Here is a 144,179-nt window from a genome sequence, read left to right as displayed (position 1 = left end):
GTCATGTTCCTTAGTGTGATGGTTGGAGCCTCCTCGTCTTCTAACTCATCAAGATCAACATGCTCTCGTTGAGAGCCATTAGTTTCGTCAAACGCAATGGGAAATGTGCCTTGAACCATTTCTATAAATATTTTGGTTATCGATGACCAACATAACACTATGAATTAACATGTTTGCTATGTATGTCTATGCAGGTTCATAAGAATCAACTTCAGATAAAAGATGCTTTTGGAGCAAGTAATGAGCTAAACCAGAAAACTAAGTTGGAGAGATAAAATAAAAAAAGTTACATGACTTAGACTGGTTGGACAGTCGCTAGAAATATTTGTCTAAGTCATGGGAACACTCTAAAAAGAGTCAAATTAATTTAGAGAAGAAAAACAAGAAAGGAGATAAAACTCAGTTGTCTGGGACGCACGATGAAAGCATCTAGGCCCCCGGTTGGTTTTAGTGATTAATGACAACGTAATATTATATGTGACTAATGCGTGTTTTGCAGAGACAAATGGTAAGTTAGGTCGTATTACAGGAAGATGTACTACAACGGTGAAAACAATCCCTAAGATAAGAACTTGAAGCGACGGCTGAAACGATGAAACAAAAGACGAAGGTCTGTGTATTCCGAGTGTCAAGAGTTGCGGACACTTGGTATAGAGTTAGGTCTTTTATTTTGTTTTAGTCGTACTATAAAGAGGGGTTGTCGATTAGTAGTTTGACCAAGAGAGTTCTAGTGTAGTGTTGGTGCATATTCACACTCACATATAGTGCTAGGTGTCAGTCTAGAACATACTCACGAGTTAGAACAAAAACCGATTTGAAAATCAAAAGAAAACAGAACTTAGGGTTTCTGACCTAGGGGCACTGTACTGTCCGGTGCGCCCTCTGTTAGTGGGGCTAGCCTGGCCCGGGGAAGACCTATTCCCCCTCAAAAACCCGAGAGCGCAGAGTTCAGAAAATTGAATTATAGCTGGCACACCAGACTATCCGGTGTACACCGGAATGTGACTGTTCACTGTAAGATGTGCTAACTGCCTAACGGCTAGCTATCAAAACTAGCTGTTGGAAGTGACCATTGGCGCACCGGTGGCGCACCGGACTGTCCGGTGCGCCCATGCGCAGCCAGGGTTGGTAACGACTAGTTGGCGGGTGAGGGCTATTTATACCCCCTCTACCCACCATATTGATGGTCTTGCTGCCGACATTTACTCCTACACATTGCTAGAGCATTGCAAGCACCACAAAGCTTAGTGAGGTGATTAGAAAATCGGAATCCCGCATTTGGACCTCATTAGTGCTAGTAAGAGTCACCTAGAGCACACACCACATGCATTAGGCTTCTCTTGGTCAAGTGAAAGTCTACGGCGTGTTACTCTTGGTGATCGGCATCACCTAGACGGCTTGGTGGCGTTGGGAGCTCGGTGATCACCTTGGAGGACTTGTTGGTGACCTGGCTCATGATTGTAAGCGGTCGTGAGAGATCCACCGCGCCGGAGTGACAAAGGATCAACTCATAGTGAGCACTTGGTTCTTGCAAGGACCAAGGGGGAGCGATACCCTTGCGCGGGTGCTCCAACGAGGACTAGGGGAGAGTGCCGACTCTTTGATACCTCGGGAAAAATTGGAGGAGTCTTCTAAACTTTACTTTACATTCCACACTTACTTCAAGTATTTCACCTTGTGCATTTGTTTAGCAAGTAGTTGAAGTATTGTCTTAACATTGTTGTATTTCTAGTAAAATTCTCTTATTGCTAGTTGTTGGGGTGAATTGGGCTCTTGCGTAGGGTTTAATTATTGTTGAATTTTAGAAAAGCCCAATTCACCCCCCCTCTTGGGCATCGTGATCCTTTCAATTGGTATCAAAGCCTTGTTGCTCTTAGATTAGCTTAACCGCTAGAGTAACGATGTCCGGTGGGGATGGACCTGCTCCCGTTTTTTATGGTGACGATTTTCCATATTGGAAAATTTGTATGGAAGCTTATTTAGAGGCTATAGACATTGGTGTCTACAAAGCCGCCACACAAGGGTTCCCCGAACCTAGAGATCCCACAAATCTTGTAGGAGAAGAGTTTAACTATGAGAAATGGAATGCTAAGGCCAAAGAACACTCTTTTTAGAGGCCTTTGCAAAGATGTCTTTAATAGAGTTAGAAACCATAGAAATTCTCATGATTTGTGGATGGATATATGTGCTCTACATGAAGGGACTAGAAGTGAGCGTGAGGAGAGATATCATATTGCTATGAGAAAATTAAATTCTTTTGAGATGCTTGCAAATGAAAATGCCAATGCAATGTACTCACGTCTCAATATTCTTGTAGAGGAAGTAAATGGCTTGGGGCTCACACAAATTTCACAACCGGATGTTGTGAGGAAGATTCTCAGTGTCCTTCCAATTGACAAATATGGACACATTGACACAGTGCTACATCAGATGGATCTTTTACTTGCTACTCCTACACAAATATTGGGAGAGATCAATGCTCATGAGATGTACATGCACATAAATGAAAAGAATGAATCATCTTCCAAGAGAAAAGATTTGGCTCTCAAAGCCAATCAAGAAAAGAAACGAAAAGCTAAAGTGCAAATTGAGGAGGAATCCTCAAGTGATGATGATCTTGATGCTAACATTGCTTTAATGGTGAGGAAGACCACCAAGATGTTAAAGAAACTCAACAGAGAAGGCATCAAGTTTGACTCAAGAAAAAAGAAATTCTTCTCCAGTAAAAGAAAGCTCATCTCTGAAATGGACTGCTACAACTGTGGAGAGCTGGTCATCTTGCTCATCAGTGCAATAAGCCCAAGAAGAATAAGTTCAAGGGCAGGAAAGATGATGACAGTGATGACGAGAAAAAGGAAAAGAAATTATTCAAAAGGAAGGATGGGAAGCACAAAAGGTTCCATAAAAAGAAAAATGGGAAGGAATACATTGTTGGTGACCGGCTCACTGACATTGAGTCATCAAGCGGATCTTCTTCAATTGAAGAAGAAAATGATGAAAAAGTTGTCGCCATCGCTGGGGACTTCTCTTCACCACCACCATCACCTTCATCGACTTCTCACCTATGCCTCATGGCTAAAGGTGAATGGAAGGTACAAATTGATAATGATATTATTGATGATAGTGATAGTGATGATGAATTTGCTTCACCTTCCTATGATGAACTAGCTGACTTGCTTAAGGAATACACTCAAATCATTAGGAAGTCAAAAGCTAAATGTGTTAAGTTGAAAGATAAAAAATGAATTTTTAAATGCCAAATATGACATAGTTGTAAAAGCTAGTGATGAGACGAAAGAAGAAAACAAAACTATGTCATCCACTGTAAATGAGCTTAAATCCTCCCTAAAAGATACTAAGGATAAGTGTGACAAATTAAATGAAGCAAATAGGGAGTTGAAAGAAAGACTTGTGAAAATTAAGGAAGACTATACAAAGATTAAAATTGATCATGATAATCTTCTTGTTGCAAATGAGCTTTTATCTTGCAATACACATGAGGCTATTAACCTTGTTGTTAAGATTGATGTAGCAACCTCATGTGATGATTTGAGCCAAGATGATCAAACTAGTCTTCATGATGAACTGACTGAAAAAGTTGAAGTCTTGACATTATACAACCAAAAATTGAAGAGATATTTGACTAATGCAACTACTAGAGGAAAGGTTGCCATTGAGAACAATGACTTCAACAATGAGTTGGCAGTGGATAATGAAAGGCTTAGAAATGAGGTCAAGAAACTTAAGAGTGAAAATGAACATCTTGCCACAAGTGTGCAAAAGTTCAACAAAGGCCAATACCTCCAAAATGAATTGCTCATGAACACTGTCATGAAAAACAACAAGAGTGGTACTGGATATAATTCTTTTGTGCAGAAGAAAGCCACAAATCAATACAAGCCAAAGAACAAAACAGACTCATAAGGCTATCAAATGCTTTTTGTGTGGAAAATAAGGTTATTTTGCCCACAACTGCAAAGCCAAACCACCAACTCCCTTGCCAAAGCACTCAGGACCATTTGTCTTCAATGCCCATTATGTTCTAAGAAAAGTAGCAAATGGAAAAGTCAAAGTTACATTCCTAGTTCCACCAAGCAAAAGTAGACCTAGACAAATTTGGGTTGCAAAGTCTTTGATTGAGAAAGTTACTGGTCCTATGCAAAATAGGGCCCTCAAAATTCAAGCTTGAATTGTCTGTGGATGTAGGTGAACTACAAGACCGGTGGGAGTCATTGGGTTATTGACAGTGGATGCACTCAACATATGACTGGCAACCCACAGATGTTCACCTCACTTGATGAAAATGTTGATGGACAAGATAAAATCACTTTTGGGGACAATTCAAAGGGAAAAGTTCAAGGACTTGGCAAGGTGGCAATTTCAAATGATCTATCAATTTCAAATGTTCTGTTGCTCCGGCGGCGATCTTCACTCTGCCTCTCTAGTGAGCTCCCCACTGCTTTCCCCCTCTCTCCTATCTCTCTGCAGTCAGTAAAGAGCTCACCCCCACTCTTTGAATTCAAATCAAATCTCTGTTAAAATCTTTGTGAATCTAGTGCATGATTGTGTTCCTAGTACCTCAGTGTTTCCCCTGCAGGTTCCTAGCTCCCTTTGGGAGGGTTTCATCCACTGAAATAGCCATTTCACCCAAATGTCAAAACCCCGCACGCCACTTGCTCGGTGAAATTCCCAAACCACTCAAATTTGCTCAAATCGACCCCAATTTTTTTAGGCACCTTCATGACACCTCAAGTAACATCTTCGCCAAATTTCACGCCAATCCGATATCCCAGACTTCAAATTTCCACAAATTCCCATTTCTAGCGATCGATTCCGAGCCGAGTGCCACAAATTCACTTTCTTCGCCTAAATTCAAACCAAGCACACACTTCACTCATATTTACTCATATAAACCTACTCGTGAAGTATCGGCTCAATTCCAAGTCATTTCATGCCTCAATTCCAATTTCAAACCTTTTATGGCACTATTCCTCGCTCAAACGTCGTTTTCGTGTCGTTTGACTTCTATATCGCCAAATCACTCAGTTTATGTGTCAGAACTCTCTGTGTATGCATTTATTCACATTTCATATACTTATGACTATGTGACTAATACGTGCTCACCTCTTATATCATTTCAGTGATCTTGCCTGCTCGTGTGCTCGTCTCCTGCTCTGCCTGGATTCTCTCTCTCGTGAGGTTTCCAGGTAGCTATCCGTTCTTTTGTAATCCTATCAGCTGCTATCTACTCGTGCTTAGTTTTTCACTTTCCTATGTAGTCCTCAGGTCAGGATGGTGTGCACAAAGAATGTGTCAGCGCCAGGGGAGGAGACGACGAGAATGAGTGCACCTAGAGGGGGGGGTGAATAGGTGATCCTGTAAAACTTATAACTTTACACCACAAACTTGATTAAGAGTTAGAACAATGAAATCAAGTGAGTAGAGAGGAGAGCTCTTGTGAAGCACAATAGACACAATAAGGACAAGCCCAAGAGACATGAGTATTTATCCCGTGGTTCGGCCAAGTACAAGACTTGCCTACTCCACGTTGTGGCGTCCCAACGGATGAGAGTTGCACTCAACGCCTCTCAAGTGATCCAATGATCAACTTGAATACCACAATGTTCTTTACTTTACTCTTTCCCGTTTGCGAGGAATCTCCACAACTTGGAGTCTCTCGCCCTTACAATAAGAATCAATATGAAGCACAAGAGTAAGGGAGGGAAGCAACACACTCAAATCCACAGCAAATACGCACACACAAGACCAAAACTTGAGCTCAAGACAATATCTCGAGGTTCTCACTAGAACGGAGCTCAAATCGCTAAGAATATCGAACAAGTGCGCAAGAATGAAGTGTGAGTGATCAACAATGCTCAAGGAATGCTTGGTATTCTCCTCCATGCGCCTAGGGGTCCCTTTTATAGCCCCAAGGCAGCTAGGAGCCGTTGAGAGCATTTCAAGAAGGCAATTCTTGCCTTCTGTCGCCTGGCGCACCGGATAGTCCGGTGCACCACCGGACACTATCCGGTGCGGATTTCTTTCCTTCTTTGGCGAAGCCGACCATTGCAGATTTCTAGCCGTTGGCGCACCGAACAGTCCGGTGCCCCGTTCTGACCGTTGGCTCTGCCACGCGTCGCGCGCGGAATCCGCGGCCGACCGTTGGCCCGGCCGACTGTTGGCTCACCGAACAGTCCGGTGCACCACCGGACAGTCCGATGATTTATAGCCGTACGCCGTTGATTGCTTCCCGAGAGCAGCCAGTTGACAGACACCGGCCTGGCGCACCGGACACTGTCCGGTGCACCCAGACCGAGCTGTTTTTGGCTAAACAAAGCCATCTCTTTTCCAACTTGATTTCTCCTGTTTCCAGCACTTAGACACAGTACATTAGTCTCCAAAACAATGTACTAAATCTTAGAAACATACCTTTCTACTTGATTTGCACTTTGTCCATCACTTTGCATAAGTCCACTTGTGTTGGCACTCAATCACCAAAACACTTAGAAATGGCCCAATGGCACAATTCCCTTTCAGAGGACCCTCCTCGACCCTCGCCCCTTCACGCGGGTCTAGGGCAAGACTGTGTACTCAGAGCAGCAGGAAGGCCGCAAGAAGCAACGTCTGGATAGAGCAGCCCAAGCAGCTCTTGCAGCGGCAGTAGCAGCAGAGCAGGCAGAGCGAGGTGGGTAGCTACAAATCTCGTCAAACCAGATTGCTTACATAGTTCGTCGACTCGCGTCTCGGCCTCGCTCCTTCGCTCCCTCTACACCCGCCACGACTACCACTCCACCTCCCACTTCGCCAGCTCTAGTCGCTCCAGAGCCATCCACCACTTCCGCTATACCCACCACCTCCACCACTCCCGCTTCCACTATTCCTCCTCCCACTCCCATTTCCGCTCCACCCATTCCACCAGCCCGCTTCTAGGAGCGAGACGAGACCGAGGTGCGTTCGTTGGCGGTCGATCCTCGTCTGATTGATCTTCAGTGTGCTACTGCAGCCCGGGTACGTCGGATTAGACATGTACCCATGGAGTCTTGGCTACCTGCTCAGAGGGACCCTGCAGCGGCAGATTTGTTCAGCACTAGAATTCAGGAATCATTCTTTCGAGCTCAGTTGTCAGCCTAGATAGCTCTGCGAACGCATCAGCTATTGGATCTCCCTGCTTTTCTGCTTGCAGCCGGTGCGGCTTCCGAGGTGCACCTCTCCTATCTGCCTGGACTTCTCACTCTACTGACTACCAGCGGCAGATATCTTGAGGAGTGGGTCCGAGTGTTTTATGCTTCAGTATGGATAGACCCGGACCACCAGTGGATGAGGTTTCGTTTCGAGCGAGAGGATGTCACTATTCATGCCATCCAGATACGCCAGCTGTTTGGATTTCCTGAGTCATCGACTCACCTTCACAGCCTATGCTATGGTACTTCAGATCCTCCTCAACGCCCTCACACGGAGTCACTCCTTCTACTGCTCACGTCGTGGCCCTGTTCAGACCGCCCTTCACAAATGGGTCGCGACATTCTCCAGCAGATTTCACTCTAGCAACAAAGTATCTCTATCAGATCATGAGACAGACACTACTGCCCCGGATGGGTTATAGAGAGGCCACCACCCACATACAACTCTGGCTACTTGGTGCCTTGATCTCACATTCAGAGTTTGATGTGGTTGATTTCCTTATCTGTGAGATTGAGGACACGATGTTGGATGGTCTTCGTGCTCATCGACAGCTGCCATATGCGCACTATCTCTGCTACATCTTCACGCAGCTGATCCGGCCGCCTCAGTTCCAGGGCACCCTCGAGGCCTCACGCTTCTAGTTTGGATCTTATCGTCCAGCCCCTGAGGACCTAGTGCCAGTACCAGATCCAGTGCCAGACACTCAGGCTGAGGATGCAGTGTTCCACCAGTTCGAGACCTAGGGCATAGTTGTCCCTGATGATGATGATGATGATGATGATGATGATTTTGGGATCCCGCCACCGCCTCCTGTGCCTCCACGCTCACATGATCACGAGGCAGGGAGTTACAGTGTTGTCCCTGCTGCCCCTCCTGCCGTTGACCTTGCTCTGGCAGCGATCCTTCAGTCTCTTACGCAGCAGCAGGCTCTTCTGGCAGCCAAGCAGGCTCGACAGGCATCGATCCAGCAACAGATGTCCGAGAGGATGTTATCTATGTTTCAGACGATTCAGGACAGACAAGATACTCTGCAGCAACAACTTTTGGCAGACAGGGCTAAGCACCGGGCCTTCATGACTCACATTCTTCAGCATACCGGTGTTCAGCTCCCTCTTGTTCAGTCTGCACCTCCTCCAGCTCTTCAGGTAGCGATTGTGCCAGCCATTCAGGCAGGACCCCCACTACCTTCGTTTGGTCCTTCTCCCTCTCCGCTACGGTCGGTCACCCTAGATTTCTCGTCGCCAATCATCGGATCCGTCAGTGCTCAGCCGACAGTGCCACTAGCACCTGCTGTTACCACTGCTGTTGTGGTGGTGTCCATGACCACTTCAGCTCTGGCAGCTCCTGCAGCACAGCCTCAGTCCGAGTCAGTACCAGCTCCAGCTTCTACAGCATCCTGGATCCGAGACTGACTCTGACCCCCAGCTGGCGTTTGCCCTTCTGCCACGACCGCGACCGCATGCGCCCTCGTCTCCTCCTTCCTCTTCTGGACTGTTGGTTCGGGTTACCCTTTTGGTGTTTGACGCCAAAGGGGGAGAGATATGAGAGTTGTGAGACTAGGGGGAGTTAGGGAGTTAGTTGAGAATGTCTTGTGTATTTTGATGTAATATATGTGCTTGATACTCTCTGTATTAGCTCCACTTTTGTATGACATTTTACCTCACAAACTCTATTATATGCTCTCGATGCTTATGTTGACTTTGTGTATATTGTGTTTTCACCTAATATGTTATCCCCAGTCTTCTAGTTCTTGTTCATCAATTTCATTTCATTCTTATATGAACAAGAAACTTACGTCATGTATGCGCCCATTCTTATTATTATTTTACATGCTCTTTCTGTCAAAAATTATTAAGTATAACTAACCATCTTCTCTATTGACAGAAATTTCAAACAAATTACTCTCACACCGTTGTAGGGTTATCATCAATCACCAAAAATGGGGAGATTGAAAGCATCTAGGCCCCTGGTTGGTTTTAGTGATTAATGACTGTAAGTGCAATCAACCTGTCACACCCGGTTTTAGAAGGCAAACCGAATGCGAACCATGTACGTGCCAGGATCAGCAATTCACGTACACAGTAGTTACATAACATGGACATCATCACACAGTGCTCAAATAGTATTAAAAAGGGAAATAGTAGTCGATTACATCATATGTCTGAGACATCCACATAGTCTTTACAATAAATCAAAGTGCGAAAACCGAAACGTAGATAAAAGCGGCCTTCATAGGCAGCCGACTGGGGGTTGCCGCTAACCCACGCCTAGAACTCGTCGTAGTCTTGGAACTCCTGGAAGTCTCCTTCCACAGCTTCATCTTCTCCTGAGCAGTGGTTGCAATGCTGACAACCTGGAGATGGGGGGGTTTGGTGTGTAGAGCAAGGGTGAGTACACATCAACATACTCAGCAAGTATCCTGTTTGGCTGTAGTGGACTAGCTTTATATGGGGGTAAGTCAAGCAGTTGCTTTTAGTTGGTCAGATTATTATTACTAGTAGAGAAAGCCAAGTTTTAGGATTAACCCACGTTATTAACCCAAACGTACTCTTTCCAAACGGAAAGAATACCACTTACCATTACCAGAGTCATTACCAAGAACCATCAGTCTCATTGCCACCTGCAAATCCGAACATCTCTGATCAAGTACACTAATCACTGGAGCTCCCTTGGCCGCTCATAACCGCGAGCACGGCTGATATATCAGTTTTCTAACACTCTGCAGAGGTTGTGCACTTTACCCACAAGCTGTGATTCTGTTTCTGCCCGGAGATCATGACTCTCCATTGATCACTACCAAGGTGACCCAGCAGGGCATCACTACGTAGCCTTTACAAAGATTCCCCGGGGTTGTAGCCGCCCGTTAGGTTTCCTAAATGCACCGCACTCCTCCCCAAGGGGTGAACCCAAACTTGGTAGAGCGAGCCGCATACACCGAGCCCCATTGACGGCACGACGGCTAAGAGAACTACACCCCGGATCCTCTAATTATTCAGCTAAGGGCACCCCATTCCGCCCTCATGGTTGCACTGTTTTCTCGGGCGGTCATCCAACGAACAGGTCCTTACGGAGAGGCACTCGAGAAACCGCTCGAGCCCCCTTAAAGACCACAAGTATAACATCATAATAAAAGAGGGGAAAACAGTGTATCATTGATAATTCTCATCATGTTCATTGATTAGAGTTGAGCAATAGCATAAGATTAAGCAATAATAATCCAACCTAGATAGGTAACAAGGACATGGATAACAAAAGCTACTCAATCCTTAGGCATAACTGTGAAATGCGGGGGGTGAATTAAAGAATGTATAGGACAAAGATAGGACAAGGGACACTTGCCTCCACCAACCGACTGTTGCTCAGGGGCTTCTCCTGCGAGTTCTTCGGACTCCTCAACCGGATCATTCTCTATGCGAGCGCAAACATACATACATCCACACATTTAATACAAAAGAACAGTACACCATACAATAGGATGCAATAAATAAACAGACGTTCCACGCGGGCTCGCAATTACGGTTAAGAGAGAAAGAGGAAAATACAGTCGAGAAACGATCACGTTACATTATTATAAATTCAACCACTCGGTCAATTGAAGGGCATTAATGTAGACACTACGTTTAGCATAAAGTAAAGTCATGTTTCATGTCTAATCATTATAAGCAGATGAAGATAAATTAAAAGGATTGTCGCGCGGCGAGACGCGCGACATAATACTCTAAATCGAATTAAGAAATCAACGACTCGTCGTGCGACAGAGCGCACGATGAGACACTTGCATTAATTATAAAGAGACGTTGAGCGTCGCGCGGCGAAACGCACGACGGCATACATCAACAGAACTGAGTTTAAAGTGGAACGTCGCGTGGCTCGACGCGCGACGTCACACATTAAACAACCTGAAATTACAAAGGATCGTCGCGCGACGAAGCGCACGACGCAACACATCAATAGAATCTGAAATTAGATAAATTCGTCGCGCGACGAAGCGCGCGACATAGCACGCTAACGAACGGAGTTTGAAATTAACTAAAAACCAAGAATAATCGCCGCGCGCGTGGGGTTGCGCACGCGGGAACGCGTTAAGGGTAAATGGGGGAAGTGCGAGGCCGCGCCGAGGCCACGCGAGCCACGCCGAGGGCCGAGACGCCGCGCGCAGGGGGCCGAGCCGCTGCGTAGGGGGCAAGGCCGCCGCGCCGGGGGGCCGCGCCGCGCGAGCAGGGGGGGCGGGGGCGCCGCCACGCGAGCAGGGGGGCGGGGGCCGCGCCGCGCGCAGGGGAGGGGGCTGGGGGGTCGCCGCCGCGGGCAGGGAGAGGGGCGGGGCCGTGCCGCCGTGGCCAGGGGAGGGGGTGGGGTCGCCGCCGCGGGCAGGGGAGGGGGCGGGGTCGCCGCCGCGGGCAGGGGAGGGCAGGGGCGCGTGCGAGGGGGAAGAAGAGAGGGCGCGCGCAGGGGGAGAAGAGGAGGGAGAGGGAGAGAGAGAGAGAGAGAAAGGGAGGGGAGGGGAGCTCACCTCGGGATCCAACTCCGGCGATCACCGTCTCCAAAACCTAGGGCACCACGGGGAGAGAGAGGTGGAAGAGGTAGAGGGAGGTTGCTGCGCGGGAAATCCAAATGAGAGAGGGAGGAGAGGAGGGGGCACATGGGGGGTGTGGGGCGCCAGGGGCACGCAGGGCCGGCCGGGCCAGGCCAGACCGGGCTGGGCTGGGTTGGGTTGGGTTGGGCCAAGCCACTTCGCGGATCGAAACCTACGACACGCACGACCCTCAAACGGGCTCCAATCGCGAATCGAAATCCGAGACGGAACGAGACGAACACGCGACATCAGACAAAGAAATGCGCTTCGGCATGATGCAACACCCATGACACTTAGGTTTTGGTTTATACATGACACGGACACCTGTCACTATACTGGTTTGAAATTAGGAAGAAGGAGCGAAACAGGAAGAGAAAAGAGAGTAACGCCCGAATTTGGTGAGAGAAAAGAAGAAAAAATTCTACCCCCAAATTCAGGGCGTTACACAACCCTAGTTGAGGGTTTTGGTGATTAAATGACAAAACAAACAGAGATTCTAACGAGTTTGCTCCTAGCATATATACAGTTATTCTACAGACAGGAGAAGCACAGATCTTATGAGTATGCAAATGTAAAAGCACAGTGGATTAAAATTCTACATCATATAGCGTGCTCCAAGTGCTTGGAAACAACGACAGTTTGCTTTTTATAATTCTTGAGTTATAGAAATCAACGTTCAATTAAGAGGGATCCGCAATAAGTTAAGTAAGTAATGCAATGAGCTCAGTTCAAATTCCTTCAAATCCTCTAAGAGACTACTTTTCTAGATCATGAATGTCCTTGGAAAAACCACTCTTACTCCCCACAAAAGTTTCACCTTGGTTCACTTCAGTTTTCTCAAAACTTGCTCTTCATTTTCAAAAACCGGTTCAATCGGTTTTTGTACTGTTCCTTCTGCCACCTCTGTCGCCAGTCTGCCAGTCAAAAGCTGTCAGAAAAGTCGTGTGCAGAGTTTTTCGAAAACCGGTTCAACCGGATTTGAGCCCGGCTCAACCGATTTTGAGGCCGGTCGAGTCTCCGGTTGAGTACCTTAGTGAACCGAGAACTCCCAGGTGGAAACCGGTTTAAGAACCGGTTCAACTGGTTTTCGGTCCACTTCTCCCAACGGCTGCCAGCTTTTGGGAGATCATTTAAATACCCCCCACACTCTCTCTCTTCATTCACTTCTGCTCTCTCCACGATTTCTTGGCTGACCAACCTCCAAACAAAGGCATTCATTTCACCTCTCACACCCGAAATCGCATCCCCTTCAATCGTTTGAAGGATCCTTGGTGTGAGGTGAAGTCGATCTAACACGTTGTTGATTTCATCTTGATTCTCGTATTCTCTTCATTCTTGAGCTCATTGCAAACTTAACCTTGTGCAGATTTGTTACTCTTGGAACCTTGTGTTCCTTGACGAATAGAGGTTGCTTGGGAGTCTCCAAATTTGTGGACGACCCCAAGAAGTTTGTATCACCCGCTCTTTGAGCAAATTTGAGAAGAGATTGCCTTGACCTTGGTGGTCGGCTTGTGGAGGATTAGGGTTGGAAAAGACCTGGCCCTTTGTGGGCTCCTCAACGAGGAGTAGGACACCTTTGTGGTGGTTGTCGAACCTCGGGTTAAATAGTGTGTTCTTGTGTGTTCTTGATAAGTGCTTTAATTTGTTGGTTAGTCCATATTTGATTATATTGTGTGCAAATCGTGTGAAAACAATTCACACTGATTTGTCATCTATTCGAGTGGATTTTCTCTAGGGCAAGTCTTTAGCAAAATCTCTCACTACTTCATCAAATTTGTTTAACCGTTTATCTAATCTAAGTTGAGCAGGTTCAAACTTGTTCAGTTGTAAACAAAATCAACTGAACCGGTTTGCACCAGTGCAACTTGAATTTGACACTATCTCGAAGTTTTTAGTGGAAAATTTCAGGTGCAGCCTATTCACCCCCCTCTAGGCTACTTTCAATGACAACGTAATATTATATGTGACTAACGTGTGTTTTGCAGAGAGAAATGATAAGTTAGGTCGCATTACAGGAAGATGTACTACAACGGTGAAAACAATCCCTAAGATAAGAACTCGAAGCAACGCCTGAAACGACGAAACAAAAGATGAAGGTCTTCGTATTCCGAGTGTCAAGGAGTTCCGGACACTTGGTATAGAGTTAGGTCTTTTATTTTGTTTTAGCCGTACTATAAAGAAGGGTTGTCGATGAGTAGTTTGACCAAGAGAGTTCTAGTGTAGTGTTGGTGCATATTCACACTCACATATAGTGCCAGGTGTCACTCTAGAACATACTCACGAGTTAGAACGAAAACCGATTTGAAAATCAAAAGAAAACTGAACTTAGGGTTTCTGACCTAGGGGCACCAGACTGTCCGGTGCGCCCTCTGTAAGTGGGGCCAGCCTGGCCTGGGGAAGACCTATTCCCCCTCAGAAACCCGAGAGCGCAGAGTTCAGAAAATTGAATTATAGCCGGCATGCCGGACTGTCCGGTGTGCACCGGACACTGACTGTTCACTGTTCGGTGTGCCTACTGCCCAACGGCTAGCTGTCAGAACTAGCCATTGGAAGTGACCGTTGGTGCCCCGGTGACGCACCGTTGGCGCACCAGACTGTCCGGTGCACCCATGCGCAGCCAGGGTTGGCAACGACTAGTTGGTGGGTGAGGGCTATTTATACCCCCTCCACCCACCATATTGATGGTCTTGCTGCCCACATTTACTCCTACACATTACTAGGGCATTGCAAGCACCACAAAGCTTAATGAGGTGATTAGAAAATCTTAATCCAGCATTTGGACCTCATTAGTGCTAGTAAGAGCCACCTAGAGCACACACCACATGCATTAGGCTTCTCTTGGTCAAGTGAAAGTCTACGTATTGTTACTCTTGGTGATCGGCATCACCTAGACATCTTGGTGGCATTGGGAGCTCGGTGATCACCTTGGAGGACTTGTTGGTGACCCGGCTCATGATTGTAAGCGGTCGTGAGAGATCCACCACGCCGGAGTGACAAAGGATCATCTCATCGTGAGCACTTGGTTCTTGCGAGGACCAAGGGGGAGCGATACCCTTGCACGGGTGCTCCAACGAGGACTAGGGGAGAGTGCCAACTCTTCGATACCTCGAGAAAAATTGGAGGAGTCTTCTAAACTTTGCTTTACATTCCGCACTTAATTCAAGTATTTTACCTTGTGCATTTGTTTAGCAAGTAGTTGAAGTATTGTCTTAGCATTGTTGTATTTATAATAATATTCTCTTATTGCTAGTTGTTGGGGTGAAGTTGGGCTCTTGATTAGGTTTTAATTATTGTTGAATTTTAGAAAAGCTCAATGCACCCCCTCTTGGGCATCGTGATCCTTTCACACGGGACTCAAGTTCCAAAGTGCTCTACACGAGCGCTTTGGTGGCTTGGTGTACCAGACCAGTACTATAACACCTGTATTTGGGGGTATAAAATTTCTTTTCTAATATCCACCAAATTAGGTGTTACTCTCTCTTTTCCTTGCTCTTCTTCTCTTTTTCATAAATAATGGAGAGTTATTTTGTTTTATATATTTGTAAGCCTAGTAAAAGCAAACCCTAAAAGGGTCCTTGATTGTTGCACAACATGTCGAGACATTTTTATGATTGAATTGTTGTGGTTGTGCATCCATTCAAACTCATGAGGTATATTTGAATTTTGGATTCAAAAATTATATTTAAATTCAAATAGGAATAGATAAAAGAAAAGCGAAGGGGAATTGAAAGAAAATAGAAAAAGCCCACTTCAGCCCCCTCCTTTGGCCTCATCCGACCCGGCCCATCCCTCTCCCCTCCCTGGCCCGGCGTCGCGCCCCTGTCCCAGTCCAGCTCCACGTCGCGCGCCCGCGGCCCAGGCGCCCACGCTGAGCGCCCCAGCGGCCCCGTCCTTGAGCCACGTCGTATACCCTAGGGCCCGCGTGTCAGCACCTACCCCCACCTTCCCTTCTCCTTCCTTCGACAACTTTCCCCGACCAGTCCACACACCAACCGCCCCCCTCTCCCTCCTCGCGGCACGGCGGGCAGCCCCAACCGAGCCCCCCTAGTGCCCCGGCTCCTACCCAACGACTCGCTCGCCCAACACCATGGCTGTCGTCCCCTGCTGGGCACTCGCGCCTTGGCCAGGGTTGAGCGGCGCCCTCGCCCTCCCCTGCGCCTAGGCAGCCGCCGGCGGCGACTAGCTCCCCGCGTGCGTGCCCTGCCCTACGGTTCCTGCACAGTGAAAGAAGGTGAGAGGAGGAAGAAGCCCCATGGCCACATTGGATCCACTTCTTTTGATTTTTTCTATGGATACACCCCATGTGGCCCTTCGTGTGGTAGGTTGCCGACCAATAGAAATGTGCCACCTCATCTTAAATACTTGAATTAGTAAATATTCCATATAATGTATGTCGTAGATTCATTTCGACTCGTTTAAGTTGGGTTCGATTCGCGAGAATGTCGTGAACATGTTAAACTATTATTTTATCATGACCCATGTTTTCGTTAACCAAGTAATTATTTGTTTATTCGATGTAATTAAAATACCAATTTAGTTAAAACTAATTTATAGAATTAAGTTGCGCTTTTGTAAATATACGTTAATGTGACCAGCACTAACTAAAACTTCTTGATTCAATACTTGTCTAGTTTGAGTGTGGCATGTGTTTAACAGTTCTCGTAGGTTGCGTGTGTCCCGTGCGCCATTTTTGTGTGCTGCATGTCTTGTCGTGCGTTGTTCGTGCTTATCGTGCGTTGTCCGCACATGCTATTAAATCGTTCACTTATAATCACCCTCGTCAGATAATTAACAATCCATTTAATCGTCACTATCAAGATAGGGAGTTAGTCAAAACTAAGTAGTAATTTTGATTTGCATTTGTAGCATCCCAAAAATTCAAATCCTGAAATTTTCTCAAACTCGCTCTAAATTCAAAATGAATTTCAAATTTCATTTCAAAATGTTTGTTTGCGAGTTGATATCAGCAAATAAAATATAGTGGTATATATTCTCTCCAAAATCCTCCTCAAATATCCTACAAATGTTTCTCCAGTGATCCCCCTCAAATTCTTTCTAGAAATACTACCCAGATATTTCCCGAGTAATCCCCTTCAAGTTCTTTCTAGAAATACTGCCCAAATATTCCACCGATATATCTCCAAGTACTTTCTTCCTAAGAAATACCTTCATAATCATTTTTCAAGTCCCTACAAATATTTTCTTCATAACTTTTCTCATGCTCATACGTATACGTATGCCTCCAGTGTCATACGGTGAGCTCTACAAGCTAATCTCACTTATACAAGACAAATACATGCTAATCTCCCACTAATCCTCTCATCCTCCCACTAATCCTCTCACCCCTCCCCCTAATCCCCCCACCATGGCTATAAATAGAGGGGCAAGGGCCTCCTCTCATCCCACCCCAAGCCATTTCATGGCAACTCTCTTCCCCCCCCCACACACACCCACTCCATGTTCCACACAAGCACACACTAGCACAAGGATCGTTCGATCGTTCTTCGATCGTTCGTCCCCTGTTCTTAGTTTGTTCGTTCGTCCGATCGTTCGATCGTTCGTCCGATCGTTCATGGTTCGTTCGTCTGTTCGTTCGTCCAAATAATCTTTTTCCTACTGTTATGCTGCCGAAATTCCGATCGTTCGTTCGTTCGATCATTCGATTGTTCATCGTTCGTTCATAGTCCTATTCATCGTTCATCGTTCGTTCATAGTCCCTATTCATCGTTCTTCTAGATAATCTTTGTCCTGCCGTTATGCTGCCGAAATTCCGATCGTTCGTTCGTCCGATCATTCGATCGTTCGTCTGTTTGTTCATCCAAATAATCTTTTCCTACCGTTATGCTGCCAAAATTCCAATCGTTCGTTCGTTCGATCATTCGATCGTTCATCGTTCGTTCATAGTTCCTATTCATCGTTCATCGTTCGTTCATAGTCCATATTCATCGTTCTTCGAGATAATCTTTGTCCTACCGTTATGCTGCCAAAATTCCGATCGTTCGTTCGTCCGATCATTCGATCGTTCGTTCGTTCATAGTTCCTATTCATCGTTCATCGTTCGTTCACCGTTCCTATTCATCGTTCATCGTTCGTTCAGACGAACTATTCACCATCACTATTCACTGTTACTATTCATCGTTACTATTCACCGACACTATTCACCATCGTTACTATTCATCATCGTTACTACTCATCGATGATATATATGGTAACTTTTTTTTGTCGTCACTATTCATCGTTACTATTCATCGATTAACCGATCACCCCAAATTTCAACTACTCATACATCATGTTGTCCAGTCCACCTAAGACCAGCCAGACCCATATTCCAGTCATACGAACTCCGGTGACTGTGATTTCCCTTCCAGTGGGAACTTCCCATCTGGTCACCCATCCCAGGTTTCTCCAAGTTGAGCACGCTTAACTTTGAGATTCCTTCGAACCAGGCTCCCAAACTCAGATTCCAATAATTCTCGTTTCTAAATTCTAATCAAACTATTGCCTATCCAACCATGTCATCCCTTAAGCATGGTCCATATTCCAGAAAACTCCCAAAATACTCTTGTCCTATATTCTGCTTATAACTCTCCTGTTCATACTAAGTCAGACGATTCATTCGTCACTATTCTCACCAACAGTGAACTTCACTGTGCTACACCACCTACACTCAGCTATAAATACACCCAGCTACCCTCTCCATCTCCACACACACTCAACACCCTCAGCTAAGGCAAACACCCCACCCACTCAGTTACTCCGCTCTGCCGGCTACACGCATAGTGTCGCTTCGCCTCCAGTCCACCCTCCTGGTAAGCACCTCCGCTCCACCACCAGTAATATCACAACGCCACATGACACAGATTCTACTCAAGACTCTACCCATCCATATATCACTATTCTGACCACTATACTAAATATTTGTTGGTATCTTGCTTGTTTGTATGTTTTCTTATTCATGTTGCATAGTTATCGGAGCGTTCGTGCCGTCTCGTGGAGGCCAGATCTGCAAGTCTACGCCAGGCAGTGGAGCTAGAAGCCAGTTCCGCGAGCTCCCCTTCCCCCTTCGCCGAATAAGCACGACAAGCTCACTGGATCCCTTTGATGCATAAATTACTTATGATTTTTCAACCACAACCCTCAGCCTGTTATTTTATGCATGATATGATTTTGAGACAAGTTATTATGGCCACCCAGCCGCTTGCCGCAATCAATCCCTGATATATATGTTCCAAATGATTTGAGAAAAGGTGTGAGTTTTCAAAAGAAAATGGTTTTCAAAATGTGTATGATGAAGGGTTTTCACCCTTATCACCTTGTGAGTGGGATAATCAGGGACTCCCTGGTTTAGGGGAGGGCCTAAGGTGTTGGCTCAGCTGGTTTAGGCGTGAGCAGAAAGATTGTCCCCTCATATAAGGATCGGTTTGTCATCTTCACTACCTGTACTCTTTAATAGTACAACCACTCGAGACTGTGTGGGCAGTCACTCAATCTGAACTCGTGCGGTCCGACCCCAGGGTTATGAAGGCTGGGGAGCACCGGGAGGATAAGGAGGGGGAAAGTTTTGTCCGGTTTGGACATGGCGGTGGCCTGACTCCTTTCGGATAACCGTTAAGGTTAGGACGTGCGGGGAAAGAAAGAGATTCGGATTCGAGACTCACTAGCTATGAGATCGCAGAGCCGGACTAGTGGGTAAAGTGTACACCTCTGCGCAGAGTTTGAAAACCTATTCGAATAGTCTGTGTCCACAGGAATGGACAAGTCTGGTATGGTATGGCAATTAATGTTTTGTTTTCCAAATAAAGAGATGCTTTTGAAAAGTGGTTTTTAAAAGGTCTGGCTGTTGAACCGTGAGCTATGGTGGACGGGAAGTCCAGTAGCTGTTTTTGGAAATGAAAACCAGTGGGAAACTACTGAGATACCTGGATGGTTTAGTCCAGGGGATTTTGTTATAATACTGAAAAACTTCCTGCTCCTTTTGGAGAGGATGCGCTTTGCAAATATACAAAATGTTTTTCAAAACAACTCTGCATAAAATATTGCTATTTCTGCAAAATATCCTGAGCTCCACATATTCCATGCATTATATCTGATTTCCCCATTCCGCGGGTGAAGGTGGGCTGTTGAGTACGTTTGTACTCACCCTTGCTTATTTGTTATTTTTCAGAAAAAGGAGATCGGGTAAGAGTTACGACTGTTCCCAACCTTGCCTGTGGTTGTTGGACCGCTGATTTGCTTCGCTGCGTATATCGGGCTGCTTCAACCCCACTCTGATGATATGTCCCGAGTTGTGGACCAACTCTTAAAGTTTATCGCCACCTTTATAGGTTTGTCTCGTTTAAGCAGATCTGGAATCATCTGATGTATAAATGTGTTTACTAGCCTCTAGGACTAGTAATTGTATCACATTTGAGTCCTAGAGGATTGGGACGCTTCAGGTGGTATCGGAGCTATTAGGTTGGCCGCAGGACGTAACCCTTAGCCTGATCCAAAAGTTTTTGAGTCCAAATTATTTTCTTAAAAAAATTCTTGCTCTCATCCCTTCGTTTCAAAAATGCTTTCCCCTTTCCTTCTCTCAGAAGTCAGATGGAGGTTCGCTGCCAAACCAGCTTTTGCCAGAATGAAGATGGTTTCCCCAAGTTACTGAGAGCATGCACAGTTCGCCTCGGAATCAGGAGTCAGCCAGAGTATGATGGTCGTGAATTCGTCGAGCATGGCACAGAGAAGTGTGTCGTGACTATATACATTGGATCCAGTCCGCACCATGTGGAATGGAGTGTCACTGCTGTTGGGCACAGATTCAAAGACACCTGTCAAGTCGTCGCTCGCAAGGCATTGAGGGCCCTGTGTCAAATTTATGAAGAAGAAGTGGCCAACACAGCGCTCAGATTCTTTTCGCCCTTTCAGAGAAACCGTCCAGTTTGGATGGCCAGGATGCGTGCATTAGAAGGTCAGCAGTTGCTTGAGGACGACCCCTCAGTCGTGTACCTCACTGCATACCTGCTCACCCTGGATGCACAGTATGATTTCTTGGCTCGGCACCACCGTCAGATGATTGCCCGAGCAGAAGATGCAGAGAAGCGCAACCGTCAGCTCCATGTGGATCTCACCACAACTCAAGCTCGTGCAACTGCATTGGAAAGTCGTGAAGTCATTACGGTTGAAGCCCTAAAGCAAGCCAAGGATGAGCACGTCCAGAAGTTGATGGAGGCCAACTAGGTCACCCATAACCAACGTAGAGCCCTGCGGATCCAAGAGCCCGCTTCATCCAACCTAGTTCAACCCATAAGAGCTGAAGATCCCCAGATTCTTGAAGGTCACTCGGTCTCTACCAGAGGAGAAAAGAAGGCTTGGGAACTCCCAGAAGGAGCCATAGTCTTGGAAGGAATTCCAGTCTTCCCTCGGGCTATGGATAAGCAAGAGCACCCTGAGTCCTCCCAAGATCCCCCGCCAGAGTTGTTTGAGCCCCTCACCATGAAGAAGATTCCAGCACCATCCCTTGAAGTCAAAGAAGAAGCTGCAAGCACCCCACCATCACCGCCGCCCTCTGAGGAGCTACAAGAGCCAGTCTCGCTTGAAGAAGAGTTCAACCCCGTGTTGCCATCTCAATCACCGCCAGAAGAAGTCATCAACATCAGCTCCCTCTTAACCCATCCAGGAGATGTCTCGGATTGAAGTTGTGAGCCAGCCTTGCCAGAAGAGAAGCTGCCCGGTCTGAAGTTAGTTATGCCCAGTCCTCTGTGTGCATTAGGTAGTGAAGTTTTTCTTCACTTTGGCTAGAGCCCCGCATGTATGAGAGGTAATCGTGTAGACTCGTGTTTTGCAAAACTCTAATTATGTGGCCCCCTAGGGCATTTCAAAATGAATTTCGCTTGATGTTTTCTCCCCTTTTGAGTGCATATGTGATGCTTTAACGTTAGTGCTCATAAGTCCTGGTTAGCATAGTTCTCAATTCAGGAGCCGAGCAATAGTAGTTATGCTTAGCCCCCGAATCTGAGTAATCCGTGCTTTGGAAAAACTCTATTCTTCCCCTATTCAAAATATTTGATTTGTTTGTGCTTATCATTGCTGAACTTATGTGTTTTCTTTCTTTTTAAGAAAGGTTTTCTCTAAAAACATAGATCACAAATTAAAGCTAATCCTTACCTTATGCTTCCATTCTTATCTTAACCCATCTCAAGAGAAAAGTGCCTTACCCAAGAAGATACTGGGAAGCTTACCCTTGAAGCCTGGAACAAGCTACAGAAGAAACCAGTCCAGTCGCTCAGTCAAAAGGACCGACCGTGAGAATCAAAGCACTGCCCCTGAGTCAAAGTAAACAGGAAAAGAGGACAGAAGAAGTTATTACCATACAGAGAGGCAAAGATTCTTGGAACCAGAGACCACAAACATCAGGGTCATTGACCCCACCACTCACCCGTGCCCCTCGCATGCGTGCCTGCCTCCATGCACACTAGCACCGCCGCCCACCCCCCCTTTTTGCAGCGCACCCACCACCATTACCGCCAGCAACACCACCACCCCCTCTATCGCCCTTGTTGCCTTGTGGCACCTGCTCCATCACCATCACTCCACACCCCCCGAGCACCACCATCAGTGTTGCTCGCCTATAAACCCCCCCCAGCTCCCTCCACTCCCATCTCGCTCAAAGCAAAGCACACTCCAGATAAATCCCCCGTGCCAAATCGCAAGCAACTCCATTTTCCACTCCCTCGCCCCTAAGATCACAATGCTTGGTGATTCTTGGGTTGAAGACTGTTGCACATGGTTCATAGTCTTTGGTTTCCTCCAGTGTATGATAGTAATACTCTTTGATAGAATCCTCCAGTGGGAAGAGCAAAGAGAAAGAAAGAGGCAGTGAAAAGTGAAAAGTGAGAAGAGAAAAGAAGATAGTGAAGAGGAGATAAGAAGAAGGTTCTCCCAGAATCAACCTTGTGCCAGTCATCCCTCCGCAGCCTGCTCAAGCAGGAACAGCAGCAGAAGGACCCATAACACCCTTGTTATGTGGTACTTCAAGGAGTTCAAATCCCCAAGATTCAAGAGATCTACCCTCATTCATTTTAAGTGGGGTAGTGTTCCAGTAAGGTTCCTGCTATGGAGAAAAAAAAGAAGGCATGAAGCAAGCTTGTGGAGGACCAGATCATCAAAGCATATAAGTTTCTCGATGAGAAGTGGTCACCCATGTTTTGTTGATGAAGCACCAGAAGACCAATCAAGGAAGGAATCCATGTGGGAGTTCGCAAGAGAAAGGTTTGCGTGTTGGCATCGTTGCTTCTTCAGTAAGCTAGCCGCCAAGCGAAACCTAGAAGCCTGAAGATGATCTTTGAGTAGCCAGAATCAGCATTTGCAATCGGCAACCAGATGCTCCTGAAAGGCCAGATTTTGTTGAAGTTCCATCTCCTCGAAGAGTCTGCAAAGTGAAGATATGTAGCTGAAGTAAAGCTATACCCATAACCCTTCTAAGCCGAATCTCGAGGACGAGATTCCTTTTAAGTGGGGTAGATTTGTAGCATCCCAAAAATTCAAATCCTGAAATTTTCTCAAACTCGCTCTAAATTCAAAATGAATTTCAAATTTCATTTCAAAATGTTTGTTTGTGAGTTGATATCAGCAAATAAAATATAGTGGTCTATATTCTCTCCAAAATCCTCCTCAAATATCCTACAAATGTTTCTCCAGTGATCCCCCTCAAATTCTTTCCAGAAATACTACCCAGATATTTCCAGAGTAATCCCCTTCAAGTTCTTTCTAAAAATACTGCCCAAATATTCCACCGATATATCTCCAAGTACTTTCTTCCTAAGAAATACCTTCATAATCATTTTTCAAGTCCCTACAAATACTTTCTTCATAACTTTTGTCATGCTCATACGTATACGTATGCCTCCAGTGTCATACAGTGAGCTCTACAAGCTAATCTCACTTATACAAGACAAATACATGCTAATCTCCCACTAATCCTCTCATCCTCCCACTAATCCTCTCACCCCTCCCCCTAATCCCCCCACCATGGCTATAAATAGAGGGGCAAGGGCCTCCTCTCATCCCACCCCAAGCCATTTCATGGCAACTCTCTCCCCCCCACACACACCCACTCCATGTTCCACACAAGCACACACTAGCACAAGGATCGTTCGATCGTTCTTCGATCGTTCGTCCCCTGTTCTTAGTTTGTTCGTTCGTTCATCCGATCGTTCGATCGTTCGTCCGATCGTTCATGGTTCGTTCGTCCGTTCGTCCGATCGTTCGATCGTTCGTTCGTCCAAATAATCTTTTTCCTACCGTTATGCTGCCGAAATTCCGATCGTTCGTTCGTTCGATCATTCGATCGTTCATCGTTCGTTCATAGTCCCTATTCATCGTTCTTCCAGATAATCTTTGTCCTGCCGTTATGCTGCCAAAATTCCGATCGTTCGTTCGTCCGATCATTCGATCGTTCGTCCGTTCGTTCATCCAAATAATCTTTTCTTGCCGTTATGCTGCCAAAATTCCGATCGTTCGTTCGTTCGATCATTCGATCGTTCATCGTTCGTTCATAGTTCCTATTCATCGTTCGTTCATAGTCCCTATTCATCGTTCTTCCAGATAATCTTTGCCCTGTCGTTATGCTGCCGAAATTCTGATCGTTCGTTCGTCCGATCATTCGATCGTTCGTTCGTTCGTTCATAGTTCCTATTCATCGTTCATCGTTCGTTCATCGTTCCTATTCATCGTTCGTTCATACGAACTATTCACCATCACTATTACCGTTACTATTCATCGTTACTATTCACCGACACTATTCACCATCGTTACTATTCATTGTTGCTATTCATCATCGTTACTATTCATCACCGTTACTACTCATCGATGATATCTATGGTAACTTTTTTGTCGTCACTATTCATAGTTACTATTCATCGATTAACCGATCACCCCAAATTTCAACTACTCATACATCATGCTGTCCAGTCCACCTAAGACCAGCCAGACCCATATTCCAGTCATACAAACTCCGGTGACTGTGATTTCCCTTCCAGTGGGAACTTCCCATCTGGTCACCCATCCCAGGTTTCTCCAAGTTGAGCACGCTTAACTTTGAGATTCCTTCGAACCAGGCTCCCAAACTCATATTCCAATAATTCTCGTTTCTAAATTCTTATCAAACTATTCCCTATCCAACCATGTCATCCCTTAAGCATGGTCCATATTCCAGAAAACTCCCAAAATACTCTTGTCCCATATTCTTCCTATAACTCTTCTGTTCATACTAAGTCAGACGATTCATTCGTCACTATTCTCACCAACAGTGAACTTCACTGTGCTACACCACCTACACTCAGCTATAAATACACCCAGCTACCCTCTCCCTTTCCACACACTCAACACCCTCAGCCAAGGCAAACACCCCACCCACTCAGTTACTCCGCTCTACCGGCTACACGCATAGCGTCGCTTCGCCTCTAGTCCACCCTCCTGGTAAGCACCTCCGCTCCACCACCAGTAATATCACAACACCACATGACACGGATTCTACTCAAGTCTCTACCCATCCATATATCACTATTCTGACCACTATACTAAATATTTGTTGGTATACTTGCTTGTTTGTATGTTTGTTTATTCATGTTGCATAGTTATTGGAGCGTTTGTGCCGTCTCGTGGAGGCCAGATCTGCAAGTCTACGCCAGGCAGTGGAGCTAGAAGCCAGTTCCGCGAGCTCCCCTTCCCCCTTCGCCGAATAAGCACGGCAAGCTCACTGGATCCCTTTGATGCATAAATTACCTATGATTTTTCAACCACAACCCTTAGCTTGTTATTTTATGCATGATATGATTTTGAGACAAGTTATTATGGCCACCCAGCCGCTTGCCGTAATCAATCCCTGATATATATGTTCCAAATGATTTGAGAAAAGGTGTGAGTTTTCAAAAGAAAATGCTTTTCAAAATGTGTATGATGAAGGGTTTTCACCCTTATCACCTTGTGAGTGGGATAATCAGGGACTCCCTGGTTTAGGGGAGGGCCTAAGGTGTTGGCTCAGCTGGTTAAGGCATGAGCAGAAGGATTGTCCCCTCATATAAGGACCGGTTTGTCATCTTCACTACCTGTACTCTTTAATAGTACAACCACTCGAGACTGTGTGGGCAGTCACTCAATCTGAACTCGTGCGGTCCGACCCCAGGGTTATGAAGGCTGGGGAGCACCAGGAGGATAAGGAGGGGGAAAGTTTTGTCCGGTTTGGACATGGCGGTGGCCTGACTCCTTCCGGATAACCGTTAAGGTTAGGACGTGCGGGGAAAGAAAGAGATTCGGATTCGGGTCTCACTAGCTATGAGATCGCAGAGCCGGACTAGTGGGTAAAGTGTACACCTCTGCGCAGAGTTTGAAAACCTATTCGAATAGTCTGTGTCCACAGGAATGGACGAGTCTGGTATGGTATGGCAATTAATGTTTTGTTTTCCAAATAAAGAGATGCTTTTGAAAAGTGGTTTTTAAAAGGTCTGGTTGTCGAACCGTGAGCTATGGTGGACGGGAAGTCCAGTAGCTGTTTTTGGAAATGAAAACCAGTGGGAAACTACTGAGATACCTGGATGGTTTAGTCCAGGGGATTTTGTTATAATACTGAAAAACTTCCTGCTCCTTTTGGTGAGGATGCGCTTTGCAAATATACAAAATGTTTTTCAAAACAACTCTGCATAAAATATTACTGTTTCTGCAAAATATCCTGAGCTCCACATATTCCATGCATTATATCTTATTTCCCCATTCCACGGGTGAAGGTGGGCTGTTGAGTACGTTTGTACTCACCCTTGCTTATTTGTTGTTTTTCAGAAAAAGGAGATCGGGTAAGAGTTACGACTGTTCCCAACCTTGCCTGTGGCTGTTGGACCGCTGATTTGCTTCGCTGCGTATATCGGGCTGCTTCAGCCCCACTCTGATGATATGTACCGAGTTGTGGACCAACTCTTAAAGTTGATCGCCACCTTTATAGGTTTGTCTCGTTTAAGCAGATCTGGAATCATCTGATGTATAAATGTGTTTACTAGCCTCCTGGGACTAGTAATTGTATCACATTTGAGTCCGAGAGGATTGGGACGCTTCAGCATTTGATAAAGATCAATTAATATAATTATGTCGAATTAAATGTTCTAGTTAATACTTGTTTAGCGTAAACGTGATAACTTCTCGACTGTAACTCTTACTATCATGTTCCTTTTTCTCGTGTGACCGTAGAAGCGAACTTTATACCGTGTTGCATGTTTTATATTGTTTTCCTTTGCAAGGTGTAATGTTCTTATGCATGTATATGTTTGTTTGTTTGTGCTTGTTCGTATTCGCTGGACATAGCGAATAGACTGCAATCAGTTCCTGAGCTTCGAGGAATCGACGGTCAAGATTCGACGACCAAGTGAACAAGCTCCTCGAGTTCTACAAAGTTGAAGAGCCTGAGCATCTGTTTGGTGAAGGCAAGTGTCCTCCGACCTACTTATGTCCTATTCACATGATAATTCACTTCCCCGCATTACATAATTTAAACCTAGGTCGACTAGCTTTCTATTTACCAGGTCCTTAATTACCTTTTGGGTTATTATGGTTACCTTTATGCTAGTGCTCTATTTTAATCAATGAACATGATGAGATACAATTATATATAACACTTTACATTTTGATTATGATTATGAGCTTGTGATACTAAAGTAGGCTCGAACTGTTTCCCGAGTACTTCTTTGTAAGGACTAGTTCGTTGGATGACCACCTGGGACAACAATGCAACAATGAGGGTGGTATGGGTCTATGGAACACCCTTAGCTGATTAATTAGAGGAACCAAGACATGCTTATCGGACTTTATGTATTAACGATTGGAAACCGTCTAGGTATTTGTGCAAATAGATATAATAGTTGCGGAAACTCTCCAAATAAAAAAGTAAACTACAATAATAACAATTATTATAAGTATACGAAAGATAAAGAACCCCATTTTTCTAGTTCCTATGATGCACTGGGAGCTTGGGGGAAGGACCTTTACTTTCTCCCTGAGGGTAGGAAAATCATGATCGAAATAGCGGACGTAAAGCTATTGAACTTGGGTATGCTCTTTCCTTTTGTCGAAGTGGAATCGTAGAACAGAAACTCTTCCTCTTGGGTCCGATATTCTTCCTCTAGGGTCCTATATCTAAATTTAACAATTCCTGAACCCCTTTTATCTTTTCTGTATCGTGGATCGTCAAAATAAGCAAAAATAGTATTTCTACGTAAAACACCCATAAAGGGTATTTCCATTGAAATACCCAAACAGGATATTCGCTCTTTTTCTTGTTCTTGATGATATTGTAATAAACTAGGATCGAATCTATGGAAGCATTGGTTTATACGTTCCTTTTAGTTTCGACTTTAGGGATAATTTTTTTCGCTATCTTCTTCCGAGAACCACCTAAGGTTCCGACTAAGAAATGAAATAATTTAATTGAAGTAAGAAGTCCATCTTTTGAGGAATGGGCCAGACCCGGGCATTTCTCAAGAACAATAGCTAAGGGCCCCGATACTACCACTTGGATCTGGAACGCCATCTAGGGTGCGGCACTCAACCGCTTCGCCTAGCAGCACAACGCTTGTATTGCTCTCCCTGTTCTTTGGAAAAATCGAACACACGATGCTCATATTTCTTTATTTCATTATGAGTGGTATGCTTGCGACAAATATGGGGCCAAAAAGCCAAAAAAAATAAGTGATTCGTTTTTCATATATAGATTTAGAATATGTTCCCTATGCTAACTGGCCTTTGGCCTTTTTGGCCCATTGTTGTATCCGATTCAACAATTGATACATATTTGTTCTCTTCTTAACAAAAAAAATGGAACTTCCAGACTTTGGTTTGGTGAGTTGTACGAGATCGTGTTTACATACCTATGAACTTAGCCTCTTCAAGTGTATCCGATATATATAATAATTTTTGGGTGTGTCAATTCTCTGTTTTCTTTTCACATTCTCATCGCCTTTCTATCCTTCTAATCTATGATCCCTGTTAAGCATCCATGGCTGAATGGTTAAAGCGCCCAACTCATAATTGGTAAATTTGCGGGTTCAATTCCTGCTGGATGCACGCGAACGGGAACGGTCTATTATTCAAGTTAGTAAGAGGGATCTTGAACTAAGAAATAGACCTAGCACTAAAGCAGTGAACCAGATCCCTACTACAGGCCAAGCAGCCAAGAAGAAGTGTAAAGAACGAGAATTGTTGAAACTAGCATTAACTATCTTTGTAGCTCCAGAATGTTTCAGTTTATGTTCCTACCTATTGTCTGGATATACCAAGAGAGATCTACGGTCTAATAAGGCTACTATGAAATATTTACTCATGGGTGGGGCAAGCTCTTCTATTCTGGTTCATGGTTTCTCTTGGCTATTTCCCTCTTCCTCTATCCCTATCCTCTAGGTACAGCGTTTGCATCAATAGAGAACTTTTTCCTCTGTATGAATCGATATTATTCCAATTTAAGAAAAGTACGATTTTTTCGAACCCATTCTATCCAACGAACAGTTCTTACCTTAACCTTACCGAAATGGATCATTCTGGATATTTAAAGAATCACAGATCGAGATTGTTTTCGCTTAACCAAAGAAAAGAATGACGCTTCTTTTTTACTAATAATACAAGAAAACAAATAATACAACAAAAATCTATCTCTATCATAAAGGGATAGGTCTCATTTTCTATACAGTGTTACTTCCCAGATCCAGGGAAGCTTATCATAAAGGGCTTCAACAAGGGGTTTTATTCGTTCTTTGAGCAAAAAGATAAAGATCGGATAGATTCGAACCGCAATTGCAAAGGTAATAACTACTATGCCAGCCCAAATCATGATCTTCACCAACTTAAGTCGAAGATAAAAGAGCCCAGATTCAAAATGAAGAAATGGAAACTCGAAAAGGATCCTTCTGATTCTCAAAGAATGAGGGGCAAGGGGATTGATACCGAGAAAGATTTCTTCTTATTATAAGACGTGAAAGCAAAGATATCCGCGGAGGCCGGTTCGTTCGTCCTATTCTGATATTCAGGACCAAGAGGTCCTGGATTCTCTTTTGGATAGGCCCTGAAAGGAGGGCGGAGACTCTCGAACGAGGAAAAGGGTCCCTTCGAAAGAATTGAACGAGGAGCCGTATGAGGTGAAAATCTCATGTACGGTTCTGTAGAGGGACAGTAAGGATGACTTATCTGTCGACTTTTCCACTATCAACCCCCAAAAAACCCAACTCTGCCTTACGTAAAGTTGCCATCCGGGTTGTTTCCCTCTCGACGATGAAGCTTATCCCCCATCGTCTCACTGGCCAACCTTGACCCCTGTTATTTTTGGGTCATATCTAGTATTCAGAGTTTGCCTCGATTTGGTACCGCTCGCGCAGCCCGCACCGAAACAGTGCTTTACCCCTAGATGTCTAGTCAACTGCCGAAAGGCTTGGCTTCCATTTGGGTTGTAGATGTAACCTCGTGCTAAAGAGTGTGGAGGTTCGAGTCCTCTTCAAGGCATAATACGGAGAATGCTCATTGAATGAGCATTCCCCGTAGAAGTATTCTCTTTAGTGAGATTGAATATTTATATGCAAAAAGAAGGATTTCTTATAATTTGGATCTGCTATTTTGGTGATTTTTAGGCTAGTTGAGTAGTTTTGATTAAGGTTTTATTAGTTTATTACTCTAAACTAAATCAATGATTTGCAGGATACTTCCTTCATGGAATAAAATACTGGATCCTCTCCCCTCTTTCTTGTTGCTTCATAAGAGTGAATCCATTTTATGGGCGAAAGGCGGGGGCTTTAAATCGACCGATGGATTGCTTCACTCACTAACATCATTAACAAACTACCGAAATAGAATTGTACATCCAGAATAGACCTAAGAAAACATGATCCCAGGCGGATACTTGACATGTTCCCCCTCGCCCAGGTCCGTCGCAAGGGAAGCGAAAGCCAAGATTTGCTTTATCAGGTATCAGACGGGAACTGCGAGCAAATGGGGCTCAGCAGGAAGAGGATTGTACCATGAGAGTAGCTTTACATCCGTTATTCCGATCATGATTTTCCTACCCTCAGGGAGAAAGTAAAGGTCCTTCCCCCTTTGGAAGGCTGTGGGCGAGGAGGGATTCGAACCCCCGACACCGTGGTTCGTAGCCACGTGTTCTAATCCTCTGAGCTACAGGCCCACCCCGTCTGCACTGTATCTCTTGAACCCCTTCATGCTTACTATAACTAGTTATTTCGGTTTTCTACTGGCTCTTTACATACGTGGTTACCAGATACCCATGGGGAAGCGCATTACAGTACATGTATGCTTTTAGCTGATCAATCAAATATTGCTAAGTCCTGGTATTTACTACCGCTCGGAATTAGACCATAAGGGAATTTCTATATATACCGGGACTATAATATCAGATTGGGCCGCTTTCAATGCAGGTCGAAACATATGGTTGCCCGGATGGTTGAATGTTGTTAATGAGAATAGTAATTCGCTTTTCTTAACAATAGGACCTGAGTGGCCAATTTACCCTCTTTTGCAATCAGTTTCGCTACAGCACCTGCTGCTCTAGCTAATTGCCCACCCCTTCCACGTGCGGATGTCAGCGGTTCGAGTCCGCTTATCTCCAGCCCGTGAACTTAGCAGATACTATGATAGCACCGATGCGCTATCCACGGGGCTACCGTAGAAAACACTCTAACGTAGGAGACATCCCTATTTTCACCCGGGGGTCTTAATTACCAGGAGCCTTCCGTTAGATAGGAACAGCTTTGCTAAATACTGAGAACTCTCAGATAGAGTATTAGAATGAAAAGACCATTAATTATATAAGGAAGAGCCCAGGGTTCTAGCCCATTCCCATTCCTAAATCAATAATTCATAGTGCTTTTGCCTTTCTTGGTAAGACGACATATGGGTTCGATATACTCTTATCTTCAACGAATGGCCCCGCTTTCAATGCACCTCCATTTTTTGTTTGATTTGACATGAGGAACAATTTTCCTATCTTGATTTGGCATTATTCAACAAGAAAAAAAATTCGACAAATTCCTTTTTTTGAAAATTATGTGATAATTATGAGAACCACTCCTACTACTTCGCGTCCTGGGATTTCCACAATTGAAGAAAAAAGCGTAGGGCGTATTGATCAAATTATTGGACCCGTGCTGGATATCACTTTTCCCCCGGGCAAGTTGCCTGATCGAGATGTATGGATCCATGTGTCTACATACCTAGATTCTGTTCATGGATTAACGAAAATGTGCAAGAGCTCTATTTGCCTCTGCCATTCTATGAGTCGCTTCCTTTTTGTGTATGGCACCCCCACTCCCTTTGGCAGCATCACGAGGTTTGGGAATAAGTGATTGTCTGATAATGAGCAAGGCCAAGGCGATGATCAGTAGCTGGTCTGCCCTAGTTACGTATTTACTTACGGAGACGAAGAATAAAACTATCACTATATTTTTTCCTTTTCCTAGTTCTTCTTCCAAGCGCAGGATAACCCCAAGGGGGTTTCCCCCAATTCGACCAGATCCCCATGAGTGGGACTCCGCCCATAACATAATTGACAGATCCAAGATGTGCTCCGGCAAGTAAAGGGGGTTCTAATATATATTGGTTGTGCTCGAAACGGTTGTGCTCGAAAGGCAGTTATGAATCGATTGACTAATCCAATTCCAATATCTTGATTTCGAGAAGCTAGCTGCTAGGTCTATTTCTTAGTTCAAGATCCCTCTTACTAACTGGAATAAAAGAATTAGTAGATCTGTTCCGCCCAAAATGGGAATGGGTGCTAGGGTTATGAACTTATAATCATGGAATCGACTCGGTCATCAGAAATCATGAGCAAATGCATAAATATATTCCTGAAAGAGAAGTGGGTAGACGAAGTAGTGTTGACGGGAAAGAGCCACGGGCTTATCTCTCCAGCGAATTAAATTAGCCAAAGGTGTCCGTTCATGAACCCAATACACCAACCACTACAGTTAGATTTATTAGATTTGTTGCTAAAATATCTGTATTAAGCCCAAAACTCCCAGCGAATGGCCAGTGAGCTAAAAAAATAAAAGAATGGGTTACATTTTTCATATGCTCTCCTCTTATAGATAGGACGAACAAAGAAGAAAGTTTTTCGATTACTTACTTCGCTCGTCCTTTTTTGATCGGTTTTTCAATCCAAGAATTGTGATAATGTCCTGAAGTTCTTTGTAACGTTGTAAAGTTTCCTTAACTCTTTGCGCAGTTTCATAATGTTCGTTGCCAACAATCCGAGGCTGTACCATAGTTGAGGTTTAATCTAAAGGATCTACTGCGGGATAAATACCCTTGGAAGCTAATCCTCTGGAAAGTACGGTAGTAGCGTCCAAATGTGCAAATGTTGTGGCAGGAGCAGGGTCGGTCAAATCGTCTGCAGGTACATAAACTGCTTGGATCGAAGTTATAGATCCCTTTTTGGTAGAAGTAATTCTTTCTCGCAAAGAACCCATTTCTGTACTAAGGGTAGGTTGATAACCCACTGCGGAGGGCATTCTGCCTAATAAGGCGGATACTTCCGATCCTGCTTGAACAAAACGAAAGATATTATCGATGAATAAAAGCACGTCTTGCTTATTAACATCTCGGAAATATTCTGCCATAGTTAGGGCAGTTAAACCAACTCTCATACGAGCTCCCGGCGGTTCATTCATTTGGCCATAGACTAGAGCTACCTTTGATTCCTCAATATTTTTTCATTAATTACTCTGGATTCCTTCATTTCCATATAAAGATCATTTTCTTCACGAGTCCTGACCACGTGCCTGTTGAAGAATGAGCCGGCGACTCATAGGCAGTGGCTTGGTTAAGGGTCGCTATTCCACCTTTTAGGTTTAGGTATCGTGAAAAGTGATACCTGTGAAGATCGTGCATTTCAGTCACATTCAGATCCGTTTTTCGAGTCCATGATATAACCAAATTGGATGGATCTTCCACTCGTTTAGCTAAGAAAGAATAGATGCAGAGGTGGATAATAGATCAATATGAAGATCATGGGCTGCCCCATAATGAAACCGCCAGTAGTCGCGAATATCTCCTTCTTCCCTAACCCAAGATTGGAGAAAGAAGATCTAAGAGGGACCTTCTCTTGAGTATCAGTTAAGAAAGTTCCGGATTGCATGGTATTCCACCAATTCTTAATCCAAAGTTCTAGACATTTGTTAAAAGAGAAAGAGACTCCCCAGGGCACGTAGAAGTATTCCGGAAATCTGCGCCTGGCGCTCTCCTCTTCTTAATTTTCTCAAGATTTTAAACCTCGCCATAAATAAACTTCGATATCTCGATCTCGATATATAGAAAAGAAAATCTCTACATATCTCTATATATACATATATTATGTACATTAATATATACATGTAATATGTACATCTAGGAAAAGCCCATATCCGACGAAGATTTTTTGTTGCTGTAGGAATAAGAAAAAGTCCAAATCCCATTGACATAATAACTGGAAGTGGGAGAAGAGGAATTACCCAGGCAAATAACAATTAAGGTGAAGCAGGGTCAGGAACAACGTGCTCTGTTCAACAGTACAGGATGTCCCCGCATAACTTCTTGAAGTATTTCCCATACAATGGGTTCCTTTCCTTTCTCCTCGGTCCATAGAGAAAAAATGTAGGACTGGTGCCGACAGTTCATCACGGAAGAAAGAACTCACAGAGCCGCTTCTGATTCTGACGTAACAAACAATTTCTATGAAACATCAGAGACCCCGTTTACCCCTATTTATACGATTTAAGTATACATAAAGCAATTTTCTTCTTTTACTTATTAAAATACAATTTAAATTTAAGTACAAAATCGAAAATCAGACCTGAAAAAACTTCTCATCAGTACGAGTCAAGGGAATGACCCCCTGGCCTCGGATTTCCATATAAAGGATACGACAAGGATAAAGACCCCCTTTAACCTGACCGTTCCCGTTCGCGTGCATCCAGCAGGAACCTTTCAGAAAATTCAAACGAAGGATATAGGTCTATCTATGCTTCATTCTTCTGAAGGTGGGAGAAAAGATCAAACTGATTATTGATCAAAATTAGGGTTTGAAACTTAGGTAATTAACTTCTTCTGCTTAGGGTTTATGCACTAAGAACAGGCAAGCCTTTTTGGGTTGTATCCGAAGACATGGAAAGGGATGTTTTTATGTCAGCAGACGAAGCCAAAGCTTATGGACTTGTCGATATTGTAGGGGATGAAATGATTGACGAGCACTGTGATACTGATCCAGTGTGGTTTCCAGAAATGTTTAAGGATTGGTAGTGGGTGGATTTCTTGGAGCTATCGTTTTCCTCTAGCATTAATATAATTCATGGGTGTTAAGAAAAACCTCTTGGGGGAAGGTTGGCTAGAGATTTCTTGGAAAAATACCTGCCTCTTTCGGTCCATAATGAGATGGGACTAATTCAATTTTTATTCTATAGATTTTTCGCTTAGTACTATGTATAGAAGGGAGAAGCCATGAAGGAAGTATCCTGCAAATCGTTGATTTAGTTTAGAGTAATAAACTAATAAAACCTTAATCAAAACTACTCAACTAGCCTAAAAATCAAAACCACCCTTCCATGGGAGGGTCCATACAATGGGTTCCTTTTCCCAAATTTTCCTTTTAGCAATCCTGACATTAGAAGTAGCACGTTTCATGATTAAATCGTGAATTACAAATAACTGAAGGGGGATCTGTAGATAATAATGGACTGGAGCAGGCTACCATGAGACAAAAGATCTTCTTTCTAAAGAGATTCGATTCGGAACTCTTATATGTCCAAGGTCAATGCACTCAATGTGTACGAGCTTGCCCAACAGATGTATTAGAAAAATACAAGAAGTCGACTAGGTGGATTGGTCCGAGTGAAGAGAAAAAAAAAGCCATAAAGAACTCAAAATCTTTTCCGGAGATATTCATTTTCCTGAAGAGGCGGATAAGATATAAGTTTAAGAAAGTCAAAATAAAAAAAAACTAACTTTTTCTATTATATATTGATGTGTATCCCTGCTTTTGACATATCTATCCTATCCTTGTTTGGGTACCATATGCACCTCTTTGGGCTTCTATTGAATCGAGAAATTGGATTGTACATCTTTTTGATTTTGATATCGATTTTGATACATATAAGGTGTCCTACGGATAATGCAAATCGAAGCTATTTGCTGAGAGGGATCAAGAATCCTAATTCTCGCTATTTGGAATGGATCCAATTCTATTGAGTCTGACCCATAGTGATCATTTTAGCCCATACTGCTCCACAAAGAATACCCACGGCTAAAAGAGTAAACCCTAGACTAATGACACGATAACTCCAAGAATCCAAAAAAAGACGTTCATTTCTTAAAATATCCCATATATGTAGGGGGAAACCGAGGAAGGGAACATAAGAACAATAAGAACTCGAATTCTTATCGATACTGGAACTCAGAGCATAGGGGGGAAAGTCGATTTATGGATGGAATCAAATACACAGTATTTATAGAAAAGAGTCTTCGTTTATTGGGAAACTTGAGGCGTAGTGTGCTTCGTCGTCGTGCCGTCAATGGGGTCCGGGCACATGTACTTGTTGTAACACCTCAAAATCTCATTTTGAGAATTATGTAAAAAAAATTCCAAAGATTTGAGTTAGAATATTTTTAAACTTTTTTATAATAAAGATTTAATAAATAAAAATTCTTCTATAAATTATCCATTGTTGAAGTTTATAAGTATTAAGGTTAGAACATATTTTAATAAGTAATCATACAATAGAAACTATTTGTCTTAAAATAGTTATACATGTGCTTTATATCCAAAAGCATTTGCTTATGTAGGATAATAAATAAATGATTAAATAAAATAAAATGAATACTTGCAATTCATGTTGGATATTTTGTTTGTTTGTTGTGAATTTTATCAAAGTCTAAAACCCAGAATAAAAATTTGAAGTGGGAATTTAAAGCTGAAATTGGAAAATGAAAAAGGAATAAAAAAGGGAAATAAGCGCCTGGGCCGAAACCGTCATTGTCGGCCCAACTACCCTACATACCCCTGCTTCCACCGGCCCAATTCTTGCATCCCACTGCGCTGTCTAGTGGGGCCCTAAAATCGGCGCCTTCACCCAGTTCCTGCGCGCTTGGGGCTGGACTCCTTCCCTCCCTGGCGGGCGGGCCTAGGGTGACAGTCGCGCACTCAAGAGTTGCTCATGACACCGACTGGTGGGACTTCTTTGTCAGACCGGTCCTCAATCTCGCGACCGCAACTTCCGTGTTCGTTGGACACCGGGGCCACACGGGGAGGTCGGGTTGTTTTCTCCCCCGCGACTTCCGCAGGAGTTGCAAACCAATCGCCTCGGACCTCTACACGCATATATATACATACAACGCCCTTCCTCTCAACCCACCGGGTCATCGTGTGCCTCCTCGAAGCTAATGGCGCCGCCGCTGTTCCTTGCCACGAAACCGTGCAGGCACCGGGTCATTTCGGGTGTGCCGCGGGGTCTGGACGTGTAGCCGTGGCACATCGACGATGGGCATTCCCTCACCGGGAGGGATTGGTGGCGGGGCCACATGGAATTGCTTGTCGGAGCGATGTTCCACCACGGAGCTGCTCTTCGTCGTGGACGGGTCGGTTTGCACCCACATCACTGGTATGATGCCCTTCCATGTGCTCATCCTTGTTTCACGATCACGTACCATCCAACCGCGCTTCGGATTTGGCCCTATGTATGGGGAATTGCTCGCCTGAGTTCAAACTCCGCCCCCATCCCCATCGCGTCGCGTGGCCTGCCTCGTCATGTGCCTTTCGCCTACTCGTAGTGCCACGATCGCGCTCGCCATCTACCCCTCTGCCTTTGGCATGTGTTAGGTCAACGGGCAGGGCACCGGGTGGCACTGGGGGCGATTCCGGTGAAGTCCTACACCGTACCGGGGGCGGCGCCGCCGCACATTGGGTTGGAGTGGAGCAGACAGGTGTGCATCGTCCGATCCATGCCAACGGCTGCGATTAGAAGCCAAGTTATCCCTTCGCGACTTTGTCTGGTGACGGTTAGATCGGGATCCTATGGCTACTAAAGAGTATAGGTTCATATATCGCGCGGCTTAATCTACGCCGCCTACTGCTGATCCAACGGTTACTTCTATGTACCGATACGACGCATGGGAGAATTTAATCGGAGCCCTTTATTTCAGATCGAACGACAGAGATCTGCCTATACCGCTTCGCCAGCCCACTTTACAAAAGAACCCCTAGGAGCTCAGAGAATTAACCGGCCATCCATGCAGGGAGGAGAATCATTACGCATGGGGTCCTTACCTTTACGATTTTAGCCCCAGGAATTTGAGAAATATCACATGCGGCCCAAAATTGATTTTAAGTATAAAAATAATCCTAGAATCATAGATAATTCATATCTCTTGTGTTTTAGCTCTGTTTTAATTCGTTCCAGTTGCATTAGACTCATATTGATATTGTTTATCATATAGTAACTTTATTTTACTATGAAACTTAGATTAAAAATTATGCACTTAGTTCCTTTTAATCCAGCACTTAAAACTTTGGAAATCCATAACTTCACCGTTTTAACTCCGAATTCACCCGTTCCAGTTGCGCTAGCCTCGTAATAAAATTGTCTACACTTTAGTAACATTAATTTATCATATAACATGTTCTCAAAAATAGTTAACTAATTTGTTCACCCTTATGTTTATTGGGTTAACATGTTAATATAGTATTTCAATTCGAAGTATCTATAATTTTACAGGAACATGATTATGTTATAACTTAGCCTAAAATTGAATCAGTTATTTTATATGTTTCTCCCATGATTTATAGCACAAAATATATTATTATCATTTAATCACCTAAAACTTCAGAAAATCATGTTTTTATAACCATAACTCCGATTTTAGTCGTTCTCGAACTCACGATCTCGTTACGACGCGTAGAATATTATTATTTAGTTTGTGCTTATGTTTGGTGTGATGTTAATTCTGCCTATACCATATTTGTTTGTATTGCTACGACTAGCGCGAGGTTACGAGTCACCTGAAGAGCAAGTTGGTACCTGGAATCTCAAGTCCCAAGCAAGTTGTGCCCTTGATCACTTCTTTTTACCCAATAATGTTCTTATTAATCATAATGATCTGCATAGGTTAGTTTTGATGGGACCTAATAGTTTACCCTAGTTTGGCTATCTTTATACCTTGTTTACCACTCAATTTTTGGGTAGTACCTGCTATTGCTTTATGTAGTTTTGGGGTATGGAGATACACATTATTCATGATCATACTTTTGTTATTAGTTTGTTATCTACTGTTCATGATAAGATCATTATGTTAATTGGAACATGGAGCGACCACCTCGGAAAACAGTGCTACCACAAGGGTGGTATGGGACGCCCTTGGTTGACTAATTAGGAAAGCTAGTGGAGGGCTACCTTACCCGAAAGGGGCAAGGGTAGTAGGGGAGTGGTCAGTGTAGGGAGGCCCTTGGGTTGAATTTGCTGCGATGGCGGTCAGGCGAGGGGTCCCTGCATTGGAGCTTCCTAGAAACTGTAGCGGGTTTTCTAAAGCTAGTGGAACTTTGTAAAGGCCTCGTAGTGTTACCCTGCCTCGCCTCATCGGTAGAGGTGTATGGGAAGTCGAGATCCCTTGGTAGATGGGTAACATGACTTATGGGTAAAGATCTGCAACCTCTACAAAGTGTAAAACTGGTATATCAGTTGTGCTCACGATCATCAGCGGCTCAGACACTCACATGATTAATTTATAGAACTAAATTCAATTTGTCATATGCATTGCATCGCATGTGTTTTTATCACATTTGTTCTACTACTTAATTGGGTTGGTACCTACTTATACTTAGTAATTGCTAATAAAATTTTGACCAACTTTAAAAAGTAATGGTCAGCTTCAACCATCCTCTTTGGTAAGCCTTACACTTCACGTGAGCTCCCACCTTTGGCGAGTTCATGCACATTATTCCCCATAACTTGTTGAGCGATGAACGTATGTGAGCTCACTCTTGCTATCTCACACCCCCACAGGTCAAGAACAGGTACCACAGGATGAGGCGCATGGAGGATGTTGTGATGAGTTTGCGAGAGGTCTAGGTCGTCATCTCCCAGTTAACTTTAGGTTGTTGGATCGTTGTCTCTATATGATGTAATTATGTATTTATTTTTGTACATAACGCCTTATATAGTAAAGATGTGACATTCGTTTCTGTACCATGAGTCATCATATGTGTGAGACTTGGTCCTAGCACACTTGGTGATTATTTCACGCCCGGGTCTTGGTGCCCTAAAACCCGGGTGTGACACTTGCTCTATCGAGGCTGGGTGCTATTGCTAGTCACTCTTCCTATGAGGAGGTGTATTGTGTTTGTCAAACTGGAGAAACCTAACGGGCAGTTATGACCTTTGGGGAATCTTTGTAAAAGCTACGTAGTGAGACCCTGCCAATTCACCTTGGAAGTGATCAATGGGGAGTCATGATCCCCGAGCAGAGCGGGAATCACGGCTCATGAGTAAAGTGTGTGACCTCTGTAGAGGGTTAGAAATTGGTATATCAGGCATGCTCATGGTTAAAAGCAGCCTTGGGAGCTCCTTTGATTAGAGATACAAATGGTTTGAGATACTATGGTTCTATTCATGGAATTGGTTACGATGATGATAATTATGTTCCTCAATGAGGAAATGATTCACGAGTTGGTTATTTCAAAAACTTGGCTTTTACTAATAATAAATACCTGACAAACTAAAAGCAACTACTTTGAGCCTAACCCCAAATAAAGCTAGTCCACCTTAGCCAAACGGGACATTTGCTGAGTACGTTAATGTGTACTCACCATTGCTTTCACAAAACACATGGTTGCCTTTGGTGCAACATATGCTTAGGTAAAGAAGAAGAAGGCGTCGAGGCAGATCTCCAGGAGTTTCAGGACTTCGACGAGTTCGAGGATTTAGGCTAGTGACTTCCCCAGTCAGCTGCTTGTGGTGGGTTTGTTTACGTTGGCTACGTTTCTATTATGTGCACTTTGATCTATATTATGCAAATGACTCTAGTCTGTAATATTATTACTTACTCTTTATTGTTATTCGAAGCATTATGCTATGATGACTCATTTATGTAATCGTTGTGTACGTGAGTTCTGATCCTGGCACGTACATGGTTCGCATTCAGTTTGTCTTCCAAAACCGGGTGTGACAATTACGGTGGCGCACCAGACCGATGTTTTAGATAACTCTATAGACACGACTTTGGTTGCCTGTCACACCGGCCCAGTCTGGTGGTGCACCGGACTATCGAGTCTAACAATTATCTCAGCTTCAACGGTCATCTCAATGGCTAACTAACACGTGGCGGGTCCGATGGTGCACCGAACCAGGCCGATGCCCCGTGGGACAGCAGGTCTGAGGCAGATCCCGTTGATGGCGGACAACCGTTGGAAGTCTGGTGGTGCACCAGATCGGTCCGATGCACTCACCGAGAACAGATTTTTGATAGTTCTCTCAACGGCTATTTTGGGTGTTTAGGGCTATAAATACATCCTAACTAGCTTACTCGAGTCATCAATCACCCGTAGAGCTAAGCATCACTCCAAAGCACTTGTGCAGCACCACCAAGTTATTCTAGAGAGATCCAAGGACTCACTTGAGTTGAGATAGTGATTTAGAGAGGGTGTGCTCTTGTGATATGCTTTCTTGGTGTTTTGTTCTTGTGTTTCTTGCTCTTGTGTGGGCGATCTTCTATTGTAAAGGCCAGCAAGAGGCTCCAGCTCTTGTGGAGTGACTTATGGAGAGTGGAGATGTTGTTTCTATTAATAGTGGATCTGAGGGCTCAAGATAATCGATGGATCACTTGAGAAGGTCAAGAGAGATCAAGTCCTATGGGACACCTCAACGGGGACATAGGTTCTTCAGAGCTGAACCTCGGCAAAATAAATCACGTGCTTCTTGTGTTCATTACTTTCTATTGTGATTTGTTTGTCTCTCCCCTTCTAAAAGTTCTCTTATCTCGATTACATTCTAACTTACTAGTGTTGCTCTCCAATCTTATTTGGCGCTTACAAGAGCAACAAGTGAAAGAACTCATTTCCCTCACTTGGTTTACATTCTCCCTCGTTCTAACACTTAATCGGTATCAAGTTTCTGTTTAAGTGTTGAATTTTTAGGTTTTGCCTAATCACAACCCTCTAGGCAACTATCGGTCACGCGCGATGCATTGCTTCCAAACCATCTCTTGAAACTGGTCAATTGTAGCTAATCAATGTCTCTTGATCTTCTCCACCTAGCCACATAACATCATGTCATGTCTCATAAGCATTGAGCTCCTTCATTAACACATAGTCAAGAATTTTAGCTAGTCCAAACCATCTCTTCCATGGCTAGAGTTTCTCATACTAATGTACTCACTAACTAAATAATGTGTATCTCAACATAAATATGTATTAGTCCATCTAAGTTGTCACTCTATTATTTTAACCAAACATTGATATTTCACTAACAAATAGGGATAAATCAAAATAAAAGATGATAAAGTTTAGTGGGTTGAGACAGGGGTGTCAGCCCAAAAACACAAATGAGTAAATTCTATTTTTTAAAAAACCTAACATATTTTGAAGGTTAAATTTAGACCTTTTCCACACAAGTTTTTAAGTTGTACAATTATTTATGTTTAAAATTTGATAAATAGATTTTTTTAAATTATTTGTTTTAAAAACAAAATTTTAACAATCCACTTTTGAAAAAAAGAAGACCTATTTGTGACCTAAATAAGGTTTTTAATGATTCATTTCATACAACAAAATAGATGCAAGTGTTACAAATGCAACAATTTTAGTTTAGTCTATGTCAAGATTAATTTAATTTGTGAAATAACAATAAATTTGACTTGAAAAATGTCTTAATAATGTGTTTGTTTTATAATTTATATGTCGCACTGTTGGTCAAAACTAAAGAAGTTCGATTTAAGATGAAACTGAATTACATTATAAGACAGAAGGGTAGGATCTATATTAAGTGTGAGCTTATGCTGTTTTAGAGCTTTGTTTTTGGGGATTTAGAGTATAATGGATTCCCATCCTATTTGCGTGAGGTATTCAAACTGAAAATGTGTTTAAGGGTACACGGGAGCACATTCACTCACTACTATGCCATGAGGAGTCAAAATAGAAAGTGGTTAGGTTCAAATTGGATGGGCAGTGAAATATGCACGCTAAAAAGTTTGTGAGTTGATGGAATGATTATTGTAAGTGGATGAAACTTGGGCCTATTATTGAAATAACACATGGGCCGAATCAGTTGATCCAAAGCTATGACCAAACCCTAAAAGCCTACTCATTATTTTGAAACCCTACTCTATATATCGCACACTAGCCACCTATAATAGGCATACATGATATCTTCCCTAACACCGCTGGTCCGCCGCCATCCCTCGTCTTCATCATCTTCTTTATTCTGCCATACATGAGCACTTTCTTTCATTCTAGGTTTATTTTCTTCCCTAAATGGTTAAATATGTGTGCTAATATAGAATTACATGTGACATGCTAAGAAGAGCTAAATATTGATCTTTGGTCTTTGCAGTATGAAGGAATGCTTCGATGGTGCCACAAGAGGTTTACAACTTAGGGATTATATAGACCTTGTGTTTTTGGTGGCTATGATGCTCAACTTTGTAACCTACCAATCAGGTATGATGAGATATATGGGGTTGTTTGTTTCTACACCACAGTTTAGCACACGATAATTAATAGTGACACCACAAAATGAAGACTCACGTTTGGTTAATGAAAAAAATGAGATGGTCATGGAAAAGAGAGTAAGAACTCGCCACCGAGTCTGGTGTTGGTTTTCAACACCACAACACCATCATCGTTCCACATGGGTTGTATGTGGGCCATAATTAAATAGCACCTATATGCCTCTGAGGTAAATATTCATATACCACAAGTAATTCACGTCCTTTTGTTATTATCTTTTCATTATGTTGGTTTCTTCATAAGAAAATGGATACCCTATGAAAGGGTAGTCCCATTCTGGTTGAAAAGGATATTTCGTTCTTTTTTGTTTAGTTGGACCATAGAAAGTAATGGGTCGAATAAAATTTCTAAATTGTCGATCACCATGAAACATGGGGCCCACTTGACAACCTTTTATCCATATTTTTTCTTTATCCTAAAGCCTATGTGTGTTGCTACTAGGGATGTCGATGAGAAATTTTTTGTTAGCAATGGTTCTCCATCCTTGTCCCCATGAAGAGAAAATTCTTCGCCCCCATCCCCATGAACGCTCATGGGGGAGATTTGAAAGTACCTTTGGGGTACTTAAGGATCTTGGATGCCGACTAGAGGGGTGAATAGGCAATTAAAACTTTTCAACCCAAATGAACCTAACTTACTTCACTTGATCGGTAGTAGTGAAATAATGTCTTAGCCCAATGATTGCCTGCACTTCACAAAACACTAATACCAAATGCAAATATAAGAAGTGTCAGTAAGCGAATAAAACAATGGACAATATGCGTGGTTTTTCCCGTGGTTCGGTCAAACCTCAACTGCACATGTTGGAGTTAGCCCGATGGATTGGAGTTTATTTTAACTCCTTTTCCCTTTGCACAAGTTTATCACCATTTGTGAAAAACCGAGACTTCCACTATCAACTTTGGTGCTTTACAACAACCTCGAGGCTCTTCACAACTTGGGAGCTCTCCAGCGATGCTTAAAGCCGATGGCCTCGCACACTTTGCACAAGATCACTTAGCTCTTCTAAGCACTTTTCTCTAGTTCTCTTAGCTCTTTTCTAGCTCTCAAGATCTATCACAAGCACTCTAGCTTATCACCATTCTCTATCACTTGATTACACACTAATGACTCTATCTCACAAAGAGATACACTAGAGAGGGCTTTCCACTTGCTACGATATGTATGTGAACTATTGAACATTTGCTTGCTTGTATCTTCAATGAATGTGTCAATTAATAATTACTTATGGGGGTGTGGGGTGGTATATATAGCCCTCACCCAGACTAGTCATTGCACATTTTTTATCGGACGGTGTGATGTGGGCGCTAAAAATCATTATGGAGGTAATCACCATTGGGTAGACATATGAGTGAACGCCAGATGGCTCAGCACTTGTGTCCGGACAGTCCACTCCCCTAGTTCGCCACAAGACCATGGAACCTTTTTTCATATTGGATCATTCTACTTACTTATAAGAGTTCCAATATATATATCTATGGTCATCAAGAACTTTTCCAAACACAGGAATGCCTGAAATACCAATTCCTTATTGATTTCTTTACTTTTAAGTCATTTCTCAAAGTCTACACAATTGTGAGATCCTCCAGGTTCTATCTTTGATACCTTTAGCTTGAACTTGTGACCATACTTCTCTTGATCCAGCATCACCTTGCGCCTTATGAATTGAACCATCACAATACATATGAGTTAAACCCATAGTTATTAAAGCGGTAAGGCGACATAAGGTGATCGACCCCCTTTTTAACTTTTAAGTGGTAAAACATAAGGCAAGGTGATGCCTTAATTATATTGATAAATATAAAAATTAGACCAAATATTAGTTAAAGGTCACTAATTAGAAGCTAATAAGCAAGTAGCACAAATGTAAGGCCTCCTTGTAGGCCCATTCTAGCCTAGTAGAAAAGAAAAATAGGAAAAAGAAAAGGAAAAGGAAAAAAGAAAAAGAAAGAAGCCCATTACCAAGTAGCCCAACCCAACCCAACACCACACTTTAGGTTATCCTCACACCATCCGACTCCCATCAGTCGCCTGTTCTCATGCACAACTACTTCTTCGTCGTTTCTCTCCCTCCCCGCAATTCTTCCCCACCACAGTTGCCATGTGCTACTGCCATCGTCGCAATCAACGTTGCCATTGGACCCACGACGCTGCCACGACACCCACGTCGTCGTCGCATCTTCCCCTTGATTTAGCATTGCCGCAAGGCGATAGGATGTCATGCTTGCTCATGGTCGCCTTACCGCTTAGGCATCGCTTTAGCGATGCCTTAATAACTATGGTTAAATTGATGGCTTCGAATCACACCAACTAATGTTGTGGTCTTCCAACACAACATGACTCTTCAACATCTTGATCAGACCTTTGATCTTTGTAAGTACTCTCTTCTTCACCTTAGCCTTGGTACCTCGATCCTCTTGATCGTCTCATTTGCTTAGTACCTCGATGCTCTTTCCTTTCTTTATCTTAGTTTACCAAGCCTATCTTCAAGTCACATCACATTGAGTAATCAACATGATTAATGTCCATCATCTTCTTCACATCATACTTCATAGCAAACCTTCTTTGCATGAGACTTCTCTAATTCATCATCATTTTAAGTCTCATATTGGTTCTACCAATCTTGTTTGTTTTCTCTCATTGCTTGTGATATTCCACATTCTCAAAACCATTTCATCTTCTATGGATTATCCCCATATTGCCTTGTGTTGACCCTTTGATTACCATGCTTAAGTATACCATTTATACATAGCTTTCATGTTCAACACTTAGTAAACTGGTTAGTCCTTTAATACTATTGTCAATCAATCCATCAAAACCCTCAAAGGACTATATGCACTTTCAAGTTTTTTCTCCCATCTTCCTCCTTGCATGGAGAGTTTTCCCCATGGGGAACCCATCCTCGTTACAAAATGTAATATTTAGAGGCAAATATAAGTTGATTATATCAATTTAATATAAATTTAATTAAGTAAGATTTAAAATCACAAGAGACATCTACTTTAGAGTTTAGTTTGCTATCTATATCAGGCTATGTGTTGAGATTTTGGTAGAATTTCAACATGCCAATACTAATTTAAAGCAAGGGGAGTTCATAGGATAAGTATGCAGAGAACGGAGATAGGGGATGGTTCCCCATCCCCATCCTCACGAACCTGGCGAGAACTAAATTTTATCTATTTCATTCACATGGGGATTATATTACTCCCATCCCTATTCCCTAAGGGCTGATTTGGTGACCCGGGATCCCGGGAGGATTGGAGGGGATTGAGGGGGAAATTAGTTTATTTCCCCCTCAATCCCCTCCAATCCTCCTGTGATCCCCTTGTCACCAAATCAACCCTAAAAGGGGAATTCCCTATCAGAAATCGGGGATCGAGTCTATATTACCATCTTTAGTTGCTACCCCACTGCATGCTTATCGCCCAAGCTCGCCCTATTCGGTTCTAAGCACATCCATCCCAATCAGGGGTGTCAAGGTATAAAATCCCTAGGTACATGGTTTAAAAACTCATACCCATAAAATAAATATTAAACTTGTGCCCACACTTGTTAGTTGTGACAGTCATAATATGCCACTTAGACCCGCTACATGCGAGTTCCATAAAACCACAGACACACTCACGTCACATAACTACACACACATTTCTATATGGGTGGTAGTTGGGTGAAGGAAAAGAATAGGATGAGAGAGTGAACCATAAACTTCACCTATATATAATGCGAGTATGAGGGTCCACGAACATGGGTACAACTTTTTCATACCCATAAAAATGTTAGATTGAGGATAAAACCTACACCCATGCTCATAGATACAAACTCACATCTAAACTCATAGACTATAGGGTTTTTACCTATGAGTAAAATATGTATGTTGTCACCCTTAACCCTAATGACATCTCACTGTGCACCACACTTGTCCGTCCTTGCATGCTAATTGTGTCGCCTACCTCAAGAACTAAATTTTCTCTATTTCATTCACATGGGGATTATATTGCTCCCATCCCTATTCCCTAAAAGGGGAATTCTCTATCAGAAATCAGGGATCGGGTCTATATTACCATCTTTAGTTGCTACCCCACTACATGCTTATCGCCCCTGTTCGCCCAATTCGGTTCTAAGCACATCCATCCCAATCAGGGGTGTCAAGGTATAAAATCCCTAGGTACATGGTTTAAAAACTCATATCCATAAAATAAATATTAAACTTGTTCCCACACTTGTTAGCTGCGATAGTCATAATATGCCACTTAGACCCGCTACCTGCGAGTTCCATAAAACCATAGACACACTCATGTCACATAACTACACACACATTTCTATATGGGTGGTAGTTGGGTGAAGGAAAAGAATAGGATGAGAGAGTGAACCATAAACTTCACCTATATATAATGCGAGTATGAGGGTTCACGAACATGGGTACAACTTTTTCATACCCATAAAAATGTTAGATTGAGGATCAAACCTACACCCATGCTCATAGATACAAACTCACATCTAAACTCGTAGACCATATGGTTTTTACCTGTGAGTAAAATATGTATGTTGCCACCCTTAACCCTAATGACATCTCACTATGCACCACACTTGTCCGTCCTTGCATGCTAATTGTGTCGCCTACCTCAAGAACTAAATTTTCTCTATTTCATTCACATGGGGATTATATTGCTCCCATCCCTATTCCCCAAAAGGGGAATTCCCTATCAGAAATCGGGGATCGGGTCTATATTACCATATTTAGTTGCTACCCCACTGCATGCTTATTGCCCCCGGTCGCCCAATTCGGTTCTAAGCACATCCATCCCAATCATGGGTGTCAAGGTATAAAATCCCTAGGCACATGGTTTAAAAACTCATATCCATAAAATAAATATTAAACTTGTGCCCACACTTATTAGCTGCGACAATCATAATATGCCACTTAGACCCGCTACATGCGAGTTCCATAAAACCATAGACACTCACGTCACGTAACTACACACACATTTTTATATGGGTGGTAGTTGGGTGAAGGAAAATAATAGGATGAGAGAGTGAACCATAAACTTCACCTATATATAATGCGAGTATGAGGGTTCACGAACATGGGTACAACTTTTTCATACACATAAAAATGTTAGATTGAGGATCAAACCTACACCCATGCTCATAGATACAAACTCACATCTAAATTCGTAGACCATAGGGTTTTTACCTGTGAGTAAAATATGTATGTTGTCACCCTTAACCCTAATGACATCTCACTGTGCACCACACTTGTTCGTCCTTGCATGCTAATTGTGTCGCCTACCTCAAGAACTCACATGGAGCATGCCACACACTCGATCTTACAAAGTTCCTGCACTGATGGCCTCTATTACCTTAGTCCCCTCAATGCTCTATGTGTTAGCCCTCACCTTGCCTCCAGAATTAGCATGAATGGAGGAGTTATGGGCCTACAAGGAACAAGCCTAGCCGCTCAATATATGGTGATGGGTGTCACCCCTAAGGCCAAACATACTCTTTCCTAGTTATCGCTAAACCAAATAACCTTCAAAATAAATCAATCCAGTTCAAACCACAAATATGTGGTTAGTTAGAGACATTTAATGTTTTAGATACCACTACAAAACAGATTAAACATAATTCCTATACACTATCTATCATAATCATTTTCCTTATACTCATTAATGGAGTACATATCTAAAGGTATTTTATTGCTAATAAAAATATGCAACTGTGGCTAAAAGGCTCTGATTTAAGAATCTCCTTTAAGGCTTTGTCCATATCCCTTAGCTAAAAGTTGATTGTTAGTTGGAGAAACCAGGTAACAACTAGTTGTGAGCTTGATGATATGCAAGACACTAGCTAGATTATTAGTTAAAGATCTAAATGGGATGTAATCTCCGGATAGGTAAGTCACTATATAGATTATTTAGCTATGGATCCTAATAATATAGAGTCTAGGTGATAGGTAAGACACTAGATAGACGATTGGCTAGGGATTTAAATGGGACAAAGTTGCTCTGCATGGTAGGTACTATAACTATACTATTTTCTATAGATCCAAATGTGACCATGTATGATCTAGATATTATGGAACTCACTAACTAGATTATATATAAAGATCTAAATGGGACCACACATTTTTTCTATTCTCGTATTTTTAAAAATATGAAATGAATTCTATAATTTTTTTATATAGTTCATATGTTCCAAATGGGCCGAAACTGGTAGCTTTAAGGATCAAATAGAGCCTAAACCAAATAACCTTCAAAATACATCAATCCACTTCAAAACAAATATGTGGTTAGTTAGAGCCATTTAAGTTTTAGATACCACTACAAAATATATTAAACATAATTCTTATACAATACTTATCACAATCATTTTTCTTATACTCATTAATGGAGTACATATATGATTTTATTGTTAGTATAAACATATGCAATTGTGGCTAAAAGGTTCTCATTTAAGGATATCCTTTAAGGCTTTGTCTATATCCCTTGGTTAAAAGCTAAGTGTTAGTTGGAGAAAACCAGATAACAACAAGTTATGAGCTAGATGATATGCAAGACATTAGCTAGATTATTAGTAAAATATCTAAATGGGGTCACATTTAATCTCGGGATAGGTAAGAAACTAGATAGACTATTAACCTATAGATTCTAATAATACATAATCTAGGTGGTAGGTAAGATACAATCTAGACTACTAGTTAGGGGTTTAAAATGGGACAGAGTTAATCTGGGTGGTAGGTACTATAGCTAAACTATTAGTAAATAAATCTAATTATGAGCATATATGATCTGGATGTTATGGAAGACACTAGCTAGGCTATTAATTATTAAAGATCTAAATGGGATTACATATAATTTTAGCAGCTATAGGTTAGCTTTAGAACACAATTTTCTGTTATTATATATTTTTTTAAATTTACGAATTGATTTCTATAACTTTTTTATATAGTTCATATGTTCCACATGGACCAAAATTGGTAGCTCTAAGGATCAAATAGCGCCTAAACCCAACACTTCATATTTAAAAAAAATACAAATTATTCAAAATGAGTATTTGTATTAAAAGTTAACAAAAACAAATCCTATGAATTTTAGAGGAAAAACAAATGAATTTTAGAGGATTCAACTCCTATGAAAAGTTTTCTATAGGAGTCTTTGGAACAAGGGATCGAATCCTATCAATTCCTTTAAAATTTATATAGAATGACTTCCTTCATAGTAATTTTGGAGGAAAATATGTATGAGGTTCAATCTCATGTTTTCTTTCCTTTGTGTTTTGCATTTCTATGCTTTTTATGTGTATGATCCAAACATATTTTTTGACTTTCCAATGTTATAAATTTCTGTACGATTCCAACGACATGAGTATTTTAAAATCCAGTGTTTTGAGCCCTAAGACCTTCTTTGGAACAAATGAAATATAAAGGATTTTTTAATGATTCATTTCGTACAGAAAAATTTTCTACATGAGCGTTTGGAACACATGATTCAACCCTATCAATTCCTTTGAAATTTCTAAAGATTGTTTTTCTCTATACAAGTTTTGGAGGAAAATAACAAAAGATCCAACCTCTTGAAAACTTTCTTATCACTCTTACCTCCTTATTCAAATTCCTACAAAGCGTTCAAAGGCTACGTAAAAAAATTTCCTAGATCCGCAATTTATAGCCAGCTCTAATCCTGTGTTTTTTTATATCTCTTTTCCTTTGTTGTTCCTGTGTTCTAAAGGGATCTAAACCGGGTATCAACCCTATCTGCCGCCAAGTTTTTCCTTGTTGAATTCGAAGCTTGAACCAGCCAGCGTGATCTGTCTCATCGCAGTTGCTGTAGCCGGTATTTTTGGTAAACTGGTTGAAGGGGCCTCAACAGCTCAGCCCCTGCTCAACCTCAGCCAACCCGGGATGTTCCCGTTGCACGATTCGAACGGCGGCGAATCGCGTAAAATTGGAAGGAGGGAGAGGTCGAGTGCGAACGCCACCTCCTCGCCGCCGCTGCCGCCACCACAGGCGTGTCATCGGCTATAAAACCCTACCCCTGCTAGTCTTCCCGTCGCCACCAGCCTCCTCGCCGAAACCCTAAACCCTTCTCCCCGTTAGGTTTGCCCGCGCGCCCCGACGATGGCGGAGGACGCACCGCCTGCAGCTCCTGCGATGACGCCGGAGGAAGTGCAGGCTGAGACCGAGTTGCGGATGCGCGACATAGGCCAGCGCTTTGGCGCTATCCCGGAGGACCACGACGAGCTGCTCCGTTTACTCGAGGTGAGCGCGGCCCTAGTGAACCCTCTGCTTTCGCCCTACCTGTCGTGCTCTGTTTCCGTTGTGTTCGTCAGTCAAGCGTGTCGAGATGTAACTTGCAATTCTTTATCGTTTTGCGTAGCTTTCGTGCTCTGTTCCCGTTGTGTTTGTCAATCAGGCGTGTCGAGATGTAGCTTTTGCAATTATTTATCGTTTTGGAGATTTTTTTCTTATTACAAAACCTGCATTAGCCGGCGGCTCATCCTGCTTGGGATTGGAGAAAATGGTTCTCTGTTGATTGATTAATCTGTGCGGGTTTGAGTAGGCGGGAACAGTCGAACGGAGATAGAGCTGGCCTTGTAATTATTTAGGTTTTATTTGGATATTCATTATAATGCGAAGTATGCCGTAGTTGGTCACTCATCTAGATTAGGATTGAAGAAAAAAGGCTGCTTTGTTGATTGATGAGGTCATTTGATCCTGAGTAGTTTGTGTGGATATATTGCGTGGATTGCAATGGTTTAGTTTTTTTTATGGAGATTGTTTATGATGTGTGATGTATGGCCTAGTTGCATTTAGCTCAGGACTATAGGTTTTCCCTTTTCATATTAGAGTTGGAATTGCTTGTTCATTTGTGCAGGAAGCCGAAACCTGGCTGTCCAGGGTGGATCAATCTCCGCCCGAGGGCATGTACAATGCTCTTCGCCCCACCATGGCTGTTTTGATTACAAATGAGCTACTGGAGCACCCTGATCCCAACGTGAAGGTTGCTCTCACCTCTTGCTTAACTGAAGTTACCAGGATTACTGCGCCAGAGGCCCCCTATGACGATGATGTTATGAAGGTGACATTTGTTGCCCTTCTTGGGATGGAACGATGTTGTCTATAACTCTATATGTACTGACCATTGCTATTTGCCTTGTTGCAGGATGTGTTTAAGAGAATTGTGGAGACTTTTGCTGAGTTGGATGACATGAACAACCCCTCCTTTGCAAGGAGGGTTTCAATCCTTGATTCTGTTGCAAGGGTTCGTTGTTGTGTTCTGATGTTGGATCTTGACTTGGACCATATGATACTGGACATGTTCCGTCATTTCTTCAAAACTGCCTCGTAAGAAACTCCCCCTCACATTTATTTTTAATCATAATTTTGCATACACTTGGTACCATTTTTTTAAGATCTGACAAACGGACTGAGGCAATAATGAATTTGTGGCATCTTTAAATCCTAAAGAAGGATTTCATTGCTGTGAATGGTAGTCATAGAATGCATGTATTCCTATATATGTTCCTGTCATGCAAGAATGCCATCCTTATTTATCTAGTGTGGATCCTTTTTTTCTTATCTTATCCGTTCCCTTTTTCTATATTTCAGCACCAGGCATTCAGAACAAGTCACCCACTGTATGGAAATTATAATGATGTTTGTAATTCAGGAGAGCGATGATGTCCATGCTGAACTGGCATCGTGCCTGCTTCAGAACCTTACAAGAGAAGCACAAGTAATTGCATCCCTCTGCTGTTTGCATTGAGAGCTAGTTATTGTCATCATGCACTAAAATTTCTGCCCTTACTTTACAGGAAACTCTCCCAGCATCTTTTGGACTTGCAGAGAGGGTACTAGGCCTATGTAGGGACAAGCTCAAACCAGTGCTTCATGAGTTACTTAAGGGAACTCCTTTGGATGAATACAGCAACGTTGTTACGACGTTGTTCCAAGATGCTGGAGAAAACAATGTTGATGCATCAGGAGAAGACATGGTTAGTTCAATCACCAGTATATTACAAACTGAGTTTATGGACTGATTAATACACGATAAAAATATTGTTCTAAGTATTAATTCATTTTCGTGGCATGATTGATCTATTTTTAGATACATAATCAACTGAGAAAGGCTGCTTTTGTAAGAGTTGACAGAAAGGGGTGCTATTTCTTCTGTTATTGAGATAATGGTAGGAGAGGAACATGTGATCTGTACTGCTATTACAGGCATGTATTCAGTTATATGTGGTATTGAAAGTATCTTAACTTAAAAATTCAGGTCATTCTTTAAAAGGGATGTGGTCAGAATTTTTAAACCCTGCTTTCTGGAAAGGGAGCTATATTAACCATAATATAAAATGTGAAATTTCAAAGAAAGTTTTTTGTTATGTACTAACTCCTTTGGATAGTGTATACGTATAGTCATGTTCGGTTCTGGTACTATCAGTAGCATGATCCACCATTTTTTTAATGCATATAATATCCTCAATGTGATAGTACTAAGAGCTGCCGTACCCTGCCCCCCCTTTGTTATGCATATGTTTCAGTTGTGTGCTAAGTTTCTCTAAATTATTATTATGCAGGCAGCCAAAGGGAAACTTTCTGAAAAGCCTGTTTCTGACGAGTCACCACAGGTATACATCTAAGATGTTCAGTATCTAATGTTCTATAGAGTGAGGTAGATACCATAAGTTTATATTTTCTTATTTTTCAGGAAACTTCAAAGGTAGACCAAAATGTCAATTGCCTAGGCCAAGAAGGTAGTAGTCCAAACAGTACTCCGACAACCGCCATTAGCAATGGTGCTGCTCCAGTTGACAATGTCAAATCTCCAGATGGACCAGATTCTTCAAAACAGAAGCAAGAACTGACTTCTGGTGACGAGCAGACACCAGATTCTTCTAAACAGAAGCAAGAACTGACTTCTGGTGATGAGCAGACACCAGATTCTTCTAAACAGAAGCCAGAACTGACTTCTCTTGACAAGCAGACCAAAAGTTCTGAGCAATTGATATCTTGTGACCAAGAAGTACGAGAACCAGTGACTGTTGAAACTGAAAAGCTATCTGATGTCAATTCAAAGAAAGATCACAAGCTTTGTTCTTCCATTGGATCTGAGATGGCTGAACAATCAAAGGTTGTTAAAGACAATGAGAGTATAGTAGCATCTGAGGAGTTATCCCCAGGGACAAATGATGTTGATAAAAAGCAGATAACAGAGACCGGCAATATAACTACTGAGGAATCATCAAAACCAAGTGATACTAAGCCTGCTGTGGTTAAGCCAAAGAGAGGCCGACCTCCAGCAGCAAAGTCTCAGGAGAAAAAGCCTGCTGGAAAGAAACATGCATCAGACCTAAAATCTGCAAAACTTGATCCTATCACTGATTCTGGAGGGAGAGCTACACGGCACCTGAATAAAGATGCTGCGAAGTCTTCATCAACCAAGGCTGCTGAAGGAGAATCTGAGAAGAAGCAACATAAAACCAGTATGAAATTGCAGAAAGAAGATGCTGTCTCTGATAAAGACACCAATGAGGATATTAGTTTGAAGGTAGCTTTCTTGTTCTAAGTTGACTACAGTACATGCATTGAAGTTGTGAACTTAGTACATGCATTGAACTTAGTACATGCATTGAAGTTGTGAACTTAGTACATGCATTGAACTACAGTACATGCATTGAAGTTGTTTCTCTGTATTTAAGCCATGCTTATATCTTATTTGCTGAAGATTGGGTTTCTATAGTGATAGTGCCTATTTATTTTTCATGTTTACATGTTTTTATTTTCTTTAATAAGATAATTGGTAGGTAAATCATTACTAACAGTCAGCCAGTAACTCAACTGGTCCTTTCAAGCAACTAACTTATATCACCCTTGGTTGGCGTTCATCATGTTTTTGACCTTTTCTGTTTACACTCTTTTTTTTCTCCTAATGTAGTCTTTCACAGTGACTTGATCAATTATCATAATTCAGGAAATGATGTCCCCAACAAAAATCGATAAATCAAAAGGCCAACAAGAGGATAATGGGGCATCATCAAAAAGAAAAAGTTTGCAGGAAGCTCAAGAGGTAGCATGCTTGACACAGTTGTCTGCGACCTTATTTCTGTTTCAGTTTGTCAGAACCTTTTCTGTTGTGTTGGCAGACCCCTCTATCAAAGAAAAATAAAATACTTGATGAAAACCTTATTGGCTCAAGAATCAAAGTTTGGTGGCCAGATGACAAAATGTAAGTCCGATGATCAACATATGTGTTTCTTATCAGTAATGGTGTTCTTACAGTAGTTAATATATACTCACGAAGGTATGTCCTAAGTCAAATGTTTTCAACTTTGACCGTTAATAATAAAATATTCATAAATATTGACTAAATAAAAATGAAACTATTAGATTTATTATTAAAACATCTACCACAATATATAATTTCTGTAATTTAAAATAATTATTTTATAGATATTGTTGGTTAATGTTTCAAAACATTGACTTAGGACAAACCCTCGTGAGTTCATGACCTTAAGATATGGGATGGAGTTTTATTTTTGCACCAACATGTTTTTTTTTGTCTGTGGTGATGTCATGGATATTTCTGTAGTGAAGCATTTTTATTGCTGGCCACTTTCTGGATGCACTATGGTTGCTATTTCTGAAGGCTTCCGAGTCAGCATTGTGGTTGCTATTTGTTCCTTTTTTTCATATATAAATAATACCTGCTTGGTGAATTGTTCATCTGGTTGGAACTGTACGCCTATACTTTTCCTTTTTCTTTCCTTAATTCTTCTTTTTTATAACAGTGTTGACAGCTGAAAAATGGTATTTGCTCCATGTGTTAGCATGCAGTTTGGTAGGTTTTGAAATTATTTCTTGATTTGCAGGTTCTATGCGGGTGTTGTTGAATCATTCGATGCCTCTTCAAAGAAGCACAAGGTGCCCATTCACACTTCATTTGTTTCTTAAGTGTTTAGCCTGTCTGAATGAGAAACACTATTAGGTGATGGAATTCTTATTTTTCTCTTAAACAAAACTTATTATGATGTTTGGACTTTTTCCTGTTGGCACTCAGGTTTCGTATGATGATGGTGATGTTGAGGTACTAATGCTTAAGAAGGAAAGATGGGAGTTCATTTCTGAGGTATTTCCATTATGTTTGAATTTGATGCAGCAGTTATACCTATCCTCCTCTGTTCCTTTTTCTGATTCATTTGGCATCCTGCAGGAACAAGACACTGATCCTGATGCGGTATCTAATATGTAAGAAAAAAACTCTACTTTGCGCCTTCTGTATGCTCTGTGTTTTGAGTGAATTATAATTATTCCAGAACATTAAACAATATAATGTGATTGTGTGCACAACTGCAGTTTCCCCTCTCTCGTATTAAGAACTGGCTTCTGCCTAAGTTGCTAGAAGCAGCCTTTTACACTTAATAGGTTACTAGTTTCAAAACTCCAAAAAAAAAACAAAGCAGCGGTGTCATGCACACGCTTGATTTTTCAAACAACCAATGTTTTTCGTCATTTGAGCTTTTATGTGAATTCTTCTACGTGCTTTTGTCTCTGTCCTTATCTCCAACTTAACCTGTCTAGCATGCCTTTGATCTGTTTGATTGTCTAGCTATAATTTTGCTATTTGGTGGTAACCACCAATTGGAAATTCTGAAGTTGATTTATTCCTAGCGTGTCTTCTTCTTTACATCTGTGGAGTTACTTCCTATCCTGATTCATGAACTTCGATTCTTCTGTTCATCCCCCCTCCCCTCTCCCAGTTCTATGTCAATGTTACTTGATACTTCACTCCTGTTCATTGTTTAGGTCATAACTTGATGGCAAAGGTTTCATTTGTTAAATTATGAGTTGTTTCTTGTAAATCAGGCCACGTGGCAGAAAAGCTAAGGGGAGCTCGGGTCCACAAATGAAAGGAGGGAAAACAGGAACACCTCAAAGGTAAGTTTTTTACTATTATGGATGTGCTATCTTGATACATTGTACACACAGTAGCTTATGTGAAACTACTATTATGCACAATGGCAGTGATGTTAAGAATCCTCCCAAGAAGAGAGGGCGTCCAAAAGGCATGCACGACAGCAATAATATGCCAAATGCTGATAGCTCTGTGACTCCAGCCAGACTGAAGGGAAAAAGTGTTGAGAAGGATACTCAAGTGACACCTAAGACTGGCAATAACTCCAAGAAGGAAGGTGCAAGGCACTCTCGATCTACTACTGGAAAAGCTCAGAATGCTGTTGTCAAGGCAAGCAGCAAGGATGAACCTGATAGCACCGACAACTCAAAAGATGATGCTGGTAGTGAAGACAAGAATTCAAAAGATGAAGTGAAATCCAGCGAAGGTAACGATGGATCCAAGACCAATGGTCTTTCAACCAAAAGGAAGCTAGAGGAGAATGAAGGTGAGTCATCAGAGGAGAAGGGTTCTGCTAAAACTACTACCAGAAAGAAGCGCAGAAGAAAGAGCCGCAACTAGTTGCTCAGAAGCTATGCAGCTCATCATCTTAGGGGCGTTCCGCCCTTGCAGTCTAAAGTCTCAAGTTGCTGGCATGGGACATGCCATGTATGCTTTATATTGCCTGGACCGTTTTACCAGCTTAGCGCTTTGGCAATTTGGGCATCATGAGTCGGCTCGTAGTTGTAGCAGTCTTGGCGTGTTTGGATCACCGCCGCTGGCACCACGCCGCACCACACTTCGCGCGTCGCAGTTATGGCGGCCGAATCAGCCGCCGTACCTTAGGCGGGGTGTGGCGCTAGACGCCAGCGTCCAAACAGGCCTTTAAACTCTCAATAGGAGCTATAATGTTTGGTCTTACTTTTCTTTTTAGAATCTCGTTGCCAACGGTTGTGCCTCTGGCAAAAATGGATTTGATGCTTTTGCTCTGCTTAAAGCTTTTGTGCCAAATCGTAATGCATTTCGACTTATCTTCTGGCAAACAAAAGTATGCTCCTGTTATGAAGCGAATGTTTCAGAAGAAAAGTAGTCTGAGTTTGTACTTCCTCTGTTTCTTTGTACTTCTTCTGTTTTATATTATATGTTATTTATTTTTGTAAAGAAGTTAATGCATCTTAAGGTTGATCAAAATTATAAAGAGAATTATAAAGATTTATGGCACCAAATAGATATAACTGTAAAAATATAGCTAACAATAAATCTAATAGTATTTATTGAGTATCATAAATGTTATTATTTTATTATATAAATTTAATTAATATATAAGATAGTTTGACTCTCTAAAAAATAGAACAATTTATAATTTAGAAGGGAGGGAATAATATCTAACATAATTTCATTGTCCGTAACTTTTAGTGGGCTCTCCACGAAAAGTCGTTTTTTCGTGACTGTTTGGTAGAGGCGGATCTGACCAAAAAGCCATGGCAAAGAGGTCCTAATCTATCGTTTATTCTGGTGCTCTCGGACTCTGACTATCTGGACTTAGTAAGGCTTCCAGTTTTTACTGAATCTTATTCTTCCGTCCTAGTATCACATTTTAAGAAGTTATTTTTTAATAAGTTTATAAAATGTTATGAATATATCACTTTTGAAGTATGTCTATATTTATTATAGAAAGTGTTATGAAGATATATCTCATAGCATGTTTATTACAAAAAAATATATTTGGTATTGATTTAATGATATTTATTTTATATTATACATATTTATACATATATTTAGTTAGTTTTGTAAAGTTCGACTCTTTCGGTGATTTAGGACTAAACTAGTAGTAACTCGATATTTAACCCATTGTCATGCAAGGATCGAAGTATGTACGTGCGTGTCCGCTTGACAATGCTGAGCTCCGAGATGCGAGCCCCCAACCCAACAACCACAACAGACCGCCAGCGCCGTTTCCTGGAGTCCCCGACCGACAAGCACAAGGACTGCCGTGCCCCGCCTGCGACCGCGAACGAGCAGGATTGAGGAACCCTGAAGATGCGCCTGCGCCGATGATTGGAGAGGACAGGCTTGACTTGCAGCCGGACATCGGAGCACGGAGACCGACCGCGAGCGCAAGGGGTCGGGCACCCGGCGGCACGCACGATGCTCTGCGAGTGTACGACGACGTGAAGTGAAGTCAGTCCTGTCCTGTGTGTGCGAGTTTGCGCGCCTACCAGTCAGTAGCCATGTTCGGGCGGTTGCACGGTTGCAGCTAACACTAAAAGGCCGGCGCCCGGCGGTGTGATAGATGAGTGGGCGGCTCATATGACGACCTCCACACCTTCCTTGTTCAGAATCGTTGACTGCACGCAGCGTAGCACGGTCCCCCCAAAACGGGGGTTGGGACGGGCGACACTGCTAGAAACCCGACCCCGCCGTTGCGCTGGCGACTGGGGATTTTTTTTTGCCTTGTCCTTCTCCTTCTCCTTCCAATCAAGCGCCGTCTTCACGTCAAAGCGACACCGCCACATCGCCTGCTACCTGCCTCGCTCGCTAGCTCTCCTCTCCCTCGTCTACGCCTCCGCCCTGCCGTTACGCCATAAATCCAGCAGAGGCAGCCATCCAATCCAACCAACCTGTTGATACTCGCTCGTATCGTAGTATACACGCCGCGACCTCGTACAAACGCGTGCACTAGTAATTGGCGCAATCCACCGTCTCCCCAACCGCCCGATACAGCGCAGCGGAGGCAGCTCGACAATTCGACCCCCTCCGGCAATCGCCGCCCGGATCTATCTACACGACACTGGGCTCTGGATGCTGCTCAAAGCGGAGATGCTGTAAAGATCGGTTCCTTGGCGAGCGCGCCGACGATGGCGGCCGGCGGCCGCGTGCGGTTCAACGTGGGCGGGCAGGTGTTCGAGACGACCACCACGACGCTGGCCAACGCCGGTCGGGACTCCATGCTCGGCGCGCTGCTCGACTCGTCCTGGAACGTCTCCTCCTCGGGCGGCGGCGGCGGCGGGGTGGCCGAGTACTTCATCGACCGCAACCCGGCCTGCTTCGCGGTGCTGCTGGACCTGCTCCGCACGGGCAGCCTCCACGTGCCCCCGCACCTCCCGGAGAAGCTGCTCTACCGGGAGGCGCTCTACTACGGCCTCCTCGACCACGTGCGCGCCGCGCGGTGGGGCGCGTTCGACGGCGACCGCCTCCGCCTCGCCGCGTCCGTGCCGGGGCGCGCCCCCGGGGACGGCACGGCCATCCGCGCCGCCCCCGACGGCGGGTGCTGCGTGGCGCACGGCGGCGCCGTGCGCGTGTACAACTGGATGCTCGACGAGCGCCGGCCGGTGTCGCTCGACCACTCGCAGGTCAACGACGCGGCATACCTCGACGCCGCCACGCTGCTGGTCGCGGCCCGGGAGCGGCTCGGCAAGCGCGACGGCGGCATGGCCGCCTTCTCCGCGGCCTCCGGCGAGCTCCGCCACCGCTTCCGCGTCGCGCACGACCGGCAGGCCAAGTCCTTCACCGCCGGCGCGCTGGCCTTCGACCAGGACGCGAGCGTGTTCGCCAGCTGCAAGGGCCGGCTCAACGAGTACGGCGTCGGCGTCTGGGACCGCGCCACCGGCGAGCAGGCCGACTTCTTCTACGAGCCCCCCGGCTGCGCCCTGGGCGACGCCGACAGGCTGCAGTGGCTGGACGCCGCCGGCGCGCTCATGGTGGCCACGCTGTTCCCCAAGGCGGACAACTGTTTCATCGGCCTGCTGGACTTCCGGGCCAAGGACGTGGTGTGGTCCTGGTCCGACGCCGGCGCGGCCGCGTCGCTGGACGACAAGCGCGTGCTCCACGCCATCGCCATGGAGGACGAGCGCTCCGTCTGCGTCATCAACCAGTACGACGACCTCGGCTTCCTCGACCTCCGGAGCGGCGCCGGCGGCGTACGGTGGAGCTCCCGGAGCAAGCTGATGAACCGGAAGGTGCCCGGCGAGGAGAGCTGCTACCCGAAGCTCGCCACGCACGGCGGTCAGCTCTTCTCGTCCATGAACGACAGCATCTCCGTGTTCAGCGGGCCCGAGTACGTGCTGACGTCGACGCTCCGCCGGAGCCACGGCGGCGCCATCTGCGACTTCTCCATCGGCGGCGACCGGCTCTTCGCCCTGCACAACGAGGAGAACGTGTTCGACGTCTGGGAGACGCCGCCGCCCCCGATCATCTGACCGTGCCAGGGGACTCCGGCCCTATTGGTTCCTCTGCGCACCCGTTCTGTAACTTCCACTGGACTAGAGCATTGCAAATTTGCTGCACACTTTTAAACACCCGAAAGAAATATTCAGGATTATTTCTGCAGACTGAATACACTGAAACATTTGATTAGAGAAATTGTGTCGGCAACGCACCTAAAAAGAGCGTGTGTTGCTGTGACTGTACTGAACTTGATTGCTTTTGGTAGCGAGTGCGAGATGTTCTGTCGAAATCATGGCAAATGGGTTCTGATCGGTGTACGATGCGAGACCCTCTCTGCTAGTCTGCAGGTAGCCCTGAGTTTTCAAGCTACACGTGCTAACGGCACGTTTTGGACGCCTTGTTTAATAGCCGCTCACGATCGCTTGCAAGCCTGCCTGATCTGCCTTTACGATCTACTACTCATTTATTTCCGCCAGAAAAAAGAGAGACCCAACCATCTGTTTTTCAGTATATGTATGTCAGATTTCTTCAGTTCAGGTAACAAAAAAAAAATCATTCTCTCGATACACCTCCTGGGAACCAGTGGAGACGAAGCGAGTGCGTGGCGCCAGTATTTGTCTGCATATATCCATCTGGTAGTAGCCAGAAGAATTCCTCATCGTGCGGCGACTCCACTTGGAACGGGAGGCACAACAGGGCAGAGCGCATTTGGCCGACCTACTCATGACCGAAGCTTATCCTACCACTGCCGTAAAGCGCACACGAAATGGATGTGTGTCGCTGCCATGCTAGCTATTGCGATTGCCGGCTGTCGTAATTGCGAAAAAAAAACAGAGAGGAGCATTTCGCTCTATTTCGTGACATGGATGGAGCTAGAGATGGCAACGGGGAATTCCCCGTCGGGTTTTGGCTCCCCATCCCCGTCCCCGCGACGAAAAAACTTCCCCGCGGGGATCCCCACGAACGCTTGCGGGGGACATTTCTTCCCCATCCCCGTTACCCGCGGGGATAAATCCCCATCGGGGATCCCCGTCCCCGCTTAAATTATAATTAGATCATACTATAATTTGTTATTAATGTAAAACATTTTCACTTATACACATTGTTAGATGTAAAAATCATTATGTGTACATTAAAATAAACGCATTTATACAACTAGTGATCTCTTGGCAAGATAATTATTTATTTTTTATCATTAACTATTATATGAAAACATCGTCACATGTAAGTTTAACGGGTCCCCGCGGGGAACGGGGATGGGGAATCCCCATCCCCGTTTACCCGTCGGGGGAGAAATTTTCCCCGTTTACATCCCCGTGAGGGAAGAAATTTCCCCATCCCCGTCCCCTAATAGAGGAATTCCCCGCGGGGAATCGGGGATCGGGTCCCCATTGCCATCTCTAGATGGAGCATTCTGCATTCCGCCGTGGATCCGTCGCCCGTGTGTCGTCGTCGTCGTGCGGCGGCCGAGATGGCATGTGGGGAGTAGATTTTTAGCGGAATGAAGGGGTATGAATCTTAATTATTTTAGCACCGTCGTCGCACGGGTGACGACTGACGACGCGCGATAGGCGCGACACCTACTAGCTAGAAGCTGACATCATGAGCAAAACTTGTTTGGTTGCCGTCCACAGCTAACCACATATGGTCTGGCCTCTGGCGTCGGTTCACTGCTGCCAAAATTAAAGCTTTCTCCGCGAGACAACATGCGGGCCTGCGGGGTGGCTATATATACTAACTTGTTTGGAAGAGCTTTACTTCCAGAATTTCATTCAGGGCCCGTTTGTTTCGTTGGAATTGAATTCCATTTTAATAATTATAATTTAGACAAAACTAATTAACTTTATATATTTATATATGTAATATATTTGTATATTATCCTAAATTATATGAGAGAGATAGTTATATACTACATTTATGTTATAGAGGCGCAAGTAGAATAATATGCTATAAGTTGTACATCCGAAAAATAGCATTTAAATCTATAAAAACAATTTCCATCTCTCACCCCATGAATTTGAGGTAGGCTTATATAATAACTTTGGAAAGTGGTGGAATGTCATATTCTAAAAAATAGCCTATTCCATTAGTAAGATTCCAATTCTTCGAAATGAAAGGAAACAAACGGGGCCTCAGCTTCTTCTATCACGAGTTCTAGCTTAAAAAAAGCAAGCTTGCCCAGTCCGTTTTGCATGCTGCTGCCTGATCAAATAATAATACTGTAATCACGAATCATATCGTTTGGCCCACAGAGCAAGGTTGGGTGGGCTTGGTTGGTTGCAATGCAAGAAAACAAGCCCCAAAGGAGCTAGATTCCAGGCATTCCGTGTTTCTGGGCGGTCAAACATGCTCGCATGGTTTTTTTTTTAAAAAAAAAAAATCTTCCCGGATTCATTCCGTTATTATATTGTTCCATCTCCGTTCGTTGCATATCTGTTTTCTGAATTTTCATCGCGGACCGAATCGGATGTATGCTTATTGCTTACATGGATATACAGACAGTCTGTTCACTTGTACGGTAGCCGAAGCTGCAGCAGCCTCCTGATGCCAGATCGAACAGGCGGCCCAATATATATATACAGTACTACATACTGAGGTACTAGACGGCCATGTCCACTTGTTCTTACCCATTTATTCCCCTCCGTCCTTTTTTTTATACATGTACACACTCTTGTATATACACACAGGACACACCATATACATATATGGTGTTTCCTAGCATACAAATATAATAAGATCGGAGACATGACTTCATGTAATTTGACCATTGAAGTTTGATGAGACCTTGAAGAATCTGGGTACACAGATCACCGTAAATAAAATTAACTATACTCAGTTTTCTCATATGTGGGGTTTTGATATTATTTCTATCTTCAGCTTAGCAGACCCATTATCATCTAACCTTTTACCGCAAATGCAAGTCCAACTTTGTTGGTCCTTCAATAAAAGGAATGAATTTTTACTACTTATTAAGCTTGCAATGGTAGTCTGTCATTCCGTGTTCTGTTTTTCTTATTCTCTCCTTCCCACTCATTCTCGTGTTCTGTCATTCTCATTCCCTGTTTTGTCTTTACCATTCCCTGTTTTGTCTTTCTTATCCCCCCTCCCCGCAAAGTCCATTCCTTTCTCATTCCCACGTACAACCTACGTCTAGCTAAAATTAAAAAAAACACAAATGACCCTAAGGATTTAAACCCGCGACCTCTCAGGCAAATGCGAGCTGTAGCTACCGCTACACCACATGTGTGTTTATGTCTACATCTATGACAGGAAAAACATCTACTACATCTCTCACCAAGCCCACCTGCTACCCTTGCACAATGCGTAGTAGTAGATAAGTATCACCGAGATTCTTGGATTATATTTTTGGATGGAGGGAGTAGTATTTAAAGAAGAGCCTTGCATTCAATTTCTTTTGTTTGAATATTGTTTCAACTTAAATTCCTTTTTTTTGCATGCGTGGAATTTATTCTCCGTAATATTTGTCGGGGACCATAATTAGGGGTACCCTCAAGGCTCCTAATTCTCAGCTGGTAACCCCCATCAGCATAAAGCTGCAAAGGCCTGATGGGAGCGATTAAGTCAGGGATCAGTCCATTCGAGGGACTCGATCACGTCTCGCCCGAGCCTAGCCTCGGACAAGGGCAGCCGACCCCGGAGGATTTCCGTCTCGCCCGAGGCCCCCCTCCAGCGGCGAACATATTTCCGGCTCGCCCGAGGCCCTGTCTTCGCCAAGAAGCAACCCTGACCAAATCGCCGCACCGACCGACCAAACCGCAGGAGCATTTAATGCAAAGGTGGCCTAACACCTTTATCCTGACACGCGCCCCCCAGCCGGCAGAGCCGAAGTGACCGCCGTCACTTCGCCGCTCCACTGACCGGCCTGACAGAAGGACAGCGTCGCCTGCGCCACTCCGACTGCGGTGCCACTTGACAGAGTGAGACTGACAGGCAGTCAGGCCCTACCGAAGGTACCATAGGAAACTCCGCTTCGCCCGACCCAGGGCTCGGACACGGGCTAAGTCCCGGAAGACGGCGAACTCCGCTCCGCCCGACCCAGGGCTCGGACACGGGCTAAGTCCCGGAAGACGGCGAACTCCGCTCCGCCCGACCCAGGGCTCGGACTCGGGCTAAGTCCCGGAAGACGACGAACTCCGCTCCGCCCGACCCAGGGCTCGGACTCGGGCTAAGTCCCGGAAGACGGCGAACTCCGCTCCGCCTGACCCCAGGGCTCGGACTCCGCCCTGGCCTCAGCCGGCGGCCTCCGCCTCGCCCGACCCAGGGGCTCGGACTCGACCTCAGCCACGGAAGACAGACTCGACCTCGGCTTCGGAGGAGCTTCCACATCGCCCAACCTAGGACGCAGACCGGCCACGTCAACAGGAGGCGCCATCATCACCCTACCCCGAGCTGACTCGGGCCGCAGGGAACAAGACCGGCGTCCCATCTGGCTCGCTCCACCAGACAGGCAATGATGGCGCCCCGCATACTCTGTGACGACGGCGGCTCTCAGCCCTCTTACGGAAACAAGAGGACGTCAGCAAGGACTCAACCGCTCCGACAGCTGTCCCTCCGCCAGGCTCCATCGCTCCTCCGACGGCCACGACATCACACCAGCTGGGTGCCAAAATCTCTCCGGCTGCCACAACGGCATGTACTTAGGGCGCTAGCTCTCCTCCGCTAGACACGTAGCACTCTGCTGCACCCCCCATTGTACACCTGGATCCTCTCCTTACGCCTATAAAAGGAAGGACCAGGGCCCTCTTAGAGAAGGTTGGCCGCGCGTTGACGAGGACGAGACAGGCGCTCGCTTGAAGCCGCTCGCTCCCTCTCCCGCGTGGACGCTTGTAACCCCCCTACTGCAAGCGCACCCGACCTGGGCGCGGGACGAACACGAAGGCCGCGGGATTCCCACCTCTCTCACGCCGGTCTTTGGCCGCCTCGCTTTTCCCCCCTTCGCGCTCGCCCTCGCGCTCGACCCATCTGGGCTGGGGCACGCGGTGACATTCACTCGTCGGCTCAGGGACCCCCCGGTCTCGGAACGCCGACAGTTGGCGCGCCAGGTAGGGGCCTGCTGCGTGTTGACGAACAGCTTCCCGTCAAGCTCCAGATGGGCAGTCTCCAGCAACCTCTCCAACCCGGGACGGTGCTCTGTTTCGGGAGTCTTGAGTTCATGTCCCTCGACGGCAGCTACGACATGATACTCGTTCCACCGCCGCGTGACAACGACAATGGCGGCCGACAGCCCGCCCGCCGGCGGCGGAATCGACGACGTCTTCCCCGCGTGGTGGAAGAACAACCTTCAAGCTCATCCCGCCCTCTTCCCCGCCGACGGAGGCGAAGGCAGGGCAACCAAGGCCAAGCAGGAGGCAGCGCCTCGTCGGCTGTCGAGCGAGTCGACAGCGCCGGCACCCCAACGGGGGGCGCACCGGGTATCGAATTCGCGCTTGAGACGAAGACGAGCGCCGTCTCCCCGCGACATGCCAATCTCGAGCAAGCGGACGACGCCAGCACGCTTGCAAAAAGCTTGCTGGACGTCACCCTCGTACCTGAGGCGACAGTGCAGTCAGTCCCCGACATGACTTTATCGCCGCTCGTCGACCAGGAGGTACCGACCGATTCCCATCCCACGTCATTTGGATTCAGCCTCAACCCGCCTAGCGACTTCGCTTTGGCGGGCGCTCGCGTAGAGGCAAGTCCAAACCCTCTGGGGTTTCGTATGCGGTCACCTTGGGACTGGCTGACGGACGTCTCGACCTATGGAAGACGACGAGCCCAGCTTCTATTGGGATTTCTCTGGACTTGGCAACCCCAGTGCCATGCAGGACTTCATGACCGCATGTGACTACTGCCTCTCCGACTATTCCGATGGTAGCCGTAGCCTCGGCGACGAGGACTGTGGCCCAAGTCGTGAATGCTTCCACGTCGATCTAGGGGGTCCCTCCGAAGGCAACCATCTCGGCATGCCGGAGGACGGTGATCTCCCTAGGCCGGTGCCTCGCGTTGACATCCCACGGGAGCTAGCTGTGGTCCCCGTTCAGGCGGGGGCTCATGACCCACAGCTCGAGCAAATCCGCGGGGTGCAGGCCAGGCTCGACGAGGGAGCAGGAGCGCTTGAGCTGATCTGCCGGGACGTCGGGCAGGCATGGGCAGGCCAACCCCCGGCCGGAGAAATACGTCAACTACCCCAGGGCTTCCAGCACCGCGTCGCCGACGACGTCAGGGTTAGGCCACCACCCGCATCTAGTGGGGTCGGCCAGAACCTGGCTGCAGCAGTGATGCTTCTCCGCGCGATGCCGGAGCCATCAACCACCGAGGGGCGGCGAATCCAGGGGGAGCTCAAGAATCTCCTGGAAGGCGCCGCGGTCCGACGGGCCGAGAGCTCTGCCTCCCGAAGGCAGGGGTACCCCTCGGAACCTCATGTCGCGACTTCCCGATTCATGCGGGAAGCCTTGGTCTGAAAGGATCACGATGCCCAAGAGGGGGGGGGGGGGGTGAATTGGGCTTTTCTAAAAAAAATCAACACTAATTAAAACCTAGGCAAGAGCTAAACAAGAGCCCAACTTCACCCCAACAACTAGCACTAAGAATATAATACTAGAAATGAAACAAGGCTAAGATAATACTCCAAATACTTGCTAAACAAATGCGCAATGTAAAGTGCTTGAATTAAGTGCGGAATGTAAAGCAAAGTTTAGAAGACTCCTCCAATTTTTCCCGAGGTATCGAAGAGTCGGCACTCTCCACTAGTCCTCGTTGGAGCACCCGCGCAAGGGTATCGCTCCCCCTTGGTCCTCGCAAGAACCAAGTGCTCACTACGAGATGATCCTTTGCCACTCCGGCGCGGTGGATCCCTCGAGACCGCTTACAAACTTGAGTCGGGTCACCAACAAGATCTTCACGGTGATCACCGAGCTCCCAACGCCACCAAGCCGTCTAGGTGATGCCGATCACCAAGAGTAACAAGCCGTAGACTTTCGCTTGACCAAGAGAAGCCTAATGCAAGTGGTGTGTGCTCTAGGTGGCTCTCACTAGCGCTAATGAGGAACAAGCGCGGATTATGATTCTCTAATCTCCTCACTAGGCTTTTGGTGCTTGCAATGCTCTACCAAAGTGCTGGAATAAATGTGGAGTGCAAGACATTGAATATGGTGGGTGGAGGGAGTATAAATAGCCCTCACCCACCAACTAGCCGTTACAGGCACTTTACTGCGCGATGGCGCACCGGACAGTCCGGTGCGCCACCGGTGCGCCAACGGTGCGCCACCGGTGCGCCAACGGTCACTTCCAACGGCTAGTTCTGACAGGGAGCCGTTGGACTCATGGCGCACCGGACAGTGAACAGTCCACTGTCCGGTGCACACCGGACAGTCCGGTGCGGTGTCCGGTGTGCCACTAAAATTCAACTCTGAACGCTGCGCTCTCGGGTTTCTGCGAAGGGAAGACACTGCCGTGGACCAGTCTGGCCCCACCTGGCATAGGGTGCACCGGACAGTCCGGTGCACACCGGACAGTCCGGTGCCCCTAAGACAGAAACCCTATCTCTTGTTTTTCAGCTGATTTTCAAATCGGTTTTCGCTCTAACTTGTGTGTGAGTTCTAGAGTGACACCTAGCACTGTATATGAGTGTGATTGTGCACCAACACTACACTAGAACTCTCTTGGTCAAACTACTCATCGACAACCCCTCTTTATAGTACGGCTAAAAGAGAATAAAAGACCTAACTAAATCGCGAGTGTCCACATCTCCTTGACACTCGGACTCCATAGACCTTCACCTTTTGTTCCGTCGTTTTAGCCGTCGCTTCGAGTTCTTATCTCCGGGATTGCTTTCACATTATAGTGCTTTTACCTGTCATGCGACCTAACTTACCATTTGTCTCTGCAAAACACACGTTAGTCACATATAATATTACGTTGTCATTAATCACTAAAACCAACCAGGGGCCTAGATGCTTTCAATCTCCCCCTTTTTGGTGATTGATGACAACCCTACAAGTTTTGTGAGAGTAGTTTGTTTTGAAGATTCTGTCAATAGAAAGAATGGTTAGTTATACTCAGTATTCTTTGACAGAAAGAATGTGTATCATAATAATAATAGAGAGTGCATATCATCAGATTCTTGTTCATATAAAAGTGAAGTTAAATTGATGAAACAAGAGCTAGAAGACTGGTGATATAATATAAGGTGAAAACATAGTACACACAGTCAATCATACGCAACGAGAGTATATGACGAGTTTGTGAGCCAAAAACATCAAGCTAGTACAGAGAGTAGCAAGCACATATATTACACCAAAATGACTCTGACTCTCTAACTCCCCCTAGCTCTCACAACTCATATCTCTCCCCCTTTGGCGTCAAACACCAAAAGGGACCTGAAACTAAACATCTGAAGCAGGAAGAGGTGGCGGGGGCGCATCCGGTCGAGGTCGAGGTAGCAGAGCGAACGCCGACGGAGGGTCAGAGTCAGTCTCGGATCCAGGATCTGCGGTAGAAGCTGGAGCTGGTACTGACTCGGACGGAGGCCGCGCTGCAGGAGCTACCGGAACAGAAGCGGTCACAGATACTGCCACAGCGGTAGTGGTAACAGCAGATGCTGGTGGCACTGGCGGCTGCGGACAGACAGAGCTGAGAACCGGAGAGGTGAACGCCAAAGAGACCGGCCGGAGCGGAGAGGTACCAACAGGGGGTCCAGACAAGATCGAAGGCACCACTGGAGCGTGAAGCGGAGGAGGCGGAGCAGACTGAACCGGAGGTGCTGAAATACCAGAATGCTGAAGCATGAGAGTCATGAATGCCCTATTCTCTGCCCGATCCTGAAGTAGCTGCTGCTGAAGAGCATCCTGCCTGTCCTGCATGCTCTGAAACATAGAGAGCATCCTGTCGGATAAACGGGCCTGCTCGGCTGCCAGGAGAGCCTGCTGCTGGGTGAGAGTCTGATGCTGCTGGGTGAGAGTCTGAAGAATCGAAGCAAAGGCAGGGTCCATAGCCTAAGGATGAGGAGGGGCAGCACTAGAACTCCCAGCCTCATGATCATGTGAGCGTGGAGGCATAGGAGGCGGAGGCGGAGGAGGAACCCCAAAATCATCATCATCATCATCAGCGGCTGTACCCTGAGCGTCAAACTGTCGAAGAGCTGCATCCTCGGCCAGAGAGTCAAACACAGAAGCAGAAGCTGGCACTGGAATCTCAGGAGCAGGACGGTAAGATCCAAATACAAGGCGTGAGGCCTCAAGAGTGCTCTGAAATCGAGGTGGCTGAATCAGCTGCGCAAAGATGTGGCACAAGTAGTGAGCATAAGGTAGCTGCCGACGAGCACGAATCCCATCCAGAACTGTGTCCTCGATCTCACAGATCAGGAAGTCCACAACATCAAACTCAGAGTGGGATACCAGGGCACCAAGGAGCCAAAGCTGAATATGAGTGGTAGCCTCCCTGTATCCCATCCTCGGCAGGAGTGTCCGTCTGACGAGCTCATATAAGTACTTCGCTGCTGTAGTAAAGTCTGCTGGAGAACGTCGCGACCCATCTGTGAAAGGCGGGCGAAACAGAGCCGCGACGTGAGCTGTCCCTGGAGCCACACCGCCGTGAGGGCGACGAGGAGGGTCAGAAGAGCCGTAGCAGAGGCTGTGAAGGCGAGTCGTCGACTCTGGGAATCCAAATAGCTGACGGATCTGACTGGCAGTGATCGTGACATCCTCTCGCTCAAAGCGGAACCTCATCCAATGATGATCCGGGTCAATCCAAACAGAGGCGTAGAAGACGCGGACCCACTCCTCAACATATCTGCCGCTGATAGTCAGAAGGGACAGGAGGCCAGGCAGATAGGTGAGATGCGCCTCAGACTCAGCACCGGCTGCAAGCAGAAAAGCTGGAAGATCCAAGAGGCGGTGCACTCGCAGCGCTATCTGAGCAGACATCTGAGCCCTGAAGAATGACTCCTGAATCCGTGTGCTGAAAAGAACACCTGCTGCTGGGTCTCTCTGAGCTGGTAGCCAGGACTCCACGGGTACGTACCTGAACCGACGTACCCGTGCCGCAGTAGCACGCTGAAGATCAAACAGACGAGGATCCGAAACCAGAGGACGGACCTCAGTCTCATCACGCTCCCGAAAGCGAGGTGGAGGGACAGGAGGAGCTGAAGCGGGAGCGGGAGCAGGGGAAGCAGTGGAAGCTGGCGTAGTGGAGGTAGTGGGTATGGCTGTGGAGGTGGATGGAGCAATAGGAGTGACGGGAGCAGGCAGAGTGGGTGGCGGAGTGGAAGTGGAGGTGTGAGTGGAGGAGCGAGACCGGGAGGTGAGACGACGAGCACGGAATGCAATCTGATCGGATGGAACATGCGGCTGATCTCCAAGTGCGGCCTGCGCAGCGGCTGCTGCAGCTGCTGCCGCTGCACGAGCCTCTCTGTCCGTACGCCGCTTCTTGCGGCCTTCCTGCTGCTCCAAATAGACGGTCTTGCCCTTCACCTGCCTGAAGGGGCGACGAGGGTCCTCGTCATCCCCACCCCCTGACGCCGACGCATTCTTCGTGCGTGGCATCCTGAACTAATGTCTGCAAATGAGATAGAGAGACTAAGCACAGAGCAAAAGTGACCGATAGATTTAGCAAGAGTGAGATGTCTACCTGGAAAGCTCACACGAGAGGTGACGATCCAGACAGGACGGGAGACGGCACACGGTCACACAAGGTCACTGAAATGACAGAAGAGGTGAGCACGTATTAGTCACATAGTCATAAGCATATGAAATGTGAGAATAAATACATACACAGAGAGATATGGCACGAGACGGGACGTTCAAGAGGTCAAAAGACGTAAAAGCGACGTTTGACAGATAAATAGTGACATAGGAGGTTTGGAATTCGAAATGAGGCACGAAATGTTATGGAATTGAGCCGATACTTCACGAATAGGTTTATATAGGTCAATATGAGTGAAGTGTGTGCTTGGTTTGAATTTAGGCGAAGAAATAGGGATTTGGGCACTCGGCTCGGAAACGATCGCTCAAAACGGGAATTTTGGTGAAATTTAAGCATGGGATCTCGGATTGACGTGAAATATGGCAAGTAGGTTACTGGAAGTGTTGTGAAGGTGCCTGAAAAATTTGGGTTCAATTGGAGCAAGTTTGGCTGGTTTGGGCATTTCACCGAGCACATGGTGTGCGGGGAGTTAGGGTTTTAGGGAAATGGCCATTTGAGGTATGAAAACCCCACCGAAGGAGCTAGGATCCTGCAGGGATACATAATGGGGACAAAGGGACACATTTCGCCAACTGGATTCATTGGATTTCACAGAAATTGGATTTTTGCACAAGGGGGGTGGTGACTGGGATAAGAAACAGAGAGATAGAGAGGCAGGGGAGAAAACGAAGCTGCTCACCGAGGGGGAAGAAGAGCCTGGCGAGGTTGCCGGAAGATCGCCGGAGATGGTGGCCGCCGGTGGAGATCGCCGGCGGGGGGGGGGAGTCGCCAGGGGAAACAGAGAACAGAGGGAGTCGCCAGGGGAAACAGAGAAGATGAGCCTCTGGCTCGGCTCTGCGGGCTGGAGGCATTTTTAAAAACGCGATATGGGCGCACCGGACAGTCTACAGTGCCTGTCCGGTGCACACCGGACAGCGCACAGTAGCTGTCCGGTGAACCACCGGACAGCGCACAGGAGAATTGGATTTTAGCGCGCGGCTGCCGGTGCACCGGACATTGCACAGTGCAGTGTCCGGTGCACACCGGACTGTCCGGTGAGCCCAGACAGAGGGGAGTTTGGAAAATTTTGAATTTTTCTATCTAACTCCTAACCAAACCAAATCCCAACTTATAATCACACAAAATAACACTTGTTGGGACAGGTATTGGCACCCTCATATATTTATCAAAATATTTCGCCATAGGCTAGATAATTTTTAGAGAAAATAGGCAAATGGTGAAATTTGCATTTTGGTTTGCACTCGGGGTTTTCATGAGTGATTTGAGTTTTGAATACTCCCCCTAAGTGCAGTACCTCATGCACATTTCAAGAACCAATAATTGCATAAAAAGTAAGAATTTAAGTGCTAAAAGCTTAAAACTAAGACTTGTCAGGTTTGACCCGAGTTAAGCTTTTTCACTCGCTTTGTTGGCGGTTATCTCAACTAGGTTAGACAAGTCCTAGATGCAATACAAGGAATTTAAATATGCAATGCAAGCTTGACAACACCATTTGGCATTTCACATAAAATTTCTGAGATCAAGAATATTTAGTTCATTCCTCAACATGCAAAAGCGGGTCTTATCAAGTGGCTTAGTGAAAATATCCGCTAATTGATCTTCCGACCTCACTCCTTCTAAAATGATATCTCCTTTAGCAACATGATCTCTAAGGAAGTGATGACGGATATCAATGTGCTTGGTGCGAGAGTGTTGTACAGGATTATTAGCAATTTTAACAGCACTCTCATTATCACACAACAAAGGTACCTTTTCTAGAACTACGCCATAGTCTAGAAGAGTTTGTTTCATATATAAAATCTGTGTGCAACAAGCACCTGCGGCAATGTATTCCGCTTCGGCAGTTGACAAGGCAACACTATTTTGCTTTTTGGATGTCCATGAAACTAGTGATCTACCAAGCAGATGGCATCCCCCAGAAGTACTTTTCCTATCAATTTTGCAACCGGCATAATCCGAATCGGAATAGCCAATTAAATCAAAAGTAGCTCCTTTGGGATACCACAGACCAACGCTTGTGGTGTGCCTGAGATACCTAAGAATTCTCTTAACAGCGCGAAGGTGAGCTTTCTTAGGATTAGATTGAAATCTAGCACACATGCAGACACTAAACATAATATCGGGCCTAGATGCGGTAAGGTATAATAAACTACCAATCATAGAACGGTAGAGAGTTTGATTAACCGGGTTACCTCCCTCATCTAAGTCGAGATGTCCATTTGTAGGCATGGGGGTCTTGATTGGTTTGCACTTCTCCATGTTGAACCTTTTCAACAAGTCTTTGGTATACTTCTCTTGTGAGAGAAAGTTACCATCTTTCATTTGCTTGACTTGAAAGCCGAGGAAGTATGTTAGCTCACCAATCATTGACATCTCGAACTCCTTCGACATCAACTCACCAAATTCCTTGCAATGATAGTCATTTGTCGAGCCAAAGATTATATCATCAACATATACTTGACAAATGAAAATATCACCGTTATGTTTCTTTGTGAAGAGAGTTGTGTCGACAGTCCCGATTTTGAAGCCCTTTTCGATGAGGAAGTCGCGAAGACGCTCATACCAAGCCCTTGGAGCTTGCTTTAGCCCATAAAGCGCCTTGGACAACCTGTAAGCATGGTTAGGATATCTAGAGTCTTCAAATCCAGGCGGTTGCTCAACATATACAAGTTCATTTATGAAGCCATTTAAAAATGCACTTTTTACATCCATTTGATAAAGTTTTATATCATAGCATGATGCATATGCAAGTAGGATACGGATGGCTTCCAGTCGAGCAACCGGTGCAAAGGTCTCTCCAAAATCTAAGCCTTCAACTTGAGAGAATCCCTTTGCGACAAGTCTTGCCTTGTTTCTTACAATCACACCTTGATCATCTTGTTTGTTTCTGAACACCCACTTTGTTCCAATGATTCTTGCATCTTGTGGGGGCTTCTCTAGGGTCCAAACTTCGTTACGGGTGAAGTTGTTAAGTTCTTCATGCATGGCATTCACCCAGTCCGGATCCTGTAGCGCCTCATCTATACAAGTAGGCTCAACACAAGAAACAAAAGAGTGATGTTCAATAAAATTAGCATGTTTATGTGATCGAGTAATAACCCCTTGTGAAGGACTCCCGATGATTTGGTTTTGAGGATGAGCTTGAAGTAGTGATGAGTTTCTCCTGTCAACCACTTGGGAAGAAGATCCTGGAGCATCAACATCTTCGGCTTGTACCCTTGCTTGTTCATGAGAGACAAATGTATCTTCATTTGCATGCCTCTCATCTTTTTCATCATCTTGTGGTACATTTGATGAAGAAGGCCTGTCAATGATTTGCACCTCTTCTTCATCTTCTTTTGGTTTGATAGCTCCAATAGGCATGTTCTTCATTGCTTCCCTAAGTGGCTCATCACCTACATCATCAAGATTTTCAAGTGCTCCTTGGGAGCCATTAGTCTCATCAAATTCCACATCATATGTTTCTTCTACCACGCCAGTGGCATGGTTGAATACTCGATATGCTTTGGACTTTAATGAATAACCCAAAAGAAAACCAATATCACAACGTCTTTAAAACTTCCCTAGGTGATGGCGTTTCTTGTAGATGTAGCATTTGCACCCAAATACCCGGAAGAAGGAGACGTCTGGCTTTTTCCCATTTAGCAGTTCATAAGGAGTCTTCGCAAGTAGCCGGTGAGGAAATAGCCTGTTTGATGCATAACAAGCAGTGTTGACAGCTTCGGCCCAAAACCTCTCCGGTGTGTTATACTCATCAATCATAGTTCTTGCAAGGGTGATCAAGGTCCTATTTTTCCTTTCAACAACTCCATTTTGTTGAGGTGTATATGTGGCAGATACTTCATGCTTGATCCCAATTTCATCACAGTACTCATGAATGTTGGTGTTGTCAAATTCTTTGCCATTGTCACTTCTAATCTTCTTAATCTTGCAATCAAATTCATTTTGTGCTTTCTTGGCAAACTTCTTGAATATAGATGCAACTTCAGATTTGTCATGGAGAAAGAACACCCAAGTGTATCTTGAGAAGTCATCAACAATCACTAGACAGTAGAGGTTGCCACCGGCACTGACATAATTTGTAGGTCCAAATAAATCCATGTGAAGTAGTTCCAGTGGCCTTGATGTTGACATGAAAGCTTTAGTAGGATGTGTATTAGCAACTTGCTTTCCAGCTTGACATGCACTGCATGGCTTGTCTTTTTCAAACACCACATCCTTTAAACCTCTAACCATATCTTTCTTTAATACCTTCTTGAGTGTGCTCATCCCAACATGTGCAAGCCTCCTATGCCAAAGACATCCAAGAGAAGCTTTGGTGAAGAGGCAAGTTCTTAAGTCTGCATCTTCTGAAGTGAAATCCACTAAGTAGAGGTTGTTGTATCTAAAACCCTTGAATACCATTGATTCATCATCCATTTTTGTTACAATAACCTCTGATGGAGTGAATAAGCATTGAAGTCCAAGATCACAGAGTTGTCCCACTGATAATAAATTGAAGCTCAAAGGTGCAACTAAGAGAACATTTGATATTGATAAATCATTTGAGATTGCCACCTTGCCAAGTCCTTGCACTTTTCCTTTTGAGTTGTCTCCAAATGTGATTTTATCTTGACCATCAACATTCTCATCTAGTGAGGTGAACATCCGTGGGTTGCCTGTCATATGTTGTGTGCATCCACTGTCAATAACCCAATGGCTCCCACCGGTCTTGTAGTTCACCTTTCGTTCACCCCTAGCCATGAGGCATAGGTGAGAAGTGGATGATGGCGATGGTGGTGGTGAAGAGAAGTCCCCGGCGATGGCCGCAACTTTTTCGTCATTCTCTTCTTCACTTGAAGAAGACCCACTTTATGATTCGATGTCGGTGAGCCAGTCGCCAACAATATATGCCTTTCCATTCTTCTTCTTGTGAAACCTCTTTTGCTTTCCATCCTTCCTCTTGAAGAATTTCTTTTCCTTCTTTTCATCATCGCTGTCATCTTCCTTCTTGCCCTTGAACTTGTTCTTCTTGGGCTTGTTGCATTGATGAGCAAGATGACCAAGCTCACCACAGTTGTAGCAGTCCATCTCAGAAATGGGCTTTCTTTTGTTGGAAAAGAACTTCTTCTTTCTTGGATCAAATTTGATGCCTTCTCTATTTAGCTTCTTCAACATCTTGGTGGTCTTCCTTACCATCAAGGCAATGTTTGCATCAAGGTCATCATCACTTGAGGACTCTTCCTCAATTTGTATTTTTGCTTTTCCTTTTCTTTCATGATTTGCTTTGAGAGCCAAATCCTTTCTTTTGGAAGATGATTCTTCTTTGTTGATGTGCATGTACATTTCATGGGCATTGATCTTTCCCAAAATTTGTGTAGGTGTGGTAACTGAAAGATCCATTTGATGTAGCACAGTGACAATGTGTCCATATTTGTCTATTGGGAGGACACTGAGAATCTTCCTCACAACATCCGGTTGTGAGATTTGAGTAAGCCCCAATCCATTGACTTCCTCTACAAGAATATTAAGTCGTGAGTACATAGCGTTTGCATTTTCATTAGTAAGCATTTCAAAAGAATTTAACTTTCGCATGGCTATGTGATATCTTTCCTCACGTTCACTTCTAGTTCCTTCGTGTAGAGCACAAATGTCCATCCACAAATCATGAGCATTTTTATGATTCTGAACTCTATTGAACACATCTTTGCAAAGGCCTCTAAAAAGGGTGTTTTTGGCCTTCGCATTCCATTTCTCATAATTGAACTCATCACCTACAAGATTTGTGGGATCTCTAGGTTGGGGAAACCCTTGTGTGGCGGCTTTATAGACACCAATGTCTATAGCCTCTAAGTATGCTTCCATACGAATTTTCCAATAAGGAAAATTGTCACCATCAAAAACGGGAGGAGGTCCATCCCCACCGGACATCGAAACTCTAGCGGTTAAGCTAATCTATGAGCAACAAGGCTCTGATACCAATTGAAAGGATCACGATGCCCAAGAGGGGGTGAATTGGGCTTTTCTAAAAAAAATCAACACTAATTAAAACCTAGGCAAGAGCTAAACAAGAGCCCAACTTCACCCCAACAACTAGCACTAAGAATATAATACTAGAAATGAAACAAGGCTAAGATAATACTCCAAATACTTGCTAAACAAATGCGCAATGTAAAGTGCTTGAATTAAGTGCGGAATGTAAAGCAAAGTTTAGAAGACTCCTCCAATTTTTCCCGAGGTATCGAAGAGTCGACACTCTCCACTAGTCCTCGTTGGAGCACCCGCGCAAGGGTATCGCTCCCCCTTGGTCCTCGCAAGAACCAAGTGCTCACTACGAGATGATCCTTTGCCACTCCGGCGCGGTGGATCCCTCGAGACCGCTTACAAACTTGAGTCGGGTCACCAACAAGATCTTCACGGTGATCACCGAGCTCCCAACGCCACCAAGCCGTCTAGGTGATGCCGATCACCAAGAGTAACAAGCCGTAGACTTTCGCTTGACCAAGAGAAGCCTAATGCAAGTGGTGTGTGCTCTAGGTGGCTCTCACTAGCGCTAATGAGGAACAAGCGCGGATTATGATTCTCTAATCTCCTCACTAGGCTTTTGGTGCTTGCAATGCTCTACCAAAGTGCTGGAATAAATGTGGAGTGCAAGACATTGAATATGGTGGGTGGAGGGAGTATAAATAGCCCTCACCCACCAACTAGCCGTTACAGGCACTTTACTGCGCGATGGCGCACCGGACAGTCCACTGTCCGGTGCACACCGGACAGTCCGGTGCGGTGTCCGGTGTGCCACTAAAATTCAACTCTGAACGCTGCGCTCTCGGGTTTCTGCGAAGGGAAGACACTGCCGTGGACCAGTCTGGCCCCACCTGGCAGAGGGTGCACCGGACAGTCCGGTGCACACCGGACAGTCCGGTGCCCCTAAGCCAGAAACCCTATCTCTTGTTTTTCAGCTGATTTTCAAATCGGTTTTCGCTCTAACTTGTGTGTGAGTTCTAGAGTGACACCTAGCACTGTATATGAGTGTGATTGTGCACCAACACTACACTAGAACTCTCTTGGTCAAACTACTCATCGACAACCCCTCTTTATAGTACGGCTAAAAGAGAATAAAAGACCTAACTAAATCGCGAGTGTCCACATCTCCTTGACACTCGGACTCCGTAGACCTTCACCTTTTGTTCCGTCGTTTTAGCCGTCGCTTCGAGTTCTTATCTCCGGGATTGCTTTCACATTATAGTGCTTTTACCTGTCATGCGACCTAACTTACCATTTGTCTCTGCAAAACACACGTTAGTCACATATAATATTACGTTGTCATTAATCACTAAAACCAACCAGGGGCCTAGATGCTTTCATGGTCTACACCGGGCGCACGCGCAACACCGCGCCTGCGGCCCCGGGTCGCCTCGGCAACGAGCACCATCACCGCGACCGTCGGGCCCACCTCGACGAGAGGGTGCGCCGAGGCTACCACCCCAGGCGTGGGGGACGCTACGACAGCGGGGAGGATCAGAGTCCCTCGCCCGAACCACCCGGTCCGTAGGCCTTCAGCCGGGCCATCCGATGGGCGCCGTTCCCGACCCAGTTCCGACCCCCGACTACTATCACAAAGTACTCGGGGGAGACGAGACCGGAACTGTGGCTCGCGGACTACCGTCTGGCCTGCCAACTGGGTGGAACGGACGATGACAACCTCATCATCCGCAACCTCCCCCTGTTCCTCTCCGACACCGCTCGCGCCTGGTTGGAGCACCTGCCTCCGGGGCAGATCTCCAACTGGGACGACCTAGTCCAAGCTTTCGCCGGCAATTTCCTGGGTATGTACGTGTGCCCCGGGAATTCCTGGGACCTCCGAAGCTGCCGGCAGCAGCCGGGAGAGTCCCTCCGGGACTACATCCGGCGATTCTCGAAGCAGCGCACCGAGCTGCCCAACATCACCGACTCGGATGTCATCGGCGCGTTCCTCGCCGGCACCACCTGCCGCGACCTGGTGAGCAAGCTGGGTCGCAAGACCCCCACCAGGGCGAGCGAGCTGATGGACGTCGCCACCAAGTTCGCCTCCGGCCAGGAGGCGGTCGAGGCTATCTTCCGGAAGGACAAGCAGCCCCAGGGCTGCCCATCGGAAGATGCTTCAGAGGCGTCAACTCAGCGCGGCGCCAAGAAGAAGGGCAAGAAGAAGTCGCAAGCGAAACGCGACGCCGCCGACGCGGACCTTGTCGCAGCCGCCGAGTACAAGAACCCTCGGAAACCCCCCGGAGGTGCCAACCTCTTCGACAAGATGCTCAAGGAGCCGTGCCCCTATCACCAGGGGCCCGTCAAGCACACCCTCGAGGAGTGCGTCATGCTCCGGCGCCACTTCCACAGGGCCGGGCCACCCGCGGAGGGTGGTAGGGCCCGCGACGACGATAAGAAGGAAGATCAGCAAGCAGGAGAGTTCCCCGAGGTCCGCGACTGCTTCATGATCTACGGTGGGCAAGCGGCGAATGCCTCGGCTCGGCACCGCAAGCAAGAGCGCTGGGAGGTCTGCTCGGTGAAGGTGGCGGCGCCAGTCTACCTAGACTGGTCCGATAAGCCCATCACCTTCGACCAAGCCGACCACCCCGACCACGTGCCGAGCCCGGGGAAATACCCGCTCGTCGTCGACCCCGTCATTGGCGACGTCAGGCTCACCAAGGTCCTCATGGATGGAGGCAGCAACCTCAACATCATCTACGCCGAGACCCTCGGGCTCCTGCGTGTCGATCTGTCCTCCGTCCGAGCAGGCGCTGCGCCCTTCCATGGGATCATTCCTGGGAAGCGCGTCCAGCCCCTCGGACAACTCGAGCTTCCTGTCTGCTTCGGAACACCCTCCAACTTCCGAAGGGAGACCCTGACGTTCGAGGTGGTCGGGTTCCGAGGAACCTACCACGCGGTACTGGGAAGACCATGCTACGCGAAGTTCATGGCCGTCCCCAACTACACCTACCTGAAGCTCAAGATGTCGGGCCCCAACGGGGTCATCACCGTCGGCCCCACGTACAAACACGCGTTCGAATGCGACGTGGAGTGCGTGGAGTACGCTGAGGCCCTCGCCGAGTCCGAGGCCCTCATCGCCGACCTGGAGAGCCTCTCGAAGGAGGTGCCAGACGTGAAGCGTCATGCCGGCAACTTTGAGCCAGTGGAGACGGTTAAGTCCGTCCCCCTCGACCCCAGCGGCGACGCCTCCAAGCAGATCTGGGTCGGCTTCGGGCCGATCCCAAATAGGAAGCAGTGCTCGTCGACTTTCTTCGCGCGAACGCCGACATTTTCGCGTGGATTCCCTCGGACATGCCCGGCATACCGAGGGATGTCGCCGAGCACTCGCTGGACATCCGAGCCGGAGCCCGACCCGTCAAGCAGCCTCTGCGCCGATTCGACGAGGAGAAGCGCAGAGCCATAGGCGAGGTGATCCACAAGCTAATGGCGGCAGGGGTTCATCAAAGAGGCGAAAGGCGTCAAGCTCAATCCCGAAAAGTGGGTCTTCGGGGTGCCCCAGGGCATGTTCTTGGGGCTCATCGTCTCCAAGCGGGGCATCGAAGCCAGCCCGGAGAAGATCGCGACCATCACGCAGCACCCCGAGCCCTTGTTGGGGGCACCCGGGGGCTACACGCACCCTGGGGAAGGGCCGCTTGTCATCGCCAAAGTTCTGAAGCTCGGAACGTGCAAGCTGGCCAACAGTCAAGGCAAGGTCTACGGCAACGCTTGGAACATCCAACAGCTGCGTCGCTTCTACCCTTAAGATGTTTTCAAGTTGTTCATATACCTCGCACCCATGCAAAGTTTAGTCATCAAGGAAGGGTCGACCTCGCCTCGGCAAAGCCCGACCCTCCCTCGGGGGCTAAAGGGGGGGGAGCCCCCTCTGCGTCAAGATTGGGGAACCTCTCTGCGTCCAAAATTTTTGAGGTCCAAAATTTTCAATCAAAAAGGCTTTTGCGTTCCCCCGGCTATGTCGGAAGCAAGACCCCAAGGAGCGAACGCGGGTGCACGTAAGTGGCAAGGCCGACCGAGCCGAGGGACTCCTATGCCTCCGGGTTAGGGACACCTCACTCGTCACATGCCACGAAAAGTGACCCCTACTTGGGGAAGCCACCCTGTTACTAACAGGCGAAGCCGGATACACAAAATAAAAGGGAAAGGAGTACGACTTCATGCAACGGTAACAAAGTGTTCAGGCCTCAGCGACCGCAGAAAGACACACGTGCATCCAACAGAAACTGTTCCAACAGAGTTAGGCGTCGCCTTGGGAAGGAGCCGCGCCTTCGGCTTCGTCCCCACCATCGACAAAGTCCATCCCGGCTTCCGGCGACGGCGCAGGTGGGAGGATCTCTGCCTCAAAGGTGGTCGCCAGCACTGCGCTCGGACCCGCGGCGGCCGCATCGAGCCTCTGGACTTCTGCCAGGGCGGCTTCATCTTCGTTGGGAAGGCAATACCCCTCGCTAACCCGCTCCAGGTCCACAACGTAGTGGGAAGCGAGCACGACGAAGGCCCGCCTGACGCCGTGGTGTAGCGCCTCGCGGAGTCTGCCGCGCACATGATCGCCCAAGACTTGAAGGCGACTTTGAGGGGAGCTTCCTGAGGGGACGTCGCCGGAGCCAAGGACCCGGTAAACGTCCGAGATGGCCTCGGACATGGCCGCGTGGTCGGTCTCCCTCTGCTCGGCCGCCCCGGCAAGCGCCTCGGCAAGCGCCTTGGCGGACTCGTCGAGGGCGGACTCGAGCTCTACGAACAGCCAGAAGAAAGATCTCAAACACAAGCAGAGGAAATAAGCAGGAACGAAAGCCGAAGATGGCTAAGGCGTACCTCTGGCTCGGGCACGCTGCTCCGAGGCTGCGACCTGGGCTGCGGCTAGGTCGGCTGCAAGGGTTTCGGCCCGGCTTTCGGCCTCGGCAGCCCGGCCCCGAGATTGGTCCCGCTCCTTGACGACCCGGTCGAACTCCGACTGCTGTCGCTGCACTTCTGCGCACACCGCGACCGCCTCCGCGCGCGCCGCTGCCGCCTCGGCTCTCAGATTGGTGCAGAGCAACCGAAGGTCCGCCACCTTGGCACCCTGCTGGGAGAGGCGCGCAGTAGCCCCGGCGAGCGAGGTCCTCAGGGATCACAGCGAGCCCCAGACGTCAACCTCGCGGCGGATGAACGACGACTTGGCGGCGCTCCGATCCGTCAGATCCTGAGGGAAGGAAGCGGGGCGTCACGAAAGACGCCTTGGTCACAAAAGAGAAAAGGTATGCCTAAAACCGTTACCTGGAGGATTTTGGGGACGTCCCTGCAGAAAACCTCCAGCGACGACCGGAGTGACCCCACCGTTGCTTCGGCACACTCCCGGAGCTCGTCCCAGGACTGGTCCTCCTGTTCATCGTCAAGAACGAAGACGGGATCCGAGGCCTCATGGGTCCGGAACCGGAGCAACTGGCGCCGGCCTTCGGAGCTTCGCCGCACAGCGACGAGGCTGCCGCCTGGCGGGACGGATCGCGTCTCCACGCCCCCCTCTTCCGAGGCACCGAGCGCCGACGCCTCAGCCGTCTCAACGTCGGCAGCGACCGGTCGCTCCCCGACTGGGACGGCGGCGACTTCAGTAGCGATAGGTGCCGGCATCGCCGGCACGCCTGGTGGGCACGGGGCCACGTCCGCGTCAGCTGCCTCCCCTATCACAATGGCCGCCTCAGCAGAAGAGCCAGCCTCGGGAGCCCGCTCCACAGCGACTGGTGCCGCCTGAGCCCCCTGCTGTGGAGCACCTTGCGAGAAGGTCAGCTGAACGGCAAGGCCCGGAGCGGCGCTGGCCGCGCAAGCTGGTGCCGTCTTAAGGGCCTTCCGGGGTGCCAGGTCAGTCAGGCCATGGCTTCGCTTGCTGAGGGAAAAAGAAAGATCACGGCCGGGACATATGAATGAAAAGCCAGGACGAAGACATTCCAAGATACTTACCCGCTCCGGGCCATGATCAACCGTGCCTGGGGGGAGGTCTCTTGGATCTCGACCCCCGGAACCGCCGCTGAGGTCCGCTTCGCCGGCAGCTTCGGCACCACCCTTGCTTTGGGCGCCCTGGACGCCCGGGGGGCGGACTGCCCAGGCACTGCCACGGCGACCTGAGGGTCGCTCCCCTGCGCTGCCGGCGCGGGCGGCGGCTCTCGGGGAGCAGACGCCTCGGCCTGGGACCCCGGGGTCGCCTCAGCTCCTCCAGCCGAGGGGTCAAGTACCCTCTCGGATTGCCCCCGCCCCTCGGGTCGGGACCCCGGCGTCCCGACTCCGGGGACTGACGGCATCAGCCCGCTCGAGGGCTGGCTTGACGGCCCCTGGCCTAACCCCAAGCCGGGGCTGAGGCCAAGGCGGGCAGCCATGTCGTCTTCCTCGTCATCATCTTCATCATCGTCGTCGTCGTCGGGCGTTTCCGGCGACGGCTCCCTCGGGAGCCCCTCCCTCTCCTGCCGGCGATGAAGCTTCTCTAAGGCGTCTCGAGCCCACCTCCGCTCGCGGGCCCGGGCCTTCTCCGCGTCCTTCTTTTTCTTCCTCTCCTTCGCGGCAACCCGCCGCGCTGCTCGGTCCACCGCATCCTGCGGGACCCGTGGCAGGGAAGGCTTGTGCCACCCCACCTCCTGAAGAAGGAGGAAAATCCCAATCGTAAGAACCAGGAGCAACCCGATGCAAGAGAAAGGAAGAAGCGGACACTCACCAGAGTCACGCACCCTCGGTCTGGGCGCATCAAAAGCTGGGAGAAGGCGCTGGGGTCCGGTTTCCCCAACGCGACGGACACCCGCCCGTGGAGGATGTCGAAGGGAAGAGGATCAGAGGACATCCGCGAGCCCTCCAAGTCGGCCTCCGGTGTCATCTCCCAAAGCGACAGTCGTCGCTCCGCCAAGGGAAGCACCCTCCGACGGTGGATGGCGGCAATCACTCCCGCCGTGGTGAGTCCCCCCTTCCGCAACGCCTCCAAGGCCTTGAGAAGGGGTTCGAGGTTCTTTTGTCTTTCGTGCGGGGTCCCATGGCGCCAAGATCAGCGGCGGTGGTGACTACTCGCTGGGAGAACGGCAGGAGCAACTCGCCGTAATTCCGGAGGTAGAACCACCGGCGCTGCCACCCTTTGTTCGAGGACGCGAGGATGGCGGGAATATACAGCGACGCCCGCGACTGCCTCAGCAGAAGGGTGCAGCCGCCGGCCCGCACCGCTGCGCGGACCTTCCTCTCCCCCGTCGGCGAGGCAAAAAGCTCCGCGAAAAAGAGATGGGTCCACAAATCCCAATGGGGGCGATCCCCAAGTACCCCTCGCACACCGCTACGAAGATGGCGGCCTGCGAGATGGAGTTGGGGCTGAGGTTGTGCAACTCCACCCCGTAGTGGTGCAGGATCACCCGCATGAAGCGGCTCGCCGGCACACCAAATCCCCGCTCGTGGAAGGAGACGAAGCTCACGATGTACCCCAGCGGTGGGGACGGAGCGGCTCCGCCCACGGGGGGAATCCATTCCGGTCGCTGCTCATCGGTGAGAGGGCGAAGTAAACCCTCGCCAACAAGATCCTCCAGATCACTCGCCGTCACCGTGGAAAAAGGCCATGGGTCGCGCGACGAGATGATGGTCACCCGGTCAGCCATCACCGAGCGGAAAGGAGTGGCGGCGCAAGGGGCAGGGGGGCGGTTTCCTCTTCTCTGGCTAAGTCTCTCGGGTTGCGAAAACCTAAAAGGGAGGCAGGAAGCAGAGCAAAGAACCGCCGCCAGACCCTCTTCCGAGTATATAAAGACCAAGGCGAGACCGGTTCAAACGTTCCGCCCGGACCGGACGCGGGATTCGAAAACGCAAAGCGAAACAGCCGTTCCCCGAACGGCTCGCGCACGCGCAACGGCCGCCCCGCGAACCACTCGCCCCGTCGCATTAACTCCGCAGCGGGACAGGCGGCGCCTCTGGCAGGAGAAGCGGGCGACGCTTCGCCTTCGCCATAATGACCGCGTCAAAAAAGGTACGCCGCGTCGTTCGATTTCGTATCCTTTTCCTTTTTTTCCTCTTTCTCTCTCTCTTGCAACAGGGACCGGGAAAGGGGGATACCCCGAAAAGGATCCTTCCCCGTGAAGGAACCAGGCTCCGAGCCTCTCTACTGATCAGAGGTTCGAAGGCTGGCCCCCCGGAAGGGTTCGACAGCCGCCTCAGATCGCGTGGGCCCTACACCCACTACTGGTCAAAGGTTCGAAGGGCGGCCCCTCGGAAGGGTTCCACGGCCGCCTCAGGCTACTCGGGCTCCGCGCCCATTACTGATCAGGGGTTCGAAGGCTGGCCCCCGAAGGGTTCACAGCCGCCTTAGACGCCGAGCGAGGGATGACCATGGGTACGTTCGATACATAACCAAGGCTCGGGCTGCGCTCCCGAGGTACCCTAGGACATTTCCGAGACCAGCGGGAACGATCTTGTAACCGAATCCCATCAGAGGGAGGCATCGAGCCCTCGGACCCCGTCGCCAGGGGACCGGGTCCGGCAGATCACCCGCAGGTACTTTTGGGCGTGCCTCTAGGCCCCTAGCCGACCCCTAACGAACGGGGCACGGACGTCCACTCGGATTACCCGCTTGTAGCTCACCGGAGACACCATGTTCGGCGCCCATCGAGGGCAACATGGCGCTTTCCCTCCCTCCTCCTTGCGGAAAGGCGACGCAGGGGCGTATGTAAAAAAGCCGAGTCTGTCCCTGATCGCCCTCTTGCCCTGTGCAGAGGCTCGGGGGCTGCTCTCGCAAACCCGGCTCCGGCCGAACCGTTGACAGCGTCAACATACCAGCTCGAGAACTTGGGACCCGACCGTACACCCGGGCTACGGCCAGCTCGCATGAGGGAACGACCAGACCAGCCGAAGCATTATGCGAGGCATTAAGACCTCGAAGGAGTGAAACCACTCCTCCGAGGCCTCGGGGGCTACACCCGCCGGGTGCGCTCGCGCGCACCCACCGGAACAAAACGCAACCGAGAAAGGCTGGTCCCCTTGCAAAAAAGTGCGACGAAAGCCTCCAAGCGAGTGCTAACACTCCCTTCGAGGCTCGGGGGCTACTGTCGGGGACCATAATTAGGAGTACCCTCAAGGCTCCTAATTCTCAGCTGGTAACCCCCATCAGCATAAAGCTGCAAAGGCCTGATGGGAGCGATTAAGTCAGGGATCAGTCCATTCGAGGGACTCGATCACGCCTCGCCCGAGCCTAGTCTCGGACAAGGGCAGCCGACCCCGGAGGATTTCCGTCTCGCCCGAGGCCCCCCTCCAGCGGCGAACATATTTCCGGCTCGCCCGAGGCCCTGTCTTCGCCAAGAAGCAACCCTGACCAAATCGCCGCACCGACCGACCAAACCGCAGGAGCATTTAATGCAAAGGTGGCCTGACACCTTTATCCTGACACGCGCCCCCCAGCCGGAAGAGCTGAAGTGACCGCTGTCACTTCGCCGCTCCACTGACCGGCCTGACAGAAGGACAGCGCCGCCTGCGCCACTCCGACTGCGGTGCCACTTGACAGAGTGAGACTGACAGGCAGTCAGGCCCTGCCGAAGGCACCATAGGAAACTCCGCTTCGCCCGACCCAGGGCTCGGACACGGGCTAAGTCCCGGAAGACGGCGAACTCCGCTCCGCCCGACCCAGGGCTCGGACACGGGCTAAGTCCCGGAAGACGGCGAACTCTGCTCCGCCCGACCCAAGGCTCGGACTCGGGCTAAGTCCCGGAAGACGGCGAACTCCGCTCCGCCCGACCCAGGGCTCGGACTCGGGCTAAGTCCCGGAAGACGGCGAACTCCGCTTCGCCCGACCTAGGGCTCGGACTCGAGCTAAGTCCCGGAAGACGGCGAACTCTGCTCCGCCCGACCCAGGGCTCGGACTTGGGCTAAGCCCCAGAAGACGGCGAACTCCGCTCCGCCCGACCCCAGGGCTCGGACTCCGCCCTGGCCTCAGCCGGCGGCCTCCGCCTCGCCCGACCCAGGGGCTCGGACTCGACCTCAGCCACGGAAGACAGACTCGACCTCGGCTTCGGAGGAGCTTCCACATCGCCCAACCTAGGACGCAGACCGGCCACGTCAACAGGAGGCGCCATCATCACCCTACCCCGAGCTGACTCGGGCCGCAGGGAACAAGACCGGCGTCCCATCTGGCTCGCTCCACCAGACAGGCAATGATGGCGCCCCACATACTCTGTGACGACGGCGGCTCTCAGCCCTCTTACGGAAGCAAGAGGACGTCAGCAAGGACTCAACCGCTCCGACAGCTGTCCCTCCGCCAGGCTCCATCGCTCCTCCGACGACCACGACATCACACCAGCTGAGTGCCAAAATCTCTCCGGCTGCCACAACGGCATGTACTTAGGGCGCTAGCTCTCCTCCGCTAGACACGTAGCACTCTGCTGCACCCCCCATTGTACACCTGGATCCTCTCCTTACGCCTATAAAAGGAAGGACCAGGGCCCTCTTAGAGAAGGTTGGCCGCGCGGGGACGAGGACGAGACAGGCGCTCGCTTGAAGCCGCTCGCTCCCTCTCCCGCGTGGACGCTTGTAACCCCCCTACTGCAAGCGCACCCGACCTGGGCGCGGGACGAACACGAAGGCCGCGGGATTTCCACCTCTCTCACGCCGGTCTCCGGCCGCCTCGCTTTTCCCCCCTTCGCGCTCGCCCTCGCGCTCGACCCATCTGGGCTGGGGCACGCGGCGACATTCACTCGTCGGCTCAGGGACCCCCCCGGTCTCGGAACACCGACAATATTTTTTTTCCATGGATCTGATTTGTGAGTCATTTTCATAAACCAATGCCAAGGATGAATCCATGCTTCTTGCTTGGAAACACCGAACAAACATCACTAGAGAAGGCGCTCGTGTTGGCGTCACTCATCGATGACGGGAAGAAGCTTGATGACTGCCAGTTCGACCTTTGAAAGTAGTCCTACATGGTCGCATGAGCCGCTGTGTATGACAAGCTCTGACGCAGACGCCGCTTGGACGCGGTCCAGAGCGTCTGCACTGCGTTGTCCATCGTCAAGCAGGAGGACCTCATGGTCGTTGTCAACGTCGGCGACTCTCGGGTTGTTGTGGGCACCGCATCCAACGACGGTGCCATCACGCCGTCCAGCTCATCGTCCATCTGAAGCCCAACCTGCCATGTAAGTCGCTACTGCCCGACCATAAATTCTTGTGCGCTCGGACGACGGTCGTTGCTGACGTTATGTGAGTGTTCTCGAACATGATTTATGTAGAGGAGTATCGCATCTTGTGGTGCAACGGCCAGGTGTACTACCTTGCTGATGAGCCCGATGTGCACTTGGTCTGGCAGTCCAGCCAAAAGTCATCGGTACTCGTCATATCGTGCACGTTCGACGACTACTATATCATTGACTGTGACGTCATCTCGGCGCCGAAGGTAACGCAGAGGAGGACCGACAGCAATGATCAGTTTTATCCTCGCCACCGTCGGGGTAGCTTTTGTGTTGGCCTGCCTTTAATTCTCTTCGCAAACACCACACTTGTTTTTTTGTTTGAGCAAGCGCGTATGGTGGTGCGTGCCTGATGACTGACGATATACGAGAGAACTTCCGACAGACGTGAGACGTGCTCTCCAATGATGAGACCATAAAAATCGTGGCATATATCGAAGTCTGCATGATACTGATGGTTGCAATTTAGTGGTGAAACAACTAGATTAAAATAACAAAAAATATGTATGGCAAGGGTCACAAATGGATTATGAAACTTTTTCTCATAACAGTATAACACACATTTTGTATATAAGTTACCGTGGTATTATATGTCTTCGTTGCAACGCACGGGCACTCGCCTAGTAGAATATAATACAGTTTCGTTTAGTCTTCCTAAGCTTCAGATCATGCATATGTGGCTTTTAAAGAAAGATAAATACGAAATATCAACGTTCACTTCGGATTGAAGCCAGTTGTTCCGACTGCTGTAATCTATAGACATAAAAATATTGTAGAAGCACTAGAAGCTAGTACGGATTAAAGGCAAACGTTAACTAACGACCTAAGTAGATGGCTGGTTCTATTGTCATGCACTGTTTAGTTAAACACAAAAAATGAAGTTTGGAGCTTAAAATAGTATTTTGGAGCTACAAATTTTAAACAGCCATAACTTTTAATAGCATATATTTTAAACGACATTCCAAGAGATGTGATAGTTAAATGATAGAGAAAAAAGTCACGTAAAAAAGGCAAACAAACTTTGGGGGGGAAAAACCATCTATATATGCATTAAAGAAATAATTTGTGCCCTGAGCAACTCATTCAAAAAACAGAAATATGGCCGTCCCATTTCCTCAAGGCTCAAGCCCCATGCATTTGGTAACAAAGTCCCATTTCCTCAAGGCTCAAGCCCCATGCATTTGGTAACAAACGCATATAAAATCACTACCTCTGGTCTCATCCTGATCTGCTATTCAAACCCGGCCATTAATTGGTCTCATTGATACAGGACCACCAGTTTAAAACTGTTTCTCTCTGATTTCAAAGTAGCACGACGTGGTTTGTGTTGCTTGAACGATGTTTTCATTTGTAGACAAGTGAAACTTTTGGCAAGTTCTATGCGTAGTCTTTCCTTTATATATGTGTTAATTTAGGGTGGAGGCCGGAAGCAGAAATTTGCAATCAAATCTGGTCTCTCTCAATTGAACATAATAAGCTATTGTCCCTTTTCAAATGAATGAATTAAGATCATCAAGGGCCCCCACGAGGCCACGATTAATACCGTATCTGCTCTGAGATTATGAACCGTGCGCATCAATATTAAAACAAGATAGGCACATGAAATTATAGAAGATTGATTAAGCTTGACAGCGCGAGGGATCTACAAACCGATGGCCGTCGAAACAGTTCGATATAGCAGCTTAATCTCAGCAACAAATTAAAACACAAATCGTATATACTTGGGCTAGCTATAAGCGCTGAACATGTATAGTCTTTGCAAGTACTAGTAAGTATAGACTCTAGTAGATGTAGTCAAATAATGATACTGGAGTATATATAAAAGAAAGCGGTCTTATCCATTTGAAAAAGTTCGTAAGCTTTTGCTGATTTCCATAAAGATCGTACTAAAAACCCATACTACTAGTAATGCTTTTGTGTTCCAAACGTGGCGCGTGCTCGTACCATGGACCACCGGGGTACGAATTGCGTGCACGTACCGGGGGCGCACCGGGCCTTGGCTGTAGCGTATCTTGGTCCCAGTCTCAGCGGAACGGTTAGCAAAAGGCGCAGCGGGGCATGGCAGGCAGAGAAGGGTACATGCATGCTTCGGGACTCGCAGCAGTTGGCAGGCACGCCCCAGAAAAAGAAATCCACGGGGTAGGCATGCCGCTGCTTCACCACCGGCCTCGGCCTCGGTGCCGGCGCCGATCGCCCAGGCCGCGCACCCCGCCCGTCGTAGTACTGTCAGTCATATCATAGCACCCCGCTCAGATTTCCACAACCCAAATCTACCCACCTCCTCAGACCTCACTCCACTCACCGTTGCCAAAAGCTCCCACCCACCTCTCATGGGCAGGGTTCATGTCACGGCAGCCGGCCGCCCGCCCGCCCGCGTTCGGCGGCGCGCATGCAGCATACACCGCCCCAGGCCCGATCGATGGAGGGGAGGGGAGCGCCCGCGAGAACCCTAAAAAGCCTCCGCTCAACCTCTATGCTGGATGGGATCAGCTGGACGGAGGCCTGGAGCGTCCAGCACTCCAGCCTGCCACACGCCTGGGCTGGGGCCCACCTCCCCGCTATAAAGCGGAGCCGCCGGTACGCGCTCCTACTCGACCCATGGCCAGTCGCCCAGATTAGCGGCCAGAGCATGCACCCAGGTTTTCGCGTCTGTGGCTGTGCTAGTACATGCGGGAGCGGGACCGGCAAGGCGGGGCGGGGCGGCTGCCGCCGGTCCGGCGGGGGCGGGCTCGCGCGCGCGCGGTGACAGAAGAGAGTGAGCACACGGCCGGGCGTGACGGCACGTGCCGTCGCGGCCGCGTGCTCACTGCTCTTTCTGTCATCCGCTGGTCCGGGCCTCTCAAGCCACGCGCGGCTTTCGCTCACCGCCGGCCGGCGCTAGCTGCCCGCTGCGCCAGCGCCACGCCCTATGCATGTCTAAGCCCCCATCCCTCTCGTGCTCCGCCTCCCATGACCTGGCTGGAGCTGGACCGGGTTCTCTAATTTAGATCGTCTCATCGTCTTCCTTCCACCAGAGAGAATTTCAATCTCAATCTTTTGGATTTCTCTCCGATTCGTTATCGTACTCCTTCATTCGTATTCATGGTACTGTTCGATTTGATGATTGATGGAACCGGGGGGGGGGGTGTTATTTCTTCCTTCTCGCTGCCGTACTTTTCTCGTTGTTTGTTTCTTCCTCGGCCTCGTACGACGCCCCCGGCCCGTTCGTCTTTCCGAGGAACCCTATACCATCACATTTATTTTTTTACTCCCTTCCCGGGGCGGCGGATTTATTCACTGTGCCATTGATGAACCTTTGGAACCTGGTATATGGCAGCGGCATCGTCAGGAATCTACCCGGATGGATGCGGATCCGTAGTCCGGCCCCTCCATGGTGTTTTTGACCAGATCTATTTACCAAATCGCTTCTTCCTCTCCTCGTTTGTTTTTCTTCTTTCCCTTTCAGGGTTACCGTTGAAGTCTGAGGAGACCTGATCCACAAGCACCGCCGCCGTGTGCCAGAGATGAGATGCCATGGAAGAGCAAGAAGACGCATGGAATTGTGACGCCAAGGAGAGCGAGGCACAGGAGCACGGTGACACGGTCGGCCGGCAGATCTGCAGTGGCTGCCGCCGTCTCCGCACGATATCTCGATCGGTCAGTTGTCTTCTACTGCCGTCCTTTCTGTTCTTGAATAGCCATGTCGCTGGTTGGAATTCAAAGGTAGGAGTAATGGTGCAACGATGCGTTGTCCCCTAATGGCTCCGGATATGCATATATGCAGGATACTGTTGAGATAGCTAGCCGGCCGCCGTTCCATTCATGGTGCTTGTACTCGTCCGATCGAATTCCTGGCCGCACACGCCATTTCTTTGACTTTTGTGCTGCCGCTCGATCGGTCTAATAAATTAAGGGGCTCGGGCGATATGCATTCCTGAATTTATTTTTTTTCCTTGCGCAAATTAAGTTTATATATCGGCGTTTGATGTTCATAAAGACGGCATAATTTCACTGAATAGTGTGAAACAAATTATAGTTCCGGAGGTTTTGTTGAATTATTGGGCTTTGCAGGATTTATATTGTTTTATACTTCGATTACCTGGGACAATGTAAGCTTTATTTTTTTTCTGTCTTTATTATATGGGCAAGTAAAAAGTCAAGTCGGCTGTAAATAATAGCATTGAAGGTTTCAAGGTACGCGCAAGCATGGTCCCTGGTGAAAGTTGTAGGTTGGTTAAGAAATAAATATTTTCTGGTATATGTAGCCAAAGTTTGCGTTGGGGGTTTCTAAATTTGAATTCAACCTACGAACTTTTCACCAGCAGGAGTGTTGATTTTTCACACACAAGTATTCTATAAAAAAGAAAGGCCAAGCTAGTTGCTGCCAGTTCTTTTTTACTGGACAAACGTTGAACTTTCAACTTTTTCCTATGTTGCAATATTGCATGCTTTCTTTACAATTAGTAAAGTCTGATGTTGCTTTTAAACTGCTCACTTACAGGCAAAAGAATTTTTGTTAGTTTTCCAGTTCCAACATGGCGCTACAATGGTTAATGGCAGTGCATATAAATTTTCAAGTATATAAAGTCTTAATCCAGCATAGGAATAATCAGGGTAATACATATACTCTCTTTCCATTAGCATGTAAACCACACTTGCACATCAAAGCTTCCTTTTTATTTTAAAAATATATGTAATGAAGCTAGCGCAACATCTGTTTCATCATATATACTCAGGGTGATACATATACTCTCTTAATCCATTCCCACTTCTGTTTCATCATGTATGTTAGCTCAATCTGATCTTATATCTAATAATATATCTATGTAGCTATGCACCTGCACATCAAAGCGTCCTTTTATTTTTAAAATATATGTAATGAAGCTAGCGCAAGGTGGTTATGTAGAGGTGTAAAAACTCCAGCCAAGGCATTATTGCACTAATAAGGGGGTGTTTGGGAACAAAGTTTTTCTGCAGTTTTGGAAGAATACTGCAGTATTCTCAAATACTGCAGTATTATATACATAATGGTGTTTGGCAAGCTGGGTAAAATCTCTGTTTTCAAAACTGAAGTATTGCAAATACTATAGTTGTTTTAAGGCATTCTAAACTTAGCTCTGGACCTCAGTTTTCAAAACTGCGGTATTATAAACTACGGTATTGTCATAACTAAAGTATAGTATAGTATTTCAAAAACTGTGGTTTTCAAAAACTTTGTTCCCAAACAGGGCCTAACTTGTTTGTCACGTGATAAAGGATGCAAACTGAACCAGAGCCTACAGGTATGTTCCTCCTACACTAATGTGGCATATGAATGCGCCCTTAGCCAGTACTCCTCCGTTCCAAATTAAAATTTGTTTTATTAATTAATGGGTTTATACAATACTTGATGTATTTGTTTTATATATGTCTAAGTTCATGTTCATCTATTTGAATATAGACATAAAACTAAGAGCTAAAATAACTACTATTTTAGAACGAATGAAGTATATAATTACCATGTAAGAAATTAAAACTTGTGTGATCAAGAAATTAAAACAAGAGACGGTTTTATTTCAAGTTTTGAGTAATAGTGCTTGCTTGATTAAACTTATCTCTTTTACTGGTAATGGTTCATTGATGATTTGTTCAATTGTATATACATTATTTTAGGATTCTTGCAATCAAGTCTTTTGAACTTTGATGATCAATAGACAATTGTTGACGTAAGGCTGATGTTAGTGAATTTATCCTGGCAAATACTTGCATATTTGTTCGTTTGGATTTTATGCTTTCACATAAATTACCTGAACTTGTTGATGTAGTAAACTACTTGTAGCTGTGATCAGACCATAGACTTAGTACATTACAACAATTTAAAAATTATTTGAATGTAACAACCTATGCATGGCAGAACGACTGAGCATGCATATAGTGTTAGTTCAGCGTATGGCCTTCTATCTGTTTACTTCCTTGGAGCAGCTTACACACATAAAGTCATTTAAAGTGGAGATGTATGATATATATGAACATATATTTTATTTATTTCGGTCTTCATTTTGTGACCCGCATGAATTTTACTGCCTTGGTCCCGAAAAATGCAACTGTAGCTATTTTTGGATCATATGTTAAAGTTTGACCAAGTTTGTAGAAGATAGTATCAATAATAGGTATAGCTATAAACATATCCCATGATAAGTCTAATAACACAACATATCCCATGATAATCTAATAACACAACAGGTAAACCATCATGTATCCTTTTATGCTGATGACGTGATAATGTTTCTCCCGTCATCATCTCAAGATAAGGTTGAGTAGTAGTTTATTGAATAGATATAAATAGATAAAGGTTGTTTTTAGTTAACAAACCACAGCGAACAGGCTGGAGGGCTGATGATTTCACACATTACTGTGTACTACATTTTATCATCAGAAGTTCTACCGTGACATTTAAAAAAATGAGTTTCACGAAATTTTCTATAATAAGAATAATGTGGATATATGTTGGCTGTTCCCGCCTAGAAATGACAAGTACAGAGTGTATCGTTGTGATAATGATGTTAACAAGATACGTATGTCACTTGTTGGAATAGTACCTGAAAGTTACTAGTTGAGTGGAATTTGTTTTATTTGAGCCCTTTACATGGATTCAAATTAATTGTATGACTCCATGTTTGACCATTTTATTGGAAGTAGTAAAATTGTTGTCCTACCTATATAATAATAGGTGGTCGACATGTGTGGAGAATGTTTTGAATCTTCTTCATTTGCTTGATTCTAGCACAGCTTTGATGGTTAGTGAAATGATACCATCATATATACACACTACCGGAACTGAGTTTTTTGCCGAGTGGACACTCGATAAAGAGCCGGATTCCGGTAGTGACATGCCATGCGCCATACTGGAATTCTCATCCCAAGATTATATCCTCTTGGCTCTAGTTGACCTCTAGGCCCATGTTGTGTCACACATAGAATTGCAGTGCCACATTCTCACACGGGGGCGGATCCAGGGCCATAAAGCCCCTAGTTTTTGTATAAGTTTTTGCCGGCCATAGATGGATGGAGAGGAAGAAGAGTAATTATAAAAGACGATGTAGAGGTAAGAAGGAAAAGATGGAGCGAGGTAGAAAAAAGGTAAGTAAGCGCTGATCTCACAAGTCATGTTTAGGCTGGCAGCACGAGGATATATGAAGTAAGTTAAGTGTCATCAAGAGCCATTGAAAATGCGCAATTGCATTTCAGTTTTATGAAGTACGCTGGTCTTTTTAATTTCCCGATCTTAGTAGCCAATCTTAGATTGTGTAGGATGTTACTATTCAGATATTTTCTTGGTCATATCTATCTCTTTAAATTTTTACATAACAAGAGATTGTCTAAACAATAATGCTCACCAGAACTGCTAGATATTGAATATAATCAGCGTACAAACCCAGAACATATATAGTCTGCATTAGGAAGTAGGGTACGGAGTAGGTCATTCCGTGGTCCGTGGCTGATAATAGAATCTGGAAAAAATTTCCAATGTCAGAGCTTCGTTGTAAAATACTAGGACGTTTTGGTAATGATCTGAGATGTAAAAAAAAAAAAAAAACAAAACTCCGTGAAATCAGATTCGAAACTTCATATGTAAATTATACTCCCTTCCTACCAAAATATAAATGCATTCTACATTTATGTATATATACTATACATTATCATTTGAATGTATATGGATAGAAAAAATAAGCTAGAAAGAACTATATTTTAGAACGGAAGAAGTGTCATATTATGTAAAAAAGAATATATGAAAATCGTACTGATATGTTGGGCTTGCAGCTTAGCTGTGTTTGGTAGCTATTCATCTCGATAGGGCCAGGTGCAATTGAAATTTAATTTTAAGTCTACAATTGGTAAATGGCGATATTTCTATTTTAGGTGATGATCAAGAAAGGTAGAAAGTGGATTATAGAGTTAGGCAAAGGCAAGATAAGCATTACTTTTTGCTTTTCAATGGTATCTTTTAGCATCATATGATCGTGCTCTTGCGTTGCATCCTAGTAAGTAGTTAGTGAATTTTGATTCTTATATTTATTATTTGCATGCTTTGATTGTGTTGTTATCAAGCACAAAAAACGAGATTGTAATGAAAACATACCCCATTTGTCATTAAGTTTGGACTTTTGGTGTTTGATTAAAGCAACTATTTGGACTAATATTGTTTTATACTATACAAGGTATAATTCAGCAGTATGTAAGGTGGAGTTGGACTTAGATAAAATGATCAACACCTTAAGTAAGACATTAGAAGACATTAAAGTCTGATAATGATATGCACTATGGGTACTAGACTGAGTCCGGTAAAGAAAAGTTCGAGTGGATGGATCCATGGACTCTGCTATGAGCCCATAAGGGAGGTCCACAAATAATAGGCTTCCAGAAGATTAGATATGACAAGCATCTCAAATGAGTAAGAGATAAACTCATAAATATAGAGTCGGACTCATGTACAACTTGATAACCGACTTGATTTCTTCATAAACTTGGTATCTAACTCAGTGCCTTCTATGTAATCGGTATCCCTCCATATTAAAGGAGGAAAGGGGACCCTCCTAAAAGATCAAGATACAAGAGATCCATTACATATAGGACATTGAGAGCTCGAATCTTTATAATCTTCAAATGTTGCTCTCGTGCTTTAACCTTCAAATTTCGCTCTCGAGACATACCCTATCAATTCATCGTCAACCAATTTTTGGTAGTTGGCACACCAGTTAGGGGTGTCATGAAGATCAACCAAGAGTTGATGACATCTATGAAGTATGCATCAAGAGATGAATTCACATTTTGTCGGGTACCATAATTAGGGGTACCCCCAATACTCCTAATCACGGCTGGTATACACCCTCAGACCAACTGACGGGCGCGGTTCAAGTCAAGGCTTCGTCTACCCAAGGGACGCGACTTCACCCAAGCCCAGCCTCGGGCTGGAGCAGTAGTCCCAGACGAGTTCATGCCTCGCCCGAGGGCCGTCTCAGGCAGCAGGCACCCCCTCGGCTCTCCCAAAGCCCGGCTCGGGAAGGCTTCGTTGTGAAGCAACCTTGGCCAGACTGCCTCACCAACCGACCGCTTCGCAGGCGCATTCAATGCAGGGGATGCCTGACGCCGTATCCTGACACACGCGCCTCAGTCAGCCAGGCTAAAGTGACCGCAGTCACTTCGCCCCTCTTCTTTACTGTCCAATATGATGGGAAAACAACGCCGCTCGCCCCGCTCCGACTGTTGTGCCAACCACCCAGGCGAAGACTGACAACAAGTCACGATCAACCACCGAGTTCGGCCTCGGGCGCAACAGGAAGCTTCGCCTCGCCCGACCTCAGGCTCCGGCCTCGGGAGGAAGCTCCGCCTTGCCCGACCTTAGGCTCTGGCCTCGGGAGGAGGTCTCCGCCTCGCCCGACCCCCAGACTCGACCTCGGTCTCGGGAGGAATCACGTCCTCGCCCGACCCCGGCCTCGGCCTCAAGAGAAGTCTCCGCCTCGCCCGACCTTGGGCTCGGACCGACCGCGCCAACAGGGGATACATCATTACCCTATCCCTAGCCAGCTCAGGCTACAAAGAACAAGACCGACGTCCCATCTGGCTTACCCCGGCAACGGGTAATGATGGTGCCCCGCGTGCACCATGACGCCGGTGGCTCTCAGTCCCTTACGGCAGCAAGGAGACGTCAGCAGGATCCTTGCCGCACTGCCAGCTATGCTCCTACAGGACTCAGACGCTCCTCCGACGGCCACGCTATCACGTGTACAGGGCTCAAGCTCTCCCCCGACAGCCACATTGGCATGTACACAAGGCTTAGGCACCTCTCTGCCGGACACGTTAGCGCATAGCTACACCCCCCATTGTACGTCTGGACCCTCTCCTTACGTCTATAAAAGGGAGGTCTAGGGCCATCCTGGAGGGGGGTTCGCGCGGGGGAAGGAGCGGACGAATAGGCTCCCTCTCTCTCTCTCTCCCTCTCGCGACGCGCTTGTAACCCCTACTACGAGCGGCACCCCTGGTGCAGGATAATACAAGGCTTGCCCCACATCTTGTGTTCCATCCCGCGCCAACCCATCTGGGCAGGGACACGTAGCGACAATCTCACTCGTCGGTCTAGGGACCCCCCGGGTTCGAAACGCCGACAGTTGGCACGCCAGGTAGGGGCCTGCTGCGTGTTAACGAACACCTTCCCGTTGAGTTCCAGATGGGGAGTCTTCATCAACCTCTTCAGCTCGGGACGGTGCTCCGCTTCGGGAGTCTCGAGTTCATGTTCCTCGACGGCAGCTACGACATGGTACTCCTCCCCTCGCGGCGTGACGACAACGACGGTCTTCGACTCGCCCGGCGGCGGCGAGCTCGGCGACAGCATCTCCCCGCGGCAGAAGAGGGGCACTCCGCTCGTCCTCGCCACCCCCCTCGCCGGAGGAGGCGGAGACGGGGCAACCATGGCCACGCAGGAGGTGGCACCTTGTTGGCTGTCGCACCAGAGCGAGTCGACGACGTGAAAGGGAAATGTGCCCTTGGGCCATTTCTAAGTATTTTGGTGATTGAGTGCCAAAACAAGTGCTTAAATGTAAATCTATGCCCATGAATGGACAAAGTGCAAATCAAGAGCAAAGGTATGTTTCTAAGTCTTAGTACATTGGTTTTGTGTACTAATATACTTGTCTAAGTATGAGAAACAGAAAGAAGAAGAAAAGAGAAGAGTTGGCTGTGTACAGCCAAAAGGCTGTTTCGGTCTGGGGCACCGGACTGTCCGGTGGTGCACCGGACAGTGTCCGGTGCGCCAGGCTGGCTCGGGCGAAGTGGCCGCTTTCGGGAATTCACCAGCGACGTACGACTAAAATTCACCGGACTGTCCGGTGTGCACCGGACTGTCCGGTGAGCCAACGGTCGGTCGGGCCAACGGTCGGCCGCGAAATTTGCGCGCGACACGTGGCCGGGCCAACGGTCGGAAGGGGGCACCGGACTGTCCGGTGTGCACCGGACATGTCTGGTGCGCCAACGGCTCCCACATCTGCAACGGTCGGCTGCGCCATTTTAGGAAGGAGATCGGGCACCGGACTGTCCGGTGCGCCCGATGACAGAAGACAAGATCAACCTTCCAGAATTGCTTTCAACGGCTCCTGGCTGCCTTGGGGCTATAAAAGGGACCCCTAGGCGCATGGAGGAGTACACCAAGCAACCTTAGAGCATTCTTGATCATCCACACTCAGTCTTTGCGCATTCGTTTGTCATTCTCAGTGATTCGAGCTCCGTTCTAGTGAGAACTTTGAGATAGTCTTTTGAGCTCGATTCTTGGCCGTGTGTGTGCGCATTTTGCTGTGGATTTGTGTGTGTTGCTTCCCTCCCTTACTCCGTGCTTCTTTGTGAACTTTAAGTGTAAGGGCGAGAGACTCCAATTTGTGGAGATTCCTCGCAAGTGGGATAAAGATAAGCAAAGCAAAACACCGTGATATTCAAGTGGGTCTGTGGACCGCTTGAGAGGGGTTGATTGCAACCCTCGTCCGTTGGGACGCCACAACGTGGAGTAGGCAAGCGTTGGTCTTGGCCGAACCACGGGATAACCACCGTGTCATCTCTGTGATTGATCTTTGTTGGTTATTGTATTTTGTTGAGGATTCCTATCTAGCCACTTGGCAATTATTGTGCTAACGATTAACCAAGTTTTGTGGCTTAAGTTTTCAAGTTTCACAGGATCACCTATTCACCCCCCTCTAGGTACTCTCAATTGGTATCGGAGCCGTTCTCTTCAAGAAAGGGACTAACCGCCCGAAGAGATGGATCCTAAAGGCAAGGGGATGGTGATCAACGACAAGGAAAAGGAGTCCTTCGTCAACGAGCCCAATGATGACAAGCTCACCGACTCAGGCTCGGGCCACAAAAGAAAAGACAGGAGAAAGAAGAAGGCAAGGCGCATCAAGGAAATTGTCTACTACGACAGCGACGAATCTTCCTCCTCCCAAAAGGACGACGACGACTACGATAAACGAAAGACGGTTAACTCAAACTTTTCTTTCGATTATTCGCGCATCCCGCATAGTTCAAATGCTCAATTGCTTCCCATTCCACTTGGCAAGCCCCCTCACTTTGATGGAGAGGATTACAGATTTTGGAGCCACAAAATGCGTACTCACCTGTTTTCTCTCCATCCAAGCATTTGGGAGATTGTGGAAAGTGGAATGAAATTTGATAGCTCGGATAGCCCTATGTTTATTAATGAACAGATTCATAGAAATGCACAAGCTACTACTGTATTGCTAGCCTCTTTGTGCAGGGACGAGTATCACAAGGTGAGCGGCTTGGACAATGCCAAGCAGATCTGGGACACCCTCAAGATCTCTCATGAGGGAAACGACGTCACCTTGCTCACCAAAATGGAGTTGGTGGAAGGCGAACTTGGACGGTTCGCGATGATAAGGGGGGAGGAGCCGACGCAAACATACAACCGGCTCAAGACCCTTATCAACAAAATAAGGAGCTACGGGAGCACGCGATGGACGGACCACGACGTCGTCCGCCTAATGCTAAGGTCATTTACCGTTCTTGATCCTCATTTGGTGAACAATATACGTGAAAATCCCAGGTACACCAAGATGTCGCCCGAAGAAGTTCTTGGGAAATTCGTTAGTGGGCGAATGATGATTAAGGAGGCAAGGTACGTGGACGACGCCTTGAATGGTCCGATCAACGAGCCGCAACCCCTTGCTCTCAAAGCAACACGAAGCAAGGAGGCGCTACCTAGCAAGGTGGCACAGTTTGAGGCGGCCGGACTTAATGATGAAGAGATGGCTCTCATCATCAAAAGATTCAAGACGGTGCTTAAAGGTCGCAAGGGACAGCCAAGCAAGACCAAAGCCAAGGGGAAGCGCTCATGCTTCAAATGCGGTAAGCTTGGTCATTTTATTGCTAACTGTCCCGACAATGATAGTGATCAGGATCAAGGGAACAAGAGGGAGAAAAAGAAGAACTATAAGAAGGCAAAGGGCGAGGCTCATCTGGGCAAGGAGTGGGATTCGGACTGCTCTTCATCCGACTCCGACAATGAAGGACTCGCCGCCACCACCTTCAACAAGTCATCCCTCTTCCCCAATGAGCGTCACACTTGCCTCATGGCAAGGGAGAAGAAAGTAAGCACTCATAATACTAGTACTTATGCTTCTTCAAGTGAGGATGAGTCTAGTGATGATGATGAGATAGATTACTCATGCTTATTCAAGGGATTAGATAGAACCAAGGTAGACAAAATTAATGAATTGATTGATGCCTTGAATGATAGGAATATACTTTTAGAAAAGCAAGAGGATTTGTTGTATGAAGAACATGATAAATTTGTAGAAGCTCAGAAATCTCTTGCTCTAGAAATTAAGAGGAATGAAATGCTCTCTAGTGAATTATCTTCTTGTCATGAAACCATTGCTACTTTAAAGAGTGTTAATGATGACTTAAATGCTAAACTAGAAGTAGCTAGTAAATCTAATTCTTGTGTAGAACATGTTGAGATTTGCACTAGGTGTAAAGATTTCGATGTTGATGCTTGTAGTGATCATTTAGTTTCAATTTCCAAATTAACTGAGGAATTGGATAGTCTTAATGCCCAACTTAAGACTAGCAAGAATGAAATTGATAAACTAAAATTTGCAAGGGATGCCTACACGATCGGTAGACACCCCTCAATTAAGGATGGACTTGGCTTCAAGAGGGAAGCCAAGAACTTAACAAGCCATAAGGCTCCCATTCCCGCTAAGGAGAAAGGGAAGGCCCCTATGGCTACTAGTGCTAAAAAGAACCATGCCTTTTTGTATCATGATAGGAGACAAACTAGAAATGCTTATAGGAGTTATAATGCTTACGATGATTTTTCTCATGCTATGTTTGCTTCTAGTTCTTCATATGTGCATGATAGAAATGTTGGTAGAAGGAATGTTGTTCATAATATGCCTAGAAGAGATGTTGTTAATATTCCTAGGAAAGTTAATGAGCCTTCTACAATATATCATGCTTTGAATGCTTCCTTTGCAATTTGTAGAAAGGATAGAAAGGTAATTGCTAGAAAGTTAGGGGCAAAATGCAAGGGTGATAAAACTTGCATTTGGGTCCCTAAGGAAATTGTGACTAACCTTGTAGGACCCAACAAGAGTTGGGTACCTAAGTCCCAAGCCTAAATTTGCCTTGCAGGTTTATGCATCCGGGGGTTCAAGCTGGATTATTGATAGCGGATGCACAAACCATATGACGGGGGAGAAGAAGATGTTCACCTCCTACGTCAAGAATAAGGATTCCCAAGATTCAATTATATTCGGTGATGGGAATCAAGGCAAGGTAAAAGGGTTAGGTAAAATTGCAATTTCTAATGAGCACTCCATATCTAATGTGTTTTTAGTAGAGTCTCTTGGATATAATTTGCTATCTGTTAGTCAATTATGCAACATGGGGTATAACTGTCTATTTACAAATGTAGATGTGTCTGTCTTTAGAAGAAGTGATGGTTCACTAGCTTTTAAGGGTGTATTAGACGGCAAACTTTATTTAGTTGATTTTGCAAAAGAAGAGGCCGGTCTAGATGCATGCTTAATAGCTAAGACTAGCATGGGCTGGCTGTGGCATCGCCGCTTAGCACATGTGGGGATGAAGAACCTTCACAAGCTTCTAAAGGGAGAACACATGATAGGTTTGACTAACGTGCAATTCGAAAAAGATAGACCTTGTGCAGCTTGTCAAGCAGGTAAACAAGTGGGAGGAGCGCATCACAGCAAGAATGTGATGACCACTTCAAGACCCCTGGAGCTGCTGCATATGGACCTCTTCGGACCTGTCGCCTATCTGAGCATAGGAGGGAGTAAGTATGGTCTAGTTATTGTTGATGACTTTTCCCGCTTCACTTGGGTGTTCTTTTTGCAGGATAAGTCTGAAACCCAAGGGACCCTCAAGCGCTTCCTCAGGAGAGCTCAAAATGAGTTTGAGCTCAAGGTGAAGAAGATAAGGAGCGACAACGGGTCCGAGTTCAAGAACCTTCAAGTGGAGGAGTTCCTTGAGGAGGAAGGGATCAAGCACGAGTTCTCCGCTCCCTACTCACCACAGCAAAATGGTGTGGTAGAGAGGAAGAACATGACGCTAATCGATATGGCGAGGACGATGCTTGGAGAATTCAAGACCCCCGAGTGTTTCTGGTCGGAAGCCGTGAACACGGCTTGCCACGCCATCAACAGGGTCTACCTTCATCGCCTCCTCAAGAAGACTTCGTATGAGCTACTAACCGGTAACAAACCCAATGTATCTTACTTTCGTGTATTTGGGAGCAAGTGCTACATTCTAGTAAAGAAGGGTAGAAATTCTAAGTTTGCTCCCAAAGCTGTAGAAGGGTTTTTGTTAGGTTATGACTCAAATACAAAGGCGTATAGAGTCTTCAACAAATCATCGGGTTTGGTTGAAGTCTCTAGCGACGTTGTATTTGATGAGACTAATGGCTCTCCAAGAGAGCAAGTTGTTGATCTTGATGATGTAGATGAAGAAGACGTTCCAACGGCCGCTATGCGCACCATGGCGATTGGTGATGTGCGACCACAGGAACAATTGGAGCAAGATCAACCTTCTTCCTCAACAATGATGCATCCCCCAACTCAAAACGATGAACAGGTTCATCAAGAGGAGTGTGATCAAGGGGGAGCACAAGATGATCATGTGATGGAGGAAGAAGCACAACCGGCACCTCCAACCCAAGTTCGAGCGATGATTCAAAGGGATCATCCCGTCGACCAAATTCTGGGTGATATTAGCAAGGGAGTAACTACTCGATCTCGATTAGTTAATTTTTGTGAGCATTACTCCTTTGTCTCTTCTATTGAGCCTTTCAGGGTAGAAGAGGCCTTGCTAGATCCGGACTGGGTGTTAGCCATGCAGGAGGAACTCAACAACTTCAAGTGAAATGAAGTTTGGACACTGGTGCCTCGTCCCAAGCAAAACGTTGTGGGAACCAAGTGGGTGTTCCGCAACAAACAGGACGAGCACGGGGTGGTGACGAGGAACAAGGCTCGACTTGTGGCAAAAGGTTATGCCCAAGTCGCAGGTTTGGACTTTGAGGAGACGTTTGCTCCTGTGGCTAGGCTAGAATCAATTCGTATCTTGCTAGCATATGCCGCTCACCATTCTTTCAGGTTGTTCCAAATGGATGTGAAGAGCGCTTTCCTCAACGGGCCAATCAAGGAGGAGGTGTACGTGGAGCAACCCCCTGGCTTCGAGGATGAACGGTACCCCGACCACGTGTGTAAGCTCTCTAAGGCGCTCTATGGACTTAAGCAAGCCCCAAGAGCATGGTATGAATGCCTTAGAGACTTTTTAATTGCAAATGCCTTCAAGGTCGGGAAAGCCGATCCAACTCTTTTTACTAAGACATGTGATGGTGATTTGTTTGTGTGCCAAATTTATGTCGATGACATAATATTTGGTTCTACTAACCAAAAGTCTTGTGAAGAGTTTAGCAGGGTGATGACGCAGAAATTCGAGATGTCAATGATGGGCGAGTTGAACTACTTCCTTGGGTTCCAAGTGAAGCAACTCAAAGATGGCACCTTCATCTCCCAAACGAAGTACACGCAAGATCTGCTAAAGCGGTTTGGGATGAAGGACGCCAAGCCCGCAAAGACTCCGATGGGGACCGACAGACACACCGACCTCAACAAAGGAGGTAAGTCCGTTGATCAAAAAGCATACCGGTCAATGATAGGGTCTTTACTTTATTTATGTGCTAGTAGACCGGATATTATGCTTAGCGTATGCATATGTGCTAGATTTCAATCCGATCCTAAGGAGTGTCACTTAGTGGCGGTGAAGCGAATTCTTAGATATTTGGTTGCTACGCCTTGCTTCGGGCTCTGGTATCCAAAGGGGTCTACCTTTGACTTGGTTGGATACTCAGATTCCGACTATGCTGGATGTAAGGTCGATAGGAAGAGTACATCGGGGACGTGCCAATTCTTAGGAAGGTCCCTGGTGTCATGGAACTCTAAGAAACAAACCTCCGTTGCCCTATCCACCGCTGAGGCCGAGTACGTTGCCGCAGGACAGTGTTGCGCGCAACTACTTTGGATGAGGCAAACCCTCAGGGACTTTGGCTACAATCTGAGCAAAGTCCCACTCCTATGTGACAATGAGAGTGCTATCCGCATGGCGGAAAATCCTGTTGAACATAGCCGCACAAAGCACATTGACATCCGGCATCACTTTTTGAGAGACCACCAGCAAAAGGGAGATATCGAAGTGTTTCATATTAGCACCGAGAACCAGCTAGCCGATATCTTTACCAAGCCTCTAGATGAGAAGACCTTTTGAAGGCTGCGTAGTGAGCTAAATGTCTTAGATTCACGGAACTTGGATTGACTTGTAGCATACATGTATTTATGCTTTTGATCATGTTCCTTTTTTGCATTTTGTTGTTTAGTATGGTGCTCAAGTTGTACAAACACTCCCTGGACCTCACAAGTCCGTTGCAAAGTGATGCACCGTTTTAGGGGGAGATGTGTTACAACTTGACCCTTTGAGACTAACCATATGCTTGAGTTTGCTTGTTTTAGTCTCGAAGGAGAATTAAAAGGGAAAAGGTGGCCTTGGACCATGCAAGACTTCCACTGCACTCCGATGAAAAGAGTAACTTTTTCAAGTTCATCTCTTAACTCTTATTGCCTATTTGCTTTTAATTGAAGATTTTGGTGAGGCAATGGGGTTAAGGGCCAAGATTGATCCCGTTTTGGTGCTTGATGCCAAAGGGGGAGAAAATAAAGGCCAAAGCGATAAATGGATCAGCTACCACTTGAGAAACTTTGAAAACAGTAGGATAGAGCTTTTGGTTTGTCAAAACTCTTGCATTGTCTCTTTTGTCAAAAGTTGGCCTCTTGTGGGGAGAAGTGTTGATTATGGGAAAAAGGGGGAGTTTTTGGAATCTTGAATCAATTTTCTATGGAAAACCTCTCTTTATGTCTCTACAAGTGGATTTGACTTAGAGATAGGATTTTGAGTTTGATTTGCAAAAACAAACCAAGTGGTGGCAAAGGATGATCCATATATGCCAAATTGAATCAAAATGAATTTGAGTTTTTATTTGAAGTGATATTGCACTTGTTCTAGTTGCTTTATGTTGTGTTGGCATAAATCACCAAAAAGGGGGAGATTGAAAGGGAAATGTGCCCTTGGGCCATTTCTAAGTATTTTGGTGATTGAGTGCCAACACAAGTGCTTAAATGTAAATCTATGCCCATGAATGGACAAAGTGCAAATCAAGAGCAAAGGTATGTTTCTAAGTCTTAGTACATTGGTTTTGTGTACTAATATACTTGTCTAAGTATGAGAAACAGAAAGAAGAAGAAAAGAGAAGAGTTGGCTGTGTACAGCCAAAAGGCTGTTTCGGTCTGGGGCACCGGACTGTCCGGTGGTGCACCGGACAGTGTCCGGTGGTGCACCGGACAGTGTCCGGTGCGCCAGGCTGGCTCGGGCGAAGTGGCCGCTCTCGGGAATTCACCAGCGACGTACGACTAAAATTCACCGGACTGTCCGGTGTGCACCGGACTGTCCGGTGAGCCAACGGTCGGTCGGGCCAACGGTCGGCCGCGAAATCTGCGCGCGACACGTGGCCGGGCCAACGGTCGGAAGGGGGCACCGGACTGTCCGGTGTGCACCGGACATGTCCGGTGCGCCAACGGCTCCCACATCTGCAACGGTCGGCTGCGCCATTTTAGGAAGGAGATCGGGCACCGGACTGTCCGGTGTGCACCGGACTGTCCGGTGCGCCCGATGACAGAAGGCAAGATCAGCCTTCCAGAATTGCTTTCAACGGCTCCTGGCTGCCTTGGGGCTATAAAAGGGACTCCTAGGCGCATGGAGGAGTACACCAAGCAACCTTAGAGCATTCTTCATCATCCACACTCAGTCTTTGCGCATTCGTTTGTCATTCTCAGTGATTCGAGCTCCGTTCTAGTGAGAACTTTGAGATAGTCTTTTGAGCTCGATTCTTGGCCGTGTGTGTGCGCATTTTGCTGTGGATTTGTGTGTGTTGCTTCCCTCCCTTACTCCGTGCTTCTTTGTGAACTTTAAGTGTAAGGGCGAGAGACTCCAATTTGTGGAGATTCCTCGCAAGTGGGATAAAGATAAGCAAAGCAAAACACCGTGGTATTCAAGTGGGTCTGTGGACCGCTTGAGAGGGGTTGATTGCAACCCTCGTCCGTTGGGACGCCACAACGTGGAGTAGGCAAGCGTTGGTCTTGGCCGAACCACGGGATAACCACCGTGTCATCTCTGTGATTGATCTTTGTTGGTTATTGTATTTTGTTGAGGATTCCTATCTAGCCACTTGGCAATTATTGTGCTAACGATTAACCAAGTTTTGTGGCTTAAGTTTTCAAGTTTCACAGGATCACCTATTCACCCCCCTCTAGGTGCTCTCACGACGCCGACACTCCCCCGAGGGACATGTCAGGCATTGTCCTTGCACCTAAGACGACGGCGGGTGTCACTTCCCCACGACGTGTCAGCCCCAAGCGGACTGATGACGCCAGCACCCTCGCAAAGGATCTGCTGGGCGTTACCCTCGTACCTGAGATGACGGTGTGCTCCGCCCCCGACGCGACTTCACCACCATCCATCGATCAAGAGGTACCGTCCGTTTTCCATCCCGTACCCTTTCGATTCAGCTTCGATCCACCTAGCGACCCCACTACGGTGAGCGCCTTCGTAAAGGCGTATCCAAACCTTTCGGGGTACCACATGTGGTCGACCTGGGACCGACTGACAGCCATCTCAACCTTCGGACTGGCGGGTTCCGAGGAAGAGGACGACCCCGACTCCGGTTGGGATTTCTCTGGCCTCAATGACCTCGGTGCCATGCGGGACTTCATGTTCGCATGTGACCACTGCCTCTCCGGTTGTTCTGACGATGGCCATGACCTTGACGACGAGGGTTACGGCCCAAGTCGCGAATGTTTCCGCGTCGATCAGGGAGATCACAACGAAGGCAACCAACTCGGTATGCCGGAGGTTGACGATCCCCCTGGGCTCGCATCTCGCGTTGACATCCCGCGGGAGCTAGCTGTGGTCCCAGTCCCTGCGGGGGGTCGGGACATACAGCTCGAGCAAATCCGTGAGATGCAGGCCCGGGTCGACGGGGAAGCAGGCCGGCTTGTGCAGCTCCGACAGAACATCGAACAGGAGTGGGCAGGCCGAACACTCGCCGGAGGAGCCTGTCATCGGGCCCAAGACGTCTAGCGCCGCATCGTCGACAATGCTAGGGCAGCGCTGCCCCCGGCCGTCAGCGGGTCCGGCCGGGACCTAGCTGCAGCGGCGATGCTACTTCGAGCCATGCCGGAGCCATCCACCACCAAGGGACGGCGTATCCAGGGCGAACTCAAGGATCTCCTGGAAGGCGCTGCAGTTCGACGAGCCGAGAGCTCCGCCTCCCGGAGGCGAGCTGACCCCTCGGAGCATCACGCGGTGTCCTCCTGACGCATTCGGGAAGCCTCGGTCCATCCCGAGCGCACGCGGGACGAGGCGCCTGCCGCCCGAGATCGCCTTGGCAACGAGCACCACCATCTCGACCGTCGAGCCCGCCTCGACAAGAAGGTGCGCCGAGGCTACCATCCTAGTCGTGGGGGACGCTGCAAGAGCGAGGAGGATCGCAGTCCTCCGCCCGAACCACCCGGTCCGCGAGTCTTCAGCCGAGCCATACGACGAGCGCCATTCCCTGCCCGTTTCCGAGCCCCAACTACCATCACTAAGTACTCTGGGGAGACGAGGGCGGAGCTGTGGCTCGCGGACTACCGACTGGCATGCCAGTTGGGAGGGGCGGATGATGACAACCTCATCATCCGTAATCTACCCCTTTTCCTCTCCGACGCCGTCTGAGCCTGGCTGGAGCATCTGCCTCCTACGCAGCTCTCGGACTAGGACGATCTGGTCAAGGCTTTCGCGGGAAACTTCCAAGGCACGTACGTGCGCCCTGGGAACTCATGGGATCTCCGAAGCTGCCGCCAGCAGCCAGGGGATTCCCTCCGAGAGTACATCCGGCGGTTTTCGAAGCAGCGCACCGAGCTGCCCAACGTTACCGACTCGGATGTCATCAGGGCTTTCCTTGCCGGCACCACTTGCCGAGACCTGGTGAGCAAACTAGGGTGCAAGACTCCCACCCGTGCGAGCGAACTGATGGACGTCGCCACCAAGTTCGCCTCGGGTCAGGAGGCGGTCGAAGCCATCTTCCAAAAGGACAAGCAGCCTCAGGGAGAGCTGAAGAAAGATGCCCCCGAGGCGTCCGCCCAGCGGGGCATGAAGAAGAAGGCCAAGAACAAGTCGCAAGTGAACCGTGACGCTGCTGACGCGAATCTCGTCGTTGCGGCCGAGCACAGGAACCCTCGGAAACCTCGCGGAGGGGCCGACGCATTCGACAAGATGCTCAAGGAGCCGTGCCCCTATCACCAGGGTCCCGTCAAGCACACCCTTGAAGACTGTGTCATGCTCCGGCGCTACTGCCATAAGACCGGGCCCCCGGCGGAAGATGGCAAGAGCCATGACAACAACAAGAAGGAGGGCGGCAAGGAAGAGGAGTTCCCGGAGGTCCACAACTGCTTCATGATCTACGGCGGGCAGACGGCGAACACCTCGGCTCAGCACCGCAAGCAGGAGCGCCGGGAGGTCTGCTTGGTGAAGGTGGCAGCACCAGTCTACCTAGACTGGTCCGACAAGCCTATCACCTTCGACCGAGGCGACCACCCCGACTTCGTGCCAAGCCAGGAAGGTACCCGCTCATCGCCGATCCGATCATCAGCAACATTAGGCTCTCCAAAGTCCTCATGGACGGCGGACAGCAGCCTTAACATCATCTACGCCGAGACCCTGGAACTCTTGGGGGTTGATAGGTCCAAGGTCCAGGCCGGTGCGGCACCCTTCCACGGGATCGCGCCCAGAAAGCGAATCTGTAGCATCCCAAAAATTCAAATCTTGAAATTTTCTCAAACTCGCTCTAAATTCAAAATGAATTTCAAATTTCATTTCAAAATGTTTGTTTGCGAGTTGATATCAACAAATAAAATATAGTGGTCTATATTCTCTCCAAAATCCTCCTCAAAATATCCTACAAATATTTCCCCAGTGATCACCCTCAAACTCTTTCAGAAATACTACTCAAATATTCCACCGATATATCTCCAAGTATTTTCTTCCTAAGAAATACCTTCAGAATCATTTTTCAAGCCCTCACAAATATTTTCTTCATAACTTTCCTCATGCTCATACGTATACGTATGCCTCCGGTGTCATACGGTGAGCTCTACTAGCTAATTACACTCATATAAGACAAATCCATGCTAATCTCCCACTAATCCTCTCATCCTCCCACTAATCCTCTCATCCCTCCCCCTAATCCCCCCACCATGGCTATAAATAGAGGGGCAAGGGCCTCATCTCATCCCACCCCAAGCCATTTCATGGCAACTCCCTCCCCCCCACACCCACACTCCCACTCCCACTCCACCTCCCACACAAGCACACACTAGCACAAGGATCGTTCGGTCGTTCTTCGATCGTTCGTCCCCCTGTTCTTAGTTTGTTCGTTCGTTCGTCCGATCGTTCGATCGTTCGTCCGATCGTTCATGGTTCGTTCGTCCGTTCGTCCGATCGTTCGATCGTTCGTCCGTTCGTTCGTCCAAATAATCTTTTTCCTATCGTTATGCTGCCGAAATTCCGATCGTTCGTTCATTCGATCGTTCGATCGTTCATCGTTCGTTCATAGTTCCTATTCATCGTTCATCGTTCGTTCATAGTCCCTATTCATCGTTCTTCCAGATAATCCTTTTCCTGCCGTTATGCTGCCAAAATTCCGATCGTTCGTCGTTCGATCATTCGATCGTTCATCGTTCGTTCATAGTTCCTATTCACCGTTCATCGTTCATTCATACGAACTATTCACCATCACTATTTACCATCACTATTTACCGTTACTTTTTACCGTTTACCATTACTTTTTACCGTTACTTTTTACCGTTACTATTTACCGTTACTTTTTACCGTTGCTATTTACCGTTACTTTTTACCGTTACTTTTTACCGTTTACCATTACTTTTTACCGTTTACCATTACTTTTTACCGTTTACCGTTACTTTTTACCGTTACTTTTTACCGTTACTATTTACCGTTACTTTTTACCGTTACTTTTTACCGTTACTATTTACCGTTACTTTTTACCGTTTACCGTTACTTTTTACCGTTAATTTTTACCGTTACTTTTTACCGTTACTATTCACCGTTACTATTCATCGATCATCCGATTACCCCAAATTTCAACTACTCATCCATCATGCTGTCCAGTCCACCTAAGACCAGCCAGACCCATATTCCAGTCATACGAACTCCGATGACTGTGATTTTCATTCCAGTAGGGAACTTTCCATCTGGTCACCCATCCTAGGTTTCTCTAAGTTGAGCACGCTTAACTTGAGATTCCTTCGAACTAGGCTTCCAAACTCAGATTCCAATAATTCTCATTTCTAAATTCTTATCGAATTATTCCCTATCCAACCATGTTATCCCATAAGCATGGTTCATATTCCAGAAAACTCCTAAAATACTCTTATCCCATATTCTGCCTATAATCTCTCTGTTTAGACTAAGTCAGACGATTCATTCGTCACTATTCTCACCAACAGTGAACTTCATTGTGCTACACCACATACACCCAGCTATAAATACACCCAGCTACCCTCTCCCTCTCCACACACACTCAACACCCTCAGCCAAGGAAAACACCCCACCCACTCAGTTACTCCGCTCTACCGGCTACACGCATAGTGTCGCTTCGTCTCCAGTCCACCCTCCTGGTAAGCACCTTCGCTCCACCACCAGCAGTATCTCAACACCACATGACACATATTCTACTCAAGACTCTACCCATCCATATATCACTATTCTGACCACTATACTAAATATTTGTTGGTATACTTGTTGGTTTGTATGTTTGCTTGTTCATGTTGCATAGTTATCGGAGCGTTCGTGCCGTCTCGTGGAGGCCAGATCTGCAAGTCTATGCCAGACAGTGGAGCTAGAAGCCAGTTCCACGAACTCCTCTTCCCCCTTCGCCGAATAAGCACGACATGCTCACTGGATCCCTTTGATGCATAAATTACCTATGATTTTTCAACCACAACCCTCAGCCTGTTATTTTATGCATGATATGATTTTGAGACAAGTTATTATGGCCACCCAAGCCGCTTGCCGCAATCAATCCTTAATATATTTGATACAAATGATTTGAGAAAAGGTGTGAGTTTTTCAAAGGAAAATGCTTTTCAAAATGTGTATGATGAAGGGTTTTCACCCTTATCACCTTTGAGTAGGGATGATCAGGGACTCCCTGGTTTAGGGGAGGGCCTAAGGTGATGGCTCAGCTGGTTTAGGCGTGAGTAGAAGGATTGTCCCCTCATATAAGGACCGGTTTGTCATCCTTCACTACCTGTACTCATGATAAGTACAACCACTCGAGACTGTGTGGGCAGTCACTCAATCTGAACTCGTACGGTCCAACCCCGGGGTTATGAAGGCTGGGGAGCACCGGGAGGATAAGGAGGGGGAATGTTTTGTCCGGTTTGGGCATGGCGGTGGCCTGACTCCTTCCGGTATAACCGTTAAGGTTAGGACGTGCGAGGAAAGAAAGAGATTCGGCATTCGGGTCTCACGACGGTGAGATCGCAGAAACCGGACTAGTGGGTAAAGTGTACACCTCTGCGCAGAGTTCAAACCTATTCGAATAGTCCGTGTCCACTGGTATGGACGAGTCTGGTATGGTATGGCAATTAATGTTTTGTTTTCATAAAAGGTTGTGTTTGAGAAAAATGGTTTTTAAAAGGTTCGGCGGTTGAGCCGTGATCTATGGTGGACGGGAAGTCCAGTAGCTGTTTTTGAAAAGGAAAACCAGTGGGAAACTGCTGAGATACCTGGATGGTTTAGTCCAGGGGATTTTGTTATAATACTGAAAAACTTCCTACTCCTTTTGGAGAGGATGCGCTTTGCAAAATACAAAATGTTTTTCAAAACAACCCTGCATAAAATATTGCTGTTTCTGCAAAATATCCTGAGCTCCACATACTCCATGCATTATATCTGATTTCCCCATTCCGCGGGTGAAGGTGGGCTGCTGAGTACGTTTGTACTCACCCTTGCTTATTTATTTTTTTTCAGAAAAAGGAGATCGGGTAAGAGTTACGACTGTTCCCAACCTTGCCTGTGGCTGTTGGACCGCTGATTTGCTTCACTGCGTATATCGGGCTGCTTCAGCCCCACTCTGATGATATGTCCCGAGTTGTGGACCAACTCTTAAAGTTGTTCGCCACCTTTATAGGTTTGTCGTTTAAGCAGATCTGTAATCATCTGATGTATAAATGTGTTTACTAGCCTCCTGGGACTAGTAATTGTATCACATTTGAGTCCCAGAGGATTGGGGCGCTTCAGGTGGTATCAGAGCTGTTAGGTTGGCCGCAGGACGTAACCCTTAGCCTGATCAAAAGTTTTTGAGTCCAAACTATTTTCTTAAAAAAAAATCTTGCTCTCATCCCGTCATTTCAAAAATGCTTTCCCCCTTTCCTTCTCTCAGAAGTCAGATGGAGGTTCGTTGCCAAACCAGCTTTTGCCAGAATGAAGATGGTTTCCCCAAGTTGCTGAGAGCATGCACAGTTCGCCTCGGAATCAGGAGCCAGCCAGAGTATGATGGTCGTGAATTCATCGAGCATGGCACAGAGAAGTGTGTCGTGGCTGTATACATTGGATCCAGTCCGCACCATGTGGAATGGAGTGTCACTGCTGCTGGGCACAGATTTAAAGACACCTGCCAAGTCGTCGCTCGCAAGGCATTGAGGGCCCTGTGTCAGATTTATGAAGAAGAAGTGGCCGACACCCCGCTCAGATTCTTTCCGCCCTTTCAGAGAAACCGTCCCGCTTGGATGGCCATGATGTGTGCATTGGAAGGTCAGTAGCTACTTGAGGACGACCCCACAGTCGTGTACCTCACTGCATACCTGCTCACCCTGGATGCACAATATGATTTCTTGGCTCGGCACCACCGTCAGATGATTGCCCGAGCAGAAGATGCAGAGAAGCTCAACCGTAAGCTCCATGTGGATCTCACCACAGCTCAAGCCCGTGTAGCTGCCTTGGAAAGTCGTGAAGTCATTGCTGTTGAAGCCCTGAAGCAAGCCAAGGATGAGCATGTCCAGAAGTTGATGGAGGCCTACTTGGTAACCCATAACCAACATAGAGCCCTACGGATCCAAGAGCCCGCTCCATCCAACCCAGTTCAACCAAGGAGAACTGAAGACCCCCAAATTCTTGAAGGTCACCCGGTCTCTACCAGAGGAGAAAAGAAGGCTTGGGGGAAGGAGCCATAGTCTTGGAAGGAATTCCAGTCTTCCCTCAAGCTATGGATAAGCAAGAGCACCCCGAGTCCTCCCAAGATCCCCACCAGAGTTGTTTGAGCCCCTCACCATGAAGAAGATTCCAGCACTGTCCCGTGAGATCAAAGAAGAAGCTGCAAGCACCCCGCCAGCACCACCGCCCTCTGAGGAGCTACAAGAGCCTGTCCCGCTTCAAGAAGAGTTCGACCCCGTGTTGCCATCTCAGTCGCTGCCAGAAGAAGTCATCAGCATCAACTCCCTCTTGACCCATCCAGGAGATATCTCAGATTGAAGTTGTGTGCAAGCCTTGCCAGAAGAGAAGCTGCCAGATCTGAGTTAGTTATACCTAGTCCTCTGCTTGCATTGGGTAGTGAAGTTTTTCTTCACTTTGGTAGAGCCCTGCATGTATGAGAGGTAACCGTGTAGCCGCGTGTTTTGCAAAACTCTAATTGTTTGGCCCCCTAGGGCATTTCAAAATGAATTTCGCTTGATGTTTGTCCCTCTTTTGAGTGCATATGTGATGCTTTAACGTTAGTGCTCATAAGTTGCATTTAGCATAGTTCTCAATTCAGGAGCCAAGCAATAGTAGTTATGCTTAGCCCCTGAATCTGAGTAGTCCGTGCTTTGAAAAACTCTATTCTTCCCTTATTCAAAACATTTGATTTGTTTGTGCGTATCATTGCTGAGCTTGTGTGTTTTCTTTCTTTTTAAGAAAGGTTTTCTCTAAAAAAACAAAGATAACAAATTAGATCTAATACTCACCTTATGCTTCCATTCTCATCTTGACCCATCTCAAGAGAAAAGCACCTTACCAAAGAAGATATCGGAAAGCTTACCCTTGAAGCCTGGAACAAGCTACAGAAGGAACCTATCCAGTCGCTCAGTCAAAAGGACCGACCGTGAGAATCAAAGCACTGCCCCTGAGTCAAAGTAAACAGGAAAAGAGGACAGAAGGAGTTATTACCATACAGAGGCAAAGATTCTTGGAACCAGAGACCACAAACATCAGGGTCATTGACCCCACCACTCACCCGTGCTCCCCGCACGCGTGCCCTGTCTCCATGTGCACTACCACCGCCCCATGCCCTTTTTGCAGCGCACCCACCGCCGCCATTACCGCCAGCAACACCATCCCCCCTCCATCGAACTTGTTACCTTGTGTCACCTACTCCATCACCGCCACTCCGCACCCGAGCACCACCATCAATGCCACTCGCCTATAAAACCACCCCCACCAGTTCCCTCAACTCCCATCTCGCTCAAAGCAAAGCACACTCCAGATAAATCCCCTCTGTCATAATCGCAAGCAACCCCATTTCCCACTCCCTCGCCCCTAAGATCACAATGCTTGGTGATTCTTGGGTTGAAGACTGTTGTACATGGTTCAACATCTTCGGTTTCCTCCTCTGTATGATGGTAATACTCTTTGATAGAGTCCTCCAGTGGGAAGAGCAAAGAGAAAGAAAGGAGCAGTGAAAAGAAAAAAAAGATAGTGAAGAGAAGATAAGAAGAAGGTTCTCCCAGAATCAACCCTGTGCCAGTCATCTCTCCGCAGCCTGCTCAAGCAGCAACAGCAGAAGAAGGCCCCGTAACACCCTTGTTATGAGGTACTTCAAGGAGTTCAAATCCCCAAGATTCAAGAGATCTACCCTCATTCATTTTAAGTGGGGTAGTGTTCCAGCCAAGTTCCTACTATGGAGAAAAAGAAGAAGGCCTGTAGCAAGCTTGTGGAGTACCAGATCATCCAAGCATATAAGTTTCTGGATGAGAAGTGGTCACCCAAGTTCCGTTGATGAAGCACCAGAAGACTAATCAAGGAAGGAATCCATGTGGGAGTTCGCAAGAGAAAGGTTTGCGTGTTGGCATCAATGCTTCCTCAATAAGCTAGCAGCTAAGCGAAACCTAGAAGCTTGAAGATGATTCTTTGAGTAGCCAGAATCAGCATTTGCAATCAGCAACCGGATGCTCCTGAAAGACCAGATTTTGTTGAAGTTCCATCTCCTCGAAGAGTCTGCAAAGTGAAGATATGTAGCTGAAGTAAAGCTATACCCATAACCCTTCTAAGTCGAATCTCGAGGACGAGATTCCTTTTAAGTGGGGTAGATTTGTAGCATCCCAAAAATTCAAATCTTGAAATTTTCTCAAACTCGCTCTAAATTCAAAATGAATTTCAAATTTCATTTCAAAATGTTTGTTTGCGAGTTGATATCAACAAATAAAATATAGTGGTCTATATTCTCTCCAAAATCCTCCTCAAAATATCCTACAAATATTTCCCCAGTGATCACCCTCAAACTCTTTCAGAAATACTACTCAAATATTCCACCGATATATCTCCAAGTATTTTCTTCCTAAGAAATACCTTCAGAATCATTTTTCAAGCCCTCACAAATATTTTCTTCATAACTTTCCTCATGCTCATACGTATACGTATGCCTCCGGTGTCATACGGTGAGCTCTACAAGCTAATTACACTCATATAAGACAAATCCATGCTAATCTCCCACTAATCCTCTCATCCTCCCACTAATCCTCTCATCCCTCCCCCTAATCCCCCCACCATGGCTATAAATAGAGGGGCAAGGGCCTCCTCTCATCCCACCCCAAGCCATTTCATGGCAACTCCCTCCCCCCCACACCCACACTCCCACTCCCACTCCACCTCCCACACAAGCACACACTAGCACAAGGATCGTTCGGTCGTTCTTCGATCGTTCGTCCCCCTGTTCTTAGTTTGTTCGTTCGTTCGTCCGATCGTTCGATCGTTCGTCCGATCGTTCATGGTTCGTTCGTCCGTTCATCCGATCGTTCGATCGTTCGTCCGTTCGTTCGTCCAAATAATCTTTTTCCTACCGTTATGCTGCCGAAATTCCGATCGTTCGTTCGTTCGATCGTTCATCGTTCGTTCATAGTTCCTATTCATCGTTCATCGTTCGTTCATAGTCCCTATTCATCGTTCTTCCAGATAATCCTTTTCCTGCCGTTATGCTGCCAAAATTCCGATCGTTCGTCGTTCGATCATTCGATCGTTCATCGTTCGTTCATAGTTCCTATTCACCGTTCATCGTTCGTTCATACGAACTACTCACCATCACTATTTACCGTCACTATTTACCGTTACTTTTTACCGTTACTTTTTACTGTTTACCATTACTTTTTACCGTTACTTTTTACCATTTACCGTTACTTTTTACCGTTACTATTTACCGTTACTTTTTACCGTTACTATTTACCGTTACTTTTTACCGTTACTTTTTACCGTTTACCATTACTTTTTACCGTTTACCATTACTTTTTACCGTTTACCGTTACTTTTTACCGTTACTATTTACCGTTACTTTTTACCGTTACTTTTTATCGTTACTATTTACCGTTACTTTTTACCGTTTACCGTTACTTTTTACCGTTAATTTTTACCGTTACTATTCACCGTTACTATTCATCGATCATCCGATTACCCCAAATTTCAACTACTCATCCATCATGCTGTCCAGTCCACCTAAGACCAGCCAGACCCATATTCCAGTCATACGAACTCCGATGACTGTGATTTTCATTCCAGTAGGGAACTTCCCATCTGGTCACCCATCCTAGGTTTCTCTAAGTTGAGCACGCTTAACTTGAGATTCCTTCGAACCAGGCTTCCAAACTCAGATTCCAATAATTCTCGTTTCTAAATTCTTATTGAATTATTCCCTATCCAACCATGTTATCCCATAAGCATGGTTCATATTCCAGAAAACTCCTAAAATACTCTTATCCCATATTCTGCCTATAATCTCTCTGTTTAGACTAGGTCAGACGATTCATTCGTCACTATTCTCACCAACAATGAACTTCATTGTGCTACACCACATACACCCATAAATACACCCAGCTACCCTCTCCCTCTCCACACACACTCAACACCCTCAGCCAAGGAAAACACCCCACCCACTCAGTTACTCCGCTCTACCGGCTACACGCATAGTGTCGCTTCGTCTCCAGTCCACCCTCCTGGTAAGCACCTTCGCTCCACCACCAGCAGTATCTCAACACCACATGACACATATTCTACTCAAGACTCTACCCATCCATATATCACTATTCTGACCACTACACTAAATATTTGTTGGTATACTTGTTGGTTTGTATGTTTGCTTGTTCATGTTGCATAGTTATCGGAGCGTTCGTGCCGTCTCGTGGAGGCCAGATCTGCAAGTCTATGCCAGGCAGTGGAGCTAGAAGCCAGTTCCACGAACTCCTCTTCCCCCTTCGCCGAATAAGCACGGCAAGCTCACTGGATCCCTTTGATGCATAAATTACCTATGATTTTTCAACCACAACCCTCAGCCTGTTATTTTATGCATGATATGATTTTGAGACAAGTTATTATGGCCACCCAAGCCGCTTGCCACAATCAATCCTTAATATATTTGATACAAATGATTTGAGAAAAGGTGTGAGTTTTTCAAAGGAAAATGCTTTTCAAAATGTGTATGATGAAGGGTTTTCACCCTTATCACCTTTGAGTAGGGATGATCAGGGATTCCCTGGTTTAGGGGAGGGCCTAAGGTGATGGCTCAGCTGGTTTAGGCGTGAGCAGAAGGATTGTCCCCTCATATAAGGACCGGTTTGTCATCCTTCACTACCTGTACTCATGATAAGTACAACCACTCGAGACTGTGTGGGCAGTCACTCAATCTGAACTCGTACGGTCCAACCCCAGGGTTATGAAGGCTGGGGAGCACCGGGAGGATAAGGAGGGGGAATGTTTTGTCCGGTTTGGGCATGGCGGTGGCCTGACTCCTTCCGGTATAACCGTTAAGGTTAGGACGTGCGAGGAAAGAAAGAGATTCGGCATTCGGGTCTCACGACGGTGAGATCGCAGAAACCGGACTAGTGGGTAAAGTGTACACCTCTGCGCAGAGTTCAAACCTATTCGAATAGTCCGTGTCCACTGGTATGGACGAGTCTGGTATGGTATGACAATTAATGTTTTGTTTTCATAAAAGGTTGTGTTTGAGAAAAATGGTTTTTAAAAGGTTCGGTGGTTGAGCCGTGAGCTATGGTGGACGGGAAGTCCAGTAGCTGTTTTTGAAAAGGAAAACCAGTGGGAAACTGCTGAGATACCTGGATGGTTTAGTCCAGGGGATTTTGTTATAATACTGAAAAACTTCCTGCTCCTTTTGGAGAGGATGCGCTTTGCAAAATACAAAATGTTTTTCAAAACAACCCTGCATAAAATATTGCTGTTTCTGCAAAATATCCTGAGCTCCACATACTCCATGCATTATATCTGATTTCCCCATTCCGCGGGTGAAGGTGGGCTGCTGAGTACGTTTGTACTCACCCTTGCTTATTTATTTTTTTTTCAGAAAAAGGAGATCGGGTAAGAGTTACGACTGTTCCCAACCTTGCCTGTGGCTGTTGGACCGCTGATTTGCTTCACTGCGTATATCGGGCTGCTTCAGCCCCACTCTGATGATATGTCCCGAGTTGTGGACCAACTCTTAAAGTTGTTCGCCACCTTTATAGGTTTGTCGTTTAAGCAGATCTGTAATCATCTGATGTATAAATGTGTTTACTAGCCTCCTGGGACTAGTAATTGTATCACATTTGAGTCCCAGAGGATTAGGGCGCTTCAGAATCCTGCCCCTCGGATGGATCGACTTACCCGTCTGCTTCGGGACTCCCTCCAACTTCCAAAAGGAAGCTCTCACCTTCGAGGTCGTCGGGTTCCGAGGAACCTACCATGCGGTGTTGGGAAGGCTGTGCTACGCCAAGTTCATGGCCGTCCCCAACTACACCTACCTCAAGCTCAAAATGCTGGGCCCGAACGGAATCATCACCATCGGATCCATGTACCGCCACACGTACGAATGCGACGTGGAGTGCGTGGAGTACGCTGAGGCCCTCGCCGAGTCCGAGGCCCTCATCGCCGACTTGGAACGCCTCTCCAAGGAGGCGCCCGACGCGAAGCGGCACGCCGGCAACTTCGAACCAGTTGAGGCGGTCAAGTCCGTCTCTCTCGACCCCAGCAACGACGCCAGCAAGAAAGTCCGGATCGGCTCCGAGCTCGACCCCAAACAGGAAGCAGTGCTCGTCGACTTTCTTCGCGCAAACGTCGAAGTCTTTGCGTGGAGTCCCTCGGACATGCCAAGCATACCAAGGGATGTCGCCGAGCACTCACTGGACATCAGAGCTGGAGCCCGACCCGTGAAGCAAACCCTGCGCCGTTTTGATGAAGAAAAGCGCAGGGCCATAGGCGAGGAGATCCACAAGCTACTCGCGGCAGGGTTCATCAAAGAGGTATTCCATCCTGAATGGTTAGCTAACCCTGTTCTTGTAAGGAAGAAGGATGGGAAATGGAGGATGTGTGTAGACTACACTGGTCTAAACAAAGCTTGTTCGAAAGTTCCCTACCCTCTACCTCGCATCGATCAAATTGTGGACTCCACTGCTGGGTGCGAAACCCTGTCATTCCTCGATGCCTACTCAGGCTATCACCAAATCAAGATGAAAGAGTCCGACCAGTTCGCGACTTCTTTTATCACACCTTTTGGCATGTACTGTTACACTACAATGCCATTTGGTTTGAGGAATGTAGGCGCCACCTACCAGAGGTGCATGAACCACGTGTTCGGAGAACACATCGGCAGAACGGTCGAGGCTTACGTCGATGACATCGTTGTCAAGACGAAGAAAGCCTTCGACCTCCTCTCTGACCTTGAAACGACATTCAAGTGTCTGAGAGCGAAAGGCGTGAAACTCAATCTCGAGAAGTGTGTCTTTGGAGTCCCTCGAGGCATGCTCCTGGGATTCATCGTCTCCGAGCGGGGCATCGAGGCCAATCCGAAGAAAATCGCGGCCATCACCAACATGAGACCGATCAAAGATTTGAAAGGAGTACAGAGGGTCATGGGATGCCTTGCGGCTCTGAGCCGCTTCATCTCACGCCTTGGTGAGAAAGGCTTGCCTCTGTATCGCCTCTTAAGGAAGGCTGAGCGCTTCACTTGGACCCCCGAGGCCGAGGAAGCCCTCGGAAACCTTAAGGCGCTCCTTACAAATACGCCCATCCTGGTGCCCCCCGCTGCAGGAGAAGCCCTCTTGATCTACGTAGCCACGACCACTCAGGTGGTCAGTGCCACGATCGTAGTCGAGAGACGAGAAGAAGGGCATGCACTGCTCGTCCAGAGGCCAGTCTACTTCATCAGCGAAGTGCTTTCCGAGACCAAAGTTCGCTACCCACAGATCCAGAAGCTGCTCTACGTAGTGATTCTGACACGGCGAAAGTTGCAACACTACTTCGAGTCTCATCCGGTGACTGTGGTGTCATCCTTCCCCTAGGGGAGATCATCCAGTGCCGTGAGGCCTCGGGTAGGATAGCAAAGTGGGCGGTGGAACTCATGGGCGAAACGCTATCATTCGCCCCTCGGAAGGCCATAAAATCCCAGATATTGGCAGATTTCCTGGCTGAGTGGACTGATACCCAGTTACCAACAACTCCAATCCAACCCGAGCTCTGGACCATGTACTTCGATGGGTCACTCATGAAAATAGGAGCAGGCGCTGGCTTGCTCCTCATTTCACCCCTCGGAAAGCATCTTCGCTACGTCATTCGCCTCCATTTTCTGGCATCAAACAACGTGGCCGAGTACGAGGCTCTGGTTAACGGGCTACGCATCGCCGTCGAGCTTGGGGTCTGGCGCCTCGACGCTCGTGGCGACTCGTAGCTTGTCATCGACCAAGTCATGAAGAACTCCCACTGCCGCAACCGGAGGATGGAAGCCTACTGCGACGAAGTTCGGCGCCTGGAAGACAAGTTCTACGGGTGTCACACCCGGCTTTAAGGAACAAAGCCAGGTGCATCTCATACATGCGCCAAGAAGACAACATATATAATAACAGAGTGTATAGAGATAAATGTCGTAAAACATCAGAGTATTTATTACATAGCGGAAGACTTATTACAAAATAAAGTAATAAAGATAAAACGAACTAAGGATCGTTGACGCCAATGTCAACTGAGAAACGCCACCTAGATCAGATCATACTCCTTGCCTTGTGGCTCCTCTTGAACCACCTGCTCTTCTCCTGTGGGGGGGGGGGTGTGAGACAGCAAGGGTGAGCTCACACATGATCATAGCTCAACAAGTTGTGGGGAACCAGTGGACATAAACTCACAAAGGTGTGAGTTCATGTGATGTGTAAGGCTAATCAATGATAGGGGTTAAAGCTGAGCATTGCTTTTAAGTAGTTGGTCAAAATTTTATTAGCAGTTACTGAGTGTAAGTACCAAACCATAAGTAAAGTAATAGAACAAAATTAATAATAAACCCATGCAATGCAAATGACAAAATTGAATTTAAGTTCCATAATTTAAACATCAGAGAGTCCTGAGCTGCTCATGACCGCGAGCACGACTAGTATACCAGTTTTACACTCTGTAGAGGTTGTACCATTTACCCACAAGTCATGTTACCCATCTGCCAAGGGCTCGCGACTTCCCATACACCTCTACCGAGGAGGCGAGGCAGGGTAACACTACGAGGCCTTTACAAAGTTCCACTAGCTTCAGAAAACCCGCTACAGTTTATAGGAAGTTCCAATGCAGGGTTCTTGTCTGACCGCCATCGCAGCAAAATCAACCAAGGACCTCCCTACACTGACCACTCCCCTACTGCCCTTGCCCCTTTCGGGTAAGGTAGTCTTCCACTAGCTTTCCTAATTAGTCAGCCAAGGGCGTCCCATTAAACCCTTGTGGTGGCACGTGGTTCTCAAGTTAAGCTCTATGTTCTAATTAACATTAATGAACTTGACATGAACATAAATAGAATAACAAAAGAATTGGAACATAGAGGTAATAAATGATTATCCCAAAACCAGGTAAAGCAATAGCAAACTACCCAAGTGAATCAGGGGTAAACAAGGTAATGAGATAAACAATCTAGGGTGACCTATCGGGTCCCATCAAAATTAACCTATGCGTGAATAAGTGATATTAAAGAATATTATTGGGTAAAAAGTGGTCAAGGGCACAACTTGCCTTCAATGAGCTCCTGCTCAGCTACTTCAATCTGCTGCTCACCAGGGTCCTCGGTCACGGGCTCTTCTACTCGTCACAATACAAAACAAGCACAGTGCATATAGAGAAATTAACATTACACCAAACATATATACAAAATACACAGTAATAATCTACACATTAAAATAAAATTCTAGGAACAGGAATCATAATTTTTGGAGTTATAGAATTTAAGTTATGGATTTTCAAAGGTTTTATGGGTTTAAAATAGGATTAAGTGTGGGATTAATTTTCTTACTGTTGTCATGATAAAACAGAGACACTAAGTGATAGAGAATTAAATTACAAAAATTTAGAAAGTGGAATGGCTCAATTTGGACCAAAAATGGAATTTCTATGAGTTTTACAAGTTCTAGTAATTATTTTATATTAAAAATCCATTTATAAATTATTTTCTCTGGTTTTATAAGGTTCTGGACTGGGCCTCAATTTCAGTTAAGCACAGGGGGCTCGGGGTAAGAATCCAGAGACCCAGCGCATAGTGCCAGAGGATGGCGGGTTGATTTCACTAAAGTCCGAGGGCTCTTTAACAAAAGTGACCCGCGAAGGGGTACGGTTTGATCTCGGCCGCCCGATCAGGCGCGGATGGCCCAGATTAGATCTTAACCATTACAAACCAGCAAGCGCTCTAGATCGTCCGATCACAAATCGACGCCCTCGATTTTAAAGTCATGCGATTGCTTTTCACCCGTCCGATCTGGATGGATGGTCTGGATCCAATCCACCGAAAAGTTATCTCCCTATCTAATCTCCACCGTTGGGCAAGAATCCAATGGCACAACCATCATCACCTTCCCCCGCACATATGGCACGGCGGCGCGGCCGGTCTACCGCAGCGGCGGCGGAATTACAGGGTCCTGTCCCCTACCCGATGCCCTAAAGCGCGCACAGACGATGGAAATACCTACGGGACGATGCAGTGAATCAATTGGGAAGGGTATTACCTGTTGATTGGGTCGCGAAGGGGGCCGGCCACGGCGTGGGGCGGACGGTCGCCGCCGAACGAAGTCCGGTGGGAAATTCCGAGGTGCTGGAGCACGATTCGTCCACGGAAAGTAGTTGACCACCCTTCCCAAGACCGGGCGAACCCAATTGGACACTCGACGTGAGTACGGTCGCGTTGAGCTCGAGATTCCAGTGCAGCGGCAAACTATGGGTTCCTCACTGACGGCGGCGCTCTCTCCTACAATGGCGGCGCAGGTTCTCCGCGCAATTCGAGGTGGCGTTGGCTTTCGGTATTGCCTGCGGACGCTAGGATAGCACGACCGGGCACCCAGAAGGTTTTTTATCCCCAAGACGCCACGGTCGCAAGGTCCGCTCCCGGTTTCTCGCGAGGTGGGTGCAACGACCAGCCGAGGAAGGAGGCGATCCTGGCATGCGGGGCCCACCTAACAGCGTAACAAGTCGCGCGAGTCACAGAGAACGGCTGGGCGAGATCTCCGCGCGTTGGGCACACAGGCTGACAAAGCGGGTCCACTACTCAGTGAGTCGCGCGCGCCCCTTTCCTGGCACCCAGCGACTGATCAACGGGGCCCGCTTGGCAGCGAGACCAAGTTTCTTGCCAAGTGCGCGTGAGAGCGGGATGACAAGGGTGGCCCACCTGTCGGCACCACCACCAGGCGGCTGGACGGGCCGCATGGTGTGTTTTGGTTACTGGGCCGAAATGAAGTCTGAGGCCCAGTTGGCTTCTTTTCCCTTTTTCTTTTATCTTTTTTTTATATATTCATTTGAATCTCTAGTTTGAATTTGAATCCCTTTTGTGGACTTAACGTTTGAGTCAAATATTCAAAATCCAATATGTATAAGAATAATGTATATATTTTTATACTTATTTTTATTCCCCTATTAATTTCTCTTCTTTTCTCTTTTCTCAATTCTAGGATTTCTTTTAAATTCTAAATTTCCACTTGGGAATGTAATATATTTCTTGTCACATTACTTTTATATTGCCACATAATGCACACAAAATAAAGAACCAACATGATGCACATTTTTTTGTGGTAAGTCTTTTATTAATTATTTTTTTTGAATATGGTGTTCACATGTGATGATGCATAAAGATCAAACTCACATAAAGAGAAATTGTTTCTCTATTGGTATTATTTCTAGCAATTTACAAAGTGGGTGTTACAAATCCTACCCCCCTTAAAAATAATCTCGTCCCCGAGATTTAAGAAGAACTAGAGAAAAGGTGGGGAAAATCTATGCGAAGCTCTTCTTCTCTTTCCCAAGTTGCTTCATCTTCGCCATGGTGACTCCATTGCACTTTGCACATCTTTATCACCTTATTTCTCGTAACTCGAGTCAAAGTATCCAAAATCTTGATCGGGTACTCCGTGTAAGTCAGATCACCTTGAACACTGAGCTCTTCCATTGGTATCTGTTCCTCAGGAACATGGAGACACTTCTTAAGTTGAGATACGTGGAACACGTTATGCACATCCGATAGACTATCAGGTAACTCGAGTTGATATGCCATCTCCCCAACTCGCCTAAAGATCAAGAATGGTCCAATATAGCGAGGGGACAATTTGCCCTTAACTTTGAATCTCCTCATTCCACGAAGTGGTGACACCTTGAGGTATACATAATCTCCTTCTTCAAATTCCAGTGGCCTCCTTCTATTATCAGCATAACTCTTTTGCCTGGTTTGAGCCACTCTCAAATTCTCTCGAATTATACGGACTTGTTCTTCTGCTTCTTGAATCAATTCAGGCCCAAAGAATTGTCTTTCTCCAGTCTGATCCCAATATAGAGGAGTCCTGCACTTCCTCCCATATAAAGCTTCAAAAGGTGACATCTTCAGACTGGCCTGATAGCTATTATTGTATGAGAATTCAGCATAAGGTAGACTTTTATCCCAACTTCCTCCATGCTGAAGGGCACATGCTCTCAACATATCTTCCAATACTTGATTAGTCCTTTCAGTCTGTCCATCAGTCTGAGGGTGATAAGTCGTACTAAAATTCAACTTTGTACTCATATTCTCGTGAAAGCTTCTCTAAAATCTTGAGGTAAACTGTGAACCTCGATCAGACACGATCTTCTTTGGTACTCCATGTAAACACACAATCCGAGCCATATATAACTCTGCTAGCTGAGAACCTTTATAAGTAGTCTTCACAGGGATAAAGTGAGTCACTTTAGTCAATCTATCCACAATCACCCATATAGCATCATATCCTTTCTGGGTGCGAGGCAATCCAGTAATGAAATCCATACCAATCTCTTCCCACTTCCACTCGGGTATCTTCAGTGGATGTAACAATCCAGCTGGCCTCTGGTGTTCAGCCTTAACTCTTTGACATACATCGCACATAGCCACATGTGCAGCTACATCTCTTTTCAATCCATACCACCAATATTTCCGCTTCAAATCCTGGTACATCTTGGTACTACCAGGATGAATAGAATAGTCTGAATCATGGGCCTCCTTTAAAATAGTCTCTCGAAGGCTTTTAATATCAGGAACACACATCCTGTCCTTGAACCATACAGTGCCCTGCTCATCTTCGGTAAATTCCGAAACTCGACCTTCAGTAATTAGATCCTTAATCTCTTTTATTTTAGCATCACCAATTTGTCCTTTGCGGATCTCTTGCTCCAAAGTAGGTTCCACATCAATAGTAACTCCTTCAGTATGAGCAACTATCCCCAGGTTAAGTCTCCTAAAATCCTCAACAATCTCATCGGGTAGCTGGGCAACAATAGCTGAATGAACATGCTCCTTGCGACTCAAGGCATCTGCAACCAAATTTGCCTTGCCCAGGTGATAGTGAATCTCCAAATCATAATCCTTAATAAGCTCCAACCAACGGCGTTGCCTAAGGTTGAGATCCTTCTGAGTGAATATATACTTCAAACTCTTATGATCCGTATATACTTGGCACTTGGTTCCCATAATGTAATGTCTCCAAATCTTAAGTGCATGCACAACGGCTGCCAATTCCAAGTCATGAGTGGGGTAGTTCAATTCATGTTTCCGCAACTGACGAGAAGCATAGGCGATCACATGTCCTTCTTGCATGAGCACACACCCTAAGCCTTGGCCACATGTATCGCAATAGATATCAAATCCTTTCTGTAGGTCTGGCATAACCAATACTGGTGGCGACATCAATCTTTTCTTCAATTGATCAAAGCTGTCTTGACACTTCTCGTCCCACTTAAATTCTCTTCCTTTCTCCAAAAGCGAAGTCATAGGCTTGGCAATCTTAGAAAATCCTTCAATAAATCTCCGATAATATCCAGCAAGTCCCAAGAAACTCCGAATCTCCGTAACTGTAGTGGGTACTCTCCACTCCATTATCTCCTTAACTTTAGCAGGATCCACTGAAATTCCTCCATTAGAAATAATATGACCAAGAAATGGCACCTCACCAATCCAAAACTCGCACTTGCTGAACTTGGCATATAGCTGGTTATCTCGTAGCTTCTGTAGCACCAACCTCAGATGTTCCTCATGATCGCTATCACTCTGAGAATAAATAAGAATATCGTCGATGAATACCACGACGAATCTGTCCAAATACTCCATAAACACCTTATTCATCAAGTTCATAAAATAAGCTGGTGCATTGGTTAATCCAAACGACATCACAGTGAACTCATATAATCCATATTGAGTCGAGAATGCTGTCTTGGGAATATCCGATGGTCTAATCCTCATCTGATGGTAACCCGATCGGAGATCAATCTTCGAGAATACTCTAGCACCTCTCATCTGATCAAATAAATCCTCAATATGGGGCAACAGATACTTGTTCTTCACAGTAACATCATTAAGAGATCTATAATCCACACACATCCGTTGTGATCCATCCTTCTTCTCTACAAACAGAACCGGTGCTCCCCAAGGTGAGGAACTCGGACGAATGTACCCAGCATCTTGTAACTCAGTTAACTGCTTCTTAAGCTCCTTCAACTCCTCTACGGACATCCTATATGGCCGTTTAGAAATAGGAGCGGTTCCAGGTAAGAGATCAATAACAAACTCAACTTCTCTATCAGGTGGCATCCCTGGTAACTCCTCTGGAAAGACATCCGGAAAATCTCTAACCACACGGATGTTGTCACCAACAAACTCCTCAGGTATAAAGAACATTGCACGCATGGATGAGGAGGTTACTGCAATATTAACTTGAAATCTTTCTCCTTTAGTGGTAGTGAGTTCTACGGTACCTCTACCACATGCTATAACGGCCTTTGCCTTTCTTAGCCATGACATACCAAGGATCAGATCTATACTGCTTGACTCTAATATTATAGCAGTAGCTCCAAATTCTCTACCCATAATGGTCAATGTCAATCTACGTGTCATTTGATTCGCCTCAACAGGCCCTTTAGGTGTAATTACTATCATGGGTTTTCTCATATTTAGCAGTGGTATTTCATTTGCGTTGGCATATCTAGCAGACATGAATGAATGTGTAGCACCAGAATCAAATAATATGGTTGCAGGAATTGCATTAACATAAAACATACCAAGTACGAGGTCCCCACCATCCGGAGTAGCATCAACGCTGACTTGATTAACCTTGGCAATAGAATATCCCTTGCCAGATCCTGGAGTTTGTTGTCTGTTCTGAACTGGAGTAGTGGCAATCCTCTGTGGGCAGACATTTGCATAATGACCAGTCTTCCCACACTTGAAACAAGTAGTGCCTGGACGCTGCCCTGAAAACTTCGTCGGGGTGCCAGTGGGGGTAGCCTGTCGAGGAGGTGGAGTCCTCAGTGGTGATTGCTGAACTGGGCGCTGGCCTCCGCCAGTGCGAACTGGGGTACCCTGAGGGGAACTATAGCGAGGACGAACACTGCTGCTTCCTTGTCCTTGAGATATAGCCTTTCTCTTCAAATCTCCCAGCTGAACACGCTTGTGTTCAATAGCCAGGGCCTTATCAAGCAGCCTCTGAAATGATGGAAAAGTGTGTGCAACCAGTGCATACTGTAGGGGTCCATTAAGTCCTTTAATAAAGTGCTTCTGCTTTCTTTCATCCTCAGCGACTTCATCAGGGGCATATCTGGATAACTGGATGAACTTGTCGCGGTACTCGCTGACTGACATGCTTCCTTGCTTCAGCGATAGAAATTCCTTCTTCTTAATCTTCATTAATCCAGCTGGTATATGATAGTTCCTGAACTGTGTACTGAACTCTGCCCAAGTAATAGTATCCGCGACATCATGGGCAGCAGTATAGGAATCCCACCAGTCAGCGGCAGGACCTGTCAGACGTCCAGAAGCATATAAAACCTTCTCCCGGTCAGTGCATTGTGCAATATTCAGCATCTTCTCAACAGATTTCAGCCAATCATCCACGTCCAGTGGATCAGGTGAGCTAGCGAATGTAGGTGGCTTGTGACTCATGAACTCCCTATGCTTGTCTCGGGGTGGAACTGGTGGTGGTGGAGGAGGCAATGGTACTTGTTGTTGTTGCTGCTGTTGCTGTTGTTGGTGCATTTGCTGTTGCAGCTGCTGTTGTTGCGCCCTCCTTTCCTGGCGTATCTCCTCTCGCTCCTGGCGTAACTCCTGTCGTATATCTTCTCTTTCCTGACGCATCTCCTGGCGTTCTTGCTGCATCTGGGCACGCATATCAGCCAAAGTGTCCGACATTTGCTGCATCACCGCCATCTGAGCAGCAACCAATGGGTCAACTCCGCCTGGTGGAGGATTAGGAGGATTCATCTCTGCAGATTGTGGCTGGGGTTGTCTGTATATTCTCCGATTGTGTCGATTAGGAGGCAAATCAATTCCACCACCCCGCCTGGTATTGACCATCTGAGTTAGATACATATGGTAAGAAAATAGTAGACAAGGCAGGTATTTACAAATCAGATTACTTTGGGGGATTTATTAGCTAAGCAGATTAATATTTTGCCTACTAAAGCTAATTCAATACCTTATGTTGGTACATGCTAAGATGTCCATCTATAATAATTCAATCAATCAAAGAAGCGAATCAGACATTTATCATCAGCACAATCAAACAACATTTAAATAGAGAAAATAGTTTTAAATTTTTGTCTTAGGTTCCCTATCTCTTAAAAAGATCATAGTGGTAGGATTCCAAGGTGTGAAATCCATCTTGTCTTAGAGTAGAAAAGATAAGATTAATCAGAGTAGAATAGCAAAAGGTGAGACAAGATCAAGATGAGATGAGTATAGAATGAGTCAGAGTAAGGTAAGTAGAAAGGGTCTGTCCATTTCTATCTAGGTTTCGTCCTACAGTCAACATTCCTCTGATACCACTTCTGTCACACCCGACTTTAAGGAACAAATCCAGGTGCATCTCATACATGCGCCAAGAAGACAACATATATAATAACAGAGTGTATAGAGATAAATGTCGTAAAACCTCAGAGTATTTATTACATAGCGGAAGACTTATTACAAAATAAAGTAATAAAGATAAAACGAACTAAGGATCGTTGGCGCCAATGTCAACTGAGAAACGCCACCTAGATCAGATCATACTCCTCGCCTTATGGCTCCTCTTGAACCACCTGCTCTTCTCCTGTGGGGGGGTGTGAGGCAGCAAGGGTGAGCTCACATATGATCATAGCTCAACAAGTTGTGGGGAACCAGTGGACATAAACTCACAAAGGTGTGAGTTCATGTGATGTGTAAGGCTAATCAATGATAGGGGTTAAAGCTGAGCATTGCTTTTAAGTAGTTGGTCAAAATTTTATTAGCAGTTACTGAGTGTAAGTAAGTACCAAACCATAAGTAAAGTAATAGAACAAAATTAATAATAAACCCATGCAATGCAAATGACAAAATTGAATTTAAGTTCCATAATTTAAACATCAGAGAGTCCTGAGCTGCTCATGACCGCGAGCACGGCTAGTATACCAGTTTTACACTCTGCAGAGGTTGTACCCTTTACCCACAAGTCATGTTACCCATCCGCCAAGGGCTCGCGACTTCCCATACACCTCTACCGAGGAGGCGAGGCAGGGTAACACTACGAGGCCTTTACAAAGTTCCACTAGCTTCAGAAAACCCGCTACAGTTTATAGGAAGTTCCAATGCAGGGTTCTTGTCTGACCGCCATCGCAGCAAAATCAACCAAGGACCTCCCTACACTGACCACTCCCCTACTGCCCTTGCCCCTTTCGGGTAAGGTAGTCTTCCACTAGCTTTCCTAATTAGTCAGCCAAGGGCGTCCCATTAAACCCTTGTGGTGGCACGTGGTTCTCAAGTTAAGCTTTATGTTCTAATTAACATTAATGAACTTGACATGAACATAAATAGAATAACAAAAGAATTGGAACATAGAGGTAATAAATGATTATCCCAAAACCAGGTAAAGCAATAGCAAACTACCCAAGTGAATCAGGGGTAAACAAGGTAATGAGATAAACAATCTAGGGTGACCTATCGGGTCCCATCAAATTTAACCTATATGTGAATAAGTGATATTAAAGAACATTATTGGGTAAAAAGTGGTCAAGGGCACAACTTGCCTTCAATGAGCTCCTGCTCAGCTACTTCAATCTGCTGCTCAATCTGCTGCTCACCAGGGTCCTCGGTCACGGGCTCTTCTACTCGCCACAATACAAACAAGCACAGTGCATATAGAGAAATTAACATTACACCAAACATATATACAAAATACACAGTAATAATCTACACATTAAAATAAAATTCTAGGAACAGGAATCATAATTTTTGGAGTTATAGAATTTAAGTTATGGATTTTCAAAGGTTTTATGGGTTTAAAATAGGATTAAGTGTGGGATTAATTTTCTTACTGTTGTCATGATAAAACAGAGACACTAAGTGATAGAGAATTAAATTACAAAAATTTAGAAAGTGGAATGGCTCAATTTGGACCAAAAATGGAATTTCTATGAGTTTTACAAGTTCTAGTAATTATTTTCATATTAAAAATCCATTTATAAATTATTTTCTCTGGTTTTATAAGGTTCTGGACTGGGCCTCAATTTTAGTTAAGCACAGGGGGCTCGGGGTAAGAATCCAGAGACCCAGCGCATAGTGCCAGAGGATGGCAGGTTGATTTCACTAAAGTCCGAGGGCTCTTTAACAAAAGTGACCCGCGAAGGGGTACGGTTTGATCCCGGCCGCCCGATCAGGCGCGGATGGCCCAAATTAGATCTTAACCATTACAAACCAGCAAGCGCTCTAGATCGTCCGATCACAAATCGACGCCCCCGATTTTAAAGTCATGCGATTGCTTTTCACCCGTCCGATCTGGATGGATGGTCTGGATCCAATCCATCGAAAAGTTATCTCCCTATCTAATCTCCACCGTTGGGCAAGAATCCAATGGCACAACCATCATCACCTTCCCCCGCACATATGGCACGACGGCGCGGCCGGTCTACCGCAGCGGCGGCGGAATTACAGGGTCCCGTCCCCTACCCGATGCCCTAAAGCGCGCACAGACGATGGAAATACCTACGAGACGATGCAGTGAATCAATTGGGAAGGGTATTACCTGTTGATTGGGTCGCGAAGGGGGCCGGCCACGGCATGGGGCGGATGGTCGCCGCCGAACGAAGTCCGGTGGGAAATTCCGAGGTGCTGGAGCACGATTCGTCCACGGAAAGTAGTTGACCACCCTTCCCAAGACCGGGCGAACCCAATTGGACACTCGACGTGAGTACGGTCGCGTTGAGCTCGAGATTCTAGTGCGGCGGCAAACTATAGGTTCCTCACTGACGGCGGCACTCTCTCCTACAATGGCGGCGCAGGTTCTCCGCGCAATTCGAGGTGGCGTTGGCTTTTGGTATTGCCTGCGGACGCTAGGATAGCACGACCGGGCACCCAGAAGGTTTTTTTATCCCCAAGACGCCACGGTCGCAAGGTCCGCTCCCGGTTTCTCGCGAGGTGGGTGCAACGACCAGCCGAGGAAGGAGGCGATCCTGGCATGCGGGGCCCACCTAACAGCGTAACAAGTCGCACGAGTCACAGAGAACGGCTCGGCGAGATCTCCGCGCGTTGGGCACACAGGCTGACAAAGCGGGTCCACTACTCAGTGAGTCGCGCGCACCCCTTTCCTGGCACCCAGCGACTGATCAACGGGGCCCGCTTGGCAGCGAGACCAAGTTTCTTGCCAAGTGCGCGTGAGAGCGGGATGACAAGGGTGGCCCACCTGTTGGCACCACCACCAGGCGGCTGGACGGGCCGCATGGTGTGTTTTGGTTACTGGGCCGAAATGAAGCCTGAGGCCCAGTTGGCTTCTTTTCCCTTTTTCTTTTATCTTTTTTTATATATTCATTTGAATCTCTAGTTTGAATTTGAATCCCTTTTTGTGGACTTAACCTTTGAGTCAAATATTCAAAATCTAATATGTATAAGAATAATGTATATATTTTTATACTTATTTTTATTCCCCTATTAATTTCTCTTCTTTTCTCTTTTCTCAATTCTAGGATTTCTTTTAAATTCTAAATTTCCACTTGGGAATGTAATATATTTCTTGTCACATTACTTTTATATTGCCACATAATGCACACAAAATAAAGAACCAACATGATGCACATTTTTTTGTGGTAAGTCTTTTATTAATTTTTTTTGAATATGGTATTCACATGTGATGATGCATAAAGATCAAACTCACATAAAGAGAAATTGTTTCTCTATTGGTATTATTTCTAGCAATTTACAAAGTGGGTGTTACAACGGGCTCGGACTCAACCACATCGCCCGACGGTACAACGAGACTGCGGACGAGCTGGCGAAGATAGCCTCGGGGCGGACGACGGTTCCCCCGGACGTCTTCTCCAGAGACCTATATCAACCATCCGTCAAGATCGACGACACGCACGAGCCCGAGGAAGCCTCGGCCCAGCCCGAGGTACCCTCGGCCATCGAGGAAGAGGCCTTGCCCGTCGAGGAGGAACAGAATGGGGTCACGCCAGATCCGAACTGGCAGACCCCGTACCTAGAATATCTCCTCCGAGGAGAGCTTCCCCTCGACAAGACCAAAGCTCGGCGGCTGGCTCGGCGCGCCAAGTCGTTCGTCTTGCTGGGTGATGAAAAGGAGCTCTATCACCACAGCCCCTCGGGCATCCTCCAACGATGCATATCCATCGCCCAAGGACAAGAGCTGTTGCGAGAAATACACTCGGGGGCTTGCGGCCACCATGCAGCACCTCGAGCCCTCGTGGGAAATGCCTTCCGACAAGGTTTCTACTGGCCAACCGCGGTGGCCGACGCCACTAGGATTGTTCGCTCCTTCCGGGGGTGTCAATTCTACGCAAAGCAGACGCGCCTGGCCGCTCAGGCCCTGCAGACGATACCCATCACCTGGTCGTTTCCTGTGTGGGGTTTAGACCTCGTCGGTCCCTTGCAGAAGGCACCCGAGGGCTTCTCGCACCTACTGGTCGCCATCGACAAATTCTCCAAGTGGATCGAGGTCCGACCCTTAACCAGCATCAGGTCCGAGCAGGCGGTGGCGTTCTTCACCAACATCATCCATCGATTCGGGGTCCCAAACTCCATCATCACCGACAATGGCACACAGTTCACCGGAAAAAGTTCCTGGACTTCTGCGACGACCACCACATTCGTGTGGACTAGGCCGCCGTAGCTCACCCCATGACGAATGGGCAGGTGGAGCGTGCCAATGGTATGATTTTGCAGGGACTCGAACCGAGGATCTACAACGACCTCAACAAGTTCGGCAAGCGGTGGATGAAAGAGCTACGCTCGGTAGTCAGGAGTCTGAGGACGACGCCGAGCCGGGCCACGGGTTTCTCGCCGTTTTTTCTAGTCTATGGGGCCGAGACCGTCCTCCCCATAGACTTAGAATACGGCTCCCCGAGGACCAGGGCGTACGACGACCGAAGCTACCAGACCAGCCGAGAGGACTCGCTGGACCAGCTCGAGGAGGCTCGGGACGTTGCCTTACTACATTCGGCACGGTACTAGCAGTCGCTGCAATGCTTCCACGCCCGAAGCGTTCGGCCCCGAGGCTTCCAAGTGGGAGACTTGGTGCTTCGTCTGCGACAGGACGCCCGAGGGCGCCACAAGCTCACTCCTCCCTGGGAAGGGCCCTTCATCATCGCCAAGATTTTGAAGCCTGGAACATACAAGCTGGCCAACGACCCAGGCGAGGTCTACAGCAACGCTTGGAACATCCAACAGCTACGTCGCTTCTACCCTTAAGATGTTTTAAGTCGTTCATGTACCACGCTTTATTTACATACACAATGTCTAACCGTCAAGGAAGGGTCGGCCTTGCCTCAGCAAAGCCCGACCCTCCCTCGGGGGCTAGAAGGGGGGAACCCCCTTTGCGTCAAAATTTTCCTCGAAAAAATTTTCTACCAAAACGACCTTTGTGCTTTCGACTTCCGTGTCGATAGCGGGATCCTGAGAACGACGAGAGTACATGTAAGCGGCAAGGCCGACCGAGCCGAGGGACTCCTATGCCTCCGGGATACGGATACCTCACTCATCACCTTCCGCAAGAAGTAACTCACGCTCGGATAAGCGATCCTGCTACCGAACAAGTCCAAACACTCGGGTAGAAAATGACTTTCGTGCCTTCTCGACTGTATCAGTAACAGAATCCTACGACCAAATGAGAGTGCACGTAAGCGGCAAGGTCGACCGAGCCGAGGAACTCCTACGCCTCCGGGATACGGATACCTCACTCATCACCTTCCGCGCAAAGTAACTCTCGCTTGGATAAACGATTCTGCTACTGACAGACAAGTCGTGATGCTCGAAACGAGAGGAAAGAAGACACAGCTTTTTAACACGACGTTAAAGTGTTTAGGCCTCGGCGGCCGTGAAAAAACATGTGCATGCTACAGACAAACTGTTCCTGCAGGTTCAGGCATCGATAGGGGGAGCAGCAGCACCCTCGGCGTTGTTTCCACCCTCGGCGGAACCTGGCCCGGCCTCGAACGGCGACCCGGGTGAAAGGACCTCCACCCAAGGAAGGACGCCAGCACCGCGCCAGCGGATGTCTTGGCCAAGCTCCCGGGCCGACGAAGTCTCTTTTCGAGCCGACTCCACCTCTGTCCACGCCAACACCGCTGCCTCCAGCTTCGGCTCATCGCAGAGCAGCTGAGGGTTCTAAAAGCTGAGCAAGAGAGGCCTAGGGCGGCAAGGCTGACCGAGCCGAGGGACTCCTATGCCTCCGGGATACGGATACCTCACTCGTCACCTTCCGCGAAAGGCAACTCACGCTCGGTTAAGTGGTTCGGCTGGCCAACAGGCAAGTCCCAGTGCTCAAAATGAGGAAGAAACACAACTTTATACTCGAATACCCAAATGTTCAGGCGCTACACAGACTTAGACATCGGCAGAACCCTCGGCGGTTCTCCCGACCTACGACAAATGTCTAAGTACTTGAAGCAGTTACATTTTGCTCCGGCAAAAACCCAGTATATCCCCTTACAAACGGGACTCCGGTTCCACTCCCGCGGGTATGAACAACCTCCACACCAGGGGGCCCGCGGGATAACGAACTCCAAGCGGCTCGCCAGCGACCTCTGCAGCAGCAGAGACAACGACCCCCACCTTGGGCGGCTAAACAGCAGCAGCGATGACCTCAGGACAGACGCTGCTGTGAAAAGGCCCTCGCCCACATCCCCACACGAGGGGCGAGGACAAGCCGTTAAAGTCGAAGAGTTGGAGGGCGCCGCCCGTGGGATCGAACCCACCGACACCGCGCCGGCGAACAGCGGCCGCCCCAAAGCGCACCGGCAGGTCCTCACACCCGTCCTCGCCGAGGCCGCCCCAGAACACGAGCACCGCCCTCACGGCGTACGACGTGCTGGGCGACCCCTCGGCGCGGCTGACGGTGCAAGGAGGACCTGGACGTGGCTAGCCCGCGCGCGGCACGGCCGCCGCCCGGATGAAGGACGGAAAGCTGCACCCTATCCAGGGAGCAGCAGTTCGCCTTCCCCCGCATGACTGGAGGACGCCTCCGCAGGGCTGGAGGATGCCTTTCTTCCGCAAACATTGGGGGAAGAAAAGGATCACCGACCCACGCGGAGGCAACCCCCCACTCGGTGCGCTCCTCCGCCTCAGCAAGGATGATGAAGATCCTTGAAGCTGAGGGCGGGGCGGAGGCCGCAGCCCGGCTTGCTTCTCCCCACCAAACTGACCATTGGTGAGGGAATGCAGCCGGGCTGCACGACGAAAATCCTTGAAGCCGAGCGATGGCTGAAGAGCGCCGATCTCCGTGAGGCCGCGCACCTCCAACGACAGCAAGAGCAAAGCGACGCTGGTGCACCCCATCCGGGGGCTCGAAAGGTGGAAGGGCGCGATGCATGAGGGGAGAACAAAGGCATGGCCACTGCCCGGGGGATCGATCCCCTTTTATATGCAGACCTCCTCACTTGCACCCCTTAGTGTCACGGGCAAGGTCTCCACTGACATACTCCAGGGTTCTCCCCCTACGACACGGGGGCTAGGTCCCACACGTCATACGAGCTGATCCAAAGCGCAAAGGAGACGAACCGCCGCACGCGAGGCATGCAACCGCCCCGCGGTTACAAGCGCTCTCCCATCTTCGCAGAAACCGGTGGTCAAGAGGGTGGACTGCCACGCGACAGGCACCCAACTGCACCGCAACTATGCGCCCTTTCGGCTTCGACCACACCTGGTGGACCAGCGCAAAGGAAGCGGGCCTGTGTGTCATGTAACCGGCGCGCCGGTTACGACGTGCAAAGAGCTGCACCGCCACTTCTGCCGAATGCCGTGCCTCCTCGACTGCGGAACCAGTACCGCGACTCGAGGCAGCCCTGCGCATGACCCAACAGTGCCAATTAGAGGCGATGGCCACGGGTCAGCCAGCCACGGGGAAGGCACGACGATTGGCATGGCCAAAAGTGGCCCGTCAGTAACTGCAGCGGCAGACGAGCGGAAGCAGCGGTCAAATCGCCAGCAGGCTCGCATCCCCTTCTGAAGCGACGGGAGAGCCCTCTCCCACGGTGTGAAGACGACGCACCCGTGCCCCGTTCCTCGAACGGCTCACACGCGCAACGGGCGCCACGCGAATCGCCCGTCCCATCGCATTAACTCCCCGGCAGAGCGAGCGACACCTCTGGCAGGCGAGGCGGGTGTCGTTTCACCTCCGCCATGATGACCGTGTCAAAAAAGGTGCGCCACCTTATTTAAATTCATATCCTTCCCCTCCTCCTCTCTCTCTCTCTTGCTACAGGGACCAGGAAAGGGGATGTTGTGGAAAGGATCCTTCTCGGCGAAGGAAGCGGGCCCCGAGCCCTCCTACTGATCAGGGGTTCGAAGGCTGGCCCCTCGGAAGGGTTTCGACAGCCGCCCTAGAGCACTCGGGCTTCAAGCCCATTACTGATTAGGGGTTCGAAGGCTGGTGCCTCGAAAGGGTTCGACAGCCGCCCCATAGCGCTCGGGCTCCGTGCCCATTACTGATCAGGGGTTCGTAGGCTGGCCCCTCGGAAGGGTTCGACAGTCGCCCCAGAACACGCAGAGTGAGGGATGACTCTGGGTACGTCCGTTACATGGCCAAGGCTCGGGCTACACTCCCGAGGTACCCTAGGACATTTCCGAGACCGGCGGGAACGATTTGTAACGGAATCCCACCGGAGGGAGGCATCGAGCCCTCGGACCCTGTCGAAGGGGTCTGGGTCCGGCGAATCACCCACAGGTACTTTTGGAGTGTGCCTCTGGGCCACCAGCCGACCCCTAACGAACGCGGCACGGGTGTCCACTCGGATCATCCGTTAGCAGCTCACTGGAAACACCATGTTCGGCGCCCTCCGAGGGCAACATGGCGCTTTCCCCCCCTCCTCCTTGCGGAAAGGCGACGCAGGGGCATATGATAAAAGTCAGGAAAGTCCTTGATCATCCTCTCGCTCCGTGCAGAGGCTCGGGGGCTGCTCTCGCACCCGGCTACGGCCAAACTGTTGACAGCGTCAACAAACCAGCTTGATAACTTGGAACCTGACCATGCACCCGAGATACGGCCAGGCTGCATGAGGGAACGATCAGACCGGCTGAGGCACCACGAAAAGCATTCAGACCTCAGAGGAGTCAAACCACTCCTTCGAGGCCTCGGGGGCTACACCCGACGGGTGCGCTCGCGCGCACCCACCAGAACAAAGCAAAACCGAGAAAGGCCGGTCCCCTCACCGAAAATGTGGCAAAAGCCTCCAAGCGAGTACCAACACTCCCTTCGAGGCTCGGGGGCTACTGTTGGGTACCATAATTAGGGGTACCCCCAACACTCCTAATCATGGCTGGTAAACACCCTTAGACCAACTGATGAGCGCGGTTCAAGTCAAGGCTTTGTCTACCCAAGGGACGCGACCTCACCCAAGCCCAGCCTCGGGCTGGAGCAGTAGTCCCAGACGAGTTCACGCCTCGCCCGAGGGCCGTTTCAGGCAGCGGGCACCCCCTCGGCTCTCCCGAAGCTCGGCTCGGACAGGCTTCGTTGTGAAGCAACCTTGGCCAGACCGCCTCACCAACCGACCGCTTCGTAGGCGCATTCAATGCAGGGGACGCCTAACGCCGTATCCTGACACACGCGCCTCAGTCGGCCAGGCTGAAGTGACCGCAGTCACTTCGCCCCTCTTCTTTACTATCCGATATAACGGGAAAACAGTGCCGCTCGCCCTGCTCCGACTGCCGTGCCAACCACCCAGGCGAAGACTGACAACAAGTCACGATCAACCACCGAGTTCGGCCTCGGGTGCAACAAGAAGCTTCGCCTCGCCCGACCTCAGGCTCCGGCCTCAGGAGGAAGCTCCGCCTCGCTCGACCTCAGGCTCCGGCCTCGGGAGGAGGTCTCCGCCTCGCCCGACCCCCGGACTCGGCCTCGACCTCGGTCTCGGGAGGAATCGCGTCCTCGCCCGACCCCAGCCTCGGCCTCAAGAGAAGTCTCCGCCTCGCCCGACCTTGGGCTCGGACCGACCGCACCAACAGGGGATACATCATTACCCTATCCCTAGCCAGCTCAGGCTACAAGGAACAAGATCGGCGTCCCATCTGGCTTACCCCGGCGACGGGTAATGATGGTGCCCCACGTGCACCATGACGCCGGTGGCTCTCAGCCCCTTACGGCAGCAAGGAGACGTCAGCAGGATCCTTGCCGCACTGCCAGCTATGCTCCTACAGGACTCAGGCGCTCCTCCGACGGCCACGCTATCACGTGTACAGGGCTCAAGCTCTCCCCCGACAGCCACGTTGGCATGTACACAAGGCTTAGGCACCTCTCTGTCGGACACGTTAGCGCATAGCTACACCCCCCATTGTATGTCTGGACCCTCTCCTTACGTCTATAAAAGGGAGGTCCAGGGCCATCCTGGAGGGGGGTTCGCGCGGGGAAGGAGCGGACGAACAGACTCCCTCTCTCTCCCTCTCCCTCTCGCGACGCGCTTGTAACCCCTACTACGAGCGGCACCCCTGGTGCAGGATAATACAAGGCTTGCCCCACATCTTGTGTTCCATCCCGCGCCAACCCATCTGGGCAGGGACACGCAGCGACAATCTCACTCGTCGGTCCAGGGACCCCCAGGGTCCGAAACGCCGACACATTTAGTCTTGTGATTCGTCGCTAACATGTTTGGAAATCTCACCACCTATTATGTTGGTTTGTCCTAGACCCTTCATTAATGTCAACACAATATGATCAAGACGATGGTTATTCAACTACATTTATGGTGGCTCCAAATTGATTAGATCCCTGACTCAGACTTGGACTTGTATTTGACTCCATTCTCGACTTCAACTGGGACTTGGATTTGACTTGGATTGTTATCCCAACCCCAACCTTGACTTTGATTTAGACTCAGATTGGACCAATATAGGGGGTGTTTGGTTGCTCCTGCTAAAGTTTAGCCCGGGTCACATCAAGCGTTTGACTTTTAAATAGGAGTATGAAATATAGACCCAACCAACTGGACTAGATTCGTCTCGTCTTTTAATCTTCGGCTGACAAATTAGTTTTATAATCCGACTACATTTAATACCCAGAACGGAGGTTCAAACATTCGATGGGACAGGGGCTAAATTTTAGCGGGGTGTAACCAAACACCCCCATATTAGAGGACTAGTTCATGCTCATGTCTAGCTCGACAAATGGACACCGAGATGGTCACCTCACCAAAAACAAGGAAGATGATGATGATGAGGTGGTGGATAGGGATTAGAGAAATATCAACAAACCACATCTCGTTAGAGATGGCAATGGATACCCGAAACCCGAATCCCGATGGGTTTTTACCCCATTAGGGTACGGGTTTGGGTTAATTTTTATACCCATGGGTTTGTTAATGGACATAAATGTATACCCGACGGGTTCATGGGTACGGGTTTGTTCCTATAGTACCCAAACCCGTGAACCTGTGGGTTTTTTAAACCCGACCGAACCTAGTGCATATTGTCATTTTATTTTATAAACGAACAACAAACTTGTTATCTCCTATTTACTTCCTAATTTTTATCAAATAGTGAATGTATAAGTAGTCGATGATAGTGTTGCTTGCTTGCTATTATAGATGTATAACTTAGTGCAAGGTAACTTGATTATACAACTTATTATTTGTATTTAATTCTCTCTACTAATATTTTTTATACCAAATCATGAACTCGTTGTTCATTACATAAATTTTGGACCATGATCTCATTAATCATTATGATACTTATTGATTATAAAAAGAATAAGCATATTGGAGATAAAAACCCGCGGGTAACCCGTGGGTACCCGCAAACACGATGGGTACGGGTTTGGGCAAAATTTCAAACCTGTCATGGGTACGAGTTTTTTAATGGGTGTAAATATTTTTCATGGGTACGGATTTGGGATAGCAAAACCCTGTGGGTTTGTATCCGTTGCCATCTCTACATCTCGTGGATGGCATGCAAGTCGCCATCCTTGAAGGGTAAGATCGCAATACCAAGTCACAAGAGCATCGACTACTTGTTGGGAATCTGCATGAGCATGGAAGATCTATCCATGACCAAATCTAGATGATTTATTTCGTGGACATTATGTCTACGCGATATATACAAAAAATATTGTTATTGTAAAGCTACTATTTGATTGACTTATGCATAGGCCCAAGAGGACATGAATCAGGTCAACTGCATATTGACTTATGCGGCCATGCAAGATATCATCTAAGCCCTCGGCTAGACCATCTCAGAATGAACGACCCACTTCACAATAATACCATGGTGGCTTGGTTGATGGCTTGGTCTAACCAGGATTGAGTTTGAATCCCGCCTCATGGTTGAGACCTTCAAGATGAGCCGAATAGACATTTTTTATAGAAGTTTATGTAATCACATCAGTGCTAGGCACCGATACTAGGAATGGAGGTTCAGTGGACATGACCGA

The 144,179-nt window shown here is 47.2% G+C and overlaps 2 protein-coding genes, 1 long non-coding RNA gene and 1 other non-coding gene across 5 annotated transcripts; all 4 read left to right on the top strand.

Moving 5' to 3' along the window:
- Positions 1-43,023: 43,023 nt before the first annotated feature.
- Positions 43,024-58,564, top strand: LOC103641817 (enolase-phosphatase E1). 2 transcript variants are annotated; one of them, XM_035963502.1, is made up of 16 exons: positions 43,024-43,238; positions 43,336-43,442; positions 51,239-51,768; positions 52,385-52,588; positions 52,673-52,854; positions 53,119-53,245; positions 53,325-53,504; positions 54,090-54,140; positions 54,221-55,060; positions 55,484-55,579; positions 55,656-55,738; positions 56,382-56,433; positions 56,570-56,638; positions 56,723-56,757; positions 57,376-57,447; positions 57,535-58,564. In XM_035963502.1, exons 3-16 carry the CDS (start codon positions 51,628-51,630, stop codon positions 57,983-57,985), a joined length of 2,583 nt encoding a protein of 860 aa, XP_035819395.1. In that variant the 5' UTR covers positions 43,024-43,238; positions 43,336-43,442; positions 51,239-51,627; the 3' UTR covers positions 57,986-58,564. The 2 variants fall into 2 exon arrangements, with proteins under 2 accessions (XP_035819395.1, XP_020401239.1); XM_020545650.3 differs by lacking the exons at positions 43,024-43,238; positions 43,336-43,442 and having other exon boundaries at positions 51,136-51,768.
- A 718-nt stretch (positions 58,565-59,282) lies between these two features.
- On the top strand, positions 59,283-61,963 carry LOC103641816 (BTB/POZ domain-containing protein At2g24240). Its single transcript, XM_008665143.4, has one exon. It carries the CDS (start codon positions 60,262-60,264, stop codon positions 61,600-61,602), a length of 1,341 nt encoding a protein of 446 aa, XP_008663365.1. The 5' UTR covers positions 59,283-60,261; the 3' UTR covers positions 61,603-61,963.
- A 29,724-nt stretch (positions 61,964-91,687) lies between these two features.
- Positions 91,688-93,331, top strand: LOC100279173 (uncharacterized). The gene is made up of 3 exons (NR_169296.1): positions 91,688-91,998; positions 92,867-93,057; positions 93,185-93,331. It is a non-coding gene; the product is annotated as an uncharacterized lncRNA (long non-coding RNA).
- On the top strand, positions 92,146-92,260 carry MIR156h (microRNA MIR156h). The gene has a single exon (NR_121023.1). It is a non-coding gene; the product is annotated as a microRNA MIR156h (primary transcript).
- Positions 93,332-144,179: the final 50,848 nt, after the last annotated feature.

This window comes from Zea mays, chromosome 10, assembly GCF_902167145.1.
Source record: "Zea mays cultivar B73 chromosome 10, Zm-B73-REFERENCE-NAM-5.0, whole genome shotgun sequence".
NCBI lineage: Eukaryota > Viridiplantae > Streptophyta > Magnoliopsida > Poales > Poaceae > Zea > Zea mays.
This window is presented reverse-complemented; position numbering and strand designations above follow the sequence as displayed.

Excerpts from the sequence above, each read along its gene's own strand:
- LOC103641817 (XM_035963502.1), top strand. The coding sequence starts at position 51,628 with ATGGCGGAGGACGCACCGCCTGCAGCTCCTGCGATGACGCCGGAGGAA. Across the intron at positions 54,141-54,220 it reads TTTCTGACGAGTCACCACAG|GAAACTTCAAAGGTAGACCA; the intron begins GTATACATCTAA and ends CTTATTTTTCAG. Across the intron at positions 55,580-55,655 it reads GTTTGCAGGAAGCTCAAGAG|ACCCCTCTATCAAAGAAAAA; the intron begins GTAGCATGCTTG and ends TTGTGTTGGCAG.
- LOC103641816 (XM_008665143.4), top strand. The coding sequence starts at position 60,262 with ATGGCGGCCGGCGGCCGCGTGCGGTTCAACGTGGGCGGGCAGGTGTTC.